Source organism: Pongo abelii, chromosome X, assembly GCF_028885655.2.
Source record: "Pongo abelii isolate AG06213 chromosome X, NHGRI_mPonAbe1-v2.0_pri, whole genome shotgun sequence".
NCBI lineage: Eukaryota > Metazoa > Chordata > Mammalia > Primates > Hominidae > Pongo > Pongo abelii.
The window spans coordinates 110,167,435-110,311,613 of record NC_072008.2 but is presented as its reverse complement, the minus strand read 5'-3'; the positions used below and the strand labels follow the sequence as shown (position 1 = coordinate 110,311,613).

The 144,179-nt window shown below is 39.9% G+C and overlaps 1 long non-coding RNA gene across 2 annotated transcripts; it reads left to right on the top strand.

Moving 5' to 3' along the window:
• The first annotated feature begins 38,536 nt into the window (after positions 1-38,536).
• On the top strand, positions 38,537-109,444 carry LOC134760901 (uncharacterized). 2 transcript variants are annotated; one of them, XR_010138973.1, is made up of 4 exons: positions 38,537-39,012; positions 40,136-40,285; positions 91,450-91,589; positions 100,443-109,444. It is a non-coding gene; the product is annotated as an uncharacterized LOC134760901 (long non-coding RNA). The 2 variants fall into 2 exon arrangements; XR_010138972.1 differs by having other exon boundaries at positions 38,537-40,285.
• The last annotated feature ends 34,735 nt before the right edge of the window (positions 109,445-144,179 follow it).

Below are 144,179 nucleotides of genomic sequence, written 5' to 3'. Positions count from 1 at the left end.
CTCCTCACCCACAGATCTTTGTTCCCCAGAAAATAGCCTCATTGTTTCCCAAAGACAGACTAATGTGGGATTATTTTAATGGGTAAAGCACACACAGGTGTGTTTTCAGCCTAACAAGGTGCGGTCTTCTATGGATTTGGGTTCATTTATAGGCCTACTTATGTTACCATTAGAATTATCAGAAACGATATAGAGAAAGAAAATTCAGTATTCAATAAACTCATACCTGTATATTGACAGAAGGAAATACACTTTGTCTCCATAGGGACTGTGTTATGATGGGTTTATATAATGCTAATGCAATTAAACACTCCAATTTCTAAAAACACACACCTTGATGAAAAACGAAATTTTTTAAAATTTCAACTCTTTCTACATCTCTCCATTTCCACCACTAACACCTGTTTACAAGCTTCTATCATCTTGCATCTTGATTTCTACTGCAGCATCTGAATTGGTCTCCCTATTCCACTCTTCTCTTCTAATCTACTCTTTTCACAGTATCCAGGGTGATCTTTTGTTAAGGGTTAAATAAAAACATACTCCTATACCTCTTGAAAATCTTTCATTCCTTGGCCAGGCACGGTGGCTCACGCCTGTAATCCCAGCACTTTGGGAGGCCGAGGCGGGCAGATCACGAGGTCAGGAGAACGAGACCATCCTGGCTAACAGGGTGAAACCCTGTCTCTACTAAAAATACAAAAAATTAGCCAGGCGTGGTGGCGGGCGCCGGTAGTCCCAGCTACTCAGGAGGCTGAGGCAGGAGAATGGTGTGAACCCGGGAGGCGGAGCTTGCAGTGAGCTGAGATAGCGCCATTGCACTCCAGCCTGGGTGAAAGAGCGAGACTCCGTCTCAAAAAAAAAGAAAAAAAAGAAAAAAATCTTTCATTCCTAGTCTCCACACTTAAGGGAAAAAAAATCTCAAATCTTTACCATAGCTCTCATAATCCTGGATGGTCAGGCACCTGCTAACACGCTAGCCTTATTCTGTCACTACTTTGCCACCTCAGTTTCTCCATTCTGGACTTACATTTACTTCCATGAATACCCAGATCCTTTTTTGCCACAATGCCATCTCACTTGCAATTTTCACTGCTTGGAATATTCTCTCTTCCACCTTCACATTATTGGCTCCCTTTTCATCCTTCAGGATCTGACATGTCACTTCCTTTAAAAGGCTTATTCTTCTTCATAAGACTCTGCTTTTCCTTCATAGCCTATATCACAGCTGCATTTATATACTTGTTTGAATTTACTTCTTGATTATTTATCTCTCCCACTAGTCTCTAAGCTCCGTGATGGTAAGAATGGAGGATTCTGATTCCCTTGCAGAGTGGTATCAGTACAGCAGAATGGGGAGCTAAATCTTCCATCTCCTGCCTTAAGGAAGCAGGCAGATCTCTGGTTCACCTGACTGGTGATATTGGGAAGCTAAGCAAGAATCTGATCTTCCATATCCTATACAGGGGAAGCAGGCTATGCTCTGATTCTCTTGTCAGGGTACTGTCATCAGGGTCCAGTGGAGAGCTGAGCCTTTACCTACTCCCAACATCAATGAAACTGAATGAGATGGTGCAAATTGGGACTATTAACACTCTTCTCTCCCCTATCTCTGGTGCCAGGAAAGCCCACAAGTTGTAGAAATAATGAGACAGTGTGAAGCAGGGCTAGTTGGCATTCCACTTTCCACTTCCCCTGGTGTCAGACAAAACCAATGGGGAGCTGAACCTCAACACCTACGTGGCATTAATGAAACTGAAAGAGGCCGTGTTATGCAGAGCTAGTTGAAATCCCACTTCCACTTCTCCCTTCGCTGGTATTAGTAGGGCCCAGTGGGAGGTGTTATTCTGCCCCCAAGTGCTGCATCAACAAAGCATCCTGAGTCCCTCAGCATTGGGGGACAGCGGGGAACAACAGAGAGGTGATCTTATACCCCCACCCGGAGGGAATGAGGTGGTGTGAGTCAGTGTCCCACTTTCACTGCAAAGTATCAGCAGGGAAAAGCAGGGAACTGATCTTTCACCCTAGTCATCTGCAATAAGGCAGTATGATTTGGCAATCTACATTCACCAGGTGGTATCAGTGAGGCCAAGTGGGAAACTGAGTATACACACCCAGTCAACTCCACGTTAAACCTCAAAATGGAATGCCTGCAAAAAATAAATAAATAAATAAATAAATAAATAGTATCCAGAGTCCCATAATATGCAAAATCTCCAGGATGAAATAGAAAATAATGCATCATACAAAATACCAAGAAAATTATAACGTGAATGAGAAAATACAATCAACAGATGCCAACATCAAAATAAATCAGGTATGGGAAATACCTGAAAAGGATTTTAAAGCAAGTATTACAAAAACGATTGAAGAAGAAATTACAAATTATGTGAAGCAAATGAAAAATATAGAATATCTCAGCAAATAAATAGAAGTTATAAAAAAGCAAATGAATATTACAGAAATGAAAAACACAATAACTGCAATTAAAAACACACTGATGGGCTCAAAAGTAGAGTGACAAAGACAGAGGATAGAATCAGTAAACTTGGGGACAGACCAATAGAATTTCCCCAATCTAAACAAAAAAGGGCAAATTGAATTTTAAAAAATGATCATTTGGGGTGATTTCTGGGACAAAAACAATGAGCTAATGTTCATTTCATTGTGGTTCCAGAAGCAGAAGAGTGAGAGAGTAGGATTGAAAACATATTTTTAAAAATAAAGATTGAAAATTTCCAGAATTTGGCAAAAACTACATAAACCTACAGAATCAAGAAGCTTAATGAATGCCAAACAGGTTTAATCCAAGGAAATCCATGCCAACATTCATCATAGCCAATCTTCATTCTGCTTGGAATACTCTCCCTTCTACCTTCGTACACACACACACACACACACACACACACACACACACACACACACACACACACAAATTGAAGGCAGCCAGAAAGAAATAACACATTACTTACAGGAGAAGAACAATTCAGATGAATGGCAAACAGGCATATGAAAAGGTGTTCTACATCACTGATCATCAGAGAAATGCAAATCAAAACTACAATGAGATATTGTCTTACCCCAGTTAAGATGGCTTATATCCAAAAGACAGGCAGTAACAAATACTGGAGAGGATGTGGAGAAAAGGGAATTTTCATACACTGTTGCTGGGAATGTAAATTAGTACAACCACTATGGAGAACAGTATGGAGGTTCTTCAAAAAAAACTAAAAGTTGAGCTACCATATTATCCAGAACCCAAAACAAAGGAAATCAGTATATCAGAGAGATATCTGCACTCCTGTTTGTTGCAGCACTATTCACAATAGCAAAGATTTGGAAGAAACCTAAGCGTCCATCAACAGATGAATGGATAAAGAAAATGTGAAACCTATAAACAATGGAGTACTATTCAGTCACAAAAAAAGAATAAGATTCTGTCATTTGCAACAACTTGGATGGAACTGGAGACCATTATGTTAGAGAAATAAGCCAGGCACAGGAAGACAAACATCACATGTTCTCACTTATTTGTGGGATCTAAAAATCAAAACAATTGAACTCATGGACATAGAGAGTAGAAGGATGGTTACCAGAGATGGGAAGGGTAGGAGTGGGGTTGGGGAGAGGTGGAGATAATTAATGCCTATGAAAAAATAGTTAGAAGGAATGAATAAGACCTACTACGTGATAGCACAACAGAGTGACTATAGTCAATATTAACTTAATTGTACATTTAAAAATAACTGAAAGAGTATAATTGGATTGTTTGTAACACAAAGCATAAATGCCTGAGAGGATTTTCCATGATGTGGTCTTCACACACTGCATGCCTGTATCAAAACATCTCATGTACCCCATAAATACACCTACTATGTACCCACAAAAATTCAAAATTAAAAAATTAAAGACACAAACACACCTCAAATGACAGTAGACTTCTCATCAGAAAACAAGAAGGCCAAAAGAAAAGTGATGCAGCGTTTTCCAAATACTGAAAGAAAAGAAATTTCAACTGCAAATTCTATATACAGCAAACATATGTCTCAGCAATGAAAGGAAAATATACTACCAGACAAAGGAAAACTAAGAGAATTTGTCACTAGTAAACCTGCCCTTAAAGACTGGCTAAGTGAAGTTTTGTAAATGAAAAGGAAATACAAGGCATGGAATTTCAGAAAGGAAAAGCATTGGAATGGGTAAAAATAAGCATAAATAGATTATCCTACTCTTTATGGATTTATTAAATCATATTTGATAGTTGAAGCAAAAATTATAACACCATCTGATATCGTACTTATATATAGAAAATGTATTAAATGTAGTATTTAAAGTAATAGTTCAAATTATATTGGAAAATGTAGTGAAAAATTACATTCTAAAAGTGGGGATGATAAATCTAAATAGAAGTAAATTTTCTGTACATCATTCAAAGTAGTAATGTATCAAAACAAGTAAACTATGATAATTATGTATGTTGTAATACCTAGAATCAACTACTCAAAAAATTATACAAAGCAATGTGTTTCAAAAACTGTAAAGAAATCAAGATGAATTCCTTAAAAAATGTTCAAGTAACCCACTGGAAGTTAAGAAAACAAACACAGAGGAACAAGAAATAGAAAATTAATAATAAAATGACATCAATTAAACAGACAAGGTAATGCCACAAACAACTCTATGCCTAAAAATTTGATGACATAGAGGGAATGGACTAATTCCTTGAGACATACAAACTACCAAAACTCACACAAGAAGAAATACATAATTTGACTAGGCCTATATCTATTAAAGAAATTGAATCAATAATTAATCAAGTTTCGGCCGGGCGCAGTGGCTCACGCCTGTAATCCCAGCATATTGGGAGCCCGAGGTGGGTGGATCACGAGGTCAGGAGATTGAGACCATCCTGGCTAACATGGTGAAACCCTGTCTCCACTAAAAATACAAAAAACAATTTAGCCGGGCGTGGCGGCGGGTGCCTGTAGTCCCAGCTACTCGGGAGACTGAAGCAGGAGAGTGGCATGAACCCAGGAGGCAGAGCTTGCAGTGAGCTGAGATCGCACCACTGCACTCCAGCCTGGGCGACAGAGCGAGACTCCATCTCAAAAAAAAAAAAAAAAAAAAAAAAGTAATGAAGTTTCAGAAAAGAAAGCCCCAGGCCTAAATGGTTTTACTGGGAATTTCTAATTTTTATTAAAGAACTCATATCAATTTTTTGCAATCACTCCCAGAAAATAGAAGCACAGGTAACACTTTCCAACTCTCTCTGAGGCAGCATTACCCTAATACCAAAACCAGACAAAGGCATTACAAGAAAAGAATCTACAGACCAATGTAGTTTCTCATTAATAGATATTCAGAAGTCGTCAACAAAATTTTAGAAAATCAAATCAAGTGGGATTTACTCCAGGAATGTAATGCTGACTTAGCATCTGAATATCAATTAATATAATCTACTATAATAAGAAGCTAAAGAAGAAAAATTATATAATTATATCAATAAAGGCAGAAAATGCGTTTGACAATCTGCAATATCCATTTGTGGTAAAAAAAAAAAAAAAAAAGTTCAGCAAGCTAATGAAGGGGAAGCACCTCAACTTGATGAAGAATATCTATAAAAAATATACAGCAAACATTATGCTTAATGGTGAAAGATTGAAGGCTTTCCCCCCAAAATCAGCAGCAAGGCAAGGATGTCTGCCCTCACCACTCTTATTGAAAGATGACAAAATTGTCTATGTAGAAAACTCCTAAGAAAACTACAAAACAAAAAGAAAAAAGAAAGCCCTCCTAGAACAAATAAGACTACAGATTCAGCCGTGTGTGGTGGTTCAAGCTTGTCATCCTAGCACATTGGGAGGCTGACGCAGGTGGATTGCTTGAACCCAGGAATTCGAGACAAGACCAGGCAACATGGCAAAACCCCCACCTCTTCCAAAAAATACAAAAATTAGCTAGGCATGGTGGTGCACACCTGTAGTTCCAGCTACTCGGAAGGCTGAAGTGGGAGGATGGCTTGAGCCTTGGAGGCAGAGGTTGCAGTGAGCTGTGATCATGCCACTGTACTCCAGCCTGGGTGACAGAGCCAGACCGTGTCTAAAAGCAAATAAATAACCCAAAAGCTTGCACAATATAAGCTTGCAGAATATAAGATCAACACACAAAATCAATCATATTTCTACATAATAATAATGAGCATATGGAAATTAAAATGAAGAACACAAACATAAATGCTCCAAGAAAATGAAACACTTAGGTGTAAATCTAATAAAACATGTATAGTATCTGTATGCTCAAAATTACAAAATTCTATTGAAAGAAATAAAAGATCTACTAAATGGAAAAAAATACTACATTCATAGATTGGAAGACTAAATAAAGTAAAGATACTGATTCTCCTCAACTTGATTTATAGGTTTAATACAATTCCTATCACAGTCACAACAAAAATTTTTATAGATATAGACAAGATTATTTTAAAATGTATATGGAAAAACAAAGGAACTACAAAAGCTATAGCAATTTTGGAAAAAGAAAAATAGAGTAAATCAGTCTACCTCATTTTAAGATTTATTATATAACTACAGCAATAAGACTGTGTGGAGGGACAAGCATATAGATAAAAGGAATAGAATAAGGAACTCGAACTCAGAGACCCACACAAATATATCCAACTGCTTTTGACAAAGGTATAAAAGCAATTTGATGGAGGTAGGATAGTCTCTCAACAAGTGGTGTTAGAAACATTGGAAATGTATAAGTAAAAGAGATGAAACGACTTAAATTTCAAACCTTATACAAAGATTAACTCAAAATATATTATGAATTTAAATGTGAAATGTAAAACTAAAAGTTTTAGAAAATTACAAAACAATCTTCAGGATCTAGGATTAGGCAAAGAGTTCTTAGATTTAGTACCTAAAGCATGATCCATAATAGGAAACCTTGATAAATTGGACCTATTCAAAAGAAAAAACTTTTGCTCTGCAAATGACTCTTAAAATGATTTTTTAAAAATGAGCTAGGGAACGGGAGAAAATATTTATAAAGTACATATACAACAAAAAACTAGTATCTATAATATTTTTTAAAGTCTCAAAAATCAGCAATAAAAAAATAAGCCATCCATTTAGAAAATGGACAAAAGACATGAACAGATATTTCACCAAAGAAGATAGAGAGATGACAGATATGCACTTTAAAAATGTTTGACATCATTAGCCATCAGGGAAATGCAAATTAAAACTACAATGAGATACCACTACACACTTATAAGAAAGGCTAAAATTAAAAATAGTGATGACACCAAATCCTGGCAAGGAAGCTGAGAAATTGGATCACTCATACCATACATTGCCAGTGTGTATATATAATGGTACAGTCACCTTAGAAAACAGTTTGGCAGTTTCCTATCAGTTTAGTAAAACTAAACATTCAACTACCATATGACCCAGGAATTGCAATTTTAAAAAATTTATCCCAGAGAATGAAAAATTATGTTCACACAAAAGCCTACAGGTTATGCTATGCATAGTCGGTGTATTAATTTGCTAGGGTTGCCATAACAAAATACCACAGATTGGGTGGCTAAGACAACAGAAATTTATTCTCAAAGTTCTTGATTCTGGAAGTCCATGATCAAGGTACCAGCAGTGTTGGTTTCCTCTGAGGCTTCTCTCCTCAGCTTGCAGATGGCTGTGCTCTTGCTGCCTGTTCATATGGTTGTCCCCCATCCCTCTGTGCATGTGTACACCTAGTTTCTCTTCCTCTTTTTAAAATTTTTTTAAATGTTTAATTTTCATAGGTACATAGTAGGCATATATACTTATAAGATACATGAGATGTGTTGACACAGGCTTGCAATGTGAAATAATCAAATCATGGAGCATCCATTCCCTCAAGTATTTATCCTTTGTATTACGAACAATCCAATTACACTATTTTACTTATTTTAAAATGTTCAAATAAGTTATTATTGACTATAGTCATGCTATTGTGCTATCAAATAGTAGGTCTTATTCATTCTATTTTTGTAGCCATTAACCATCCCCACCTCCCTCTTCCTCTTCTTATAAAAACACACCAGTGATATTGGAATAGGACCCTATCCAACCACCTCATTTTAACTTAATTACCTTATTAAAGGCTTTATTCACAAATACAGTTACATTCTGAGGTACTGGGGGTTGGCACTTCAACATATTAACTTTGGGAGAGCATAATTCAGCCCATAGCACCACCTTTATTTGTAATAACTAAAAACTGGAAACAACCCAGATATCCTTCAACAGATAAATGGTTAAACAAGCTGTGGTATATCCATGTCATGGAATACTACTCAACAAGGAAAATGAACAAACTCTTGATACACATAGTAAACCTGGATGAATTCCCAGGGAATTATGTTTAGTAAAAAAGCCAATCCCAAAAAGTTACACACTGTATGATGCCATTTATATAACATTCTTGAAATGACAAAATTATGGAAATGAAGAACAGATTAATGGTTGCTAGCGATCAGGGACAGCAGGTTGTGTGGCTATAAAAGGGACACACATCTTCACAATGAGAATTATGTGGCTATAAAAGGGCAACAAATGGATCCTTGTGGTAATGGAACTGCTCTGTATCTTGATGGTATCAATGTAAATATCCTGGTTGTGATATACTAGAATTTATTAAGATATTACCACTGAAGGAAATTGGGTAAAGGGCACATGGAATCTCTCTGTATTATTTCTTACCATTGCCCATGAATCTACAATTAACTCCAAAATGAAACCCATAAAAATTACCTAATAAATTGTAATATAAATTGTCATTAAAATAAATATTAAAAAATAGTTATAGTTCTCTATTAAAAAGGCATTTATTGAATGAATGAATGAGTGAATGGTTCAACATTACAGCCTGATTTAGTAACCACTAACCATATTATTTCCTGAAATGTGACACTCTATCTAGGTATGTGTGACTCTGAGGAGGAGGTTGATGCTAGAAAGCCATATGAAAGCTGTAAGACTGTAAAGGAGAGAAATAAAAAGAAAATGAATGAGCAGATATTACAAATGACTATAGGAAACTACACTTGGGACTGGTGTTAAAGTCTGAGAGCTGGTGTAGAGGAAGGACAGCTAACTGGGCAACCTGTGCACAAGAAAAAGGGCCTGTTAGGGAAAATCCCTGGGAGTAAGGCACTAGTGAAGCATCACTCAGCTGGAGTTTGAATGGCTGTACAGAGAGTACTTTTGATCTTACACTAAGAGGGGGGAGAAAAAACAGAACTTGCTTCATCTGAGTCAATGGGAGCTGAGAAAGAAACAGCCATACATTAGGCTTGGGGTAAGAGTAAGTTGGGAATTATCAAGGGAGGAATTATCAAAGTAAGACTGAGAGAGTTGTAAGATGGAGTCAGCCGACTTAACTCTGCTTATTAATTAGCTCAAGTGATACCAGATTTAATGAATGAGATCCATGCCCTGTTACTGACCAACTTGTATGTAGAGTGTACCTTGAAACCACCATAAGCTGCAATAAAGAAATATTGTGCTTTGTCTGACTTATTGATCATGAGCCTTGATGAGGAGCATCATTGACAGAGATGGGTTCCCAAGGAAAAAAAAACAACAACAGGGGAAGTTCAAAGTTTGAAGGCCAGCCTCCATGGAAACCCTTCCCTAGGTCTTTTTTTTTTTTTTTGTAGAAGTGGTTTATTAGTGTTTGCAATATGCTAAATTTCTGTTGGAGATTATTTTCTATTTGGTATGCCATCTGCCTTCTCCTCATGATGGCTTTGTTTTACAAAGCATTTTTCTAAATACTGTATGTCAATTTCCTTAAATAGAGATAAGCCTGTGCTTCTAATCAAGAGATGGGTTCCAATGCAGAATGCATTACTTATTTGTTAATAGTGGGGACGGGCTTCCATATTTTGATTTTTAAATCTTTTAAAGGAAAGGTTATTCCCAAGAAGCTGAATGGAAAATTTTCATTTGGAAATGGTAACTTAGGTGTCATTGCCTGGACAATGATTGTCTCAAGTCACATATATTTTGACTTAAGTAGATCTCAAGAAATGTGCAATTCTCAATTTCATAGGAAAGGGTATCTTCAAATGACCATTGCCTGCTTATTCAAGAAACTTTGTATGTGGATTTATTTCCTTTACTGCCTGAAAATAATCAATATCAGACTATAAGCAAAGATGGCCACTGCTGCAACCAGCCCCATACTTTAAGAAACTCAATGTCTGTTTCTGTTCACCCTGATCTTGGGGTTTGGAAAAGAGCAGCCCACTCAAAATGCCAGTGTCAGTAAGAATTACCCTTAACCTCTTCAGCCCTACTCTCAGAAATGTGGAATCTCCTCTGGTTTCATGTTTCATTTTGGGGTCTTGCTTTTAGCTGCTTTCCATAATCAGCCAGCTTCTAAACTTTCTAAATGCTTTTCATTTATGAACCTCCACTTGCCCTCAAAAGATAGAATGGTGCTTCCCAAATTGTGCCCTAAGACATTCATCTCTGCCTCTTCATACTTCTGACTTCCTGAGGTAACCCCCAACTCTCTGCACTGATTCCAATTCCAGGCTCAACTTCAGCCAGGCTGACAAAATGTCCCCTACAAATGAGAGAATGAGACAACCTCCATTTCAATCCCAGATCCTCAGTTAAGATCTGGGGGTGGGAGAGGATAGATGGCATTACACTTGAATGGTCTGAGTCAAGAACAGAAACAGAATCTATATGAGTTTGGAACAGAAACCACATTAACAATTGTAGTGATTATATCAGCAATGATAACAATTATTGAACAATGTACTATGTGCCAGACACTGTACTTCATGTTTAACTCATTTAATACAAACAACCTATGAGATAAATACTACTATTATACCCATTTTAGACATGAGGAAACTGAGGCACAGTAATTGATTAATTTACCTGAATATTCACAGCTAGAAAGTACTAGCTGGGAGAAAAAAACAGGTAATTTGGCTCTAGAATCTTTAACAACTATATTATCACATTGCCTCTAAGTAGTAATTAAGTAATAGGTTGATTTCAAGTCACCCCACTATTATCGCATTGAAAAGGGCAGGTTGATTTTATTATTTTTCCTTCACCTGTTAAAAAAAAAATGGAACTTGCTACGAACTGAATTGTGTCTCCCCGCCCCAAATTCATATGCTGAAGCTCTAACCCCCAGGGGGATGGTATTTGGAGACGGGGCCTTTGGGAGATAAGTAGGTTTAGATGAAGTCATGAGGATGGGGCCTTCATGGTGGAATTAGTGGCCTTATAAGAAGAGACACTTAGTGCTCGCTCGCCCAGCCATATGAAGACACAGTGAGAAGGAGGCCATCTATTAGCCGATAAGACAGCCCTCACCAGAGACTATCCATGTTGGCGCCATGCTCTTGGACTTCTAGCTACAGAACTATGAGAAAATAAATATCTGTTGTTTTAGCCGCAGCATCTGTGATATTTTGTTATGGCAACCTATAGCTGACAAATATAGGACTATATAAGCATGCCTCATTCCTCTGTGCTCTTGAAATGCTGGCTCTAGGTAGAATATTCACAGGGAAAACAGAAACGACATTTCCATGCAGTAACCCAGCTCCTAGGTGGCCACAGGCGAAGTTATTTAGAAATTAGTTTTAATGGGACACCAAAGATGTACAACACATTGAAGTAATTTTACTCTGATGTAAAATTTCAGGGCTGTTTCACAAGGTAACCAGATGCCAAGTTGGCTGAAATCCAAAGCAATACAGTGACCCAAAAGGGAAATAGGAATACCTCAAAAAGTGAAAACCAGGCTAGATCCGTAAGGAGTAAAAGGAAATTATATGAGACTTTAAAGCTAACAGGAAAACTTTTTCCAGTCACATAAAGTAAGAAAGAAGTTCCAAATAACATGATGGCTGTCAGATAAATGAGGAGAGGAAGCTGCGAACAAGTAGTTGAGCAAAGCTGTGTTTTCATGGTCTTGCTGAAAATGTCCAGGTGGAACCAGTTACCCAGAATAAAACCAGTAGTAAAGGGAAGATGGTATGTTAGACCATAAGAAGGAAGAGACCAGCTGAAAATGACATCAAAATGCTGAACGGGTGATTTTGGAGAACTAGCAGATGTGAAGCCTTAGAAAGCTGCTTTAGAAGAACCCAAGCATGGAATTAACAGCGTAAGCCACCAAATTTTCAAAAGGTTAGCTGAATTTACATATAGCTGTGTAACTCGTTGTACTCTAAAAGTTGAACTCCTCTTCCTGCATGTTGTTTCATGTCCTTTCCCTAGCACCAGGAACAAAGTGGGCTACATGCTTAGTGCTTAGTAAATATGTGCTGACATCATCACTTAGAAGAGCACCGGATTCTAGATTGGTTGAACATGCTTCTGTGTGGAACAATTTCTAACGAATGGTAATAACCCCACCCCCAGCCTGCAATCAGACTCCTGCAAAATATGGGGAATAGTAGATAAAATGTCACAGTATATAATTAAGGAGTTTTATATTGTAATAATTGGCACTCGCTCAAAAGGGACAGGGAGAGTGGACTTAGACTGAGGACACAAGTTTAAGCAAGAGTAAGAATGAGAATTTACCGGTTCCATTGATGAAGGGCCAGGATGAATCTACATCTTGTAAACAAATGGACCATTTAAATATTTCACTGCTGTCATGAAAATATTGTTCTCTTAATTAAAAATTTTGTCACCACAATGAGACACCATCCCACGCCAGTCAGAATGGCAATTATTAAAAAGTCAGGAAACAATAGATGCTGGCAAGGCTGTGGAGAAATAGGAATGCTTTTACACTGTTAGTGGGAGTGTACATTAGTTCAACCAGTGTGGAAGACAGCGTGGCGATTCCTCAAGGATCTGGAACAAGAAATACCATTTGAACCAGCAATCCCACTACTGGGTATATACCCAAAGGGCTATAAATCATTCTATTATAAAGACACACGCACACGTATGTTTATTGCAGCACTATTCACAATAGCAAAGACTTGGAATCAACCCAAATGCCCATAAATGATAGACTGGATAAAGAAAATGTGGCACATATACACCATGGAATACTACAAAGCCATAAAAAAAGAATGAGATCGTGTCCTTTGCAGGGACATGGATAAAGCTGGAAGCCATCATTCTCAGCAAATTAACACAAGAACAGAAGACAAAACACTGCACATTCTCACTCATAAGTGGGAGTTGGACAATAAGAACACATGGACATAGGGAAGGGAACATCACACACTGGGGCCTCGTGAAGGGTCGGGGGCAAGGGGAGGGAGAGCATTAGGACAAATACCTAATGTATGCGGGGCCTAAAACCTGGATGACGGGTTGATAGGTGCAACAAACCACCATGGTACATGTGTACCTATGTAACAAACCTGCACATTCTGCACATGTATCCCAGAACTTAAAAGTAAAATAAAAAATAAATACAAAACAAAACAAAAAACAAAAATAAAATAAAAATTAAAAAATAAAAAGTTAGTCATCTGCCTCTATTTTGCTATGTAATTTTAGGCCTTGCAAGGTACCTAGTTATAATTCTAATCCCCAAATCATTCAATTCCAGGTGGTATTTTTTCTCTTTATATTTGCTTTGTGGTCATATCTGAAGTCTTTGAGGAGCCATACAAAACCAACGGACAATGGTTTGAGTACTTCTGCTTGGCCAATACCACTGGATGTGGTCAGTCAGTTTATAACTATCAATTGTTATTCATCAAAGGGTACAAAGTTTTGATTATAAAAAATAAATGTCTCCAATATCTACAATGCAGCTTAGTGCCTACAGTTAATGATACTGAATTATATACTTCAAAATTTGATACAAGAGTACATCTTCAGTGTTCTTATCACAAAAAAAAATACAGTAAATAAGATGATGGGGGAAACTGCTGGAGAGGATGGATGGTTTTATGGCGTAGATTGTCATGGTGGTTTCACAGATGTGTACTTATCTCTGAACTCATCAATTTATATATATATTAATTATATACAGCTTTGTGTTTTTTGAGAGACAAGGTCTTGCTCTGTCACCCAGGTTGAAGTGCAGTGGCTCAGTCCTAGCTCACTGCACCCTCAAACTTGTGGGCCCAAGCAATCTTCTCAAGGAGCTAGGAATACAGGTGTGCACCACCATGTCTGGCTAATTTTTAAAAATTTTTTTGTAAAGATGAGTCTCACTATGTGGCCCAGGCTGATCTCAAGCTTCTGGACTCAAGCCATTCTCCCACGTCAGTCTCCCAGAGTGCCAGGATTACAGGTGTGAGCCACCACACCCAGCCAGGTTTGTGTATGTCAGAACAAAATGTAAATGAAAACGCAAATATCAATTGTACCATTCTCTGCCTAGCATTGTTCTAGGTGGCAGAAATGCCACAGTGAATGAGCTAGACCAGGTCTCTACCTTCAGTGAACTTACATTCTAGTGAAGGAATACAAGTAAGAAAGAAGGAGATATTTAAATAAAAATGTTGTTTAAGATACTGATGAGTATAGTGAAGAACATGATAAAGTGATAGACACAGCTGAAGTGCTCAAGAAAGTCCTCGCTATGAAGGTAATATTGGAGATGGGTTTTGAATGATGAAAAGGAGACAGGCAGCCATGATCTGGCAGAAGAGCATTCCAAGGAGTGATACACAATGAGTTGGAACGATAGTTATTAGCTTCAGGGAACACATGGCAGACTCCTATCTGTCTACTCTTTGCCTTGCTCCACTCTATGTGTATCTTTGAACACGCCATTTCCTTTGCCTGCAACACTTCTCCCATCTCTTTTGGTAATGCCCTCTTATCCTTCAGGGATCAGGTTAAAGATCCCCTTCCCAGTCTTGCCTCATAGCCCTTGGATGAGATTAGAACCTCATGTTAGGCATTTCCACAGCATCCTGTGCTTTCCTTTTATAACCTGCATCAGACAAACAATTCACTTAATGTCTGCATTTCCTGCTTTGCAGTAAGTCCCATGAAGGTAGGGACCATGTATTAACTATTATTACATTTATTATCATCATCATCCACTTTTTGGCGATTTAAACATTCACCTGTTAGAATCAGTAATCTTGTTAATAACCTCTTGATGGCCCAGTGAGTCATTTAATTTCTTCACATATGCTTTAAAGTTTAAATATATATCTATATATATATGTTCCACTTAGTAAATTTCATTCTTTTCGATGTTTACTATTTTCATCATTCCAAAACAGAACAAAACACTGAGGTGACTTTTCCAAGATACCGAAAATGTCTGCCATAATCAGGGATTCTCAAAGTGAGAGTGCATCAGAATCACCTTGGGTGCTAGTTAAAAACTGCTCATTGTTTCAACATCTTTTACTGCCCACTGCTAGAGAATTTTAGGGTGGCAAGTAAGAACAAGGTAATCTGAGATCCCTAGACTAAGAAGAGGTGATTTTAAGCTCTGATAACTTTTTAGCCGTTAATACAGCCAATCACATCTTGTCATATAATATATACATGTTTCTCATATGAACCTAGCAAGGCACACATAATAGAAGGAGTAAAAATTCCTTCAAAGCCACTTTTGATTTTCCAAGCTTTCTGGTGCAAGGTAAAATTTTAACATAGCAAAATTGTCTTGATGTTCTGCAGAACGTATTCGGTGTCGTTCAACTTTGAGCGTATTCTCTAATTTAAAAAGTCAATAATTGGAAGGTCAAAAATAAAGAGCTCCCTTACAATACTAATAGCTTAATGAGAGATTTGGGGTTTGTTTATGCACTTGACATGATTTTTCTAGACTGGCCTTTTGTCAGAAATCACTTTAAAGCAATAGTACAGAGGATTAGAAAGTGAGAGGCAAATTCAGACCTACATGAAAATCCTACATTTAGTGTGGGTCTTTTTTCTCATATCACATTTAGCGTCTGATCCTGGAACCTGAGTGTATGAGATATGGTGCTTATAATTGGTAAAGGCTCCTCTACTACAGAGGCCTCAGCACCTGATGCCTCCAACCATGAAAGCCAAGGTTGCACTGAACAAAGTCTAAAGGAAGCCATGCAGATGTGCAAGAATAATGTGGAAACCTTTCCCCCATTAAGAAAAGAAATAATTTCCACAGACTCCTTGTTCTCAGTAAAAATGCTTCTATGAGGAACACAAAACAACTCCTATTGAGGGTAAGTGGGCTGGGCATTTCTCAAAATGCCCAGTTGGTGTGCACCACCAACTAAAGCAAAGAGAGGAAAAGTTGTGGAATGCACCAGCAGGAAGTGGTCAGCATTTCACCATGTGAAACATCCATGCTTTGGGGTTGAAGGGAAAGATCTTTTCCAATATTATCTAAATGAGGCAGTTTTGTGATGTACTGTGCAGCAAAGACTGAAATGGTCTCTTTTTCAATGATCACACCATGCACCCAACCCCCCCAACCCACCCCCCCACACCCCCACACACTCCACAGGTTTTCAGTAAAAATGTAAAATGAATTAGGCTGTCTTCGGTCTTACCTAACCTTTCTATACACTCACAACTCTTCCCATTTAGCACCCTCCAGCACCCACTGCTTGCCCCTCAGTTCTTTCATGCTGCCTCCCCTAAGGTAAGTCCCCTCTAGGAAGCACCCACCCTAGATACTGAAACTGTTCCCTCCCTGTGTCCTTAAGCACATCACATGCTTTCCTCCATCTATTCCATTTTACCAGAACCCTGCTCCCTATCTGAGCTAAGCTGACTATTTGGATCAAGATGTTGATATCTGATAACGACTTAATGCGTTCCTTCAGTCAGATTGTTAATTGTGCCTTAAACAACAGCAGATCTTTACTCAGAGAAGTGAGAATGGAGGAAGGCATATTATGACAGGATCCACAAAATGGGGAAATAATGAACAGCCATCGTATTATTTTCTAAGCACTAAGGAGGAGATAGACTGAGCAGACAAATGCCTAGGCATGACTAACAGAGAAAATGATTCTCAAATCATCAAAAGGCACCAATGATGATAGGAAACTACCATTTCTAGGTAACTGTGGGCCAAGCCCCATATTTAAAACAATAGCTTATTCAATTATCACAAAAAATCCTATGAGGCAGATGTTAGTTTCACCTTCACGTAACAATAGAACTGAAACACAGTGAGGTTGATTTCCTCAAGATTGCAAAGCTAGTAAATGGGTCAGCCAGGATTTGAACCCAGACTCCCTAACTCTAGAGTCTCCACTCTTAACCAATACATTTCAATATCTTTTATCCAGATAAACTGAATGAAAATTCAAGAGTAGTTTCTTTCCAAGTTTGAATTCTGTGCTTCATTAAAAAATAATAGTGTATATTCCAGGAAGTACACATTTGCCTCTAAAGCCATTAACCTATTCATCAACATACAAAGTAGTAAAGCTAACAGCACTGTTGTGAGCCATCAGATAGCCATGAAAAAACTTTGGCTTATGGATCATAAAAACCTCTCCTTGGGGTGTCTATGTATAGGATTGTATATGTACACACACACACGCATGCATGCCTGTGTGCAAACACTTACGCATGTATGCACAGTACAGCTTGTACAATTTGACATGTAGGTGATCCAGGATGTGATTGGGGACCTCGGTGGCTATCCATCTCTGAAATGGTCCCTAGTAGTCTCTGCCTCCAATGTTGACACTCCTGTGAAGTCCCCTTCCACACTATGTAAGGGTTGGTCTTGTGAGCAATAGAATCTGGAAAAAGTGATGCTGTTACTGATGACATTAGGTTATAAAATATATTTTGGCTTCTGTCTTGGGATCTCTCTCTTTCCCTCTCTCTCTAGATTAAGCCAGTTGCCATGTTGTGAGCAGCTCAATAGAAAAGTCCACATGGCGAGGAACTAATGGCTCCTGCTAACAGCTTTGTGATTGAGCTTGGAAGTAGATCCCTTAACCCCAATCAAGCTTTCAAGCCCAGGCTGACGGCATAAATGGAACCTCATGAGGGATCCAGAGCCAGAATAATCCAACCAAATAACTTCTGAATTCCTGACCCTAAGATATTGTGAGATAATAAACATTTATTGTTTTAAGCCTCTACATCTTGAGGAAATGTGTTGTGCAGTAATAGATAAGTAACGCCACTTCCAAAATATCACCTGCCTTAGAATATCTTCCTACAGTGCCTACAATTCTTAAAGTAGATAGTTAAATCTTGAAGACACTGATGACTCACAAATGTTTTGGGATGCTTGTTTATTTGGAGCAGGGTTGAATATGGTAAATGAAGTTATTATTGGCCATTAATACCTTCACACACACACACACACACACACACACACACACACACACACATATATATATATACATGCTTTGCCTTATTTGAAGTCTTCATTTTAACTTCTTGGTTATAAAAGTAATCTTTGTTCATTGTAAAAAATTTGGAAAATACCATACCAATTCCAAAGTAACCACTATTCATTAAAATTAATAAGAGCCAAAGAGCAGAAAAGCGGCTGATGAGATCAAAAGGAGGAATGAAAACTGAAAAGCAATTTTTCTGAATTAGTAGTTTTGTCTAAGACAGTGATTTTAAATATACCAAATTCAACACTTCTTTTTCCCTACAAATATTTGTAATGTTCACTTTAACATTTCAAAATGAAATTCATAGATAACTTTTTATATGCATAATTTGTAAAAAAACTAGCATGATGCCATAACTGTAATAAAAAAGAGAAAGGGACAGCTATTAAAAATAAAATGATACGTAAATGCTTCGATATGACTACCCTAGGAGACATAATGAAGAGGTCAAATGTCTTAATGTGCATGTGACAGATGTACATGGAGATGGATTTGGGAGTGATGGTGTTTTAAACACTACAAGCACTATGCCAACCAGAAGACAATGTAGTGACATGTTTAAAACACTGAAAGAAATAAGCCATCAACCCATATTTCTATACCTGAGAAAATTACTTTCAAAAATTAAGGAGAAATAAAGGCATGTCCTGACAAAAGCTGAGAGAATTCATTGCTAGAAGACCTGCAGTATAAGAAGTGTTCAAGAAGTTCTTCAGGCAAAAGGAATATGATACCAGACAGATAGCTGAATTTCTGTGAAGAAATGATAAGTACCAGAAATGGTAAAATGTGAAGATAAATACCAAGAAAAACATTGTTATCAATAACATGATTTTACAAAATGGTGATTGCAACTTAAGATTGTGACCTTGAGCAAGTTATTTAACTTCTCTGTGTCTCAGTTTCTTCATCTGCGAAATGGGAATAACAATAGTATGTACCATTTTGGGTGTAGTGAGGATTAAATAAATTAATATACGGAACGTGATTATAAAAGTGGTTGGCATTTAGTAAACTGGATATTAGCAGTAAAGTTCTAAACAAAACAAAGTAAAACCTTCTTCAATAAATGCTAGGCCATCATTCTCAGCAAACTATCGCAAGGACAAAAAACAAAACACCACATGTTCTCACTCACAGGTGGGAATTGAACAATGAGAACACATGGACACAGGAAGGGGAACATCACACACCGGGGCCTGTTGTGGGGTGGGGGGAGGGGGGAGGGATAGCATTAGGAGATATACCTAATGTTAAATGACGAGTTACTGGGTGCAGCACACCAACATGGCACATGTATACATATGTAACAAACCTGCACATTGTGCACATGTACCCTAAAACTTAAAGTATAATAAAAAATAAATAAATAAGAATAAAATTGTTTTTGTATGGTGAACTGTCTAGGCTAATTTTTATTTCCATCACTTTCCTACTGAAAGTTAAATTTTAAAATGCTGCCATTTGCCATTTTCCTGGTAGATGTCTATCACATGCTAGGCAGTATGATTTTCTTAGAATTGCCAATGGCCTCTGTCCTACTTACTTGCATGTACTGTGTTGATTTATGAATGTTGAAGGAATAAATTTACTTTGTAAAATGCAAAAAAAAAAAAAAAAACGCTAGGCATGATGGTTCATGCCTGTATTTCATCCACTTAAGGAGGATAAAGCAGGAGGAACACTTGGGGCCAGGAGTTTGAGACCAGCCTGGGCAACACAATGAGACCCCGTCTCTACAAAAAAAAAATTTTAAAATAGCCAGGAATGGTGGTACGCACCTACAGTCCCAGCTACTCAGGAGGCTAAGGCAGCACGGTTGCTTGAGCCCAGGAGTTTGAGGCTATAATGAGCTGATTGCCCCATTTCACTCCAGCCTCAGTGAAAGAGTGAGAGACTCCATCTCCAAAATCCTGTTTCATTACTAGAAAATTCAGCATATATTAAAACTGTGTGAGACATACTTTGTGATTACAAATAAAACAGACGTAATTTCTAGGCTCAGATAATTTTTAAAGATGTCATACATGTACCTGAACATCTTGAATGACATTCACATCTTGTGGGATGTAAATAGGACAATTTGTCATTGTACAGGAATGTCCTCCTCATTGCAAGACACCTCACATCGCTGACCCTTCCTCTTACATGATCCAACCTTCAACATTTTAACAATTAAAAATACTCCCAATATTCCAACCCCCCCCACAGGCAATATAATTCTATTGTGAAAGCCAATTCAAGAGCTGGCCTGGGTACCATTTACCTAGGACAGTTTCATTGCATTTCAAATGTAATTCTATCTCAACCCAGGTTAACATACTATCTTTGTTACTTATTAGCTATGTGACCTTGTACTAGTCTCTAAATCTCTTATGTGTCTTGGTTTCTCATTTGTAAATGTAATAATAATAGTTCCTACCTCACAATGTTGTGATGATTAAATGAGATAATATATGTACAGCATTTAGCAAAGTACCTAGCACATAATAAATAATAGTAGTAGTTGTTGTTAACATTCTCGTATGCTATTAGAAGAAAGGAGTTATCCCTTGTGGCAGTGACCATTAGTGCCATGTATTCCCTTACATTTCACAGCCTCTTTTGCAGTTAAGCTGAGGCCTTGTGACTAGTTCTGGTCAATAAAATATGAGCAGAAGAGATACATCATTTAGGGGGTGAGGAAGATAAGAGCTACCTCCATGACTTTCTTTCCCACACTGGTCTTGCATGAGAAAGAAATAAGCCTCTGATCACTGCTTCCTTCTTTAACAGATGAGAAAATTAAAGTACAAAGAATGTAAGACCGAACTGGCTTTGATTTGCAGTGACTTTCAATCTCAAGTATACTGTGTAATAGGCCCTTGATATAAACAAAGGTTACGTTTCCAAATCTCCGAATTCACCATTGTATGCAATTTCCCTCACAAAACTGTATCTATTAAGTAGAGAACAATAGAACCCTGGTTTGGGTTTTGTTTGAGACAGAGTCTCTCCCTGTCGCCCAGACTGGAGTGCAGTGGTGTGATCTTGGCTCACTGCAACCTCCACCTCCCGGGTTAAAGCAATTCTCCTGCCTCAGCCTCCTGAGTAGCTGGGACTACAGGCATGCGCCACCACACCCAGCTAATTTTTGTATTTTTAGTAGAGATGGGGTTTCACCATGTTGATCAGGCTAGTCTTCAACTCCTGATCTCAGGTGATCCACCTGCCTCAGCCTCTCAAAGTGCTGGGATTACAGGTGTGAGCCACCACGCCCAGCCACCAATAGAACCCTATTGAGATGAAGGTGACAAGAGATCAGTTAGGCTCACTTGCTAGCTGGATGACTCTACTCTACTCCAGGCTCAAATGGGAAATTCAGTTTCATGTCTTAGTAAAATGACAAACTTGTCCGCCATGGACCTGAAATGTTATTCTTAAGGAATCAAGACAACAAATGAAAAAGTCATGTAGGTTGAGGATCTAATATGCACAAGTCACAGAATGTTAGAGAAGGTGTGGGTATTAGAGGTCATATCTAATGTCTATACTTTACACATAAAGAAATAGGCTAATAAGGGAAAACCTACTGTCACCAAGATGATCAAGCTAGATATTAGTAGTCCTGGGATAATAACCCAGGTCACCTACCTCCTAAATCAGTAATCTTTCCACTAATGTCCACTACATCTGACACATGACAATCTATATATACATAGCTTTGTTTCCCGTATCTTTGGTATAGGCCTAAGGAGTTATTTAAGAGGTTGAATAATAATGAGCTGGGGAAAAGGCTTAGATTTCATTGAAATATCAGGAAAGCTAGTTAAGAGTGTAAATCTAGAAAAAGAACATTAACATACCAAATCCCTATCCAGAATCCCTTAGAATCATTCATCACCACAATACATTTGTGCTCTTTGTGAAGAAAATGCATTTGGAGTTATTTTCCTAAGCATGAATTGCACAGAAGCACCTCCCCTTGTTCCCAATCATTTCTGAAGTGACTGCCTGGCGGTGCGGATATAGTATAGGGCTAGGGTGAGGATTACAGCCTGTTAATGCATTGTGGAAGTACTAACTGTTTCGTAGAAGGAATGGTCTTACTTGCGTCTTTCCTTCCTTAGCCTTGGGCCTGACCAACTGACCAAGCCAACCTTATCCTGTGGTCTCTAGAACCTGCAGGAACCAGGGGCTTCCATTCATCCCCATGGAGCTTGTATCTCCCGCTAAATATCTGTGCGGCCACTTCAACTTATCCATCTTCACTCTCAAGAACATGAACGAAGGGAAAACATCATCAGAATAGAATGTGACTTGATCGCAAATTCCCTTTCTGTAGAAAGGCTCCTAGCTTGCTACCTTCAGTCCTATTGCCAGAATATAAACTTGTAAATCTCAGCACAAGAATGTGAAGGCCATATAGGCCCAGCTACCCTGTGCAGGCCTTGGGAGCAGCGTTTGTCCTGTGTTACACATCTGACAATCCCAGGGGCTGGGATGATAGCATTCAATGGTGGGGAGGCTCCATTTATAACAAGGACTTTTTTTAAAAAGTATATTCTGTTAACTCCTGTATAATTTACATCTAGAAATGGAATCTTTTCTTTCTTTGGTGGGAGGGGGTGGTGGTAGGCAGAAAGGCCCTAGTGAATGTAACTGCCGGAATACCAACATTATGCAGGATGCTGACAAGGCAAAATGTAGTGCATACCCAAGTGGATTTTATCGGGTTCTCCCATTGTCAGTCGTTTAGGGAAATCATTAGTGAATTCCCTCAAGACCCCAAAATGCATATCATCTGGACCTGCTGATTGGTTTATATTTCAAGTTTGTTCCCCTGCCTGCATTTTTATCAATAGCTATTGCTCAGACTTTTATTACTGTCTAAATGTTTCTATTCTTTTTCTGTTGTTTCTAAGAATGACTTTAATTATATATCTACACACACATATACATATATACATATGTGGTTGTGTGTTGTAATTGTGCATATGTATGCACACACATGTGAGGTATATGTATAGTATCTGTAGTCATTTCTAGGTGAATTTCTATTTAAATATCTGATCTCCCTCAAGCACAAACACCCTAAATAAGAACTTTACCATTAAGTCATTATTTCTACATTGTGATGCCCCTATTTTCCTGTTTAAATCAACACCCACTTTACTGTCCCAGCTGCCTCAAAGTTTAGAGAGAATGAAGTTTGGGGATAGAAAATGCTTTAAGGCAGTGGTTCTCAGACTTCAACATACATCAGAATCCCCTGAAGGGGTAATTAAATCACAGATTGTTGAGCCCACCTCAGTTTCTGAGGGTTTCTACCCTCAGAAGCAAGGGTGGATGCTTCTGTGCATTGACATGGTTAGAAAAAATAATTCTAAATGCATTTTCTTCACAGAGAGTACAAATATATTGTGGTAATGAATGATTCTGTAGATACAGTAGGAGTGGAGTGCTGAGAGTCTGCCTGTCTAACAAATTCCCAAGTGAGGCTGATGCTACTGGTCCAGGCACCACACTTTGACAGCCACTGTTGATATGAACCTGCCTGCCTGACTGGCTCTGATTCTAGAGTTCCAAAAAGGCTCCCAGGGCACAGAGCCAGAGAGAAAAAGGAGAATCTGTATGTGTGCGCCAATCTGAAGAAAAGGACTGTATATTTTCCTCCAATCCCTTTTCTACAACTAAGCAAGTCTGCACAGGATGGGGTAACTCACATATATGATAAGAAATAAGAGGGATAAATATGACAGATAGTATATGAGTTAGCCTGTCCATGTTTGTTAAACACTTATTTATTTATTTATTTATTTATTTTTGAGACGGAGTTTTGCTTTTGTCGCCTAGGCTGGAGTGCAGTAGCATGATCTCGGCTGACTACAACCTCCGCCTCCTAAGTTCAAGTGATTCTCCTGCCTCAGCCTCCCGAGTAGCTGGGATTACAGGTGCCTGCCAACACGCCTGGCTAATTTTTTTTTTTATTTTTAGTAGAGATGGGTTTCACCATGTTGGTCAGACTAGTCTTGAACTCCTGACCTCAGGTGATCTACCTGCCTCGGCCTCGCAAAGTGCTGGGATTGCAGGCGTGAGCCACCACATCCAGCCAACACTGATCTTTAGACTATGACAGATGGAATTCGTTTACCGCTTCACTTCTGGCCTAGGCAAGCTTAGTGGTACAGGTCTCAAACTTTTGTAAAAAAAAAACCATATTGCAAAGCCCCTTACTAGATGTACTTCACGAGAATCTCAGGGAACTGACCCAGGTATTCACATTATATGAAGTGATTCTGATGCATGTGGTATAAGACCAAACATTGAAAAGCCCTGTTCTGATGATAAAAAGGCAAAACATGTAGGACAGAAACCAGAATAATGTTTATAGGAAAATCTAGAGGCAAGTGTCACCTTGTATGGTGAAGGCAACATACTCAGGCCTAGAAAACTAATGGAGTGGTCAGAGTGAAATACGGTTCTGCAAATGGCATTTTAGGATTTTTGGAAACATACCTAGTACACAAATATTTGTTTAGTAAGGAAGCTATCTCCAGCACTGAATAAGGCACTGAAAAATGTCTGAGTTATGAAATGCTTTTATGAAAAAATTTACCCATTTTCTTTGAAGCACTCATATTAACTAAATGGATCCTCAATAATACCTCCATGAACTCACCCTTCACCATTTGACAGATGAATAAACAGAAACCTAGAGACTGCTTTGACCCAAGTCACACAACAAGTTAAGCAATTGAGATAAAATTAGGACTCAGGCTTCAGCACTCTGTCCAGAGACCATCACATTGTGCCAGGTTCAAGTCACAGAAAGATATAGCTGAAAAGTACATTTCATAGTCTACCAAGTCGGCATCATTTTGGGCACTACACCATGTTTTTCTGCTGATAGCTCATAAAACATGGTGCCAGTTAACAGGAACCAGAATAAGCAAGCAGATTGCTTCCTCCACTTAGGTGTGTTTTGCCTTCTTGGCTATTCTGCAAAATTCTCCAAGACTGAAGCTATAGAAGTGGGGTAGGGAGGGAAGAGAGGAGAGATTTCACTCAGACCCTTTACTCTTTGCATTATCATTGTTTCAGGAACACAACAGAAGAGTCAGCTCTGCTATAAGCTTTTATGAAGACTTATTTTGGGAAAATTAGCATAATCTGGTGTTCCTTTGCCATCTGCAAACTGCATTTACCTGAAGCAGCTGTCCCTAATTATTAGACACCCTCGTGTATCCGGTAAGGCCCCATCTGTCTATACAGTGAATAGTTTTTGCTAAATGAAAAATCAGGGAGAAAAGGTAGACCAGTCAGGGCCATGTTTAAAGAGCCAGGACACAGTTGCCCTGTTTTTAGTTGGAATGTGCAGCACTGTCCAAATTTAAATACCATGACACAGAACTGATCTCAAAGACCACCGGACCACAGGAATTGGAGGGCCCAGAGGCACTAACCAGAGAAATAGACTTGTATAAATATCAGATGTTGTCTGGAGCCTCTAAATCTAACTGAATCCCTCCTGTCCTTCTAATCAGGCCAAACAGCATATATTTCATCCTCACCTCCTGTCCTGATCCCTAAACCTCACTAGATTTGAAAAAGAATTCCCATTATCCTATTTCCTACATAATTACTGGGGGAAGGTAGACATTTTGGAATGGGTTTTTATTGATTTGCTTTTCACGTAATCTATTAGCATTCCAACTTGTCAGAATATTTGTTGTTCTGTAGCATTTGGGTGGAGGGGGAGCTATAAATAAATAGAGCTGTGAGAGTATAGCCCGCTGTCAGCATGGCTTGCAAGCCATCCCATTATAAAAACACACTCTAGAATTTGTCTTATTACCTTCTGCATTCAGTAGCTGGCCTCTGCCCAAGGTTAGACTGGAATGCCTTAGGTACTTGACATTTCACCTTCCATTTCTTTCAGTTCTTGTTTGTTTTTCCTCTACTGCATGGAGCGGGAGAGATGAGCCTCACTTCACAGGATCCAGAGACAATTTAATGAAAATAAGGGTGCTGGATACAAGCAACAAAGAAAGAAAAATGCAGGCACTATTTTTTGCCTTTTGTAAAATAGTGCTCAGTACATCAAAGACAGAAGCAAAACAGTATATAAGTAACAAACTTTCATCAGAGCCCAGTCTTTGAAAACCAATTGTTCCTTCACCTTTCAAGATACACAGGTCATTACAGATGAAATCAATATAGTTTTCTCCTTTCCTGACATGCTTCAAACCTCTCCCTGGGCACACAGTTATTTGCAAAGCAATATCAAACACTTCCTCCACTTATATTCCCCCATGTATTTCCATGGAATAGCATTGTGCAACTATCGTGCCCAGACTCCATGTAGTCTACAGCCTCCAGTTTGCTTTGATTTTCAGCAAAAATCACAGTGGTCTTCTCTAATTGCTGTGGACTCAGGGTGGGTTTTATGGGAGGAAATATTTGCTGTAGATCTGCCTGGGAAGTCTTCAGATGAACTCTCGATTTCTGAGGGAAAGCCACTCTGTATAGTCTCCTCTTCTTTCCTTTTCCCACTTCTAGTTTGTCCTTTCTATGCTCCAGACAGACTAAGTGAGTTTTTGAAAGAAGATTAAAAAAAAGAGAGAGAAATCCCCTTTTCCTGCTTTCTCCCTGTGACCAAGCAGGACATGACAATTGTGACTTGCACAACCTTTCCTACATTTCTCCCAAGAGAAATGAATCTGTGTTGACATGCCAACATTAGATGCTGAGATAGTAACCCAGATGCAGAGTCTAGCTCATTTATTTAATGGGTGCACCGTTGTTGCAAGCAATAAAAATAAATAGCTATCACTTATTGATTAGTTAGAATGAAATTAGATAGAACATGTAAAGTGCTTAGCAACAGTAAGTAATCAATAATTTAATGGTATTCATTGCTATTAATGCCTGCATTTTTCAGTTTTGGAATGTGAAGCATCAGGGAGTTAAACAACTTCTCAAGATGACAGAGATAGTGTGTAGTGATATTGAGACTTAAAACCAGATATGGATGACTTCAAAGCTTATGCTTTTAATCACTATATTTTACTGGCGCTCATAGTCAGATCAACTCTGACAAGAGGTAAACAATCATCTAAAAGAAGACATAGGTAGAAAATTATTACTATACACTTCTCTATTGCCTTTTAGGGGGTTAACTTACATTCTAGTTTGCGTGAGGTAGCCATTTGGGGAGGAGGTAGAGGTGGATAGCAGAGAGATTAGCATTTATGACAGAGGGAGAAGAAATGAACAGAGAAAGGACAATATTTGCTTCTTATATGTAAAATAGGATCATGCAGTAGGGCAACAGCTTTACAAGTCAGGCTAGTGTCTTAAAGCAATGTCAATAGTGTAACTGATAATTTTTTTTATTACTGCATGAATGTCTCTACTCTTATACTTCTTGCTAGGGATGACATACACACACACACATAAATTACGTTCAATCCAAGTAAAAAAAATTACCTGTATATATCCAAATTCCTCAATCTCTTCCTTTAGTAAAATCAAGGGCTGTTTAGAGGATCGATCTCAAAGAGAACCCCAGAAATATTATCCATTTCCCTGTGACAGCTAGGCCAACTATATGGCAGAAGTGGGATACAATCTAGAGGAGGTACAAGAACATTGTTCCTTTCCAGCCTTGGGGAACTGTGGGAGGAAAAAGGGAGAGAGAATGCTAGAAAAGAGAGATAAGTCTATAGGGAGAAGCACAGTAAGATAAGGGTAACACTACTCCCAGCTTGAAACTATGGGAGGAGACTATCTCACAGATTTCCCTATAACTTCCAGTGTAGGGCCAACTACACGAAAGTGTCCTTGGTGAGGCAGAGGGATCCCTGAAATTTAGCTTTCCCCAACAGCCCTTAGTTTTCATAAGGAATGGACATTGAGGTAAAGGCCATTAAGTCTGTCATGAGAACCACTGTGGCAAAGAAATGAGCCCACTACAGATACCGGGCAGTGGGCTAATAGAAGATCTGGCAGAGACCCAGAATCTATAATGAGAGTGAGAGGAAGCAGAGGCAACCAGGCCGTATTTCCAGGCTCTGGCCAAAGCAAGAAAGAGGAACCCAATCACTATTGATGAAATTGTAAACTTCAGCTATAAATGCAAATAGAGCAAGCAGCAAATAGGAGACAAGGGACATCAGCCAGCCACCAGAGTAGCTAGAGGGCAATATAGAGGCTACAAAGATCCAATAATTCCCATCATTGCTGCATGGTTTGGCTCTGTGTCCCCACTCAAATCTCATCTTGAGCTGTAATCCCCATGTGTCGAAGGAGGGAACTGGTGGGAGGTGACTGGATCATGGGAGTGGTTTTCCCCATGCTGTTCTCATGATAGTGAGGGAGTTCTTACTAGATCTGGTTGTTTGATAAGTGTCTGGCACTTCCCCCTTTGTTCTCTTTCCTGCCACCTTGTGAAGAAGGTACTTGGTTCTCTTTTGCCTTCTGCCATGATTGTAAGTTTCCTGAGGCCTCCCCAGCCATGCAGATCTGTGAGTCAATTAAACCTCTTTTCTTTATGAATTACCCAGTCTTGGGAAGTTTTTTTTATAGCAGTGTGAGAATGGACTAATACACCTCCCCAGAAGTCAAACATGTCAGCACCATGCTTCCTGTATAGCCTGCAGAACTGTGAGTCAGTTAAACCTCTTTCCTTTATAAATTATCCAGTCTCTGGTATTTCTTTATAGCAGTATGAAAACAGACTAATACAATCCCCTAACACTAAAAGTTTCCACAAGCCTTCTCTCCATATACTCAGACACAAGTTTATAACAAGAAGCAGAAGATGTTTATCTGAGACAGTATTTTTTTCCAAGAAAAACTGAAAACTATCTAAAGGGATCATTAAAACTAGAGGATGGCCAAGTATGACCTATGGGCCAAATCTGCCATGAGTTTTTGTAAATAAAGTTTTATTAGAACTTAGTCACGCCAGGTCACTTACATACTCTCTTATGGACACTTTAGCTCTCAGAGTTGAGAACAATCAGCCCTCCATATCTCCATACCTCCATATATGTGAATCCATATCCACAAGCATGGATTCAACCAACTCTGGATAGAAAATATTCAGGGAAAAAAATCCACAAAGTAACAAAAAGCAAAACTTATATTTGCTGTGCACTGAGTACTACATTGAATCCACAGAAACAATGTGATGTTTAGACATGGCATTAGGTATTATAAGCAGTCTAGAGATAACTTAAAATACTCGGGAGGATGTGCATAGGTTATATGCAAATTCTACACCAATTTATATCTGATTCTTGAGCATCTGTGAGTTTTGGTATCCAAGGATGGGGGTCGGGGGAGGTCTGGAACCAATTCCCTTTGGGTACTGAGGGATAACTATACTTGCAATAGAAACCATATGGCTCACAAAGGCTAAAATATTTACTATTCAGTTCTCTACAAAAAAGTTTGATAATTTTTGGTTTAAAGTACCAAATCAGACTAAGTTTTAAACCTAATTGGATATTTAAGATTTTGGTACCCACCCACCTCTCTGGGCTCAAAAGAAAGGTCAGATTAGGTGGAGATTCATTTGTAAAATTTGATTTTCTTGGCACAGCCAAGTTGTACTGTGCATTGTATCTGCAATCCTGCTACAATCATTTGAGATAATAACAATAATAACCCATTCTAATTATATAGTGTTTTGGAGCTTATAAAGTGCATTTACATCCATCGGCTTATCTGATCTTCACAAAAACCCTGTGAGAAAGGTGTCATTAGCCCCCATTTTATAGACAAGAACCTCGCTGAATCTTGGTGAGGTTAAGTGACTTACTGAAGGCCGCACATCTAGTAAGTGAGAAAGCCAGAATGTGAGCTCAGGTGTTCTGATTACACATCTACTCTATTTCCTACCCTACCACAGCCAAACTACTAGGAGTATCAATTCCAATTTAACCAAAGTAGAAAAAACATGGATACCAAACCAATACCTTCTAAGGAGTTTGCTGTTTTACTTATTTGCTCTACAATGAATTGGACAGCTTTCCATCTGCTATACTTAAAGTCATTTTCCAAAGGAGTACGTAGGATAGTATCATTGTTAAAGAGTGCATACAGGCACTGGAATCAGATTGACCTGGGTTAGGCTAGCTCTGCCACTTCCCAGGTTTATGATTCATGATTTTGAAAAAATTACTTAACTTTTCTGGGCTTCAATTTCCACAGTGTTAAAATGGAGGAGTTTTTTGAGCATTAAATGAGATGATGCATGTGAGGTACTTAATATAGGACCTGGGATGTGGTTAGCATAAAATAAATAACTCAAGAAGACTGTTAATGCCATTGGCACAGCTACTCTGGAAAAGAGTATGATGAAGTCCTACAAAATTAAATATGCCACTACCATAAAACTAATAATATGCACACCTAGATATTTATCCCAGAGAACTGAATACTTACATTGACCTAGAAACCTGTACATGAATGTTTATAGCAGCAATCTCAAAAGATTATACAATGTATGGTTCCATTTACATAACATTCTTGAAATGAAAAAAATTATAGAGATGGAGGAAAGATTTGTGGTTGCCAGGAGCTAGGGAGAGGGAAGTCACAGGGGTGGCTGCGGCTACGAAAAGGTAGCAAAACCATCTTTGTGGTGATGGAACTGTTCTGTAACTTGATTTTGGTGGTGTAAACATGAATCTACACATGTAATAAAATTACACAGAACTAGGCCGGGTGTGTTGGGTTACGCCTGTAATCCCAGCACTTTGGGAGGCCGAGGAGGGCGGATCATTTGAGGTCAGGAGTTCGAGACCAGCCTGACTGACATGGTGCAACCCCGCCTCTACTAAAAAAAATACAAAAATTAGCCAGGCGTGGTGGTGGGCACCTGTAATCCCAGCTACTCGGGAGGCTGAGGCAGGAGAATTGCTTAAACCCAGAAGGCAGAGGTTGCAGTGAGCCAAGATTGTGCCATTGCACTCCAGCCTGGGCAACAGAGTGAGATTCCATCTCAAAACAATAATTTAAAAAGTGTGTTTCTTCTACCATCCCTTACAAACATGTAAAGCCCTGAAGCAGTTCCCATACATGTGACTATAATCATATGTACATGAAAAAATGAAGAAAACGTTATCCAGGAACCTTAGACTCTTCAAGTGAAGTAATTTATTTTAATAAAAATAACTGTCAGGTCAATTTCCTGGTTGTAACATCTTACTACAGTTATGGAATATGTTACTATTAGGGGAAACTGGGTGAAGGGTACAGGGACTTCTTGGGTACTTTTATGGCAATATTCTGTGAGCCTATAAATATTTCAAAACAAAAGCATTTTTAAAAAGGGAAAATGATGTCACGGTTCTGAGGTTCTTCATATTTCATATTCATTACCTCTTAAAACTGTAAAAATTTGATTCCTTTCTTTCAAACCAACACTTTGGAATATTGGGAAAAAGAGTCTCAGAGCTGAATGGGACCTTGGAAGCTATCTAAATTAGCTGATATGGACATCTCTTGCACAATGTCCCTAACATACTATTATTTGGTTTGAATAGCTCTATTGACAGGAAATGCACTCCACAACAAAGGATCTGTATGCAGTTAGAGGCAGATCTAATGTTTTAAAATTTTTTCTTATACTGACCTGAAATCTGTCTTCTTACAATTGTGACCCATGGTTCACATTTTTCCCTACTCCTCGTTCTCAAGGAAGTAAAACATTTTTGGTAGACTCTTACTGTATTAAAATTGATCATTCTTTCTCCATGTGGACAAGGAAATAAGACAGGAAGTTGATAACCTTTCTCTTTCATCTCTAGAAGTAGGTAACTGCTATAATTTCCTGCAAAAACATTGGACTAATAATCAGCATAATTTTAAAAATTCAACAGCATATAGTGATAATAATAGGAAATGACAAGACTGTACCTTGGATTTACGTAACACCTTTTCTTTGAATGCCAGCTAATAACAAGGATCATATTAGTGCCTCTCCTGTTTTAGAAGCAAGGAGGTTTTTGTAAACACCTTGTCTTTGTTTTAACTTGTGTCATTTGGATGGGCAATTTTTAAAGTTGTGCTCTTTAATAGCCATTGGATTATAAAAAGCTAAGGGGAAAAAAAACGATGGCTCAGAACACCATCCAGGTGTAAGGAATTAACAGTTCTTTGGATTTGCTGAGAATTTACATGTGAAATCCTCATTAATGCTAATGTGAGTTCTGGAACTGTAAATCTTTCATATCAAGGAAAAAACCATGCAATCTAGTGGACTTCAATTCACCTATTCCATTAACTCTCTGAGATTCCTAACCAATTGATTTCCCTTTTGCTCACTGCCCTGTACCCCTACCCTACTGCCCCCACAATGGTAAAAACGTGTTTTTAATTATGAAAATCAATGCGGCTCTCTTTCTCCTCGACCAAACTCAAAATGGGAACTAGAAGTATATGACCCTTAAAAATCTTCTTTTTCAGACAAATCCTCTGCTCTCTCTGTCTCCCAAGTGACGACAAGGGCCTCTGGCCCCTCAGGCACTAAGTACTCATAAAAATCCCTTCTTAGTAATTATTGTTATAATTTCCCATTTGGTAAGTGGCAATATTTTTTTTTTCATTACTAGAAGACTTTTTATTACAGCTTTCTTTTTTTTCTTTCTTTTTATTATTATTATTATTATTATTATTATTGTTATTATACTTTAGGCTCTATGGTACATGTGCACAACGTGCAGGTAAGTTACATATGTATACACGTGCCATGCTGGTGCGCTGCACCCACCAACTCGTCATCTAGCATTAGGTATATCTCCCAATGCTATCCCTCCCCCCTCCCCCCACGCCACAACAGTCCCCGAAGTGTGATGTTCCCCTTCCTGTGTCCATGTGTTCTCATTGTTCAATTCCCACCTATGAGTGAGAATATGCAGTGTTTGGTTTTTTGTTCTTGCGATAGTTTACTGAGAATGATGGTTTCCAATTTCATCCATGTCCCTACAAAGGACATGAACTCATCATTTTTTATGGCTGCATAGTATTCTATGGTGTATATGTGCCACATTTTCTTAATCCAGTCTATCATTGTTGGACATTTGGGTTGGTTCCAAGTCTTTGCTATTGTGAATAATGCTGCAATAAACATACGTGTGCATGTGTCTTTATAGCAGCATGATTTATAGTCCTTTGGGTATATACCCAGTAATGAGATGGCTGGGTCAAATGGAATTTCTAGTTCTAGATCCCTGAGGAATCGCCACACTGACTTCCACAAGGGTTGAACTAGTTTACAGTCCCACCAACAGTGTAAAAGTGTTCCTATTTCTCCACATCCTCTCCAGCACCTGTTGTTTCCTGACTTTTTAATGATTGCCATTCTAACTGGTGTGAGATGGTATCTCATTGTGGTTTTGATTTGCATTTCTCTGATGGCCAGTGATGGTGAGCATTTTTTCATGTGTTTTTTGGCTGCATAAATGTCTTCTTTTGAGAAGTGTCTGTTCATGTCCTTCGCCCACTTTTTGATGGGGTTGTTTGTTTTTTTCTTGTAAATTTGTTGGAGTTCATTGTATATTCTGGATATTAGCCCTTTGTCAGATGAGTAGGTTGAAAAAATTTTCTCCCATTTTGTAGGTTGCCTGTTCACTCTGATGGTAGTTTCCTTTGCTGTGCAGAAGCTCTTTAGTTTAATTAGATCCCATTTGTCAATTTTGGCTTTTGTTGCCATTGCTTTTGGTGTTTTAGACATGAAGTCCTTGCCCATGCCTATGTCCTGAATGGTATTGCCTAGGTTTTCTTCTAGGGTTTTTATGGTTTTAGGTCTAATGTTTAAGTCTTTAATCCATCTAGAATTGATTTTTGTATAAGGTGTAAGGAAGGGATCCAGTTTCAGCTTTCTACATATGGCTAGCCAGTTTTCCCAACACCATTTATTAAATAGGGAATCCTTTCCCCATTGCTTGTTTTTCTCAGGTTTGTCAAAGATCAGATAGTTGTAGATATGTGGCATTATTTCTGACGGCTCGGTTCTGTTCCATTGATCTGTATCTCTGTTTTGGTACCAGTACCATGCTGTTTTGGTTACTGTAGCCTTGTAGTATAGTTTGAAGTCAGGTAGCGTGATGCCTCCAGCTTTGTTCTTTTGGCTTAGGATTGACTTGGCAATGCGGGCTCTTTTTTGGTTCCATATGAACTTTAAAGTAGTTTTTTCCAATTCTGTGAAGAAAGTCATTGGTAACTTGATGGGGATGGCATTGAATCTATAAATTACCTTGGGAAGGATGGCCATTTTCATGATATTGATTCTTCCTACCCATGAGCATGGAATGTTCTTCCATTTGTTTGTATCCTCTTTTATTTCCTTGAGCAGTGGTTTGTAGTTCTCCTTGAAGAGGTCCTTCACATCTCTTGTAAGTTGGATTCCTAGGTATTTTATTCTCTTTGAAGCAATTGTGATTGTGAGTTCACTCATGATTTGGCTCTCTGTTTGTCTGTTATTGATGTATAAGAATGCTTGTGATTTTTGTACATTGATTTTGTATCCTGAGACTTTGCTGAAGTTGCTTATCAGCTTAAGGAGATTTTGGGCTGAGACAATGGGGTTTTCTAGATATACTGTCATGTCATCTGCAAACAGGGACAATTTGACTTCCTCTTTTCCTAATTGAATACCCTTGATTTCCTTCTCCTGCCTAATTGCCCTGGCCGGAACTTCCAACAATATGTTGAATAGGAGTGGTGAGAGAGGGCATCCCTGTCTTGTGCCAGTTTTCAAAGGGAATGCTTCCAGTTTTTGCCCACTCAGTATGATATTGTCTGTGGGTTTGTCATAAATAGCTCTTATTATTTTGAGATACGTCCCATCAATACCTAATTTATTGAGAGTTTTTAGCATGAAGCATTGTTGAATTTTGTCAAAGGCCTTTTCTGCATCTATTGAGATAATCATGTGGTTTTTGTCTTTGGTTCTGTTTATATGCTGGATTACATTTATTGATTTGCGTATATTGAACCAGCCTTGCATCCCAGGGATGAAGCCCACTTGATCATGGTGGATAAGCTTTTTGATGTGCTGCTGGATTCTGTTTGCCAGTATTTTATTGAGGATTTTTGCATCAATGTTCATCAAGGATATTGGTCTAAAATTCTCTTTTTTTGTTGTGTCTCTGCCAGGCTTTGGTATCAGGATGATGCTGGCCTCATAAAATGAGTTAGGGAGGATTCCCTCTTTTTCTATTGATGGGAATAGTTTCAGAAGGAATGGTACCAGCTCCTCCTTGTACCTCTGGTAGAATTTGGCTGTGAATCCATCTGGTCCTGGACTTTTTTTGGTTGGTAAGCTATTGATTATTGCCACAATTTCAGCTCCTGTTATTGGTCTATTCAGAGATTCAACTTCTTCCTGGTTTAGTGTTGGGAGGGTGTATGTGTTGAGGAATTTATCCATTTCTTCTAGATTTTCTAGTTTATTTGTGTAGAGGTGTTTGTAATATTCTCTGATGGTAGTTTGTATTTCTGTGGGATCGGTGGTGATATCCCCTTTATCATTTTTTATTGCATCTATTTGATTCTTCTCTCTTTTTTTCTTTATTAATCTTGCTAGCGGTCTATCAATTTTGTTGATCCTTTCAAAAAACCAGCTCCTGGATTCATTTATTTTTTGAAGGGTTTTTTGTGTCTCTATTTCCTTCAGTTCTGCTCTGATTTTAGTTATTTCTTGCCTTCTGCTAGCTTTTGAATGTGTTTGCTCTTGCTTTTCTAGTACTTTTAATTGTGATGTTAGGGTGTCAATTTTGGATCTTTCCTGCTTTCTCTTGTGGGCATTTAGTGCTATAAATTTCCCTCTACACACTGCTTTGAATGCATCCCAGAGATTCTGGTATGTTGTGTCTTGGTTCTCGATGGTTTCAAGGAACATCTTTATTTCTGCCTTCATTTCGTTATGTACCCAGTAGTCATTCAGGAGCAGGTTGTTCAGTTTCCACGTAGTTGAGCGGTTTTCAGTGAGATTCTTAATCCTGAGTTCTAGCTTGATTGCACTGTGATCTGAGAGATAGTTTGTTATAATCTCTGTTCTTTTACATTTATTGAGGAGAGCTTTACTTCCAAGTATATGGTCAATTTTGTAATAGGTGTGGTGTGGTGCTGAAAAAAATGTATATTCTGTTGATTTGGGGTGGAGAGTTCTGTAGATGTCTATTAGGTCCGCTTGGTGCAGAGCTGAGTTCAATTCCTGGGTATCCTTGTTGACTTTCTGTTTCGTTGATCTGTCTAATGTTGACAGTGGGGTGTTAAAGTCTCCCATTATTATTGTGTGGGAGTCTAAGTCTCTTTGTAGGTCACTCAGGACTTGCTTTATGAATCTGGGTGCTCCTGTATTGGGTGCATATATATTTAGGATAGTTAGCTCTTCTTGTTGAATTAATCCCTTTACCATTACGTAATGGCCTTCTTTGTCTCTTTTGATCTTTGTTGGTTTAAAGTCTGTTTTATCAGAGACTAGGATTGCAACCCCTGCCTTTTTTTGTTTTCCATTTGCTTGGTAGATCTTCCTCCATCCTTTTATTTTGAGCCTATGTGTGTCTCTGCACGTGAGATGGGTTTCCTGAATACAGCACACTGATGGGTCTTGAGTCTTTATCCAATTTGCCAGTCTGTGTCTTTAATTGGAGCATTTAGTACATTTACATTTAAAGTTAATATTGTTATGTGTGCATCTGATCCTGTCATTATGATGTTAGCTGGTTATTTTGCTCGTTAGTTGATGCAGTCTCTTCCTAGTCTCGATGGTCTTTACATTTCGGTATGATTTTGCAGTGGCTGGTACCGGTTGTGCCTTTCCATGTTTAGCGCTTCCTTCAGGAGCTCTTTTAGGGCAGGCCTGGTGGTGACAAAATCTCTCAGCATTTGCTTGTCTGTAAAGTATTTTATTTCTCCTTCACTTATGAAGCTTAGTTTGGCAGGATATGAAATTCTGGGTTGAAAATTCTTTTCGTTAAGAATGTTGAATATTGGCCCCCACTCTCTTCTGGCTTGTAGGGTTTCTGCCGAGAGATCCGCTGTTAGTCTGATGGGCTTCCCTTTGATGGTAACCCAACCTTTCTCTCTGGCTGCCCTTAACATTTTTTCCTTCATTTCAACTTTGGTGAATCTGACAATTATGTGTCTTGGAGTTGCTCTTCTCGAGGAGTATCTTTGTGGCGTTCTCTGTATTTCCTGAATCTGAATGTTGGCCTGCCTTGCTAGATTGGGGAAGTTCTGGATAATATCCTGCAGAGTGTTTTCCAACTTGTTTCCATTCTCCCCGTCACTTTCAGGTACACCAATCAGATGTAGATTTGGTCTTTTCACATAGTCCCACATTTCTTGGAGGCTTTGCTCGTTTCTTTTTATTCTTTTTTCTCTAAACTTCCCTTCTCGCTTCATTTCATTCATTTCATCTTCCAGGGCTGATACCCTTTCTTCCATTTGATCGCATCGGCTCCTGAGGCTTCTGCATTCTTCACGTAGTTCTCCAGCCTTGGTTTTCAGCTCCATCAGCTCCTTTAAGCACTTCTCTGTATTGGTTATTCTAGTTATACATTCTTCTAAAGTTTTTTTCAAAGTTTTCAACTTCTTTGCCTTTGGTTTGAATATCCTCCCGTAGCTCGGAGTAATTTGATCATCTGAAGCCTTCTTCTCTCAGCTCGTCAAAGTCATTCTCCGTCCAGCTTTGTTCCGTTGCTGGTGAGGAACTGCGTTCCTTTGGAGGAGGAGAGGTACTCTGCTTTTTAGAGTTTCCAGTTTTTCTGCTCTGTTTTTTCCCCATCTTTGTGGTTTTATCTACTTTTGGTCTTTGATGATGGTGATGTACAGATGGGTTTTTGGTGTGGATGTCCTTTCTGTTAGTTTTCCTTCTAACAGACAGGACCCTCAGCTGCAGGTCTGTTGGAGTACCTGGCCGGCCGTGTGAGGTGTCAGTCTGCCCCTGCTGGGGGGTGCCTCCCAGTTAGGCTGCTCGGGGGTCAGGGGTCTGGGACCCACTTGAGGAGGGAGTCAGCCCGTTCTCAGATCTCCAGTTGCGTGCTGGGAGAACCACTGCTCTCCTCAAAGCTGTCAGACAGGGACATTTAAGTCTGCAGAGGTTACTGCTGTCTTTTTGTTTGTCTGTGCCCTGCCCCCAGAGGTGGAGCCTACAGAGGCAGGCAGGCCTCCTTGAGCTGTGGTGGGCTCCACCCAGTTCAAGCTTCCAGGCTGCTTTGTTTACCTAAGCGAGCCTGGGCAATGGCGGGCGCCCCTCCCCCAGCCTCGCTGCCGACTTGCTGTTTGATCTCAGACTGCTGTGCTAGCAATCAGCGAGACTCCGTGGGCGTAGGACCCTCTGAGCCAGGTGCGGGCTATACTCTCCTGGGGCACCGTTTCCTAAGCCCTTCGGAAAAGCACAGTATTCAGGTGGGAGTGGCCCGATTTTCCAGGTGCCGTCTGTCACCCCTGGAAGGGGAACTCCCTGACCCCTTGCGTTTCCCGAGTGAGGCAATGCCTCGCCCCTGCTTCGGCTGGCGCAGGGTGCACTCACCCACTGACCTGCGCCCACTGTCTGGCACTCCCTAGTGAGATGAACACGGTACCTCAGATGGAAATGCAGAAATCACCCGTCTTCTGCGTCGCTCGCGCTGGGAGCTGTAGACCGGAGCTGTTCCTATTCGGCCATCTTGGCTCCTCCGGTAAGTGGCAATATTGTTCATCTATGCTAAGAGGTCACGTCCTGTGTCTTCCTCCTAACAGCTCACAGAATGTTGCTGACACTGCCTCAAAATAAAAAACTTCTGTCCTTGGTTGCTGGTGGCAATGGTGGGGATGGGAGAGTTTTCTAGATTGTGAGTTTTGAGTAATATATGTGGCAGTGGGTCATGGATGAAAAAGCGGGAGCTGGGATAAGGAGGGCAGAGGTAAATCTGAGACAGGGCAAAGGGAATTGGCAGAAGATTGAGGTAGTCCTGGGGTAGGACCTCGTACCCAGGGGCAAAGGTGAAGGCTAGTGTAAGCATTCCAGAATTCAGGTAAAGGTGGGGAGAGAGAAACCAAAGGTCAGAGCAAAGCAGCAAGTCAGAGCCAACTAGGCAAGCTGGAGTCAGGGTGCAAAGGCAACATGAGGCACAGAGTTCAGGGAGTCAGAAGTCCAGTAAGTAGATGAACACCAGGAAGTCATGGACATCAGGGTCAGAGCAAGGTGGAAATATGAAAATTCAAGCCAATAGGCAGACCCCAAGAGGACTACAGGCAGAGAAAAAGGGAGGGGCCAAGGGAACAGCAATGAAAATGACCTGGACAACTGAGCCATTCTGCTTTGCCGTATGCATAGGGTTTCTGTGACCCTAGTGAAGGCAGAAACCAATTCTTGAATAGCCAATGCTTACCTTACCACGTAACTGAGAGTGTGTGAATGACACATATACCAACATCTAGCAGAAAGATCCTGACTTGAATATAAACAGATGCACTGGAGGGAAATCCAAGGAGGCACAGATAATCCTGCAATGTGAAGGGCAGATGCCATATTCTATTATCCTGGATTCTACTGGGCACGAAGAGAGTTGAATTATTTTTTAACTCAACAAGTCCATATCATTTAAAGACTTCTGAAGTGGCTATTGTTGGTGAAGAAGCCATGTTGCTATAAAATCATATTGAGCAACCAAAAATAGATGTGAGGTGGGAAGGCAACATTACAATTTCCAGGGGTGATATATATACCTGTATTAGTCTGTTTTCACACTGCTGTGAAGATCTACCTGAGACTAGGTAATTTATGAAGAAAAGACATTTAATTGACTCACAGCTCTGCAGGCTTAACAGGAAACATGACTGGGAGGCCTCAGGAAACTCACAATCATGGCAGAAGGTGAAGTGAAAGCAAGCACATCTTACCATGGCGGAGCAGGAGAGAGAGAAAGAACAAGCAGGAAAGTGCAACACACTTTTAAACCATCAGATCTGGTGAGAACTTATTCACTATCATGAGACCAGCATGCGGGAAATCCACTCCCATGATCCAATCACTTCCCACCGGGTCCCTCACCCAACACTGGGAATTACAATTCAACATGAGATTTGGGTGGGGACACAAAGCCAAACTGTATCAATCACAGGTCCCAGTCCTGGTGGCCTTTGGTGTATATGTGCATGTGCATGTTTTCATTTATGCTACCATCATAATTGCTCACCAGTTTTATTTATTTATTTATTTTCATCCAAATTCCCATCCCTTAGCCCTATAGCCAAGAATGTTAACATGTTACTATGAATCTTTTTAAAATGTGTTTTTTTCAATATGTGTACTGTCATGTATAGGTTTTTGTCCCATTTATATTGAGATATATGCAGTAAAATGCACAGATCTTCAGGTATCAGTTCTAGGTGCTAAACTGTGAGATTCTGAACACACCCTCAATTTGAGTCCAGAAAAAGAAGAGATTAATGTGAACCAAGAGAAGTCCAAAATATTTTTCATGGAGGATTTAGAACTCTGATAACCCAAAGATACATAGTCACAAAAAAGACAATAGATATAAAGTAATGAGGAGTTTAGGACAAGGGATCTCTCAGTGTGACTTTTTCCTATTTACTAATCTTCAATCACTCAGTAATTAAATATTTATTCACTACATACTGCATTCCAAACTCTGTGAATATAGTGAAGGAGAACACGGACATATTCCCTGTCTTTATGTACCTTAAGGTCGAGTGAGCAGGACAAATATTAATTAGTCAAATAAATATGGATGGCACACAGCAGGAGAAGTACAGAAGATGAAGCACAGAACAGCAGGTATCTGAATAGTCTAAGGTCTCAGGGAAGGCTTTCTTGAAGAAAGGACACCAGAGCTTCCATCTGTGGAACAGGAGTTAATTAAGCAACTAACTCCAACTCAATTAAGTTAATTAATTAAAGGGGAAGGGAAAGAAGAAGCATTTCAGATAGGAGTATCAACATATGCAAAGGCCCTGAGCCCAGATAGGTGGGAGCAAGGCAGAGCTGAGTATATGTAAGAAAGCCAGTGCATTTAGACAAAAGAGAGTGACAGGGACACTTTGTTGAGATGAAGCTTTCAGTGAGGACTTCTCTGATCACCCCACTTAAAATCACAACCTTATACTGCATCCCTTCTTTTTGCCCTCCACACTCTCCAACCTTCTTCATCCTGTTCTCTGTTCCTCTCTCCAAGACTGATCACTTGGGCTACATCAATAAGCTCCTTTCATCCTTCTAGTTTCCTGTTATGTTTGGCTAGCAGAGAAGACCAGGAGGAGATCTGAAATAGGAAAGACAGTCAGCGTATTTATTCATCCAACTCCCTCCCAACAGGGCCATCTAGGGCTGTCTGAGTCCCGTGGTCTAAGGTCCCAGTGTTTGTCAGAAGCTTTTCCATACAATCCTCAATCTCTCCTCATTCTGGTGACTTCACTTTCCTCTTGATCCTTCAAGTCCTAGGTAACTGAATCCTGCTATACACTATATATTTTACCTTTCTGTTTCATCAGTTTTCTGCTTCTTTCAACCAGAATGTCAAATCCATCAGAGCAGAGATCTTTCACTGTTTTGCTCCCCTTACAAAGGCTAAAAGATTTAATACGTATTTACTGAATGATCGAATGCATGCATGAATGTAGACGTAAGCAGGCACCATACCATGCAAGGTCTTGCAAGCAAGAGTTGAGGGTTTCTATTTTATTTATGTGAAAGGAGAAGCCATTTAAGAAGAATTTTATGCAAGGGAGTCAGGAAATGATTTAAGTTTTAAGGTCACTGTGAGTGGCAATCGGGTGGGCACAAAATAGAATTTAAGAGGCCAGGTAAGTGGTCCTTGCGATAGTGCAAGTGAGAGCCTAGAATAAGGTGGTGGGGGTGGTAATGGTAGAGAAGAGGAGATTCTTCCTGGAGCATTCTCAAACTATAGATCATAAATGGAACTTGTTCATTACTCCCAGTTGGATTGGTTTGTCTGGGAATGTTCTCAGTACCTCAAGCAATGATCTCAGCAGGATTCACCCAGCATTGTCATGTTCTAGATATATTTGCTGGATTTTAGCCATTCAGACCATGTGGATAATTTTTTTAAATCCCCATTTGGAATCCTACTAGGAATGGAATTTTCACAAGGGCATAAAACCCTACATTCATTATACTCAAAACTGAGATGTCAACACATCTGAAGAGCTTCTGAATAATGTGACTTTAAAATAAGAACCTTAGCATTTAAAAATAAAACAATATAATATAGAAGCCATTAATCCAAATGGTAATCTACTGTCTATGCCGTGGAGCCAAAAGATTAGTCTTTTTTTTTCCTCTCCAGAAAATGCTCTACGATTCCATTAGCAGATAACATGCTTCAAAAAAGTGATTTCACATGTAGACAAATTCCAGTTCAGTAGCAAGCAATTGCATATCAATATTTCTGAAATGGAATTAAAGTTTTAAAAATTATAGGAGTCCTTCTTTTGTCAGGGTAGGTATTTAGAACATTTTTACCCAAGAGCTCCTTCAATATATTATCTATTACAGAAAAAAATAGAATTTGACCTCATCTATTATGCCAGGCAGGTTCAAAGGGATTTAGGAGACAACAAAGACTCCTAAAGTCCTTATTCCTTATGGATTACATTATTTTAGCATCTACAATTCCTAGATGTTTGGCATTTTGAAATAGTGATATTATACCACATTATTTAATGGGTCTTTAGAGTAGTTGGAAGACACCACCCCAGCACAGGCTTACTAACTAAATACTAGGTTTATGTTAGGATCCTACAGATGATGTCAAACCCAAATAAGGTTCAGACAATCTACCAGTGGAGTTCAGTGAGATCTATGGGATAAATGTTACTTTGGGGAATTAAGGTTTAAAGCACCAATGCCACAATAAGAGGGTTAAAAGGAGCCAGGAAGGGATGGGGGTTAAAAATCTCACATGAAACAATCACAGTATCACTAAAGCCTAAATAATACTTCACAAGTGCTTGAATGAGAACTCTTCCCAATACATGCCAAGGAAGTGTATGAGAACTCTTCCCAATACACACCAAAGTGAAATGAGCAGTATATGGACAATGTGTATTTTTCATAACTCTAAAAAATTCAATATTTTTATTGTGGGATTATGTTCCATTTCCTTTTTAAAAAAATATTGATTCTTTTATAATGGGCCAAGTGTGGTGGCTCATGCCTGTAATCCTGGTGCCTTGGGAGGCTAAGTGGGGAGGATCACTTGAGCCCCAGGAATTTGAGACCAGCCTGGGCAGCATACTGAGACCTTGAAGAAAAAAACTAGAAAAATAAATAAATAGAATAAAATATTGATTATCCTATGAAATGATCATTTAAGCCAATGGTAGGTGAGTTTTGGTTTTTTAATGTCCTTACTTGGCAAGAAAAAATGATGGCAACTCTATGCATTGGCTAGGGCACAGGGAATTTTACTAATTAGCAAAATCTAAATTTGGTGACCAGTGACCTATGTGATTTTTAAGATCGACAGATACTGAATGATCTACATCAAGGAAAAATATCACACTCTCCTTCCTTTGAGCTCTCCTAGCATGTTACCTGGACAAGTACAACAGCACTAACAACCTTTGTCCACCTTCTTTCTTTCATTAATGGGAAGTAAAGGAAGAAATAAGCTCTCTTCTTACCTCTTCCAGTGTGACACTGCATTTGATCTTGCCTCTGTGTTGGCCTTGAAAACAACTCAAAACTCCCCACCACAGAAGTGACAGTTTTGTATCTATTCAGGGTGAATGTAAAGTGGCTGCCTGTGAACCCAGCCAAACTAATTACAAAGCCACTCATTCCACTTTAGCCTAGGTGGTTAGAAAGTGTTTCTTTATTTTGAACCCAAATATTCCATCCTGTAATTTTGATCTATTGGTCTTAGCTCTATACACTGGGGCAACATAAATTAAAGTTCATCCTTAATTTACCTCAGAGGACAGCTAGCATGTCTACCTCACTCAAAGTATGTTTTTACCTTCAACTGCCATCGTTGTTTCTTAGGACAAAATTTTTCAGCCTCTCTGAATTCTGAAATGAGTCTTCTTCAAGGAAGACTTCCGAAAACACTCCTCATGCCCAGCTCTCAACTCAGGTGTAGTATGACCAATTCTTAGTCATCTGTTGCCTCCTTTAATAGGAACATTTGCTTGAATTTGCTTTTACTATTATATTTTTCTGAATGTATGATGTATATCGAGCTCATGATATAGGTACATCTGGAATCACTAGAACAATCTATTCATTTTTTATTATTTTGGGAAACACTATATACATTCATGGCACTAAGCATGACACTATGGGCATAGAGAGTGTATATGAATATTGAAAACATGCATCTTGCATTCAAATAGCCTCCAAAATAATTCAGAAATGAGAAACACTCAAAAGCATAACAATAGAGCTAACATTTACATAATACTATGGGCCAAGTATGTGCTTATCATTTAAACATTTTAACTGTTTTCTACCTTACACTCCTACAAAGGAGGTGCTATTATTATCATCTCCCTGTCATAGATGAGAAAAGTGAGATATGAATAGGTTAAGTAAATTACCTCAAATTATACCAGTAATACACAGCAGAGCTAGCACCAAACCCTAACAGTCTGACTCCAGAGTTAGAGCTATTAACCACCAAGCTGTAATGCAAAATACATGCATATATAGCATAGCATTGAAGTTAGAACTCTATACTTAAATGCCAAGAAATGCAACTAACATTCAAGGCTACTGTGGGCTGTGAGTGCAGAGAGGGTTGTAATTGTAGTTGTGTTTGAAGGGGTAGATGCTCAGAGAAGTCTTCTAAGAATAAATGAGTCTTGTGCCAAATCTTAAATGAAAGAACAGAGTTGATTGTCATACTTGCTATTCTTAACCTTAGCCATTTTAATACAGAAAAGACCTTAATAGGATTTGAAACAATTATCCCATGATAAGATTTTCTGGTTCTGGGCCTCACATATAAATTTGAAGCAATGCTGGCACATGGATTCTGCAGGGACACATAATTAAAAGGAAGTAAGGGCTGATTTACAAGACCTTATGAAATGGACCATAAACTTTAGAAATTGGCCATAGCAGTTGGAGATGTAGTTAATCTTGTAGGATTGATGAATGAGTTAACTATTCGAAAGAAATCACTGATACAGAAATCAATGCATCTTGGATAAGACCCTGGGGGTAAGAATAATAGGAAAGTCAGGGCCAGGGCCAGGAGTAGGGGTAGTGGCATAAAGTCAATTCCTTAACACTAGTCAATAGCAACTGCACTGGGCTTTAATCATCACCAAGTATTATTTGAAAATAGCAATGAAAACCACTAGGTTATTTTTTCCTTTCAAAGAAGATAATGTATTCACTTAAAGTTGATGGAGCTTATCTGGTTTTATCATCATTTTGATGCCCCTTATCACAACTTATATTTTGTAGTCCCTAAATGGCATTACTCTTACTCTTTATCTTCTATTTGCAAATTTCTATATTACACATGAGAATTTTTTAAAGAAAAGAAAATGGGAATAACTGTTATCATGAAAATACAGTTCCATTTGCTTTTCAAATCATTCTTCTGTAAGTAGTTTGTATAAATAATCAAACAATTGCTTTTCATCAAACTCATGGTTTTGATCTTGGAGCTTTTCACTTCTTTTTAGCCAGCTTAAGATAAAATTAACTATGAAAACTGAAATCTCAATCACTTTATGAAGCTATTCATGGTATGTTCTTTCACCTATTATTAGCATGTGAAAATGTAACTGATTCAGCAAAGAATTTCTTTAAAAAAAAAAGCAACCATTAAGTTTTTAGTCTCTTTGGGGCGAATTCATGCAGTGAATATGTTAAAAGAGAGGTGAACATCCAGCATCTAGCACAGCATGTCTGTTTCTACTACAACAACAAGAGCAAACATTCCAATAAAAATGAAAAATTTCAATTATCCAGGGGGCTTCAAATAACCAGACTACATATATCTTTTAGCACAACCTCTTGGCTAAAGTTTATAATGTTATCTGAGTTCTTCCTGCTCATGCTTGTTAACCAAGCACTTGGAATCTGTGGTAAGTTGTATTGTTCCTCATGATTGCATGGACATATCTTGCAGTCCAGAGCTTAAAAGGCAGAAACTTGCATGCCAGAGTCTAGCATAAAGTTGATCTCAGTAGATGAGGATGAGGAGAATGTGACTATATCAGTGTGTCCTTCAAGGCTCTAAGGAAGGGGGGTTGTCCAATCTTTTGGCTTCCCTGGACCACTTTGGAGGAAGAATTGACTTGGGCCACACATAAAATACACTAACACTAACAATAGCTGATGAGCAAAAAAAAAAAAAAAAAAAAAAAAGTTAAAAAATAAAAAAAAAAATCACATAATGTTTAAGAAAGATTATGAATTTGTGTTGGGCCACATTCAAAGCCATCCTGGGCCACATGTGGCCTGCAGGCCACCAGTTGAACAAGCTTGCCTAAGGGATCAACAAACAAGCACCAATTTAACCAAGTAAAACCTTACATTGGCACAGATTTATACACAGGAATGTACATTTAGGCATTTTCTTTTTTTATTTTATTTTATTATCATTATACTTTAAGTTTTAGGATACATGTGCACAATGTGCAGGTTAGTTACATATGTATACATGTGCCATGCTGGTGTGCTGCACCCATTAACTCGTCATTTAGCATTAGGTAAATCTCCTAATGCTATCCCTCCCCCCTACCCCCACCCCACAACAGTCCCCAGAGTGTGATGCTCCCCTTCCTGTGTCCATGTGTTCTCATTGTTCAATTCCCACCTATGAGTGAGAATATGTGGTGTTTGGTTTTTTGTTCTTGCGATAGTTTACTGAGAACGACGATTTCCAATTTCATCCATGTCCCTACAAAGGACATGAACTCATCATTCTTTATGGCTGCATAGTATTCCATGGTGTATATGTGCCACATTTTCTTAATCCAGTCTATCATTGTTGGACATTTGAGTTGGTTCCAAGTCTTTGCTATTGTGAATAATGCCGCAATAAACATACGTGTGCATGTGTCTTTATAGCAGCATGATTTATATTCCTTTGGGTATATACCCAGTAATGGGATGGCTGGGTCAAATGGTATTTCTAGTTCTAGATCCCTGAGGAATTGCCACACTGACTTCCACAATGGTTGAACTAGTTTACAGTCCCACCAACAGTGTAAAAGTGTTCCTATTTCTCCACATCCTCTCCAGCACCTGTTGTTTCCTGACTTTTTAATGATTGCCATTCTCACTGGTGTGAGATGGTATCTCATTGTGGTTTTGATTTGCATTTCTCTAATGGCCAGTGATGGTGAGCATTTTTTCACGTGTTTTTTGGCTGCATAAATGTCTTCTTTTGAGAAATGTCTGTTCATGTCCTTCGCCCACTTTTTGATGGGGTTGTTTGTTTTTTTCTTGTAAATTTGTTTGAGTTCACTGTAGATTCTGGATATTAGCCCTTTGTCAGATGAGTAGGTTGAAAAAATTTTCTCACATTTTGTAGGTTGCCTGTTGACTCTGATGGTAGCTTCTTTTGCTGTGCAGAAGCTCTTTAGTTTAATTAGATCCCATTTGTCAATTTTGGCTTTTGTTGCCATTGTTTTTGGTGTTTTAGACATGAAGTCCTTGCCCATGCCTACGTCCTGAATGGTAATGCCTCGGTTTTCTTCTAGGGTTTTTCTGGTTTTAGGTCTAATGTTTAAGTCTTTAATCCATCTTGAATTAATTTTTGTATAAGGTGTAAGGAAGGGATCCAGTTTCAGCTTTCTACATATGGTTACCCAGTTTTCTGAGCACCATTTATTAAATGGGGAATCCTTTCCCCATTTCTTGTTTTTGTCAGGTTTGTCAAAGATCAGATAGTTGTAGATATGCGGCGTTATTTCCGAGGGCTCTGTTCTGTTCCATTGATCTATATCTCTGTTTTGGACCAGTACCATGCTGTTTTGGTTACTGTAGCCTTGTAGTATAGTTTGAAGTCAGGTAGCGTGATGCCTCCAGCTTTGTTCGTTTGGCTTAGGATTGATTTGGCAATGCAGGCTCTTTATTGGTTCCATATGAACTCTAAAGTAGATTTTCCAATTCTGTGAAGAAAGTCATTGGTAGCTTCATGGGGATGTCATTGAATCTATAAATTACCTTGGGCAGTGTGGCCATTTTCATGATATTGATTCTTCCTACCCATGAGCATGGAATGTTCTTCCATTTGTTTGTATCCTCTTTTATTTCATTGAGCAGTGGTTTGTAGTTCTCCTTGAAGAGGTCCTTCACATCCCTTGTAAGTTGGATTCCTAGGTATTTTATTCTCTTTGAAGCAATTGTGAATGGGATTTCACTCATGATTTGGCTCTCTGTTTGTCTGTTATTGGTGTATAAGAATGCTTGTGATTTTTGTACATTGATTTAGTATCCTGAGACTTTGCTGAAGTTGCTTATCAGCTTAAGGAGATTTTGGGCTGAGACAATGGGGTTTTCTAGATATACAATCATGTCATCTGCAAACAGGGACAGTTTGACTTCCTCTTTTCCTAATTGAATACCCTTTGTTTCCTTCTCCTGCCTAATTGCCCTGGCCAGCACTTCCAACACTATGTTGAATAGGAGTGGTGAGAGAGGGCATCCCTGTCTTGTGCCAGTTTTCAAAGGGAATGCTTCCAGTTTTTGCCCATTCAGTAAGATATTGGCTATGGGTTTGTCATAGATAGCTCTTATTATTTTGAGATACATCCTATCAATACCTAATTTATTGAGAGTTTTTAGCATGAAGCATTGTTGAATTTTGTCAAAGGCCTTTTCTGTATCTATTGAGATAATCATGTGGTTTTTGTCTTTGGTTCTGTTTATATGCTGGATTACATTTATTGATTTGCGTATATTGAACCAGCCTTGCATCCCAGGGATGAAGCCCACTTGATCATGGTGGATAAGCTTTTTGATGTGCTGCTGGATTCGGTTTGCCAGTATTTTACTGAGGATTTTTGCATCAATGTTCATCAAAGATATTGGTCTAAAATTCTCTTTTTTGGTTGTGTCTCTGCCTGGCTTTGGTATCAGGATGATGCTGGCCTCATAAAATGAGTTAGGAAGGATTCCCTCTTTTTCTATTGATTGGAATAGTTTCAGAAGGAATGGTACCAGTTCCTCCTTATACCTCTGGTAGAATTCGGCTGTGAATCCATCTGGTCCTGGACTCTTTTTGGTTGGTAAGCTATTGATTATTGCCACAATTTCAGATCCTGTTATTGATCTATTCAGAGAGTCAACTTATTCCTGGTTTAGTGTTGGGAGGGTGTATGTGTTGAGGAATTTATCCATTTCTTCTAGATTTTCTAGTTTATTTGCGTAGAGGTGTTTGTAGTATTCTCTGATGGTAGTTTGTATTTCTGTGGGATTGGTGGTGATATCCCCTTTATCATTTTTTATTGCGTCTATTTGATTCTTCTCTCTTTTCTTCTTTATTAGTGTTGCTAGCAGTCTATCAGTTTTGTTGATCCTTTCAAAAAACCACCTCCTGGATTCATTAATTTTTTGAAGGATTTTTTGTGTCTCTATTTCCTTCAGTTCTGCTCTGATTTTAGTTATTTCTTGCCTTCTGCTAGCTTTTGAATGTGTTTGCTCTTGTTTCTCTAGTTCTTTTAATTGTGATGTTAGGTTGTCAATTTTGGATCTTTCCTGCTTTCTCTTGTGGGCATTTAGTGCTATAAATTTCCCTCTACACACTGCTTTGAAAGTGTCCCAGAGATTCTGGTATGTTGCGTCTTTGTTCTCATTGGTTTCAAAGAACATCTTTATTTCTGCCTTCATTTCGTTATGTACCCAGTAGTCATTCAGGAGCAGGTTGTTCAGTTTCCATGTAGTTGAGTGGTTTTGAGTGAGTTTCTTAATCCTGAGTTCTAGTTTGATTGCACTGTGGTCTGAGAGACAGTTTATTATAATTTCTGTTCTTTTTCATTTGCTGAAGATTGCTTTACTTCCAACTATGTGGTCAGTTTTGGAATAGGTGTGGTGTGGTGCTGAAAAAAATGTATATTCTGTTGATTTGGGGTGGAAAGTTCTGTAGATGTCTATTAGATCCGCTTGGTGCAGAGCTGAGATCAATTCCTGGGTATCCTTGTTAACTTTCTGTCTCGTTGATCTGTCTAATATTGACAGTGGGGTGTTAAAGTCTCCCATTATTATTGTGTGGGAGTCTAAGTCTCTTTGTAGGTCACTCAGGACTTGCTTTATGAATCTGGGTGCTCCTGTATTGGGTGCATATATATTTAGGATAGTTAGCTCTTCTTGTTGAATTGATCCCTTTACCGTGATGTAAAGGCGTTCTTTGTCTCTTTTGATCTTTGTTGGTTTAAAGTCTGTTTTATCAGAGACTAGGATTGCAACCCTTGCCTTTTTTTGTTTTCCATTTGCTTGGTAGATCTTCCTCCATCCTTTTATTTTGAGCCTATGTGTGTCTCTGCACGTGAGATGGGTTTCCTGAATACAGCACACTGATGGGTCTTGGGTCTTTATCCAATTTGCCAGTCTGTGTCTTTTAATTGGAGCATTTAGTCCATTTACATTTAAGGTTAATATTGTTATGTGTGAATTTCATCCTGTCATTATGATGTTAGCTTGTTATTTTGCTCCTTAGTTGATGCAGTTTCTTCCTAGCCTCGATGGTCTTTACAATTTGGCATGATTTTGCAGTGGCTGGTACCGGTTGTTCCTTTCCATGTTTAGTGCTTCCTTCAGGAGCTCTTGTAAGGCAGGCCTGGTGGTGACAAAATCTCTCAGCATTTGCTTGTCTGTAAAGGCTTTTATTTCTCCTTCACTTATGAAGCTTAGTTTGGCTGGATATGAAATTCTGGATTGAAAATTCTTTTCTTTAAGAATGTTGAATATTGGCCCCCACTCTCTTCTGGCTTGTAGGGTTTCTGCCGAGAGATCCGCTGTTAGTCTGATGGGCTTCCCTTTGTGGGTAACCCAACCTTTCTCTCTGGCTGCCCTTAACATTTTTTCCTTCATTTCAACTTTGGTGAATCTGACAATTATGTGTCTTGGAGTTGCTCTTCTCGAGGAGTATCTTTGTGGCGTTCTCTGTATTTCCTGATTCTGAATGTTGGCCTGCCTTGCTAGATTGGGGAAGTTCTCCTGTATAATATCCTGCAGAGTGTTTTCCAACTTGGTTCCATTCTCCCCGTCACTTTCAGGTACACCAATTAGACGTAGATTTGGTCTTTTCACATATTCCCATATTTCTTGGAGGCTTTGTTTGTTTCTTTTTATTCTTTTTTCTCTAAACTTCCCTTCTCACTTCATTTCATTCATTTCATCTTCCATCACTGATACCCTTTCTTCCATTTGATCGCATCGGCTACTGTGGCTTCTGCATTCTTCACGTAGTTCTCGAGCCTTGGCTTTCAGTTCCATCAGCTCCTTTAAGCACTTCTCTGTGTTGGTTATTCTAGTTAAATATTCTTCTAAATTTTTTTCAAAGTTTTTAACTTCTTTGCCTTTGGTTTGAATTTCCTCCTGTAGCTCAGAGTAGTTTGATCATCTGAAGCCTTCTTCTCTCAACTCGTCAAAGTCATTCTCTGTCCAGCTTTGTTCCATTGCTGGTGAGGAACCACGTTCCTTTGGAGGAGGAGAGGCGCTCTGCTTTTTAGAGTTTCCAGTTTTTCTGCTCTGTTTTTTCCCCATCTTTGTGGTTTTATCTACTTTTGGTCTTTGATGATGATGATGTACAGATGGGTTTTTGGTGTGGATGTCCTTTCTGTTTGTTAGTTTTCCTTCTAGCAGACAGGACCCTCAGCTGCAGGTCTGTTGGAGTTTGCTAGATGTGCACTCCAGACCCTGTTTGCCTGGGTATCCGCAGCGGAGGCTGCAGAACAGCGGACTTTTGTGATCCGCGAATTTTGCTGTCTGATCGTTCCTCTGGAAGTTTTGTCTCAGAGGAGTACCCGGCCATGTGAGGTGTCAGTCTGCCCCTACTGGGGGGTGCCTCCCAGTTAGGCTACTAAGGGGTCAGGGACCCACTTGAGGAGGCAGTCTGTCCGTTCTCTGATCTCCAGCTGCATGCTGGGAGAACCACTGCTCTCTTCAAAGCTGTCAGACAGGGACATTTAAGTCTGCAGAGGTTACTGCTGTCTTTTTGTTTGTCTGTTCCCTGCCCCCAGAAGTGGAGTCTACAGAGGCAGGCAGGCCTCATTGAGCTGTGGTGGGCTCCACTCAGTTCGAGCTTCCCAGCTACTTTGTTTACCTAAGCAAGCCTGGGCAATGGTGGGCGCCCCTCCCCCAGCCTTGCTGCTGCCTTGCAGTTTGATCTCAGACTGCTGTGCTAGCAATCAGCGAGACTCCGTGGGCATAGGACCCTCTGAGCCAGGTGCGGGATGCAATCTCCTGGTGCGCCGTTTTTTAAGCCCGTCAGAAAAGCGCAGTATTAGGGTGGGAGTGACCCAATTTTCCAGGTGCCGTCTGTCACCCCTTTCTTTGACTAGGAAAGGGATCTCCCTGACCCCTTGCACTTCCCGAGTGAGGCAATGCCTCACCCTGCTTCGGCTCTCACACGGTGTGCTGCACCCACTGTCCTGCGCCCACTGTCTGGTACTCCCTAGTGAGATGAACCTGGTACCTCAGATGGAAATGCAGAAATCACCCGTCTTCTGTGTTGCTCACGCTGGGAGCTGTAGACCAGAGCTGTTCCTATTCGGCCATCTTGAAAGGTATCGATAGGCATTTTCTTTAGTCATGTCCCACAAATAGCACTGAATGAGAAATGCTCAACCAGAACTTATAAAGTCCAACAAGATTCCCATATACTGTGCAAGCTTTAGGACAATACCATCAAAAATCTAAGCAACAGACCAGGCAAGGTGATCCCAGCACTTTGGGAGGTCAGAGCAGGAGGATAGCTTGAGGCCAGGAGTTTGAGACCAGCCTGGGAAACATACCAAGAACCTGTCTCTACAAATATTTTTTTAAAAATTTTCCGGGCATGGTGGCACATGCCTGTAGTCCTAGCTACTTGGGAGGCTGAGATGGGAGGGTCTGTTGAGCCCAGTGTATTAGTCCATTTTCATGCTGCTGATAAAGACATACCTGAGACTGGGCAATTTACGAAAGAAAGAGGCTTAATTGGACTCACAGTTCCATGTGGCAGGGGAGGCCTCACAATCATGGCAGAAGGCAAGGAGGAGCAAGTCACACCTTATGTGGATGGCAGCAGGCAAAAAGAGAGATTGTGCAGAGAAACTCACGCTTTTAAAACCATCAGATCTTGTGAGACCCGTTCATTATCACAAGAACAACATGGGAAAGACCTGCCCCATGATTCAATAATGTCCCACCAGGTCCCTCCACAACATGTGGGAATTATGGGAGCTACAACAAGAGATTTGGGTGGGGACACAGAGCCAAATCATATCTCCCAGGAATTCGAGATTGCAGTGAGCTTTGATCATGCCACTGCACACCAGCCTGGGTGACAGAGTGAGAACCTGTCTAAAAAAAAAAATTCCAAGAAACAAATATTTATTGAGCACCTACTACATCCTAAGTTTTGTGCTGAGTACTAGAAAATCAAGACATGATTCATTTTCTCAAACCAGTGAAGAAGACAGACAAGTAAATGAGCAACCAGTGACCACCTGTGCTAAAACCAGTCCTGCAAGGGCTGTATTGTGGAAGCATGCCATAATAGGATTCAATCCCAGTCCACATAGACCTAAGCATATCTGTCCCTACATCCTCTGTGCACTCTCCATAAAAAGAGAAAAAACCCACCAAGGAAGAATGTTCCTGCTTGGTCACACCTATGAGGTGAATCAGTTCTAAGCAATTTCTTACAAGATGGGGGCAGAGATTGGAGGTTACAAAAGCAGACCATGAATGACCAGTAAATCACATTTATGTTACATATATTATGATACAACTGTGTAAGTCATATTAGACTCTCCAAAATGGTTACCAGAGTCGGATACAGTTTTAGAAATTCTCCTGCACTGATGTTATGTTCAACAGATGGTGTTATTCAATTTATATTTCAATCAGAAGTTAACCATATTCCAAGAAAGGTGAACTTATGAACTTCAGCTTTAAAAAAAAAATCTTTATCTATCATCATCTGGACGAAGTTTGCTAGATTCCCTTTTAACTGTTAAGCTCATCTCAGCCTAAGAAAATTGCTGCCACCTACTGATAAGAATGAAAAACAAATTCCCATCCCACCCACACGCAAATCACAATAACAATAATAATAATAAAATTCACAAAGAGATCAAATTTCCCATGCTGCAACTTGTAGTTAATTCTTTATCTTTTTATTTATTTTGTCCTTGTTTCCTTCTTGGAGGAATTTTCCTTATAGAAAATGGGCCTTTGTTTTGGTTTGTATTTTTAGGTTAAATTAAGTCAAAAATCCTCAGCCAATTATTTGCTCTTGGTGTCATTGCTGAGGAGTTGAACACGGGTAAAAACAGAAAGCTGTGCCTTTCAATTTTTTAATCCATATGTGTGTGTATATATATATATGTATGTGTGTGTGTATATATATATGTATGTGTGTGTGTATATATATATATATATATGGAGAGAGAGCAACATAGAGTAGTCAAAAGATCAGGGGCTTTAGAGGTGCTTAGATGTGGGATTGCGTTCCACCTCCACCACTATGTCATTCATTCAACAGCTATGAACAACACACATCTACTATATGCCTGGGACTATTCTAAGACTGAGTTAATGCATTTAATAAAACCTCTGCCCTCATGGTGTTTCCATTTTAGCCTAGGAGAAAGACAGTAAACAAGGAAACAAATTAATTTCAGATATTTACTGGTAATGGCTGTGAGTGGAAAGAAAACAAGGTAGAGAGATGGAATCTAAAAGAGAAGTCCTATTTTAGATAGAAAGCCTCTAACAAGGTTTGTAACTAGCTATGTAGCAAGAGGCAAGTCTCTAATCTTTCAGGGACAGTTTTCTGACCAAGGAAATGAGGATAATAAGAGTTCTGACCTCATAAGATTATTGCGAGTTAGAAATAATATGTATAAAGCATCCAGCATATCCCCATCATATTATAAGCATAAAATGAATGGGCATTGTTATTATTGTTGTTTTGTTACTGTTATGAAACTATGAACATAATGGATATCAAATGCTCCAGGAAGTCTAATAGCTTTTTTTTTCTACTCTAGGAGTGAATATTGAGCCTCTTAGTATTTTAAGAACAATGTTTGGATGTAATGTGATTTTCTGTAGGACAAAATATCTTTTCTTTCTAGAGATGGAGTCTTGCTATGTTGCCCAGGCTGGACTGCAATTCCTGGTCTCACGCAGTCCTCCTGCCTAAGCTTCCCAACTAGCTGGGACCATATGCACATGCCACCACGCCAAGCTCAGAATATTTTTTTAAGAATATTTTTAATGTAATTCATTCCTCTAATTCCATGATACTCCTCTGAGGCCCTGGGTGACTCTAGACCTTTCCCACAGCAGCCAAATGACATGACTATTTTCTCAGCTGGAAAATTGTGGCATGAAGGAGCGATCTTATGGGTGTACTGTCCTAGAATGTGAGCTCCTCTCAGTGTCTGTAGCTGTCTATGTGCTACAGATTGCATTTTTCAAAACCTCATGCATGAGGCAGTCTGATTTCCACCCCATTCCTTCTCCCTTCAAAGGATGCTCTTTTGTCAGGAAAAAGCAAATCACTAAGATTAACAAGCAAAGAGCCAGCTGCCGCTCAAACCTACCTTTTCTCTTTGTTCCTCTGACCCTGACCTGCCACTGTGTTTTCTAGTTTGTTAGGTCCCCTTGGTCTGTGCGGAGGTCAGCTTCCTTCCTCCCTTCCCTAGCCTGAACTTGGTATTAATCTTCCCTTTCTTTTAACTTGGAACCTGTGCTGTATTTTACCTTCACTGCTGCCTAGTATTTGAAACTCCCTAACCCTCAGACAGAGAAATTTAACAGAAACCAATTTTAAATGAAGAACTACTTTCAAAAACACTGACTTCACATTGTCTCACAACACAGGCAGGTGGGTGGGACAAACGTTATTCACCACATTTTTAGATTGGAAATGAGGGCTTGGGAAGTCAAATGAACTGCAAAGGTGACACAGCAAGTCAGCGGTAGTACCTATCACTGTTTCTAAACTGGGTGAAGAATTTCTGAAACCAGGCATATTTCCATACAGATAAAATGAAGTATTAGTCAAAAATTCTAATGTAGAACACTAGTTTTACTTTCCTGACTGACAGCAGCAGAGAGGTAGTATAGGTAGTGGTTAAGAGCTTTGATGTCAGAGCCAGACTCACAAGGTGTTGGTATCATAGCTCTGCCATTTTACCAGCCATGCGAACTTGAGCAAGAGACTTCACCTCTCTGTGCATCAGTTGTTTCATCTATAACCTGAAGGAAATAATAGTAACACCTCATTGCATCATGGTGAGGATTACAAGTAATGTATACTTGTTCATACCAATGACTAGCATATATTAAGAGCTCAATACATGCTAGGTATTATTATTGCAGGGGCTAAGGTTCTAATATTTCCAGTGTTGATTTGATTTTGTCAAGGCATATTCTATATTAAAGAGATCATTTCTGGTCCTTGGTTCAAGTCAGTTTAGTTCATCAGACTGTAACTATAGTTAAGGGTCTTTGTTCAATGGTGAACATTTCAGTGGTTGTTCTGTCCATATCAATAAATCTATATGAAAGGGCTGGAAGCTTACAATGACGTAAGCTGTGAGCAACATAGCAAAGCAAAATAAGGAGGCAACACTGGTGACATAGCAATAACTCTGTAGTGGATGCTGAGTTCGGGGAAGCCTCTGAGCTTCGGGGTCACTGGGGTAGAATTTTATGGCATAGCTCTTTTAAGCAATGGTGGGTAGGTGTCAACCTGGCTACCAGCTGGAAAATCACCTCACAGGCCCTGGACACCAGTACATCTGCTCAGACGCCATGACTGTCCGACATCTGAATTCCTGGGTACTGATAGGCAAGGTAATAGTACTCAGTTTTAGACATACCACAGGTCAAATCCTAGTCTCCCAAACATAACTTCCTATAACAGGCTTGGAGTCCAACAAGAATGTTTTTTTTTTTTTTTTAAATCTAACAATATTTATTATACTTGTTTCATTCTGTTTTTACATCTTAGATTAGGAAATGTGACATATTATCGTGTTTCCAGAAAATTTGGAGAATTACCAAATACTAAAGTTGGAAAGTTAACTGGAGAGTTTAGTAGAAATAATATGTTCTCAAATGCCAATGAAGTCTATTTATATTTAAAATATGATTTTTCTAAATGTGGTGGGAGTACATTTCAATTAGGTTTTGGCTTTGGAAAATTATTTAAATCAATATTTATATCAAATTTTAATTTAGATGTCTCCATGTTTCTTTACAGATATCAGTAGGACTCTATATCCAACAAGAATGTTTATCCTATTCCCCAATTATGTTATGAAGGTGCCCACAGTGACTAAAAGACCAGGACCATGCACATCAAATTCCAATTCTTCATACTGCTTCAAGTACTCTTACACAATAGGAAAACATTCTATATTTGTTTCAAGTGGGATATATTTGCAATGCATTGCCACAGTGAGAATTTCTCTACATGGTGCATTTATGCCAGGTGAACTTCCAAAGGGAATTGTAGCTACAGTACCCAGAGAGGTGCATCTGCATGAAATTTACTAGGTGGGAAGAAAAAGTCTTCATGGCATTCTCCCCAAAGAGGAATTTCTATAACCTTTTTCTGACAGGCTAGTAATAAGTATTCATGCAGGAGAATATTGCTTGGATACCCCTGACAGGCAAGAATGTTTTTTATCCTGGCAAAAAAATATGGAGGATAAACTACAGGTTTATCTTTTGTGCTAATCCAGGTGCAATATTTCAACTGCTTGAGTGAAGCTAAAGGAAAAGTGTCAATAAAGTACTCAAAGACTACAGAAGTACTCAAAGAAGAAAACAGTAGATCTTAAGGTAAAGAAAAAAGACAGGTCTTCAGGGCTCCTGGCCACTTAAACTGGTTTCAGTCTCCAGGAAACAGATGAACTTTTGGGGTAACTTTCTGCTTAACTCAAAACTGGGAAGATGTGCCTGTTAAGAATGATAGTATCCTACAGATCATGGTTACTAATAATGAATAAACAGCATTAGATTGGCATTCTCTTCTTGTGGTAATATCTATTCTTTTTTATTAAATAACATATATATAAACAACAACAATACTAATAATTAGCCTTGAGGACAGAAAATGAAACACAATCCATTTATTTGTGAGGCTCAGTAAACATGACTCTGAGTTGCCAGTACTGTCCAAAACTGGTGGCCATGAGTTAACTGAAGGAAATCTAGAAAGAAGAGAAAGGTCAGCAGAAATTTCATGGTGATTGACAGGCATTAATCAGGGAATGTACTTTTATCTCTGACTACATGTGATAGCTCTTGTAGTCAGATATTCATTGAAAGGATGTGATGGATATATCTGAATTTCTTATCTAGGAACCTCCATGTTTTGCTCTGTGAAGCTAATGGTATAAGCTTTAGCAGCAGCCCAGCTGGGTGCAGGATGACTTCAACAGGCTCAACACAGATACTAAAAAGATAATCAATGAATAACATTAATATTTGCATAACATATGTGTGAAAAGAAAACAGGGTTATTGAGGCAAGTAAGGGTTTCATGGAAAAGAGCCAAAAATATGCGTTTATTCTCCCAGTAACGTGGCTTGGCCTATTCTTCTGTTATTCCTCTCAGTGATTCTCTCCAGGGATGTGGTCTGATCTACTGACATCTCACTTTTGAAATCCTTGCTCCTGTTTTCCATTATTCCTTTTTCCAGTCTCCATTATTTTCTCTGCCATTCTAAATGTTATTCCTTTAGTTCCCACAACTCTCTACCATTTCTGGTGTTCTGTAGAGTACAGCCCTTCTAAGATTCTTCAAGGTGGGGTTCACAGTGCACTTTCCCAAGTTGCCAGGGTTTCACTTGGCCCCAAACATTCTAAGGAATCCTTTCCTCTCTACCAGGATGATCCACTAAAGCAGACAGCGCCCCTTTGGCTCAGCTTTTTTCCACCTGGAATGCCATTCTATCATTGTCCCATTTTTTTATACAATAGTAACACAAGTTCATTTATGTTAATGGTTAATGGGTTATTCTAGCTCTTGTAATGTATTGTATTTTTACAGGAAACTTTTTTGAGATAATATTGTGGTCCCCAAATGGTTCCTCCAATAATGGAAATAGTAGACACCCTGTCAGGCCAGGGAGAGATCCTTCAGGTCAGGAGAAAACTTTGAGGTAAGACAATGGCATCCAGATCACATCATCAAAAGTATCCAACAGTAGGATGGTTCCAGATCACAAGGCAGCTGCAGGTTAGCAATCTTTTGCTGTATCCATCACTGAAAAGCAGATGGCAGAATATGAGAAGGTGCACCCAAGCAAGATGAACTATGAACTGCACAAAGCCAGCTGACACCTGTCCCACTGAAAATAATTCCCTGTTTTTTAGTAAAAAACAATTAATATTAAAGTGATGAATTATGTGAAAAAATGCATAAGACACCCATTATCAGGAACAATAAAATAACCAACTAATTATGGAAATTTAAAGAGTAGGAACTTCACAAGATTTTAAGACAATTGGTAACGATTTTCAGCTCTTTTCGTTCCCTTCTATACAGTAGGAGAAGGAGCATCATCATGCCAAAGCTGTTTTTTACCAAGTGCTTGAAGAGGCGCTTGAGTTTAATTGCAGCCAGCCAACCTACTTCCCAGGAGCCATTAGGCAGGTGTGGATCAGGGGAAAGGCAGGACGTGGGTGGGAGATGAATTAAGTCCTTCCCAGTACATGCTAATGTGCTTTTACCTACCTTTGTCTTATCCAAGAAGGCTTTAAAGGGTCCAGAGCAATTGAACTCCTCTAGTGCTGTGAAATTTTGTTTTCATTTCCTCCACTTGTCAGCAAAGGGATGTAGGGGTAAAGGAATGTCCAGCTAGGAGTCCTGTCAGTTAAAGGTTACACAGAAATACATACAAAGCATCTTGAAAATGTTGCTATGATTCATGATGATATTTATCTAGAAGATTGAATATACGTATAGCCTGGTCCCTTGAATGTTAAGATTATAGTAGAAACTCTCACAGAAAAACCCTGAAATCTCAATACCTTAACACAATAGAAGTCTTACTCATATAAAACCCAATATGGATATTTCTTTTGGTCAGGGGGAGTCACAGTCATTCAGGCACACATGCCAGTGGAGGCTGTCAGTTTCACCACAATGATTCCAAGGTCACTCTGAGCATCAACATCTAGCAAGCAGATGGGAGAAGAGAAACAGTGGGGGGATGTTATGAGACATCCACCCATAATTTTGGCCTAAACGTGACAAAACTTCTGTCCATATTCCATTGATCAGAACCCAAACAGCCAAACTTCACTGTGGAGATGAGGAAATATAGACTGTGTTACTAAGAAGAAAAGAAAACGGAGTTGGTGAACAATTAGCTCATCTCTGCAACATATCCAATTCTCATTCTCACCTCCAGTAGCACTTTCATGAATTTCCTCCAACTACTTCTTCTCCAAGTTCTTCCCACCCTTCCAGGCTCCAATCATACCTTTCCTAGTCAATCACAAACCTTATGTGCCTCCCAATTTTCACAGATATTTTTAGCCTTCTGCTTCCCAAAGGGTAGTTTAGGGATCCCCAGCAGCAGAATCAGAGAGCTTGATAAAATGCATAGTCCCAGGCACCACCCACAACCTGAAGAATTGGGACCTATGGAGTTCAGTAATTCAGAGATCTCAGGTGATTCTAAAGCACACTCGTGTATGAGATCACTGACCTAGAAGGCTTGCAGCCTCTGGTCTTGATTATGCAAGATTACAATCTTTCTCTAAATTTTTTCCATCTCCAAGTAATCTTCAACAAAATCTTATCCTTTCTGTAGGTGAAGAAAATGATTTTTATCTCCTATTATTTCCCCACAGTGTCTAATGCCACACTGGGCACATAATAGAAGCTCAAAATATATAGCTAATTGATTGTGGATTGAACAATAGAACAGATAGCTGCTAAGTAAAATGCACTAGATAAAGATGGTCTTTCAAACTGAAGAGGTAAAGACTCAGAAAGGATATGATGAGAGCCCAGAAAATCATGAATGGTGAAGTTAGAAGAAATAAGAACTGAATCATTAGTTTCTAGCAAGACTAGAATTTGTCTCCCCTAGCCCAACAACAACTTAAAAATCACATTCAAAAAAAGGTGAAGAGAAGCAAAAAGATGAACTACTCTGCACCATGATTAATGAGCACAAAGAATTTCTTCCCTTCAAGAAGATAATGTATACATAGCTTAAATATAATTCATTCACAAAACTGTAGGACCAATACAGGACATTGATAGAATCTAGTAAGCAGGAGGACATCCCTAACCTATGAGAGTTTTGATGTCACTCACAAAAGCCATACCACCTTCCCTTCAACTAAACCCTTGTGCTTTTATATATATATATATATATATATATATATATATATATATATATATATATATATATATATCCTTTGTTAACACAATGAGGAAGACCTTTTTCAGGGGCAGAGTTGTGGCAAAATTGAGCAAATGCTGGGTAACCAACCATACACAGTTAGACTAGGTCACTAACCCACGCACTATGTGGTCATGAGCTCATAAAAATAAGCCGCAGGTACTCTGGCCATATTTCTAGTGTTCAGCTCCACTCCTCTCTCAATTTTCTAGTATTCTTGCTCCTGTTGTCCTGCTACCCTGCTCCCTTGCTCCAAACAAATCCTGCCTGCCTGTGAGACTTTGCTTTCATCTCCTGTTTCTGGTTCTGCTCTCAACCTTAATACTTAAAATATGAGCCCAGCCTTCTCTGGTTTTAATTTTGAGCACTCAATAAGTTTAAGACTCCCATATCTTCTCACTCTGGCAACAAAACCTTGTAAATCCCAAACCAAGCCTGGAGGCCCTGGTCCTGGCATGCAGTTGGGCCCACATCAGCCCCTTAGAAGGAAGAATAAATCCATTCCTTTGGCAACAGAACATTGGGAAATTTCCAGATATTACCCTGCTATTACCTGCCCATTCTAAAATCACAGAATGATGATTGCTATGAGGCAATATGTTGTTGTCCCCTGAACTTCTCTGAATGGGGAGTGTGGGTGGGGGGATGACAGAGGGGAGGGAAAGAATGTTTGGCTCTTTAACATTGGCAAATCTCTTTAATCTCCTGGTCATGGGCCAGTATAATCAGGGATTACACAAGTACCACTTGCATATATGACAGCTTACATTTATAGGATGTTTACTTAGTGTCAGGCAGTGCTAATTTACATTATATAATTTACATTGTCTAATGGTCTATTTTCTAATTTCATCCATTCAACAACCCATGAGTGGGTACTATCATCATTCTTTACAAAAGAGGAAACTGAGAATCCAGAAATTAGATAACTTGCCAAAGTCATGCAGCTGAGAACTGGCTGAGCTGGATTTGAACACAGACTTGTTTCACTTCAGGGACCACATAACAACTACACTATAACTGCTAACAGACACATCATTGATATCAGTGGAGGGATTTCACATTGAAAAATTCCAAGGAGTCATTTTTAGTAGGTCTATTTGGCCATGACGTTTTCTATCAGTGAACATAAGCTTCCTGAAAGCACAGGTTTCATGTAATCTGTGCATAGAAATTAGAAAATTGATATTACAAACTTCCTACAATGCAGGACAATGGGAGAGATGTTACTGCCTGAAAAAAATTTAAGTTTCAGATATCAGGTAAAGGGTGGAGTTGGGAGTGGAGTTTGTGTGGAAGGGCGAGATGAAAGGGAAAAAGATTTGGGCACTGTATCTCGAAAAGGTTTAACCCGGAGTTTCAGAGAAAGTAAATCTTCAAGGGCACTGAGACCACATTTAGCATGACAGGATGAAATTTGTCATAGCCTAGACTTTAATATGTGGAAAGGGGGCGAAAGCCGGATAAGAGAATACAGCTGACATACCATGAAGGTTCTTAATTGGGGATATATAAAATGCCTTTATCAAAGATGGGATAACAGTTTTGAAATTACCATTAATGACTCTTGTGAGTCAGGCTCTTAAAATTTTACCAGCTCAACAATGGAATTATTACAGTATTTGCTCCTAAAAATGTGTTTCCAATTGCTTTAAGAACTTCTTTTAATCCTAAAGTGACTTGGTAATAGTCATCACTGCATCTGTACATTGTGACACTGATACAGGACAAGAAATGTTTTTAGCCCACAGCAAGGATAGTTTAAAGGTTAGAGCCAGTTTCTTGGTAGTGAAATAAAATTCCATTTAAAGGAAATTAACTGACTGGTTGAAAATAAAGACCTGAATAAAGCTTATAAATGTATTTAACTTTTATTAAGGTTCTCATGGAAGCAAAGAAAAAACAGACATATTTGTTAATTTTGCATTATTACCCAAGAAAAATAGAACAGATTCTTATATAAAATCCTCTGGCTAAATTGTTGGCTTACATTTTTCAAATGTGCTTGATCCTAACTCATCATATAAAAATGTGAATTCACTAGATTACTTATTTAATTTTCATATTGCTTAGTGAATGTAAAATATTAGAAGACTCTTGGCTTTAGAAACAACTTAAGCCACCAATTGCTTATTAGAATGGATTAATAATTTGATGATTGAACATTCAAATAACTGTTTCAACGGCAAAAATTCTGGAATTATGATCACAGCATTCCTCACCAGAAATCCCAATTGAATTCAGGAAGAAAATGCCCCAAGAAAAACATATTACTTTTTTCAATCATCACACACACACAGAGAGAGAGAGAGAGACAGAGAGAGAGAGAGAGAGAGAGAAGGGGAGGAGGGGTGGGGTGAGCAAAAGAGCAAGACAGCAAGAGAGACCGAGAAAGAGAACACTATGACAACAAATGTATATTCTATCATATCAGGTATTTGGAGACATTTGGGCAGATTTGACATGTAACTAAAAAAGCCAAAGAAATAAAAGTGATCCCCCATTTACTACACCAACCAGTTTTCAGACAATATATCTTTTTTCCAGAAAGCAGCACTTGAAATCAAAATACCAAAGGAGGGGGCAAGCCACTAATGCCTTACTTGCAAACTTGTTTATCAGATTTGCTCTGTCACCAAGAATGGCAGAAACTGATTAGCTCTCCACCAAGCCCATTTCCTCTCCGTCTTAGACATACAGCTAGAGTATATCTCCCATTCTTCCTTGCCATCAGATGTGGCCATGGACTGTGAGCACAGGCTACACTTCCAGTCCAGGCTCATAAAAAACCTCACACATGGTTCTCTGTGCCCTTTCTTCTTCTGGAGCTGATTCAGAAAATCATGGCAACCTTGTGATAGACAAATTGAAGATGATAGGGTCATAAGATGAAAGTAGCATGAGTCCCTAGAGGGGGTGCCTCCAGCCAATCAGAACCACCCAGTTTGGAATTTCTATGCATGAAAAATCAACTACTCTGTCAAGCCACTGAGATGTGGGGGTTTTGCTGTTACTGCAGCTTGATTACTGTAACATCCAGCAAAGCCTTCAGCGAATGAAAGACGAACAGATAAACGTTTAATGTTAGAGGGAAGAACTAGCATTAGATGGTCCTACAGTAAGAGGTACCCGGCAGCCTGAGAGCACTGAGAAGATCTGGAGTCCGGGGAGATGCAGGGGCAACAAAAACAAATTTCTTCTCTTTGCTACTTTACCTGGGGACAGCCCTAGTTACAGTAATAAATCTGAAGCCACAAGATGAATCTCCCCAGCATGGTACTATTTATACCTCTGATCCCTACTCATGTTCCTGTTCAAAGGGCACAGATTTATAATTTTAATTATCTAAAACTTGTAGAGATTTAAACATCTGTTTTAAGTGTTCAATAAGTATTAGAAAAGCAATCCATTTTTCTTTAAGCTGAGTCATAATTTACAGTTTCCTCCGACTTGCACAACTCACTGCAGCCAATGCCCAAGGGGGAACTTGAGAGAGAAGCAGGGAGCACTTAATTAGCCCACAATTAATTCCATTTAGGCTGCCTCCATGAAATGTAACCACCCTAAAGAACAGTAAATCATTCCATTACCAATATTGACGTGTTATTCAGCCTCAAAGACAAAAGCAATAGTATTGATATTGAGTGTTCGGCACTGGATTTAGATGGCAATCCAATGGCCAACTACTCAGGCTGAGGAACACATGGGACACATTTTAGCAATTCAGAAGCTGTCACCTGGACCTTAGAATGAGGGCTTGATTTAAAAGCCTTTATGATTTGATTCAGAAGACTTGATGTGTCACCTCCTCCAAGAATAAAAACTTTTAAAAGGGTGAGGGCATGACCCCAACAGAAAAACACATGAGATTTAAAGAGACACACTTCCAGAATCAAAGAGCCAAATCTTGGATTGCCCATAATTGTATACCGTCTCTATGTTGCATTTATAAAGAAGGACAATATTGAAATGCAAAGAAAACTGAAAATTAAGATCAGGTAAACTAGGCCTAGCATTGGCTGAAACCAAGAAAGATGTAGTCCCCATTCAAAACACAAGTCTAATCATATTACTTTATTGCTCAAAACCTTTTAACAGCTGGTCACTACTTTTAGGATAAAGTCAAAATCCTTACCATGGCCTATAATAACTGAATCATCTGGCCCCTGTCTATTTCCCCAGACTCATTTGTAAGTTCCATTCACACTGGCCTTCTTGGAGTTCCTCATTAGTGTCAAGCTTCTTCCCACCTCTGGGCCTTTGACCAGGCCCTCTGCCTGGAATGCACTTTATCTTTATACCTCTTCATCCAAATAACCCCTACTCATTCTTCAGGTTTTACTCAAAGTGTTTGTTCTCCAGGCTGACTAACCCAGTGCCCTCAGAGAAGGCTAACTTCATCCGTTATCTGTTCTCAGAGTACTTCCTCTTTCTTCCTTTCCTACATTCTATAATGTGATCATCTTTAAAAATAAAAAATAAAATTTAAGCATGATCAGCTACTGACACAATATGTGTAATACTATATCCTATCAGTCAGCTACAGGACAAAACTGATTGGTTAGTGAAGAGGAGGGATGAAGGACGATGGCAGACTCTAAGGCACTTTGAGTGAAGGCAATGCAGAAGGAGCACCACTGAGGAGAGCCGGGGGAAAAACCTGACTGATGAAAGCCCTGAACAGGTATCCAGGAGAAAGAGGTAGAGAATGAGAGGGAAAGGGGACTGAAGACTGGTACCAAAATGTGGCTGATTGTCTCCTCTGGTCCTCAAGTCAATGATAGTGCTAGACTGTGGGAGGTGATATTTTGATACTCCCTTCCTGACTCAATCATTTTGATGAAGCCTGAAAAAAACCACCATGACCCTTTTGCTTTTGGTTTCTTTAATGACTAAATAATGTGCAAAATAGAATCACAGATGAGGATGGAGATAAGGCAAGGGTCAGACACATCTTGCATTTGCTCCATATTTAACCAAGAGTCCATGATTATTCCATGTGCTCACCTCAAAAAGGGCAATTGCTCATTCTGAGCAAAGTGCCTGAGAATTCACTTCCTGTCTGAATAGTCTCCTTGACAAAATTTTTCTAGTGCTTCTTCAGAGTTACAAATTTACTTTTAGTGATTAATTTAACTGCTTGACAATAAAACTTACAGTTTTCCACTAGAAAATCTAGAAGATGGGCACCTCTGAGTTTTGTAGGCTTCCTAATCATACAAATTTTATGTTATCAAATATCTACTACACAGTGTTAAAGGAAAAACAGGTGAAATGCAACATGATCCATTATTTTCAATTTCAAACTAAATAGTTCCTGAAGAACTCTTACTAAATATACATACACTTAATAACAGCACATTTCTTTATAGTGACTTTTTAAAATAGGACAATTCTAACAGCCTTTTTGAAAATCTTTATTAGCTCTATTGATGACTAAATTAATATATACCCATAAAAATTTAAAAACTACTAAATAAAGTGATAATAAGATGATATTGACTAAACATTTACTAAGGTACTATGCTAACTCATGCAGATCCCAAAACTACTATCATTCCCATTTTACAGAAGAGGAAATTAAAGCTTAGAGAGATCATGTATCTGTCCTGAGATCACATGAATGAGAAGTGGCAGAGACAGGACTTGAACATATGATGGGATCTAACTTAACCTAGCTTAACCATTATTCCATACTACCAAGTAGCAAACTATACAGTGAAAGGGTCTCAGTGCGGGGTACAAGTTAGGCTGACTCAAAGGTCAAGGATGTGTCTTGTAAATATTATTGATAATTAAAAATAACCAGTGCTTTTATAATTTTACAGGGATCTCTCAATGCCCATTTGTTTCAAAATGACTATGTAAAAATGTCCTGCTTCTGAATTCAACCCAAAAACCCTTGCAGAAGAAGATCCTGAGAATAGACAAAAGACTTAACAGACACCACATGCCCCTCCCTGCTTGTCCTGGGTTTAGCACAGTTGACTCTTGCCTCGGTTTTCCAGGCAAGTTTGTTGCTACACTGATGAAATCTCCAGAACTAATTAAGCCAGGCAAGCCCAGATGAGGACTGGATTAAAGGAGATGAGATCTAACTACAATCCAACACTTGGTACTTGTTCATTGTGAAGGAGACTAAATAGAGCAGGGCTGTTTGCTTGAAATGGCACCTGAGTTAGCTCTTGTTCTCTCATTCTCTCTCTCTCTCATATCACCCTCAAAAGGAATCTTGAAGATAAGAGGATGTCATTTCCCACCACAGGTCCAGGAAATGCTCCAGCTTCTCAGGCATTTAACTCTCCAACAAGTTAATTGAAGCAATTGTGCTGAAGGCAGCAGCTGACTGGATCCCTCAAGGCACTGCTTTGTGTGAAACACACACAGCAGGCCCACTTCTGCTCCCAGCTATTCGGAACTCTCCCTACAGCTCTCTGACATCTCCAGGCTGGTACAGAAGAGCTTTAGGCTCTTTAGAGGGGATTATTTTTAAAAATTCTCTCCACCTAAACCTGCTGTAAATAGTTCCGGTGGGAGCTGTTGGACAGCACCTGAGAAGACACTTTCTTAACAAGGTGAAGGTTTATCATCTGAAATAGAATTTTTCTAAGAAACGATCGATGATTGTCTGAGTCTTGTTTAATATGATAATGTGTGTGCATACACACACACACACACCCTGATCAATATATAACACATAATCAAGGGAGAGAAAAACAAGGAGGAGAATCTGCAGGTACATAGAAACTGAAATACATCATGGAATCCAAACCCTGCTTCCCCTACAGCACTCTCAAGTGGCAGTTGATTATTTTCTCACACCTCAACTACCTCTGGGCCAAGAAACTTACTACCTGTCATCTATGTTTGCCATTGCTATTCCTAGTCCTCTTTTCTCCTGTAAACTTTACTTTTGGCTTACATCTTCTGACTATACCAGCCTCTCTCTTTGTGTCGCTGTCAACAATTCCTTCGCTTATCAGACCTTGGCATCTTCCAACCCTACCCAAGCCCTGTCACTATTCTCAATAATATCAATATCAATATAGATGGACTTCCAAACTCCTGGCTTCTTAGTTCCTTGACCTCCTCATTTCTATTGACCTTCCCTTGCACCCCATTTTAACCACTCATCCCTAAGATTCTTGAATTTTCTTCACCTTTCATATCACTAACTCCAGCATCCCCTTCTCTGTCCATAACCTCTCCTTTTTCTACTTTGTATGTTCAAGTACTTCCACTACAACAATTCTTTGACTTCATTAAGATCTCCAGTCCATTGACTTAATCATTTTTTCCCATTCTGTCAGCTAAGTTTTTCTTTACTTTGCTTTTTGTCCATTGGATCCCTCCCCTTGGCCCTTTGAATAACTCTTGTAAACATCCTAAACTCCCTCACCTCTCTATCATTTCATTTTATCCATCTGGCAAAATCTGGAAGAATGCTATTGTCCACTTTCACCATACCTGTGTCAGACTGATAAATACCTGCTGGATAAAGTTACACAAGAGAAAGACTTGGACCATACACCTTCATGACTGCCAACCTCATAGATGTTCTCAATGCCATATGCCATCCTAATTGCAGATCTTTGATTGATTCCATTTCCCACTCTCCACAGACTACTTCAAATTTCCTCCATTTTCCTCAAACCTCCACTCCTTGAGTCCATCCTCCTCCCTCTCTTTGCACAGATTACAGAGAAAATTGAAGCCATTAGACATAAATGCTCTTCTTTACCTGATTACAAACAAAAAAGCCTAACTACACCTCTGTGGGTTTTTCAGTTAAAAGCTAGCTCTACCACATATGAACTGGAAATTTTGTCATATCACATAGGCTTTCTGTGCTTTTGTGTTTTTTACAAAAAAGGAATAACAGTACCTAATTAACAGGATTATAAATTTAATGAGTTAATATATGTAAAGTGCCCAGTTCATAGTAAGCCCTATTTAACTGCCTGATATATTAGACATTATTATTCTCCTTTCTTCCTGTTATGATAAAGGAACTAAGCATTCCTCCTACCTAAGGTAAATTCCTCTACCTGTACCACATATCCCATCTCTTCCATTTATACTAAGAGCCTGATATCATTCAACAAATATTTTTTAAGTGCCTGCAATATGCCAAACACTTACCTAGGCATTGGGCATACAGTAAGTACGAACTTGTACTATTCAAAGTACAGCAAGAAGTCCAGGAGTGCTAGAGCAGTATATGAAAGTCAGTCATAGATGAGATGGGAGGGATAGTGGGACCCATAACTTATAGGGACTTACAGGATTAATGTTTACTAAATTATCACTGGGTCCCATTTTGTTTCAAGATTACAGACAAGGCCATAAATTAAATGTTGCATATGACCTGATACATAATATTAGTGAACCATCCAAATCAGTCACCTTCTTCAAAAGGTGCTATGGGCTGTTAGGATTCATCCTAAATCCCGGTTGGATAATGGAGTTCATTCAATGATTAAAAGAGGCTAAATTAAGAAGCTACATGTGGCCTTATCAAACCCATCTCCCACTTTATGACTGTGTTAGCTGTGACTTATGCCTTGGCCTCTCAATGATCCACTCCTAATCTTAAATCTTACACCATTTTTTTTACTTTTAAATTTCCCTTTAGCCTCATGTAGTGTGGCTTGTGCTTATGGCATACTGGATGAGAGCACTGACTGCCACTTATTAAATAGGTGGGGTTTTAAAATTCTATATGTTGCTATTTCCTCATCTATAAATTTAGGATCCTAATAGAGGCTATATCATAGCACTATTGTAAGGCTTAAATGGTACATTACATGTAGAGTGCCTGGCCTCTAGTAAATGTTAACCAGAGATCTGTGGAGACAAGTTTGGCCCAAGTGCCATTCCGAGCTCTACACCATACTAGCTATGTGACCTCATGAGAGTTAATTCACTTCTCTAAGCCTCGATTATTCCATCTGCAAACTGGGAATAATATTAGTACCTACCTTACAGGTTGTTGTGAGGATGAAATGAGATATAATGCCTAGAAACTGCTTACGACACAGTAGCTTCTCTTGTTATTACGATTAAAGTCTCAAACTTTGCATTTAAAAAGCCAGATTTCCTGTGCTCCCATCCCCATGTAAAATTTTAGTATCTGCTGCTACATATTTCCTTCCTCACCCCTTGGCCACTTTCCCAAATCCTAATTATTTTTCCTCTTATTATAGGATCTCTTCAAAGACAATGTTCTTATCCACAGTCTGACAGCCTACCTAACATTATACACACCTTCTGTCACCAAAACAAGAACCCCAGCAGGGGTAAACACATTTCAACTGTCACTTGTTCCATCTTTACACCATTTGTTTTCATAGGTGATTATCACATTTTGGAATTCATCCTCAAATCAACGTAGTTTACTGGCAACCAGACATTGCAGCCGTGAGAAGAGGCTGTAGCCTGGCTGTGGGAAATCCACCCCAGAGTAGAGGACACAGAAGACACAGTCAAGTAGACACAGCCTGAAGTCCAAAGCGAAACCATTATCAATCACCCAAATGGCTAGTGATGGGGCTTTGTGGACAGGCAATGATGCATAGCAGGGGTTCCAGCAGAGACAAGGAAACTAGGGAGAGTGAAGGAGTGGCAGTTTGGGATAAAAGAATAGAAAATGATCTCATCTCTTCCTCAATATGACATCAGTCAAATCTATTAAGATTTCTGAGTTTTTGTTTCTCCTTTTATAAGAATTAAATATCCTCTCTACAAGCCACTTCCCTCTATTCCATGTAATTGGAAACTTCCACCATTAGAGATTCACATCTTTAACAGAATTTGCAATAATCTGGATGAGATTGGGGGCTATTATTCTAAGTGAAGTAATTCAGGAATGGAAAACCAAGCATCGTATGTTCTCACTGATAAGCGGGAGCTAAGCTATGAGGACACAAAAGCATAAGAATGATACAATGGACTTTGGGGACTTTGAGGGAAGGGTGGGAGGGGGCAAGGGATAAAAGACTACAAATATGGTGCAGTGTATACTGCTCGGGTCATGGGTGCACCAAATTCTCACAAATCACCACTAAAAAACTTACTCATGTAACCAAATACCACCTGTACCCCAATAACTTATGGAAAAAAAACTCCCCCCTCCACTCCATACCTACCATCACTGTCTTAGTTTAGCCCCTCATCATTTAGCACCAGAACACTACTATAATCGTTTCTTAACTGCTACTTCTCCTAAACTCCCACCTCATTTCTACATATACCAGCATGTCCAAAGTCTCAAATCTAACCATGTCTTTCCATTCTTTAAAAATGTGGGGGAACCCAAAAGTCCTGGGACTTGCCAACCAGTGAATACAAATGAGGTCATGTTAACCCTATTACAGAAATCACAATAGCCCTGAGATCCCATCTGTTTCAATGTAGAAAGTTCAGTCTGTTCACATGCATACCTATGTTTATTGCGGCACTATTTACAATAGCATAGATTTGGAACCAACCCAAATGCCCATCAATGATAGACTGGATAAAGAAAATGTGGTACATATACACCATGGAATACTATGCAGCCATAAAAAGAATGACTTCATGTCCTTTGCAGAGACATGGATGAAGCTGGAAACCATCAACCTCAACAAACTAACACAGGAACAGAAAACCAAACACCGAAGGTTCTCACTCATAAGTGGAAGTTGATAGTGAGAACGCATGGACACAGGGAGGGCAACATCACACATTGGGGCCTGTTGGAGGGTGAGGGGAAAGGAGAAGGAGAGCATTAGGACAAATACCTAATGCATACAAGGCTTAAAACCTAGATGATGGGTTGATAGGTGCAGCAAACCACCATGGCACATGTATAACCTGTGTAACAAACCTGCACGTTCGGCAACATGTATCCCAGAACTTAAAGGAAAATAAAAAATCAAAATTAAGAAAGAAAGTTCAGTCTTTTATAGAATATTGCTAGAAACCATCAGGAGTGCTTACTGGGGTCCATAAACCCTGCCATTCATCCCTTACTGATGCAGCTGGCTGTGACAGAACTCCACAACCTTGGGTTCCAAAGGTGCCTAGTAGGAAACATTCCAACCTGAAAGTTTGATCTGGCTGAAGTCACTACTGCTTTGGGGCCATGGACCTTAGAAACTATTATGTGGCCTCCATGGCACATTATTTCAATATGCGTTATTCAAATGTGGCCACAGCCTCTGCCTAGCCAATTCCAAAGATGCCAAGTTCAATAGGAAGTGACGTCAGGAAAAGAGGAACACTGCTGTCCATCTTATAGTCTTCAGCCTATAATGGAACAGGTGACTACCCAGCCCTCCAAGCAGAGGCTCACCAACCCTCCAGGGACTCTCACCACAAACACTTACCCAGAAGAGATCACTACCCAGGCCTTCCTACTACTCTGGGAGGCCAAAAACAAGTAACAGGCATGCCCCAATCAAATTTTCCTCCTCCCACCCTTTAGGGAAACCGACATTCAGAATAACTTGTTTCACTCTGATCATCTTCTGGGGTGCTCATATTATCCTGGGGACTGGAAAATGCCCAATGAATAGGGATGCCCCTGTGTAGAGATTCCTCAGGATCTTTGCATACCATGTCACACTATACTCAGATGGAAATAATTTTAAAAAGCAAACCCACAGAACATACAACTTGTGAAGCACTGTTTTTAGCATGTTAATATCATACAAGATAGATTAATGTCCTCCCCATTTTACAGATGAGAACACTGAAAAACATAGGGGTTAAGTGACTTGCCTAAGGTTATACAGCTAGCACACTGCACAGGCAAGATTAAAACCCAGAATGTCTGGTTCCAGAGTTTGTATACTAAGCCATTCATTTTACTGGAATTTTCCAGTTAAATGGAAAATGAGAAGCCCAGACAAGTATTTGTCCTCCTTCTCTTCTTCCCTCACCTCCACCAACCACTACTACTCAATTTCACTGGTAGACTTTTGAGACCTTCTGGCTACACTTACAAACACAAAGCCTAAAATACACCTGCCCCTAACATTTCTGGAAAACTGGGACAAGAGTACAAATGTAGGTCCACATACCATAAGTCCAAAAAAGGTTAACAAACTGATGAATAAAACATGTTTAATTCTCTTACCTTTATAAACATACCTTTGTAACAACCTGGAAGTCCAGGTTTGCAGAATTCCATGACTCCTCAGAGTTCTTCACAAGAATTTGGTGGTACAAGGTGTGAGCCCAAAATACCTGAGACAAGTCTCAACCAATTTAGAAAGTTTATTTTGCCAAGGTTGAGGACACGTACCCGTGACACAGCCTCAGGAGGTCCTGACCGTATGTGCCCAAGTTGGTCGGAGCACAGCTTGGTTTTAGACATTTTAGGGAAACATGAGACATCAATCAATATATGTAAGATGTACATCAGTTCAGTCTGGAAAGGCAGGACAACTTGAAGCAGGGAGGGGGATTCTAGGTCATAGGTAGATAAGAGACAAACGGTTGCATTCTTTTGAGTTTCTGATTAGCTTTTCCAAAGGAAGCAATCACATATGCATTTATCTCAGTGAGCACAGGGATGACTTTGAGTTCTGTCTGTCATTTGTCCACAAATTGTGAGGGAGGTATGTAGTTTTGTTTTTTTGTTTGTTTGTTTTTTATCTTAGTAGCGATCTTTTATTTGAATAGAATGGGAGGCAGGTTTGCCTTAAGCAATTCCTAGCTTGACTTTTCCCTTTGGCTTAGTGATTTGGAGGGTATCGAGATTTATTTTCCTTTCACAAAGGAAAGTCAGCCCACCCCCTTCTTCTCCTAGCTCAATACTGCACCATCCTGTCTTGTATGTATATGGGTGGACACTCTAATCTGAGTATGATCTACAGCCCTCAGAAGAACCACTTCTTCAGGCTAGAGGTATGCACAGTAATGGTGTAGTTTGCCTTCAGGAGAAGAAACCCTAGAAACATGGCAGTGAAAGCTCTGGAAGTGGGTTCCAAGCCTTTTGATGACAGAGAGAGAGGAGTCACCACAATACCTGGCAGATAGCAAACACTATAGAAATCTCATCTGTGATTATCCTATCAGGAAGATATACACATGAACTTGATCATAGGAGCAAATGAGGCAGATGCCCATTCCATAAAAAAAGGCATGGCAGCTCTGATTGCCCGTGCACAGAATTCCAACATATTTGGGTGAGTTTCAGTTTCTGACATGCAGAAACAAAATCTTTCAGTTCAGACCTATTCAGTTTTTAAGTATGAATTCAAACAATCAGAAAAAGAAGCAGCACAGCATCATGTTATAAGGGAACTCTTAATCTGTTGTGAAAGCAAGGAAAAACATGCCCTCAAGCTCATTCTGATGAATGCAATACAAATGTGAGGGTTATTAGTTTTTCTTCTATTGTATATGGGAGCAAAGAGTCGGAAAGAACACATGCAATTTGTAAAATCAAATTCGTGAGTGCAGGACCGCCTAAATGGTATGGAGTGAGAAACAAAGTTGCTCTACTCAAAGATAATTTCCCCTATGTGGCAGAAGTTTCACCAACTGGAACTCATTTCTTTGAGTTAAGACATCATCTTTTCTGGGAACCACGCAAGTAAGTGTAATTATGGACTGAGAGGTCATGTATTAGCCCATTATCAGCCATTAAATTATTAGTGCTAAATTCATCAACAAATGACCAAGAGCTGAAAGCCAAGATCCCAAGGTCTTTGCTGAATTCCAAGAAAGAGTGAGTCCTAGTGCTCTGGAGACAGAACCAGAAAGCAGAGCAGATTCAAACTTATACTTCAAGAGTTTTGTCATTACAATACAACAACCACAAAAAAACAAACAGCCCAATTTTAAAATGGGCAAAAGACTTGAATAGCCATTTTTTTAAAGAGATATACAGATGGCAGATAGACACATGAAAAGCTGCTCACCATCACAAATCATTAAGGGTATGCAAACCAAAACCACAATGCACAACCACTTCACACGCATTAGTGTCGCTATTAATAAAAACAACCCCCCCCCAAAAAAAAACAAGTGTTGGTGAAGTTGTGGAGTAATTAGAACCCCTGTGTATTGCTGGTGGGATTGTAAAATACTGCAGCTGCTGTGGAAAATGGTATGGCAGTCCCTCAAAAAAACATAGACAGCAACTCCCCTTCTGGGGATATAACCTAGAGTATTGAAAACAAGGATTCAAATGGACATTAGTATACCCATAATCACAATAGCTAAAAATGCAGAAGCAACCCAGTATCCATCAACAGATGAATAAACAAAATGTGGTGCATGAATACAATGGAATATTTTTCAGCTTTTAAAAGGAGGGAAATACTGACACATGCTAGAACATGGATGAACCTATGAACCTCGAAGGCATCATGCTAACTAAAATATGCCAGTCACAGAAGGAATAATCTGATTCCACTTATATCCAATACCTAGAATAGTCAAACTCATAGAGACAGAATAATGGGCGCCAGGTCTGCGGGGAGGAGAAATGGGAAGTTAGCATTTAATGAGTAAGGAGTTTCAGCTTGGGAAGATGAGAAAGTTCTAGAGAAGCATAGTGGTGATGATTGTATAACAATGTGAATTTACTTAATGCCACTGAACTGTGCACTTGAAAAGTGTTAAAATGATAAATAATATGTTCTATGTCTTTTACCACAATACAAAAAGTTAACTGCCTATCATAATACTTCTAATTCTTATGATAATACTATGTGAGTAGAATTTATAAAATTGTTTTAAAAGTAGTATCTTAAAATATTTTGTATTCTAGACTATATAATATCCATTTTTGCTTTAATGTTTGAAAAGGGGATCCTAAGATCTATGAACAAACTTGATGCTTTATGAAAGTGTTTGCCTTGAGTCTGCAAAATAGTGTATACTATCCTCTGACAGCAATTTGAGAAGTGAAAGCATAAAATAGAGTTTCTCCACCATGAAACTATTGACACTTGGGGCTAACATAATTCTTTGCTGTTGGAGGGCTACCAAGTGCATTGCAAGACATTTAGCAGCATCCCTGAGCTCAACCTCTTAAGTGCCAGTAGTGAGAGAGATAGACTGAGCCCTTCACAAGATGAACCTGGAAAAGCAGAAAAGTGGGGTATCGGGGAACCCACCCCCAATATTTCAACGTAGGTTCTTTCTATTTTCCCTAAGTGTCGGCCAGCTGAGAAATAAAGAGAAAGAGTACAAAGAGAGGAAGTTTACAGCTGGGCCTTCAGGGGTGACATCACATATCGGTAGGACCGTGATGCCCACCTCAGCTGCAAAACCAGCAGGTTTTTATTAAGGACTTCAAAAGGGGAGGGGGTGTACAAACAGGGAGTAGGTCACAAAGATCACAAGGCAAAGGGCAAAATCAAAAACTCCTGACAAGGATCTATGTTCAGCTGTGCACGTATTGTCTTGATAAACATTTTAAACAACAGAAAACAGGGTTCAAGAGCAGAGAACCAGTCTGACCTCACATTCACCATCTGTTAACTGAAAATGTTTAAAATGATTCTTAACTCATTAACACTCCTTATTATCCATGTAGGCAAGGGAGTTATTTCTCTTAGAATTTTTGTTCAGTAACATAAGTGATTTATTTGAGACCTCTTCTGTTCTTTCATTGGGGCTTTTAAGTTGCAAAACAAAGTCGAAGTACTTCATATCAGCAATCATGCAACACTGAACATCACTTTGGGGCAGGGCAAAGTTTCCACTTTAGTATTTTTGCTGTGATCTTAAGGATCCAATAATGGGTGTTAGGGTGTAGAATTTTAAAATATTATTGATACACAATAAATGTAAATATTTATGGAGAACAGGTGAAATTTTGATACATGCACACATTGTGTGATGATCAAATCATGCTATTTAGGATATCCATCACTTTGAACATTTATCACATCTTAGTGTTGGAAACATTTCAAATGTTCTCTTCTATTTTGAATTACGCAATAAATTATTGTTAACTATAGTAACCCTACTGTGCTATTGAACACTGGAAATTATTCCTCCTATAGAACTGTATGTTTGTACTCATGGACCAACCTCTCTTCATCCCCCCGCCCACCTACACGCCCTTCCCAACCTCTGGTATCTATCATTCTACTCTCCAATTCCATTAAATTCACTTCACTAGTTCCCACATATGAGGGAGAACATACAATTATTTGTCATTCTGTGTCTGTGCCTGGCTTATTTCCCTTAACGTAATGACCTCCAGTTCCATCCATATTGCTGCAAATGACATTATTTCATTTTCTATGGCTGAACAGTGCTCCATTGTATACCACAGTTTCTTTATCCATTCATCTGGTGATACACACTTAGGTTACTTTCACATCTTGGCTATTGTGACTAATGTTTCAATAAACATGTACCAGTGCAGGTATCCCTTTGATATACTGATTTCCTTTCCTTTGGATAAATACCTTGCAGTGGGACTGCTGGGTCATATGGTAGGTCTATTTTTAGAGTGTTGCAAAACCTCCATATTGTTCTTCATAATGAGTGTACTATTTTACATTCTCACCAACAGTGTAGGATTTTTATGATCACAGTTTAGACTTATTTTGCACCTACTATGTGCCAGGCATCATCCATAAGACTTAATTCATACCTTCACTTTAATCTTTATAACAACTGTCATGACAATATCTGTGAGGAATACATTATAATCCTCGTTTTCTACATGATGAAACTGAAGCTCAGGAAGATTAAGTGACATAGACAAGGCTGCAGGCCTGAGAAGTGGTAGATTCAAAAGTAGGTCTGCGGCAGGGTGTTGTGGCTCACACCCATAATCCCAGCATTTTGAGAGGTCAAGGCATGTGGATTGCTTGAGGTCAGGAGTTCGAGACCAGCCTGACCAATATGGTGAAATACCGTCTCTACTAAAAATACAAAATCTAGCCAGGGGTGACAAAAGTTAGCCAGGCGTGATGGCGGGCACTTGTAATCCCAGCTACTCGGGAGGCTGAGGCAGGAGAATTGCTTGAACCCAGGAGGCAGAGGTTGCAGTGAGCTGAGATCATGCCACTGCACTCCAGTCTATGTGACAAAGTGAGACTCTGTCTCAAACAAAACAAAACAAAACAAAAAACCAAAAGTAGGTCTGTCTGACCCAGAAGTCTACTCCTTCCACTTCCCTTCACATATCACCCCTCAAGGTGGATCCAGGCAACTTGCATCAAAACAGATCTCATCTGGAGAAAATAAAAGACCTCAACTGAAGACATCTTCTAGTCCCAGTACTTGGGAGGGTTTAGAGTGGGACAGGGCAGAGGGCTAGAAACTGGGTCAGGGAAGTGCACCAGACTGCTTACACTGAGTCTCCAAGTATAAGAACTTCCTCGCTCTATTACTTGGTTCATCTACTGAGTGTATTCCTCAGGGTCCTCCAGATAAACAGAACCAATAGGATACAGCTATTGGAAGAGATTTATTGTGAGAAGTTGGCTCGCATGATTATGGGGACAGGGAAGTGACATGACCAGCTGGAGACTCAGGAAAGCGAGTGGTGTAGCCAACCTGAGTCCAAAGGCCTGAGAACCAGAGGAGATGATGGTGTAAATCCTCTCCAAGGGCAGACAAGACCCATTTCCCAGCTTAAGCAGGCAGGCAGGCAGGAAGCAAAAAAGGGGCAAATTCCTGCTTCCATTGTTTTTCCTATTTAGGCCCTCAACTGATTGGATGGTACCCACCCACATTGCAGAGGGCAATCTATTGTATGGAGTCCACCAGTTCAAATGCTAATGTCATCTGGAAACATCCCCATAGACATAGCCAGAAATAATGTTTAAACTGGGCACTTCTACGCCCAGTCAAGTTGACACATAAAATTAACCATCACACTGAGCTTGACTATCTACAATTGGGACAGCAAGGGATGCTGGTGTTGCCTGAACATGTAGGGTGCCCTGCTGATTACCGTACAACCACCATGACTAGTGGTATGCAAAGTCCTGGGCCAGCAGGGTGACCAACCATTTTGGTTTGCCCAGGAGTGTCCCATTTTAGCACTAAAAGTTCCATATCCAGGAACACCCATCAGTCCTGGGCAAGCTAGCATGGTTGGTCATCCTACAACCAGGAGCATTGGCATGAACTGGGAAGTTGTTAGAAATGAAAGTGTGGGGCATCATCCCTAACCTAGTGAATTGGAAACTATGGAGGTAGAGCCCAGCAATCTGTTTTCCCAAGCCGTCCTGGTGATTCTGATGCATACTAAAGTGAAAAACCCACTGTCCAAAGCAAAGAATTTTTTTTCAGTTTCATTTCATCATTTTATTTTATTATTATTATTATTATTAAAGTTCTGGGATACATGTGCTGAATGCGCAGTTTTGTTATATAGGTATACATGTGGCATGGTGGTTTGCTGCACCCATCAACCCGTCACCTGCATTAGGTATTTCTCGTAATGCTATCCCTTACCTAGCCCCCCACCCACCAACAGCCCCTGATGTGTGATGTTCCCCTCCCTGTGTTCATGTGTTCTCCTTGATCAACTCCCACTTATAAGTGAGAACATGAGGTGTTTTGTTTTCTGTTCTTGTGATAGTTTTCTGAGAATGATGGTTTCCAGCTTCATCCATGTCCCTGCAAAGGACATGAACTCATCGTTTTTTATGGCTGCATAGTATTCCATGGTGTACATGCACCACATTTTCTTTATCCAGTCTATCATTGATGGGCATTTGGGTTGGTTCCAAGTCTTTGCTATTGTGAATAGTGCTGCAATAAACATACATGTGCATGTGGCTTTATAGTAGAATGATTTATAATCCTTTGGGTATATACCAAGGAATGGGATTGCTGGGTCAAATGGTATTTCTAGTTCTACATCCTTGTGGAATTGCTCACTGTCTTCCACAGTGGTTGAACTAATTTACACTCCCACCAACAGCATAAAAGCATTCCTATTTCTCCACATCCTCTCCAGCATCTGCTGTTTCCTGACTTTTTAATGATCACCATTCTAACTGGCATGAGATGGTATCTCATTATGGTTTTAATTTGCATTTCTCTAATGACCAGTGATGATGAACATTTTTTCATATGTTTGTTGGCTGCATAAATGTCTTCTTTTGAGAAGGGTCTGTTCATATCCTTTGCCTACTTTTTGATGGGGTTGTTTCTTTTTCCTGTAAATTTGTTTAAGTTCTTTGTAGATTCTGGATATTAGTCCTTTGTCAGATGGATAGATTTCAAAAATTTTCTCCCATTCTCTAGGTTGCCTGTTCACTCTGATGATAGTTTCTTTTGCTGTGCAGAAGCTCTTTAGTTTAATTAGATCCCATTTGTCAATTTTGGCTTTTGTTGCCATTGCTTTTGGTGTTTTAGACATGAAGTCTTTGCGCATGCCTATGTCCTGAATGGTATTTCCCAGGCTTTCTTCTAGGATTTTTATGGTTTTAGGTCTTACATTTAAGTCTTTAATCCATCTTGAGTTGATTTTTGTATAAGGTGTAAGGAAGGGGTCCAGTTTCAGTTTTCTGCATATGGCTAGTCAGTTTTTCCAACACCATTTATTAAATAGGGAATCTTTTCCCCATTGCTGGTTTTTGTCAGGTTTGTCAAAGATCAGATGGTTGTAGATGTGTGGTGTTATTTCTGAGGCCTCTGTTCTGTTCCATTGGTCTATGTATCTGTTTTGATACTGGTACCATGCTGTTTTGGTTACCGTAGAGTTGTAGTATAGTTTGAAGTCAGGGAGCATGAGGCCTCCAGTTTTGTTCTTTTTGCTTAGGATTGTCTTGGCTGTGCGGGCTCTTTTTTGGTTCAATATGAAGTTTAAAGTAGTTTTTTCCAATTCTGTGAAGAAAGTCAGTGGTAGCTTGAATTGGGATAGCATTGAATCTATAAATTACTTTTGCAGTATGGCCATTTTCACAATATTTATTCTTCTTATCCATGAGCATGGAATGTTTTTCCGTTTGTTTGTGTCCTCTCTTATTTCCTTGAGCAGTGGTTTGTAGTTCTCCTTGAAGATGTCCTTTACATCCCTTGTAAGTTGTATTCCTAGGTATTTTATTCTCTTTGTAGCAATTGTGAATGGGAGTTCATTCATTATTAGGCTCTCTGTTTGTCTGTTATTTATGTATAGGAATGCTTGTGATTTAGCAAAGATTTTTGAAGTCTGGAAAAGAGTTGCTCAGTTGTCTTTCAATCCTGAAAGAAAATTTGCATTTTCCTCTGAACTTCCAATTAAAACATGCCATTGAGAGGAAGCCTGTTGCTTTGTTTCATTTGGTTTTGTGTCTCCACAGTTGTATGCAATTATTAAATCAGTGCTTTCTGTGAAATGAATTGAAATATTTTTTGAACACCTACTATGCATTCAATATGCTTCCCACTACCTCTCCTTGATGTTCTCTATGAATTTGGCAGTTGTAGTTTCCATAATACTGGACACTAACATCTAATTAATATTAATCAAGAATATAGTACTTTGGGCAGGATTCTGTAAATTTTGATTTGCTAGAAATGACTTTTCCATGTTGCCACTATGAACATATTATACTTCTCTACAGGGTTAAGAGTTTAGAATAGAAAATGTGTGTGTGTGTGTGTGTGTGTGTGTGTGTGTATGCATCTGTGTGTGACAATTTTGGTAAACTAAGATCACTACATCTGGCAGGTCTCATCTTTAACCTAAGCAGATGCAAATTTTGCCATGAATATTACAAGAAGATGCATTGACAAAAACTCACAGGAACCGTGAGATATCAGGAGTGTTAGAACTGAAGGCCTAACTATAAAGTTAAGGGACCCAAAAACCAGTGATGTCAAAGGATAACAGCTAATGCAACCACATACCAAAAAGAGCAAGAAGCCCCCTGTAGAAAGGAGATTTCAGGGCATGACAGATTCTGCACAGGGGACTGAGTTTCGGCCTGGCATTTAAAGGCAAGCAGTCCTATCTGCCATGCCTCACGCTGGGGTACGGCACGCTGCCCATGCCTTTCAGTTCCTCCAGAAAGGGTCACACTGAACCCAGAGTCAGGAAAGCTGCTTGGTGTCTGAGCTGTACATTGGGTTGTGCAAGGCCCAACTGCCCTGTGATTTTTTTGTTTGTTTGTGTTTTTTTTTGAGATGGAGTCTCGCTCTGTCGCCCAGGCTGGAGTGCAGTGGTGCAATCTCCGCTCACTGCAAGCTCCGCCTCCCGGGTTCACGCCATTCTCCTGCCTCAGCCTCTCGAGTAGCTGGGACTACAGGCGCCCGCCACCACACCTGGCTAATTTTTTGTATTTTTAGTAGAGACGGGGTTTCACTGTGTTAGCCAGGATGGTCTCGATCTCCTGACCTCGTGATCCGCCTGCCTCGGCCTCCCAAAGTGCTGGGATTACAGGAGTGAGTCATCGCACCCGGCCAATTTTTTTTTATCATGTGCTAAAGGCTAAGAATCATAACTGGTCAATATAAGTGATATGTGCTTAGAAAGCTCTGGATTAAAAGTTCCGTGTACTTGTTCCAATATGTTTGCTGATATTAGGCATGGCTAATAAAAGAGTAAGGCCACACACACACTTCTAACTTCTGTTTAATGAAAGTGAATGCAGAATAGAAATAGTTCAAAATGCTACATGCTTGATTCTATTCAGTATTTCAATTATATCTATTAAATTATGTTGTAAGCTGGGTTGATTAGCAATACATTAGCTCATTAACTTTGAAAGTCTAACCATCTTATGCTGTCTATGGATGGTATCTGAGTGCCCTCATTTATATGCATTTGATTCACTCATGGAGGTTTTCCTGGGAGAAAAATAAAACTCATAATAAAACAAATAGCCACTGGGAAGAAAATGCAATAATAATTATAAGGAACACTATCACAATTATGCCTTCAAATTCTGACAGCATAAATGCAAACCTACTTTTAGGCAGGAACTTGTAAAAATAACAGGCAGATGGTATATGAAAATTCATACAGCTTTATAAAAATGCAATAATATTGTGCTTTGTGTGGACAGAGCTCCTTCCTTGAAAAGAGCTCTAATCCTTTGACGTATGCTCTCTAACGATGTGCAGCCCACTTGCTGAATTACCCAGAAGTCAGGGTGCAGGTAGGCATGTCATGGAAGTGTTGGTAGGGCCCCACCCTGCACATCATTCTGTGACAATAGAAACAATTGGGCTTCCAGATCAAATTGACATCTCCTGCAATGCTCCAGATATTTGGACTTTCCCAGCCAGGCAAAAGAAGCAAGGCTGGGCAGGGTGCAGTGGCTCATGCCTGTAATCCCATCCCTTTGGGAGGCCAATGCAGGAGGATTGCTTGAGCCCAGGAGCTTGAGACCAGTCTGGGCAACATGGCAAAACCCTATCTCAACAAAAAAGAAAAAAAGGAAAAAAATACAAACATTAGCTGGGCATAGTGGCATGTGCCTATAATCCTAGCTACTAGGGAGGCTGAGGTAGGAGGATCACTTGAGCTCTAGAGATCGAAGCTACAGTGACCAGTGATCATAGCACTGCACTCCAGCCTGAGACCCTGCCTCAAAAAAAGAAAAAAAAAAGAGGAGCAAGGCTCACCCCTGTCATCCATCCATTCACTGATTTATTCAATCAATGCTTACATAGAATTCAGCCATTTATTCACTTAGCAAAGAGCTTCTTAGTTGCAGCTGAAAATATTAGAATCACTTTGGAAGCTTTTAAAAATTCCTGAATCTCAAAGCTCATCCCCAGGGTTTCTGACTTTTTTCACTGATAATAATAATATCTATTAAGCATATACTTTGGGGTCAGTTTGCTAACCCATTTATTGACATAAAATTCACACGAATAAAATTCAATCATTTAAAGTATATAATTGAATAGCTTTTAGTGTATTCACAGATATGTACAACCATTACAGTCAACTTTATTTATTTATTTATTTATTTATTTATTTATTTGAGACAGGGTCTTGCTCTGTCACCCAGGATGGAGTGCAGTGATGCAATCTTGGCTCACTGCAATGTGTGCCTCCTGGGTTCAAGCAATTCTCATGCCTCAGCCTTCCAACTAGGTGGGACTACAGGTGGGCACCACCACATCCGGCTAATTTTTGTATTTTTAGTAGAGACAGGGTTTCACAATGTTGCCCAGGCTGGTCTCAAACTCCTGACCCCAAGTGATCTGCCCGCCTCAGCTTCCCAAGGTGCTGGGATTACAGGTGTGAGCCACTGCGCCCAGCCTACAGTCAACGTTGGAACATTTGCGTCATCCCAAAAAGAAACCCTGACTGGAGACAATCCCAGCCTAAACTCACACTCTGTATAACCTTGGGCATTATTTAACCTTTGATATTTCAATTTCCTAATTGGAAAATGGGAATAATAATACTTAAGTATTTGGTTTTTGGGAGAATTGAAGTAAAATTTAAAGAAAGAAATCCTGCACACATTAGCTATCAGTACCATTCTGCATGTCCTCATCCCCACCCTGGCCCTAAAAAAAATGTGATTCTACTTTCTGTCTATATAGATTTGCCTATTCTGGACATTTCATATAAATGGGATCATATAATAAGTGGCATTTTGTGTCAGATTTCTTATAATTTACATAAAATTTTCAAGGTTCATATATACTGTCTTGTGAATCAATACTTCATCTTTTTTATGGCCAAATAATATTCCATTGTATGGATATACCATTTTTTATTGGTCAACTATTTATCAGTTGATTGACATTTGTATTGTTTCCACATTTTGGTACAGGGGATACAGCATAGAACACCACACAGTGCTTATCTTGGTGTAATTTGTAGTCCAGCATTCACTCAAGGATATTCAGAGGAAACCTAATTAGGATACCAGACATATTATTAGGGTCCAGCTGAATCCAACACATGCCTCTAACTTGGCTATTGCTTATTTTTCTCCTCAGAGTTAATGAGGGAAGAAAGGAATCATTTTGAATAAACTCATCATAAGGCATTTTACAAAAAGGAACCTCACATTCTCAGGAATAAAAGGGGGATTCTGGACAGTAAAATATAGTAAGTTTATGTTCACATGTATTTATTTAGTACTTCTTGGGACTTCAGCACTACAGTAAGTGCTTCAGTGGATACAAAGGAGAAAGAACAAAAAGAGAATTAAAGGGAGAGAAAAACAGAAAGGAGAGGATGAATAAAAGAAAAAGTATTTCTGAGCTCCTGCTATGCACATGACATTATGCTATGTGCATTCAAACACCTCATCTTATTTTAATGACATATGAGAAAGGCGTCCTGTCCATAGAGATATATTCTAGTTGGAGAGACAAGCACAAAACAACCATGGAATGCTACATAGCATTTATTATGAAATCATACAACATTGTCTGGTACAGAAAATTAAGAGTCCAGGGAAGACAAAAGTCAATATACGCTAGAAGGGGAAAGAAAGGCATGAGGCCAGCTGATTTACTTGTATGAATTCACTTTAGACAAGGTGTAGGCTTTCAATTTGGCAGAGGAGCGGGGCTTCCAGGGAGTACAGGGGTAGGAACAAGAATGAGTAATAATAGCTTCTATTAACTAGGAACTATTTCACACTAAGCCATCTCCTGCAAGCCAGACTTTATGCGGGATAAAGGCAATGTTTTGTACTTTATACTGTTTTTTTACTCTTTTTCTGTACTACAGTTGAATTGCTTCAGAGCTTGGGTAGGGAAGAGGGTGCTATGTATTCTCCCCTTCAAAATCTCATCTCCCAAACTGCTTCGGCTCCTGAAATTAACCACCAAATTATAGGGCTCTCACTTTTGAATACGCAGGTGAGGCTCTGGGGTGGAGAGAATGCTGAGAAACAGTCTAAACTTCCTGAAAGCTCAAGCTACAATAATGCGTTTGACTGCAGGCAAGTCTAACTAATCAGGCATTTAGCAAAATCCTCTTTAGCCTTCTGGAGGCAAAATAGTGTAGTATTTTAGGAGCACAAACTCTGGAACCAGAATACCTGTGTTTGAATGTCACCTCATTATCATCTGTGTGGCTCTGAGCAATTTATTTTACTTATGGCCTCAGTTTCTTCTTCTGGAAAACTAAATGCATTGCTATGAAAAGTAATTGTGTTAATGGATGTAAACTGCTTCTTAGACAGCGCTTGGCATGTAGTAAATACTGTCTCAGTTTGTTAGCACTATCATTGGATAGATTCTGCAAATGAACCTATTGAATAAGAGTTGGCACCTGATGAAAGATTGAAAAATCACTCATTCTTGTGGAAACTCAAAAAAATGCACTTGCTCCCTGACAGTACTAATGACTGCAGTGAAAGCAGGAGAACTTACGTCAGATAAGTATTTAGTGCTGACCAAAGAAATATATTGAAGTCTCTAATGAATGAATGAGTTCATTACTCAGCTTGGACAGGAGATCCAGACTATCCATCCTTCACTTACATGCAATTTAGGATCCAGGCCCTATCCCCAGACCTTGTTGAGTTGGTAACTGAGAAACATTTTATTTATTTATTTATTTATTTATTTATTTATTTATTTATTTATTTGAGACAGGGTCTCACTTTATACTATCTCAACTCACTGCAGCCTCAAACTCTGGAGCTAAAACAATCCTCCTGACTCAACCTCCAGAGTAGCTGGGGCCACAAGCATGCACCATAGCTCCCAGCTAATTTCTTTTGTATTTTTTGTAGAGAGGAGGTCTCACTATGTTGCTCAGGCTGGTCTTGAACTCCTGAGCTCAAGTGATCCTCCCACCTCAGCTTCCCAAATTGTTGGGATCACAAGGGTGAGCCAGAGCACCCAGCCAGGAGAAGCATTTTAGAATTAAATTATAGTTTCAAATAATAGTCTATTATTTTCAAAAATGGTATTTTCTTCATTTAAAAAAAAAAGCATACATCCTTGATACTTATGGGAAAAAAAAAAAAAGACCGTTTGGCCAGGCACTGTGGCTCTCGCCTATAAACCCAGCTCTTTGGGAGGCCGAGGTGGGCGGATCACCTGAGGTCAGGAGTTCAAGACCAGCCTGGCCAACATGGAGAAACCTCGTCTCTACCAAAACTACAAAATTAGCCAGGCGTGGTGGTGCACTTCTGTAATCCCAGCTACTCGGGAGGCTGAGGCAGGAGAATCACTTGAACCCGGCAGGCTGAGGCAGGCGAATCACTTGAACCCAGGAGGCGGAGGCTGCAGTGAGCTGAGATCATGCCACTGCACTCCAGCCTGGGCAACAGAGCCAGACTCCATCAAAAAAAAAAAAAAAAAAAAAAAGAAAAGAAAAAAGGAAAAAAGATCAGGTATCATGGGCCTACCCAGTATTCATACTTAAGTCATACATTTCCTCTCCCTTTTATAACTTTGCATGTTACAGCAAAACTCAGAGCTTTCAAATTGTACAGCCTTTGATTAAAATTAAGTAATACAGTGTGAATCTGTGTGTGTGATTAAAATTAAGTGACACAGTGTGAGTCTGTGTGTGTGTGTATGTGTGTGTGTGTATCTTCAAAAGTAGATTAACTAAATTCTATGAATATTGGGTGTATTCTTCCTTTTGGAAAGGGCTTTGAGATAAGCATTTTTGATGGTTGCTTGGATGTCATCAAGTTTCTAAACAGAGCTAATATTAGTTATAGCCAACAAATCTTGAGTGCCTACTATATGCCAGACCCACTGTCACATGCATATTTCATTTAATACTCACAACAATCCCATGAGATGGATACCATTATGATCTCCATTTGACATATGTGGAAACTGAAGCATAAAGAGATTAAGTAAATTTTTCAAGGTCACAGAGCTTGCAAGTGACAGAGCTGGGACTGAAATCCAGCTTCCACCTACACTCTCAACAGCATTCTTCCCTTCCATTCAGGTAGGCCCTGACTAAATCTACTCTGGTCCTCTGTGAGGCAGGGATGGTATAGGAGACAGAAAAAGGATTTTGCCAAGCACAGAGGGTAATGGTTAGCTTAATTCTTTGCCCTGTCAAGGAGACAGAAATGCGATGAGGTTGAGGTTGTCCTTTACCTAATGTAACTCACTCAGCTCTGGCCACTGTCCGCTGTGTGTGCCTTCACATCCCTGCCTTACTCTCTGAGCTTCCACCGCAGCATAGTGGACTGTGCATGCAGTAAGAATTGACTACATGGGTACGTTTAGCGTGAACCCTAAGTAACAAGTTGGGAGAAGTTCACTATTAATTCTATGCAGAGACACCAGGCCTGGATAGGGGAGAGACTAGCTGGGAGGTTAGGGTTCCAGTTAGGGACTTAGGCCTTCAAGTCAAGCAGATCTGAGTCTATATATTGTCTCTGCCACTTACTACCTGTCACTTAGAGCAAATTACTCAACCTCTTTCAACCTCAATTTGCTCATTCAGGAAATGGGGATGAGAACAAATCTTTCACAGTGCTGATGTGAGAATTCAGTAAGTCGTATGTCAATCACTTAGCACAGTCTGGCAAATCAAAACCACTGAATGGCAGCCACTCTTATCAGTGGTATTATCTAATGAAATGTCCATGGGTTTTTCTCAGGAGAACACCTAGGGCAGACGAGCTGTCTGGCTGCCTGAAGACAGGCACAATGTACAAGCAGGACACAGGAGTGGATGGGGGCATAGATAATGTGGCTCCTGAGCGCTCCAGTTCACCAATGATCAGCACAGCCAGAAAGGGCCCCTAGGCTGTGCAGACATACAGCTCTTTGGAGGCTGCTACCTCAAAATGACAAGGGCAAAATGTCAACTCCTGGGATACCTCCTCCCACCAGTAATGCCAATAATTGCTCTGTTACTAGGAATAGTGCCCAGGAGAGCTCCATGAAGCAAACTCCATAGCGGGACACAACTTTATACTGTGATTCCAGTACTTTCTCATGCATCGACACCTGAAACCTATGGCTATTAAGGCCTATTCACGCCTCACTGCATTTAAGCTGCCTACACCCAGCTAACTATCTGTAAGTTCTAGAGTCTCGTCCTCATAGTGCTCAGCTGCACAGGAATGGCTGCATGCTAAGCAGCAGGAGTGGACGGTCATCACTTCAGCTAGTCCTTGGTATCCATCCCTTTATCAGCTCACTGAAGTTATTTTCACAGCACTTCATCACTGACTGTTGGAGTTTCTGACCAAAGATGGCCAGTGGAATGCCACATTTTTAAATTGTGTATACTGGTGTCAGGTTAACCCAGGCAAGAGGCACTGCCCTGAGGCCCACACTTTGAAGGGCCCTGCTCTGACTCTCCTATGGTTGCAACTCTCCCCTCAAAGTGGGCCATTGGGCCTCAGGCACATGCACATTTGGAGTTCAGATCCTCAGCTTCTAGAACAAAATTTAGGTAAATGAATCCCAGAATTTTCTGCTCAAACAGCATGAAGACTACAGATGGGAGGGTAGTTGTGCAGGACTCTTGCTGGGAGTTATCCCTCTAGGGGTACACAGTGCCACAGGTGTACAAGCCCTACCCTGTTGGGTGACCAATGGCCAGTTGTTTTGGATATTAGAGTGCTAGATAGAGCTTGGACGTGTAGGCTGGCATGTCCATGTGCTTGAACCTTCTTGTAGTGTGGAAAGAGAGCCAGGGATAGGAGAAAAGAGTCAAGGGTAGGAATATGAGAGGGCAGTGGGTGAGTAGGCCACAGGCCAGATGCCTCCATTTGTAACATTGATCTGTGCCCTGCAGATCTTAGATGGAAGACCGCCTGTTGGTTCTGCCTTGTTCTTACGAATTACATGGAAGAAGAAAAGAGGTGGCAGCCCCTCCCTTACCCTTCACAACAAAACAGAGCAGGTAGCTTGCAAAATGGAATTTCCTTTTTGGCAGGAGCGTGTAATCCACAGCAGAATCCATCATGACTCTGAAAATTTCCAGAATAGGCCTAATTTCAAACATTCTATAACCTATGTCGGATATTTGTCCAAGCCTATGTTCAAATTTGGGTCTCAATAAAGTCCTCTACATCCCCAGCTGGTTCTCTAAGTAAGCCTTCCTCCCAGCACCTTTAGTGTGTGAATATCGCTGGGCAGATGTGCTTTAAAGATAAACTCCAAGGCCTCTCAGTAGGAAAGCATCTGGCAGCATCCTGATGTGCCCTGATGTGCCCTGAGTGCCCTGATGAGTGTTCTAAACCATGGAACCCTGCTCTCTCCTTCACAAATAGTCCAAACACTTTCCTGTCCTTCATTCAACATTCAACACTTGGTTCCGACGAGGAGGAAACTGCCTTTCACAAGCTCCAGATTCCCAATACCCTGGTGCTTACCCCCCTTCAGGAATGTGATTAGTGCTCGACACTGACTATTAACTTTCACTGTGGGGTTGTTGATCTTTTTCAGGGTAAATCTTGAAAGCATAAAACTTCTTTAATGTTAAACACTTAAACTGGATCGGAGAAAAATTAAACCACTAAAAACTGATGGTCTCCAGTAAAACAAGCCCCATCCAAGAGTCTGGGCACTGCTAATGCTGTCTGCAGCAGCTCATTCGGTTTCAAGTACATTTGAAACGGCAATTGTTTCACCATGACAGCTACTGTATGTCCGATGCACCACACTTCTGAATAATAAGGAAATCATTCAGTTGTTTCTTTGCTGAACAGGCTGGCTTGTCCGTGAGCAGTGTGGCCGGCAGAAGCCTCAGGGATCCCAGAGAGAAGCAGTTGTTTCCTGATTGGCATTTCATCTAAGTACTAAGGACATCCACCAAAGAGAAGTTGCTGGATTTCACCTCCACGGGCAGGTTAGTGAAAGTCTCTCAAGGAATGAATCTTTTACAAAGCCATCCTCTGCGCTCTTTCCTTCAGCCCCTTTGCCTGCGACTCACCAAAGTTGGCATTTTGGGACACAGTCTTGACCTTCTACTACAGGACTAGTCTTCTCCAGACAAGCCCCCTGTACACAGGCCACAGTGAGGAAAGGAAGCTAGTTCATTGAAGAGGTAGTCATGACTCCAAGCTCACTTCCCAAGTCCTCATCTCCACTCCCATTCTGTCTCCTTAAGTCTGTATCAGCCCTAAACAGCAGAAATTAGGACAAATTTCATTCTGCTCTTGCCATGTCCTTTTTAGCACCTAACATGAAGCTCCCACCCTGCCCCTTTAATGGTACACTCCTGCCTGTCCTCTTTGTGAGTTCTCCAAGCCTGGAGTCTCTTCTCCATTTAAACATTCATAACCCTGATTTCTCAATAGTTCATACCCATCTCATGTTTGGTCCTCTTATGAGATAAGGACAAATAAACCAATGTGTACACCAGTCAGTTATGAACGAAGGAAAAAAAAGTAATGCTTTTTCCCCCAGAGATCATTCCTGGAACAGGAACCTTCAATGTCCTTAGGGGAAAAAAAAAAGTAAACATACCTTTTTTTTTTTTTTTTTTTTGAGACACGGTCTTGCTCTGTCACCCAGGATGGAGCAATCTTAGGTCAGTGCAGCCTCAAACTCTTAGGCTCAAGCGATCTTTCTGTCTCAGACTCCCAAGTAGCTAGGACTATAGGTGCACACCACCATGGCCCAACTAATTTTTTTATTTTTTGTAGAGACGGGATATCACTATTTTGCCCAGAATGGTCTCAAAATTCCGGCTTCAAGCGATTCTCCCACCTTAGCCTCCCAAAGTATTCGGATTATATGTGTGAGCCACTGTACCTGGCCTAAACATTTACTTAAAACACCTGATACAGTAGCCACTAAATGACACCAGTGGTTATTTTAATTTAAATTAAGAGAAATTAAATACAGTTAAAAATTTTGGTTTTTAAGTACTCAAAAGTCATATGTGCCCAGGGGCTACCATATATTACAAATATAGGATATTTCCATGACCACAGTAGTTTTTATTGGACAGCATTTCTCTGGAGGGCAATTCTACTGGTGGGACTTACAGGTCGTGTGCAGGTTGCTAAGGCTGGTAGGACAGATATGGGAAGCAAAAGGACCATTCTGAACTTCTTGTGAGGTATCCTTTGCCTAGACGGAATGTTCTCTCTACTGCTGCCCAAGACTCAACATTTTCCAAAAAGTCATTTTATGCCCCACACAAACAACACATAGCTGCCTAGCCCTTGCTTTTAGAAATAGTCAGAATAACCTTCAACTGAGTTCCTCCTTTAGGGACATAAAAAATTATAAAGTCATTGACTTTGTCCTGGCACTGTAGGTTACTAAAACCATGAAAAGTAGTCCTTAGTGAAGCCTAAACAGAAAACTAGAAACCCCAAGGATTCTGCTGGCATCAGGGGCCATGATGCTCCCTGCAGTCTGAATTAGACTAGCTAAAATCAAACCCAGAACCTTGGATAGATCCTTTGCCTCCACTGCAGACTTGGAGGGACAGCCACTAAACCCGATTTACTAAAGTGGATAAGAAGCTAGAGACACTTCAGAATGATTTCTAAACAAAAGGAATGAAATAAATAGGGTGTTCTAGTCAACTCCTGGTTAATTAACTAGAAAATTAAGCTCAGCAGAATGCCCCATTCTGGATAATCACGGTATTGCCGTAAGCAGAGTGCAGCCAAAAGGTTAATATCACTTAAGTTTCAACCATTTCTCTAACTGATTTAGGAACCTCTTACCAACCTCCAAATTAATGTTATTAGTTCTGGTGAGGGAGCAAACAGTAGTAATGGTAATTGCTAAAATTTATGCTTACTATGTTCCAGACAGTATTCTAAGTGCTTAGTATCTATTAATTCTTTTAATCTTCACAATAGTTCTATGAGATATGTACTATTATGATTGCTGTTTTGCAGGTGAGGGAAATGAAGCACACAGAGATTAGGGAACTCACTCAAAATCACATAAGCGGAAGATGACAGAGGTTGCATTTGACCCTAGATGATATGGTGTCAGACACAGCCTGTGCTCTAAGCCATTACACTATACAGCCTTGAAACTCTAGGTGACAATGAATGAATCACCGAAGCTCTTTGGGTGCGGGCCATATTTCCAACTACCACAGTGCCGTGGCAAACAGTAGACACTCACTAAAAGTTCGATGAATGAATAATAACTAAAATCTACTGAACACTTCCTCTCTCAATTAATCCTCAAGGAGTAATAATGCTAGTATTATAGTACTGTTATCACCACCAATTTTTGTAGATGAGGAAACAGAGACGTGGAGAGGCTAGGATACTTGCTCAAGAAGATAGAGCTAGAGAATGATGGAGAAATGATGATGCCAAATCAAGATCCATCCTTGGAGGAATAAAGTCAATGTATAATCTGCCCTATCACATTCTTAATTATTTGCTGTGCCAAGTGTGAACTATAGCTGCTTCCCCTAGGTTTTATCTCATCAAGGTAACTGTGTGCTCCTTGAAGCAGAGACCACGCTTGACTGCTCTTTCCCCCTCAAGCTCTTGGCCCAGTGCTAAGCATGGAATCGGTGTTCAATAACCACTTGCTAATTGATTCAGTACCCTACTGAGGAGGGGCTTTTTGAGTCCAAAGCCTGCTGGCTGGTTTCCTGTCTTTCCTTCTGGCCTTATGCAGCATCTCTGGCTTCATTTGAGGGTGAGGTGAGTAGGAGGCCAGAAAATGTCATTGGATGGAAAACCTGAGGAGTCTTATCTCTCAGGAAGGAGTGATGAGAGTGGTTTGTCCAAATAGGGAGAATTATTTTATTACTGAAATTGTTTAGAATTACTGAGGCATAGTGATGATTTAAAAAAAAAAAAAGCAGTATCACTTAGAATAGGTTTTATTATTGTTTCTGGATTCTCCACAATGCATCTCCTTGTGGCCTAAACCTGGGTAGGCCATGCTCACCACCCTCTTCCCAACCACAGTATTCTAGGAGTATAGAGGAGCAGGGCTGGAGCCACTCTTATCAATCAGTAGGCTTACAGCCCAAAGGCTAGGACTCGAGTCTCAGCTCAGTCATTAACTAACAGGACTTGAGCAAGTCACTGAACTTACTGATATTCTAATAAAGTGGAGGCATCATAGCCTGTTTATACAATTGGTCCAAAAAGCATATTAAAATGATGATACAGATATGCTATAAATGGAAAGTGATAGCTGTTACTTTTGTTCTTCACTAAACTAGTGGTCACTATTTTGCTGGCTTCTCATGAGCCTTACTTTTGCATTTCATAGAATTAGTTGGGTTTTTTTTTAAGCTTTGACTGAAGCAAAGCAAACACTTGGTTAAAGCTGGTTCAGATTTATCCTTAGTAAGAAAAACAGAGACCTCAATGAAGAATGCTACCAAATATCAGCACAATGCTCATATTTTAGCTCAATCCATTTTAGCTGGAGTCACCACCACAATGGAGAGACATTGGGCAAAAAGCAGATTCACAACACGGAGTGTGAAGAAGGAAATCGTGCCAGCCAGACGCCCCATGCCTTCTCTCAGTCATCACTGTCCAGCAAGCAGAACCCATATCCGAAGCAGTTTTTTTTTAATTTTTACTTTTTTAGAAAACAGTAACAGCAATAGCAGGAGGTTCAAAGGAAGTGAAGAAGGGCGTGAGGGTATGGTTTCCCTGGAGATTGTTTCACAAACAAGTATACCTGATGCAAGAGCTGCAGTCACCTTCAGGCATCTTCTCTGACAGTTGATAGAGCCATTCTGGTGAAGTTAATTCCGAAGAAAAAAGCCCAAGGTACTGCCATATTAGGAAACATTCCCAAAGCTTACCGTTACCAGCTAATGCAGGGACGTGTCAAAAGGCCTTTGTTTAGCAGTAAATCTACAGATGACATTTCAATGAAAACCGACATATTCAGAATTTAATTTGTCTCCACATACGGGTGAGGGTTCATCAGAGAACATTTTTTCTCCTTCAAATACCATAGATGATTGCCTCAGAGGAAGGCCCCAGGCGGAACTCCATGGCTATGGACACTGCTATTAACAATTAATTAATAGAATATTCAGGCCAAAGAGACCTTTGAACTCACTGAGCCCAGCCTTGTCAAATTATGGAGGAGAAAAATGAGGCCCAGAGAGGTTAACTGAAGAATACAAAGTCAGTGATAGATGGGACCAGAAGCCAAGTTTCATGTGAGTGTGCTTTTACTAAAACGCACGGACTCTTATTCTTTCCTGTGAATTCTCTGGTAAAGCTACTACCTTGTTGGTCACACCCCCACATCTATGCCCTCTCTCACTTCACCACATTATTATACAGATCATTTTAAATTGTATGTTTAACAGGTCATTTTAAACCAATTTTTCCTCTCAGACACGTTTTCTAGTATTTTTATTTTTATTTTTTTGAGATGGAGTCTCGCTCTGTCGCCTAGGCTGGAGTGCAGTGGCGTGATCTCTGCTCACTGCAAGCTCCACCTCCCGGGTTTACGCCATTCTCCTGCCTCAGCCTCCTGAGTAGCTGGGACTACAGGCGCCCGCCACCACGCCTGGCTAATTTTTTTTGTATTTTCAGTAAAGACTGGGTTTCACCGTGTTAGCCAGGATGGTCTCGATCTCCTGACCTCGTGATCCGCCCGCCTCAACCTCCCAAAGTGCTGGGATTACAGGCGTGAGCCACCGCACCCAGCCGACATGTTTTCATTTATACCAAATAAATTTCTGGTTTCTCTCACCAGTCAAAATGACAAACTCATTTTAATATTCATATAAATAGGTCATAATTTAGAAGGTAAATATAATACCTATAAAAAGAAAGTGAAAGATGATGAGACTGTTCATTTTTTGAATGATCCATGACAGATACCATATAATTCATAGTGCTTGGACTTGGGGATTCAGAGTATTTTACATACTACCACATGTTGTAAATAAGAGGTAATGCTGTGGTTCAATATTCCTTTTGGTGGCATACAGTTAATCTTTCTTTTTTTCTTTTTTTTTATTTTTAGTAAAGACAAGGTCTTGATACTTTGCCCAGGCTGGTCTCAAACTCCTGGGCTCAAGCAATCCTGCTGCCTCAGCCTCCCAAAATGCTGGGATTACAGGTGTGAGCTGCTGTGCTCCAAACAGTTAACCTTTCTTTGAAGATCTATTTGTACGTCAGAGAAGTAATACAATGTTAGTTGTAGAGAGTTTTTCTGTATAAAGCCTCATAATTACATCACTCTGTTCCTATTTCCACAAACCAAACTCTGCAATATCTCTGTGAGAAAAGGTTGATTTCTGCTCAACAATGAATGAAAACATAATTGTATTCATCTAGACAGAGGATCATACTGACTTGGAATGCATATCAGAATCTCTAGAGAGTTATTCTTCCAGAAGGGATGAGTACGTCTGCTAGGTGATAATCAGTATCTTCAAAGAGTCTAGTTACCCACTTAAATGGTATGGAGGCAGGAAAAAGGTTGATAACTACCAATATAATGCTTCATATTAATACTTTCCAAGCCATCCTTAATAATAATGACATTTACTGAGCATTTACTACATACCAGATACAGCTCTAAGAATATTTAACATGTATTTAAATCATTTAAATCCCACATATAACCTGATGAGGAAACTGAGGCACCAAGAAATAAGATAACACACCTAGTAAGTGGCTGAGTCAGGATTTCAGCAGGCTGAAATCAAATCTTTCTTGACCCCATCCCCAACCCTCCAGTTCTAGTCCCCTGGGGGTAACCACGGCTATCTATTTGAGGTGCAGCCTGCCAGATTTCATTTTATGCATTTATAGACATAGGCATGTATTCATAGGAAATAAATGTTTTTATATTATATTAATATTTTCTTTTTTGTCCACACCAATCCTCCCATCTAATCTCTCTCCTACAGTGCACTGCCTCTTGAAGAAGGCTAAGTTAAGCACTATTAAAAATGATTCAGAAACCCGTTTTGGATATCAGCTTTCTCCCATGGAATATATTGAAACCCTTAAGAGTTTGTGGCTCCAAACTCTTGGGCTAAACCTGCAGCTAGAAAACACTGCTGTAGACCAGCTCTTCTCAACCATGGCTGCACATCAGAATCACCTGAGGAATTTATTTGAAAATGTACTGATGTCCCAAAATCATTTTTCTGCCTCCGTACTATTTACACACCTTTTTCAATCTGGGACTTGCAGAGCTCACCTGAACCAACTAATGGAAGCATACCTGAGCTGACCAATCAGTACTCACCTGCCTTGACCAATCAGGGTCGTCTGTATTGACCAATCAGAACACAGCTACATCTGCCAATCAGAACTAATCGAGTTTCAAATCTCATTTGCATAATCAGAACTTATTGGGAACCTGAGTGGAAACTTTTTCTATAAAACCCTAGCCATCCCTTTGTTCCCTGGAAAGCACCTTCCTTTTAAACATGTAAACTGCTCACTGTGATAAAGTCTCTTTCCTCCAAATTCCTGTTGACAGAACTTTGGTTTACAGAACACAACCACGCCCATCATTTACATATCTCTATGGCTGCTTTCATGCTACTATAGGAGAGGATAGTAATTGCAAGAGAGATCATATAGCCCTTTACAGACAAAAATTTTCTAACTCCTGGTCTAAGTCATCGCCTTTCTAAGATGGTTTGCTTCAGAGACCCGATGATCATGACAGAAACAGGTACACCACCATCTAACTGAGAGATTCCAAAGCTAGGGCATGGCCTTCCTTGGGATCACACTATAAATGGACCCATGAGCAAAATTTTGAATGGGTTTGCATTTTTCTGGAGAAAGTCATTTCTTCACAAATTTTCCCAGATAATTAGTTAGGCTAACAGCATAGGTAGAAGACAGAAATCGGTCAGGAATGAGATAAAAATGAGCAGCAACTGAGATAGAATATTAAAATAAAGTTGAAGGCCAGGTACTATCCTGCCTATAATCCCAGAACTTTGTGAAGCTGAGGCGGGAATATTGCCAAAAATTCAAGATCAGCCTAGACAACTTAGTGAGACCCCATCTATACAAAAACTTTTTACAAAATGAGCCAGATGTGGTAGTATGCACCTGTGGTCTTAGCTGCTTGGGGGGCTGAGGCAGGAGAATCCCTTGAGCTCAGGAGTTCAAGGTTACAATGAGCTGTGATTGCACAACTGCACTCTGGCCTGGTGGATAGAGCAAGTCCCTGTCTCTGAAAAATTAATTAATTAATTTGATTAAATAAAGTCACATCAAATTCAACTGACTAATAGCTGCTCATTGAAACTAGAAACACCTCAAAGCCAAGTCATCAACCTAAATGTTACTATATCTACCTATATGGGCAAAAGCAATTTAACAATTTCAATCCCAGAAGTGTTAATGAGGACCAGGTCAGATTATGAATAGGAAACTGCTTAGAAAAATAATAAAACATGATAATAAGTAATTTGTTTGAGGGTTTATTTCCTTTAATTACAAAAAAATTATCAGATCCAAAAAAAAGAAGAAGAAGAAGCACAGAAAATATCCAGGAGCCCAAGGACATAATCCACAGTGGCATTAGGGATGGATTGAATTTTCCAAATATTTGAAAAGTTGTCTAAGAAATGTACAGACATCATTGGCCAAGGGCCACTAATGAACATGTTCAAATGGCTTCTAGATTTCCAGAGGATTTTAAAGAGAAGTTTCTCTCAGGCCCTCATCAGTAGCTCTGAGGAAGGGTTAAAGATCCATTTCTTCAATTTTCTCTTAATTTGCTTTGAAAACGTTCTCCTCCAACAGTGCAAAAAAGCAAACTAACAAACGAACGGAAAAGGAGATTCTCCATCCCAGAAAAGATGGTGGCACAGTGATCCCAGGAAAATAGCATTCCATTGTGATTGACAGATCCATTTTTAAAAAAATTTTGTTGTGTTTAGATTTTAAATATTAACAGCTCATTATGTGATTGACCTAGTAGACAGTGTGTGTTTGGGAGAAGACTTGTGAATGTCAGTTCCTTAAGGCCCACCACATCAAGATACTTCTAAAATATAAATATTATCATGGTCATGGTAACACACTTGCCTTATTTCACCACATCTTCTGAAACTGTGACCCTCCAGACGACCCAAGGGTCATTGCAACCCCACCTCATCAGGAAGGCAGAGCTATTGAGGTAGCCTCCCTATGTATATGACTGTGGGATGCTTAATGTTTCCAGCTCCTTGACCCACACTGTGATTCCCAGACGCAGTTTACTTAAGGGGACCCTCACAGTTTGAAACAGTTAAACTCTCTTTCCCCAAGTAGCTCACTCACTCCCATAAATAAAGTTCAAATGAAATCTGCCTCAAGAAAAATTCTAAAAGCCCACTCCTTCGGTTCCTGGGAGATTTATGGTATGTGTGTGCTAATCCTTCTTATTGCTGAAGTAAGACAAGTGAAATCAGCACATGGCTCATTAAGAAAAACCAAATGGTATAGATGTTAGCGTTTTAATTGTAGGCGGGTTTTCAGATTTCACAGAACGCCCTATTTAAAATAAGTTGAATGCAATACAAGGCGAATTTACGAGGAATCCCCTTTAATTAGGTCGACCAGTTCTTGGTTCAAACCTAGGGAAGAGAACAATTAAAAGTCGAGGCTTCATTTCACGGGTGGTTTTGGAAGGTAGTCTCATTACTTTATAGTCACAACTTGCATACCCCGGTCACTGACGAGAAAGCTGAGAGCAAGGAGCTTTTCTGAAACCCATACCATTTTCTATTCTGATCCACTGCAAATGTTCTCTCCCCAAGGCACAGGAAGGACACATGGAGTGCATCTTGGCTACAACATATGGTGCTGAAACAGCAAGCTGATAAGTCTTTAGCAGTACTTGACAGTGGTAAGAGATCAATTATTGTCACATAAATATTAAAAAGCTCCCCTAGTACTTTGTTGTAATGAGTAACTTTAACCATGATAACTACCTCCCTGTTAATAGCAACCAAATTTGCCTAGGAAACAAAGTGTCACTCCATTAGGTGTTCAATTAAATGCTCAGTTGGTCCGAGGCTGTGTTGCTGCTGTTCCTATTGCTGCTGCTTCCATCTGCAATGAAAGCAAAAACATGAAATAAGTACCTATTACCTTCCCTGGGGACCATGATTTTTCCATCCTGCAGGTGATAGAAACTTTCTGAAGACTGCCAAATGTGGGTTTTGTCAGGGAAACTCTGACTTTGTCTTAATTTTTTGAGGAGATTGGATCTGGCCCTAGAATCAAGAGCACACACTCTTTTGCTCCTGAGGTTTCAAAAGTTCTTCTCTAGCAGACTCTAGCAATCAATCCACCAGCAGGCATTCACTGATTGCCAACCTGATAGTTAGCTCAAGTCCCTACTCCCCAAGGCACGGACTTCTCCTGGGCAGGCTTGGGGAAGGGGTGAAGAAAAAAGAAGCATTCGCCAGGAGGCTGAAAATTCCACGATTCAGATGCTTACCCAATGTCTCACGATTCTGTCTGTGGTCTGGAGAGCTCAGTGCATTAATTCTAGTTCAAGCCACTGGAAAATAACTTCCCATTTCTCCACAGCTAGAACGGTGAAGCAGTCCCTTAAAACTGAGTACAACTCCCCTGATATGAGTTGTAATTAAGGTTACAGTGCATTTCTAAGACACCAAAGCTCCAAAGAGAATAACAATATCAGCTTGTAAAATCAAAAAGAAAAATGTTTTCATTATTTGAGAGTGTGTACAGTTGTGCACAGGATAGGTGGGAAGATGTTCAAAGCACCAAGACCTTCTCGACCTCAGTGAGAAATAAATACCAACACACATAGTTATAGAAAGTATATTTATATGACACAATAACAACCTTTGGCTGTAGGGTCAAGAGAAGGAAGTTCAATCTCTGGAATGAACAGGAGGGAGCAAAGCAGAGTGTTTAATGGTTAAGAGCGTTTACCTTGGAGCTGGCCCACCTGAGTTCAAATTCTAGATCTGCTACTTAAGCAAATTACTTACCCTTTTTGTGACTCGGTTTCTTCATCTGGAAATGGGGATAATAGTAGTGTATACCTTGTAAGGTTGTTTTGAAAAATAAGTGAATTAAGTTTTAAAATTTTAATTCAATTTAAATTTGAAATCCTTTGAATCCTCAATTGTAGAATTCATTTTATTGCAAATTTATCTTCAAAAAACAGCAGTTCCCACCACTTTGGAGTCCCCCAGTCTGCCTCTGCATTTCTCTGGCTAGAAAAACTCAAACACTTTTGAGCAAAGATTCAGCTTTTTCGAAGTACTAGGTATTTCAAGAAGAGCTGAAGGTGAGTCCCTTGAAAAGGCAAGCCCTCACCCTCATATGCAATGGGCGGTAGAGTGTAGCTACAGATCAGTACTGAATGTTTGCACAGTGGACCCAGACCATTGCTCTGGCTGGGAGCAGTTTCTCAGGGAGCTCTCTCCTGAGGAGCCAGCCTACACGGGCTGGCAGAGTTAGGGAGAGACTATTCATTTCAGGAGTGTTATTAATTGTTTTGACACCTGCCTCTGGCATCTGTACCTCTTGTGTAAATAAATAATTGGCTGGGGCCAGAGCACTGCCTGCTCTGAGATGATTGGAAGAAGTGCGGCTCGGGGAAACTGCCTGTGCTATTTGCAACAGTCCCTCCACATTCAAAACACATTTTTCTCCCTGTCCCCACTACCACATTCTTTTTTTTTAATGGGAAAAAAAAGAAACCTGTCTTTTCTTCATATTCTCATCCCAGCTGGTGTTTATTCCCTCTCTCTTTTCCTTCCCCCTCACCCCACTTGGGGAAAAAAATGAAAGAAGCCCTGGTTTCTAGGCAGTTAAAATAATGTCTTGTTCTGTGGTAAAGTTAACAATTTGGGTAGGAGGAGATGGAAAGGAAGGAGGGTTGGGTGAAACCACTGGACTGAATGCAACCTCCCTGCCCCTTCTGCCCACGTTTGGATTGCTTGTCTTTCTGTATTTTATCTCATTTTGAGCACACACCCTCAGAGGTCAGGGATATGGCTTTCTTTACACTGTGACAAGGTCCTAACATCATCACAGTCATAACAGCTAACATTTGCAGAGCGTTGCCTATATGCCAATCACGTAGATCAGCACTGTAGACACTCTACCTTCTTTAATTTTCATGTCAGCCCTGGAGGATCGGTACTCATGATCCCTCTATGGCAGATGCAGAAACTGAATTCCACAGAGGTGCAGTGAGCTGCCTAAGGTCACACACTGAGTAAGAGGAGGAGGCTGCAAAGCATACAGGGTAATCAAGTCTCAGACTTACCGGTTTAGTTGTCCTTAGGTCACATTTGAGCTCATTATGAGTACAAGCCTTCAGAGGGCAGGGCTGCAGCTACTCTTCCACTAGTCACTAGCTTATTCAAAGTGGCCAATCCACATAAAATGATCCTCATGCTTGGGAACAGAAGCCCTAATCTTTAGAGTTTCTTTAATGGGTTTAGAAAAGGCCATTAATTCTGAGAAAGTCTTTCTCCTGCCATGTGCCTGACAAGTGAGAGGTGAGCTATATGCCTGACAGGATCATTCTCAGTCAAAGAACAGCCCTTTGTATGGAAGCATTCTCAAATTCACCCCAACATAAAGTGAAGAGAAACATAATAGAGCAAATTTCTGAAGCTATTTTTGAAAAAATGGGGAGAGTAAATTTAGTGCTCATGAGAGTGAGGAACTCAACAGGATGATCTGGAGCAGACCACTGAGTTTCACAACTCACACTCTGCCAATCTCCTCCGTAAATACCCGGGCTATTCCAGGCCTGCTTCCTCTCTGGAGCAGATGCCACCAGTCTCAGAACATCATGGGGGTAGAGATGTAATAGGCAAAAGAGGCAAAAGACCATGTGGTGACACCATTGCACATTCATTTAGTGCTTCAGAATGTGCAAAGTGGCATCGCCTACATGATCTCATTTGTTCCCCTTACATTGGGGGCCAAGTCTAGGCAGGACTGGTATTAGTACCACCCTATTTGTCACATCAGGATCACAAGATTCCATATGCTGACTGGACATGCCCCAGCTCCCACAGCCACTGAAGTAACAGAATTGGGATTTGGCACAGGTCAGCTGACTCCAAATCCCTGCATTTTCTGATAAAAGGATTTCAGAAGTAGGAATTTGGTTTTTGTTTTGTTAAAGTGCACCAGAGTATTCCTGGAAATGAACATGCCATTTTCAGTGTAGATATTAAGGGCCTGGCACATGCCCTATAGACTCCCTGAGAAGGCACACACTCTTATTGGGTATGGTTAGGACATTTCAGGGACACGTGGCACCCAGTCAGTCTGCCATCCATCTCTTGTTTCAGTCTCCCTTTTCTCCAAACTCCTACAAAATGTAAGTGCAGAAATGTCTTGCTCAGTTCAGTTTTGCACTTATACTCTACTCGATCTAATTTACATTTCGTCTTACCTGCTTTGATGTTGTTTCACAAGTCCTGTATCTCCAAACAGACTGAAAGCTCTTACATGTTTTTCCACTGTACCCAGCAATGTGATCACCAACAAGTATACATATGCACTCCTCTTTATGGTTTCCAAAGAGGTTAGCTGCAGAGCCTCAGCAAATGCAGAGCAAAGTAAATCAATAACGGCATTGAAAATTATTACCATTTACTGAGCACCTACTATATGCCAGGCAATTGGCAAGGAGCTTGATGTGCATTATCTTATTTAACAGTGTTATAAGGTTGATAGTGTTATTATATATAACCTGTAGAACAAACTAAAGCCCAGAGCAGTGATCCTCAAACTCTTTGATGTTAAGGCCACTTTAAACTTATAAAAATCTTGGAGAACCCCAACAAGCTTTTGTTTATGTGGAATATTATATGTATCTCAATACTTTGCAACTTAGAAATTAAAACTGAAGTTTTTAAAACACAAGAACACACAAGAACACACTCCATTAGCCATCAGAGTGATGAAATCATCATTCATCATGGGGCCTCTGCAAATCTTCACTGTATATTCATGAGGGAATAGAAATGAAACAGGCAAGTAAGTTCTTACTGTTATTACAGAAATTGTTTGGACTTCACGGACCTCCTTGGATCCTCAGAACACACTTTGAAAACTACTGGCCTAGAGAGTTGATTGAATGTTCAAGATCACTCAAAAAGCTATCAGATTGAACCACAGCAGCATGAATCCAGAGGCCCTCTTTGAGTCATTGGGCTATACTGATATTTATTTGCCTCACTCTGGAGTCAGGGAGAAAAGGGGGTAGGTAGCTCCATGCCATTAGGACCAATTACCATGGTGACAATAAGTATAAGTGTTAGGGAAGCCAGGTGGCATGCTGCGTTCTTTGCTTAGGTGGGGGCAGCTCACTGCCCAGGGTCCTTGGAGTTCCTTTCTCAGTCTTTCCCGAGGACAGAGCAAACATCTTGCCTAGAGACTTGATTGATGGCCCTCCCTCTTCTCTACATCTCCTTCCTTCTTCTGCATGTAGTGGCAAAGAGCAGAAGCTCTATGACTCACTGGTTTCATGACCCTGGACAAACAATTTAATCTCTTTCTCATCTGTAAAATGGAGAAAAGAATAATACCTAGCTCAAAGGCAAGATTGAGAGGGCTAAACAAGATAATGTGTGTAAAGCTTTTAACACACAGATGGCCATATAGTTATATCAAAAAGAAGCAGCAAATACAACCACCACTAATAATCATAACTTGTTGACCATTAACTCTATATGAATTGGTATGCTAATGCTTTACATGTACTAATTCATTTAATCTTCACGACAACCTTTAGGATTGGGGTCATTTTGCCAATCAGAAAACTGGAACAGAGAGGTTAGGTGGCATTACAAGGTCACAGAACTCCTAAGTGATGACACTAGAAGTCAAACACCAGCTCTCTCATTCCAGAACCTGAGTTTAGAGCCATAAGGCTCTCCTCAAAGAAAAGTCCAAGCTGCTACACCCAGAGGAAGCAGAAAAACAAATCCTTATCCTAAAATCTCTAGATACAACATGAGCATAAGAAAACAAAACAGAGCCTTTCTCATCAACAATGTACAAAGGGCCAAGGAGACGAGGATTTTCGGGTTTGTGGATAGGATACCCACCACAGTTGCTCACTGGTGGCCAGATCAGAGCTCACAACATCCTCCTAATCATCGCGTATTTGTTTCAAAGTCTTATAACCTCATGCATAATCTCTGCACCAAATAAATGAGAATCCCTTGCTTCACTCAATTACTCTTCATTGACTAATATAGTGGCTGATGTACTGAACCACAAGCACCTAGCTGGCTCTGAGGCAATCTCGTGGAAGCTAGAGCCCCTCATTGGTGATCTGCTGAGTAATTAGTGGTTGACAGGCCACTTATTTTCCTGTCACTTCAAAGTGCAACACAGAAGACACTTATTTCATTTTACTGCTTTGCAACTGAGGTAGCCTAGGAAGCTAATGGATTTATGCTTCACTTTCATGTTTACTTCTCCTTGAAAAGCAAAGGATCCCTTCACTGCCAGCCTCAGTGACATCAAATCAAGTAATGGAGTGAAACAGAGAATGTAGGGGATCAGGATTGGACCCTAGGTGTATGAATTAAAACGCAGTGCAATATCTCTGCCACTGGTGTCAGAAGGCATAATTTGTATAACGAGCAGCTGCAGGCAATTGCTCAGTGTGGTCTGAAGCAAGGGCTTTAATAAAATAACAGCTCACATTGATTGAATGTAGTAAGTATGCCAAGCACATGCTTCACATGTATTAATTCATGGAGTCCTCACAACAGTGCTATGACAAAGGTCTTCTCCCCATTTGACAGATGAGGAAACTGAGACAGAGACCTGAAGTAATTTTGCCAATGTTGAACAACTAGTAAATGCCAAAACTGGGATTTGAACCCAACTATTCTCACTCCAGAGCTACCTTCATATACTATACTGTCTCTGTTGAAGGAGGAAATGGTGCAAAATAAACTACTTTCATATGCTGGATCTTGTTTAATGAGTCGTTCATCTAGTCAGCAAATCATTACTGTTCACCTTATTTGTGCCAGATATTATACCAACACTAAGGATCCTGTAGGTGAGGAGGGAAGTCCCTGCCTTTGTGAAACTTTGAATCAAATGTGGGAGACAGACACTAATCCAAAGAATTTCACCAGTAAGAGTAAAATCACAACCGTGACAGATGATACCAAGGAGAATTATATCATTCTTGGAAAACAGGTAATAGGAGACTGTGACCTTGAAGGAAGGAGGGGGCACACAATTAGAAATCCTTCCCTTAAGAAGTGACAATTGAGTTGCAATCTCAAGAGGTGGGGAAAGAGCATTCCAGACAGAAGGAACAGCACGTGAAAACTATTTTTTCTCCTTTTTCCCAAGCCTTTTTGACAGCTGCACTGGGCTCGTTCTCTGGCCTCAGTTTGAGTTAGATGGTTCACTTTATCATGGTGAGACAAACATGACAAACCTAAAAATAATGGCTTCCTTTTTTTTTAAAGCAGCCTGATTGCATAAAAAGATTTAAAGCTCAGGGCTCACCATTTTATCTCTTTTCTCTAAGTGCCCAAAGATGAGCAGGGGTGTCAACCAAGACTAATTGTTCCAATTGCAGCTGAATTTCCACCTCCTTATGAACTGGTTCTAAAAGATCCCCTTTAACAAAGGAAAAAGGGCTAGTCAGAGCTGGAGGGGGGAGGCGGAGGTTCTGAGGGATGGTGTGGGAAAAAGGAAGAAGCTCAGAGGACGTGCTCCCTACTGGACTGCATCAAAAGCTCTTTGCTCCCAGTTCTTGTTCCCTCCAAGCACATTTCTCTTGCCCTTCTTCCTACTCCTATCTGCCCATTCACCTTGAAGCCTGTGCAGTGAGCAGGGACATCTTAGAATCCATTTGAACTTGGGGCTTGGCTGCCAGCTTCCACTGAGACTTGGAATCAGGCTGTCCTTCCAGACAACAGGGATTAGCACAGCCCAGGGACAGAAACACATTTGGCAAGCACTTCCCTGTCCTCAGAACCCCCATACCTGCTACGCCCTTCTGACATGAAGACCAAGCCACCTCCATCTCCTTACTCCCTAAAGCCCCAGAAGTACCCTGACATATCAATCCCTAATCTGGTGTGCAAAAGGGCAGGACCCAAGCACATATGAGCTGGTTTCTTTTCTTTACTTATTTATTTGCGTATTTCTTTTGGCAATAAATAAAGACTTAGGATACCCTTCCTATATTTGAACATGATTTCTTATCCCGGCAGAAGTTCCACGCTTATGTGAGAGACAGACATTAACCCCAAAAATCTCACCACTCACAGTAAAATCACAACAGTGACAAGTGATACCAAGTAGAACTTTATGGTTCTCCATCTCCACAATACAGATATGGAGGAGTAGGATGGACTTGGTCTGAATTGATCTATAACGTTCCCTCCAGTAGAGTGGGAAGAGCAGCAGCCCCTATTCCTATGTAGTGGTTATGAACACAAAATCAGACTGTGTGGGTTTGGATCCTAGCTCCACCCCTTGCTAATTGTGTGTAAACCTGGATGTCTTTTATAAATTTTAGTTACCTCTTATGTAAAATGAGGGCAATAATGTAAAATGGGGATAATAGTACTTAGTCATAGTATAAAGTTGTTGTGGGGCTTAAATGAGGTGATACATGTAGAAGAGTGTCTTAAACTCACTAAGCTCTCAATACTTCTTAACCATTATTCTTTATGAACCATGTGCCTTCATTTCATGAAGCCAATTTAGCAATTCAGTGAAGTCCATGCAATCACACATCTACTGGTACCTGTGATTCTTTCTCTATCCCAATTATACCAGGTAAAGTACTAAATAATAGCCTTGCTTCATTCCACATTTTTGACAAAGTTTTGCTACAAATACTGTATTTTGACCATTGTTTTATTTTGGAGCTTGAGTTCTGTAAAGGGTTTTGTCATTTCTTCATTGGGAACCTCTTAAGCACATTATAAAACATGTTGTCCTCGAATACAGTTATACAATAGATTTCTTACAAATCCATATATATGACATCCCCCATTAGCCATGGTATCAGTTACCTACAGTCAACTTGCGGTCCAAAAATATTAAGTAGAAAATTCCAAAAATAATTCATAAGTTTTAAATTGGACACTTTTTTTTTCTTGAGATGGAGTTTCGCTATTTTTGCCCAGGCTGGAGTGCAATGGTGCCATCTCGGTTTACTGCAACCTCTGCCTCCCAGGTTCAAGTGATTCTCCTGCCTCAGACTCCCGAGTAGCTGGGATCACAGGCGCACGCCACCACACCCAGCCAATTTTGTGTTTTTAGTAGAGACAGGGTTTCGCCATGTTGGCCAGGCTGGTCTCGAACTCCTGAACTCAGGTGACCCTCCTGCCTCGGCCTCCCAAAGTGCTGGGATTACAAGCATGAGCCACTGCACCTAGCCTAAATTGGACACTTTTTCTGAGAAGCATTATGAAATCTCAGGCAGCCTTGCTCCACCATGTCCAGTACATGATTCCTCCCTCTGTCCAGCATATCCATGCTGTCTACTCATTAGTCACTTAGTAGTCATCTCAGTGATCAGATCAACTGTAGAGCTACTGTAGTGCTTGTGTTTAAGTGGCACTTATTTTACCTAATAATAGCCCCAAAGCAAAAAAGCAGTGATGCTGGCATAATGTTATCATTGATTTATATGATATTTTATTATTACCTATTGTTGTTATCTCTTACTGTACCTAATTTATAAACTAAACTTTATCAATAGGGATGTATGTATCAGAAAAAAAAACAGTATATATATATATAGCCGTGGTTTCAGGCATTCACTGGTGGCCTTGGAATGCATCCCCCACAGATTAAGGGGAACTACTGCACGTAATTGGAGTTAAAATATACCTACCCTGAAGGGACTTTTATTCTTCCTTATATAGCAGTCATATTGCATGTACATTAAACCCCAAGGTTAAGGTTTTTCTCATTTTTTCTAGATTCTTGTGGGTCCGTGAGAAAAACCTGTGAAGACTCGTTACTGGTTCTTTTTTTTCCCCCCTGAATCAACAGTGACACTGATTTATAGCTTAATGGTGATCCCCCGAGTACTTAATAGCACAGATTACACTGTAATAAATTCATTTCATCTAGACTTAAGTGACTAACATGCCGGTCTATTACACTGGTATAATAATATAGGAACTTTCTTCCTGGTTACTGAGAAAATTTCTAAGGAATTGGTACCTACTTAAACGGAGTATTAAAAAAATGTTCTGCTGTTGGATTCTTTCTATAAATTAATTCTTACCTGGGAAACAAAAATGGATAATTTCATTTTCTAAGAATATGCTCACCATGTGCACTTGAACGAGCAGGACTATTTATTTTAGTTAACCTTAATTATCCTGAAAACATTCAATATCATTAGGAGAATTAAGATGTTTAATACTGTTCAAATTCACTTACTAATGTCAAGATTCTCACTTTGCATTTTATCTTCCGGTTCCTGAATCTGGGTCAAATCTGCCTGCACTGCACATCTCCAAATGTGTTTTATCCTTTTTTCCCGGCCTCAGGCCCCATTAAGTGTTAATCAGTAAAAGAAAAATCTTAACATACAGATGCTTGTACTTAACATCTGTCATTAACCCCCTGATTAATGACTCCCGTGTTGCCTAGCATGTCCAGACATCATAAGGCTTGGCTAATGTTTTGATCAGGCCTGAACAGCGTGTTTAAGAGATTCTCTTATGGACAGCTAGAGGGTAGGAAATAATCACGTTGAACGAAGAGTCCAAGTTCTTGCAACTTGTAGTGAAATCTTTCTGAATATTGATTCCCTTTGCTAAGAAGCTCAAAAGTTCAAAGCAAGGACCTGAGGCTGTGGCTCCCCCTTCCCTCCTTCAGACAAACTGAACTCCTCCTCCTTCTAAACGAACAGGATTATGAAACAGAATTTTTTAAAGCGACGTTACCCCCTTGACCTCTTTTCAAGAGGCTCTGTTATTAACAATAACTTAAATTCCCTCTGACAGAACCGAGTTTTCAAATAAATTACACTCAGATCATTCCTCCCACTTCATCCTAGTGGTATTTTTTAAAAATGATGCAATGTGGATAATTTTGTATCTTAGAGTGAGGCTTTTAAAATTCATCCTCAGGTAAGTGAGCATTGCTCTGGATAAGTGGCAAGCTGGTATGGCAACTGATTGCTTAGCCTACACAGGGTCTGCCACTGGTAGCTTAAATACAAAGACATTCTGTGGGTCTACCTGTCTCTTGGTCCTTACAGGAACAGAAAGGAGCCTCACCACATTCCAGAGAGTTGGGGGTAGCAATACTGCCACGTGGCAGATACAGAAAAGTATTTGTCAAATAAATCAATGAAAGAATGAATGCCTAGTTTATTTTTAAACACAGAAAAGAAAGCAAGCCCACAGCTCCTCCCTACCCCCACCACCCCCATACCATGGTGCCATTCCAGGAATAAGCTTCGTCATCACAAGTTCTCATTTCTTCCTCAGAAATAGAGACTAGGCCTTTTGTATTTGGCCAGTGAGTGAGAACATCAATGTACCTAGGAAGCCTTCCTTAATTAAACCAAAGGCTGAAAAAGAGGCCACTAGTTTGAACATCCATGCGGCCATTGGTGACTTTTAAAAGAGCAGTTCCAGTGGAGTGGTGAAGGCGGAAGCCACCCTGCAGTGGGTTGAGTCGAGTAGGTGGAAAAGCAGCAGAGGCAGGAAATGTAGGCCAGTCTTTTAAGCAATTTGTCAGGGAAGAAAAGGATACAGAGAGAAGAGCAGCTTTAGGGGTAAAGCCATTCTTCCTGTTCCCCCTAACAGGGGAAAGTGTTTTCAGGAAAGGCATCTATTTTATTTACACAGGGTAATCCCTGAGCCTTCTTTCAAGCCAAGGAAAATAAAATGAGGGAAGGAAAAAGGTTGAGGATACAGAAAAAAAGAAGGAATAAAATCGGGGAATTTTCCAAAGAGCGCCTGGGGTTAGTTTTGTCCAAGAGGTGAAGAGCGGAGTACTCCTTCTCTTTACAAAGATACAGAATGAGGAAAGGATGCATTGGCATGTAGAGGACTGTGGAGAAGGAGTGGATGTAGTGATAAGGATGCGCTAAGGACACAGTGAAGGAATTCAAAAGGAGAAGCAGGAGCTGCAAGGCTCAAAGGGGGTTTGGTGATGGTGACTGGGAGACAACAGAACATCTTCTGTTCTCCTGAAGGGGAGTCAGGAGAGCAGTTCAGGCATTTTCTGAACCAGTAATAGTAAAGATCTGGCCTCAGATGAAGGCAAATGCTGTCTGATGACACCCTACTCTCCAGGATTTTGCTATACGAGTCTCTATACAGACAAATAACCCAGTGTAGCAATCAGCCCAGCTGCTATTTTCCTGCAGGAAAGACTAGGAGAATGATCATTTTTAGCCTACAGTGTTCATCAATTCTAGAGCTGTCTTCCTGCCAGTGGAGAGGAAAGGGCTACAGCTATGTGATTTACATAAAAAAGAAGTCCTGGTCAATGAGTAAGATCAAGCAGGGAGTTATTAGAAGTCACCCAGGCTTCCTAGAAACTTTTAATGCCAGGCTTAGCTCATTCCATCTTCCACGTCTCTCACCCTATACCCTGAAACTTCACCATTGTTTTAGGACTATGTTGCCTTCCTGCCTGTTTACCCAGAACATTCCCATAGCATACCAGCCAGCCATTGTGCCTGAATTCCCAACTATTAGAATCACTTCTTTGGGGTAAGGCTATGTTTAATGAAGATATGTTAAAATGAGAGAAATCATGTAGCAACACCTGGGTACCCAGTGACACCCACAACTACATTTGCATGGCGGTCTGTGTCACTTTAGCTTGCTGTCACCTCAGAAGCATGGGGCCTAGAGGGGGTATGAAAAAACATAGGGGTCTGGAAGGTTGTGGGACACAGGGAGAAGCCAAGAAGACAGACCAGAATTTGTCAATACAGTGTGGGAAAAATCAGGGAACTGGTCTCCGGAAGCAGCTCTCATCCAGGGTTTGGGAAAGGGGGCTGGAAGACAACTTTTCCCACTTTATACTTTTCTCCAGGTCCAATAAGAAGCCCTGAAGGACATTACTCTTATAAGAGCACATGGAAAAGGATTCATACTCCTACCAACACTAACATCTTCCAGGTTACTGTTCTACCAGAAGCAAAGCAACACTGGGATAGCTCCCAAGGAAAGAGAACAGTTAGTTCAAAAGGTTTAACCTATAAACTACCTCAATGTAGACCCATGCCAAAAGAGTTACTCTGGAGGCCGGGGAAGGTCCCACTCCTGAAAAGTCATGCATTGACCCAAAATGACAAAGATCTAAACACCCTGGATTAAAACAGTCACTTTTAGACAGATGCCTTAGGATTCATATACCCCTAGGAGAGGCAGCATTCTTCCTTAAACGTACATTGTAATTTTAATGAAAGATTAGAGCCTATTCTGGGAGCAACACTTTCTATTGGCAAAATAGAAATATCTTTAATGTTTTTGTGATTACAGAGGTAATACATGATCTTCATGAACATTGAAACAATAGAAATGTATAGAAAGTAAATAGTAAAAGTACATTGTAATGTCACTTCTCTAAAAAGTTGTTTATACACTTCCAGATTTCGCTAACCTATAAAATCACTTCATTTATGCTATTTTGTACCTTAATTTTTTCACTCAACAATATATTATGGCCGGTAAGGAGAAGTGAGTTTCTAACAAATTGACTCTCTCACAGATAATAATGATGAATTCAGGACAAAACACAGAATAACAACTACCTTAGGGCTCTGGACTGTAAGCAAAAGTAGTTCAAAAAAAGAAGCATTTCCTTGAGAATTTGTAACTGCAGTCTGACCCTCATTTGGGTTTCTGGTTGGGATTCATGCTGCCTGTCCAAAAAACCTCAAGCAAAAAATTGAACTAAAAGTGGTCCAAGGTTGGTAATAACCTCCAGGCTACTGGCAGAAACAAATGCAAATCATCTCTGGAAAAATTCCAGCTGAACTCCGGTAGAATATATACAGAATATATTACCAACCAAACAACTCCTTTCCTAGCTATAGACAGAGAAAAACTCTTATATATGTGCAGTGGAAAATATGCAAAATAATATCTATAGCATCAATACTTTTAATATGAAAACCACACCTGGCAATAGCCCAAGTTACTAAACAAATCAAAAAAGATAAGTAAATTCCATGATAGTTATACCATTGAATGTCACACAGTACTTATAATGAACTACAGCCACATGCATCAACATGAAAGGATCTCAATGACATAACATTGAGCAAAGGAACAGTACATATACAGTATGATTTAACTTATATGAATTTTGAGAGTATTATATATGTGTGATAAAAATAAATAAAATCAAGGGAATGATTTTTCTGAATTTCAGAGTAGCAGTTACTGCCAGGTGACAAGAGGGATACACTCAGAGCAGACAGGTGACTTCAGAAATAGTGGCAATGTTCTCTTTTCCTAAGCTGGGAGTGAAATGCTCATTTTATTTCTCTCCGTTTTCATTCTTTAAAATGTACACACATGTTATATACCCTCTGGTAAGTATAATTATTTGACTGTATGTTTTTTAAAAATCCAATCAACAAACAAAGAGGAAGCTGGATATTTAAATAAGTTCTGAAAGAAACAGTGAATTTTCAATTTTTTTAAAAAAGGCCCTAGAGTCTTACAACTTTGAAGAATTCAGATTTTCTTACCTTGGGTTTCCGTATAGATGCACATGGGCCTGGGTTAACATGGAACAGAATGCCAAAGTGGGTCTTTGAAGGTCATCCAGACCAGCCCCCAGTCTTTTGGACAGATTGAAATAAATCTCATCAGAAAATAGCATAACCGACTGTACATTACAAATTGTATCAGAAGATGAATCCATAGCCTCTTTAGTTAAGTTGCTCTAGGTGTGCCTTTTCTCCAAGTGGATCTTTATTATGCTTTCTTTATGAAAATGCATTATGAATATTTTCAAACATACAAAAGTGTGGAGAGAATACTGTAACTGACCTCATAAAGATCTGTCAATGAGAGCAACAAGGAACAAAATGTTGCAACACGTGCTTTAGTTATGTTGTTTCTGTATTTATTTTTATTTTTTTATGTGACAGATCCTCAATCTGTCTCCCAGGATGGAGTGATCACAGCTGTAACCCTGAACCCTGAGGATGGCCACAAGTGATCCTCCAGCCTAGGTCTCCCAAAGTGCTAGAATTAAAAGTGGGAGCCAACATGCCCGGCCCTGTTTCTTTATTTCTAAAGTATTTTAAAATAAATCTCAAGGATGTCATTGAGTCCCTACATACTTCAGTATGCATCTCTAACAGTACATACATTTTTACTACTCATTCATAATGACATTTCACATCAAATAAAATTAACAATTCCTTGATAAAACCTGGTGCATAGTCACATTTCCAAGATTGCCTCAAAATTTAATCTTATAATCATTTTGATGGAACTGCTTTTTAATTTTTTTAACAAATTTTGTGTATATTTGAGGTTTTCAACATGGCTGCTATACAATACATATAGATAGTAAATTGGTTACTATAGTGAAGCAGATTAACATATCTATCATCTCACATACTTAGATTTTACTTGTTTAACAAAAAAACCCTAATACAATACAATTTTGTGAATTTTAGTACTCGCGTTGTACATGAGGTCTCCAAACTTGTTCATCCTACATATCCCTTGATCTATATCTCCCTGTTTCCTGTTTCCCTTCCCCATCTACCCTGGGCCCTGCCTGCGGTAACCATTGTTTAATTCTCTATCTGTGCATTTGAGCTATGTTTATTTTTATTTTAGAGACAGGATCTCACTCTGTCACTCAGGCTGGAGTGCAGTGGGGCAACCACAGCTCACGGCAACCTTGAACCCATGGGTTCAGGCAATTCTCCTGCCTCAGCCTCCCAAGTAGCTCAGATCACAGGCATGCATGACCATGTCTGGCTAATTTTTTTAGTTTTCTGAAGAGACAGGGTATCGCTATGTTGCCAAGACCGGTATTGAACTCATGGGCTCAAGCGGTCCTCCCGCCTTGGCCTCCCAGAGTGTTGGAAATAGGCTGAGGCCACTGCACTCGGCCTATTTGAGCTCTTTTTAAAATATTCTGCATAAGTAGGATCACACAATAATTTTTCTTTCTGTATCTGGATTATGAAATGTCCATCAAGAAATTATATATAATTATATATATTATTTATAATTGTATATTACATTATAATCACTTATAATTATATAACATTATATATAATTCATATATATGTGTGTGTGTGTGTGTGTGTATATATATATATATATGTCTTAAAAAAAATCCTGCCGCTAGCCACAACAGGGATCAACCTGGAGGACATTATGCTAAGTGAAGTGCATTTATTTTTGAAGTACTGCTAATGTTAATGTTCACTGGTCTGGGTCAGAGTCTGTATTCCAACATGGCTTACCACCTCCCAGATGACAAGGGTGGGCTTTTGACTGTTTTTCACAAGTATGGAAAAATGTGTCCCTAAACCTTCTGAACTCATTCACTTACCACCTGTCAAGACTAACACCTGTTTGCCAGTTGACATTCTGGAGTACAGAGTGGAGCAATCAGACCCCTGTGGTAATAAAACCCACAAGAAAGTTATTTGGTAGTAGCCCCACCTTGCCTGCTACTGCTGTAGCTGCTGTGTGGCTTTAAAACCTCCAAAACCACTCTGAATTCCACCTAGGGCTGTACCATGGCAATAAAATCCTGCTGTTTTAGAGTATTCAAATAGCAGCAATAAAACCCAGGAAATGACTAGTATAAATGTTTTACTGTCTCTTCATTGACAAGAATTTTTTAAAAATAATCCCATTGATGCTATAAGCAGTGTGTCTCAGGGAGACAAACACTGCCAGCTGCTTCCGCACAGGTTAGAAAGAGCTATAGGATCCACACTGGAAGGTTTCATTATAATTTTGTTAAAAACACATACCCTATGACACAGAAATTCCAAATTTTTATATTTGCTCTAGAGAACACACACATTGTGTGCTAAGGAGCTGTTTAAAAGGATTTTTCATTACTGTTTTTTGTATTAATAAAGACAAAAGTTAGAAAATAGCTAAATATTCATGAAAAGGGGATCAATGTATTTATCGTGTAAAGCACCATGCTTCATTCCTTAAAAGAATGAAGTAAATCTTCACTTACTAACCTTGGAAGACACCGAAGATAAGTCATTAAATTTTAAAAACAAGCTGCAAAATAATAGATAAAACATCCATTTGTAGGAAAACGCATACACTCTGTAATCTCTATTGCATATATGTACTGAATGAAGAGATAAATGACTGGAAGATTCCCTACCAAATTGTGAACTGTGATTATCTCTAGAAAGAAGACTGGGATGAAAAGAATGATCAAAGTCAAGGGGAATTTAACACTATCTTCATCATTTCAAATTTTACAATGACAATGTAGTCATATGTCATGTGGCTCATTTATAATAAATGAAAATGTTAAAAGAAAAAAATTCTCAGATGTGTTTTCACTGGCAAAGGTAAAATTGCAAGTTTGCACAGACAAGATTTCAACCATTTATTGAGAGCAGACTCTGTGGCAGGTGATATGGGGTTACAAACATGAATGAGCAATGGACCCTGTCCTCCAAGAGCTTCTCTTCCAGGCAGAGAGACAGAATGTGAATCCATGAAAAGATTCTCTATAAGCAAATACCCGTCTACATCTACTATGCTGTTCGGAAGGAGGAAAGGCACTATATACAGCAGTAGACGGAAATGGTCTCAAAGAAGAGGTAGTTGTTGAACTGGACCTTGAAGAACAGATAAGACCTAAATAGGAGGGGTGTGCCATATGGAGTCTGATGGCATAAAAGACAGATAGAGGCAGGGAATCCCAAGTCCTTCTAGCAGTCCTTAAAGGCTTCCTGGACAGCTCTGCCCACTGACAGACTCTACTTTCTGGGCTCAGTACCAAAGAAGGTCCAGCCATGGTACAGCTCATTTAAAACTGTGAATAATCCAAGAATTATTTCGATTTGGCTTTGAAAGGTGTCATGTATTTTTTTTCATTTTTTCCAGCAGATTTAACTTCCCTAATTATCTTCTGCTCATCGGATTCTAAAATGAGTTTCCATTTTCTAAGCCCACATTTACAAAATGATCCCTGCCTGATGCACCCTACCACTCTCTCCCCATGCTGTACCACCAACTGCATCCAGCCTTACCAACCTCAGGTCCAATGTAAGTGAAGGTCTCCCAGGACCCCATTTTCTGCTGGGTGAGTCAGTGTCCACTAATGAATTAATCATTACATAATCCCCATTCATTTGTTATCTCTCTCAAATAATATACTTGCTTAATCAAGATAAATTGAATACATCTCCAAAAAACCTCAAAGCAGGACTTAATGTTGGAAGTTTTAGCCAATATCTTTGAGATTGAAGCAGAAGGTATTTGGAGAACCTGACTCATCCCAATGGTCTGGGGCTCTGTGATGGGACAACTCTGCCTGGGCAAGAAGGACTTCTAGGCAAAATATGAGAAAACCTGTTCAGTGGGCTGGCACTCTGCCATATCCCTTTATGTGGAGCAATCCAGAAAGAATCCACAAACCTGAACTCTTAACAGGTTTCAGGGCCAGTTGGCTCCATAGCAAGGGCCTTCTAATGTTGAGCCCATTTTCATGTAACTGTTTGCCATTTGTACATGTGCTTTTTATAAATGTCCATTCAGATGTTTTGCCCATTTTTTAATCATATTATTAGATATTTTCCTATACAGTTATTTGAGCTCCTTATATATTCTAGTTATTAATCCTTTGTCAAATGGTTAGTTTGCAAATACTTTCTACCATTCTATGGGTTGTCCTTTCACTTTGTTGATTGTTTCCTTTGCTGTGGAAAAGTATTTTAACTTGATGTTATCCCATTTGTCCATTTTTGGCTTTGGTTGCCTGTACTTGTTGGGTATTACTCAGGAAATTTTTGCCCAGACTAATGTCCTGGAGATTTTCCCCAAAGTTTCTTGTAGCAATTTCATATTTTGATGTCTTAAAGATTTTAATCCATTTTTATTTGACTTTTAAATCTGGAGAGAGATAGGGGTGTAGTTTCATTTGTCTAAATATGGATATCCAGTATTCCAAGACATTTATTAAAGAGACCGTTCTTTCCCCAATGTATGTTCTTGACACCCTCGTCAAAAATGAGCTCATTGTAGGTGTGTGGACTTGTTTCTGGGTTCTCTATTCTGTTCCACTGCTCTGTGGGTCTGTTTTGATGCCAGTATCATGCTGTTTTGAGTACTATAACTCTGTAGTATAACTTGAAGTCAGGAAATGCGATTCCTCCAGATTTGTTCATTTTGCATAGGATAGCTTTGGCTATTCTGGGTCTTTGGTGATTCCACAAAGGATTGTTTGTTTCTCTTTCTGTGAAGAATGTTATTGATATTTCATGGTGATTGCATTGAATCTGTAGATTGCTTTGGGTATTACGAACATTTTAATAGTATTGATTCTTCCAATTCATGAACATGAAATATTTTTCCATTTTTTGGTGTCCTCTTCAATTTCTTTCATCAGTGTTTTAATAGTTTTCATTATAGAAACGTTCACTTCTTTGGTTACTGTTAATTTCTAGGTATTTATTATGTGTGGCCATTGTAAATAAGATTACTATCTTGATTTTTTTTTCAGATTGTGTGCTGTTGGGATATGGAAAGGCTACTGATTTTTGTATGTTGATCTTGTATCCTACAACTTTACTGAATATGTTTCAGTTTGAATGGTTTTTTGGTCGAGTCTTTAGTTTTTTCTAAATATAAGATCACATCATCTGAAAATAAGGATAATTTGACTTCTTTCTTTCCAATTTGGATGCCCTTTATATAATTCTCTTGTCTGATTGCTCTAGCTAGGACTTCCAGTACTATGTTCAATATCAGTAGTGACAGTGGGCATCCTTGTCATGTTCCAGATCATAGAGGAAGGGCTTTCAGTTTTTCCACATTCAGTATGATACTAGCTGTGGGACTGCTGTATATAGTTTTTATTATGTTGACGTATGTTCCTTCTATCCCATTTTTTGATGGTTTTAATCATGAAGGGATGTGGAATTTTATCAAGTGCTTTTTCAGCATCAATTGAAATGATCATATGGTTTGTATCCTTCATTCTGCTGATATGATGTATCACATTGATTGATTTGCATATGTTAAACCGTTCTTGCATTCTAGGGATAAATCTCAGTTGGTCATGATGAATGATCTTTCTAATGTGTTGTTGAATTACGCTTGCTAGTATTTTTGTTGGAATGTTTACATCAATGTTGATCAAAGATATCAGCCTGTAGTTTTTTTCTCTTCATGTGTCTTTGTCTGGTCTTAGTATCAGGATAACACTGGCCTCATAGAATAAGTTTAGAAGTATTCTGTACTCCCCCATTTTTCAGATTAGCTTGAGTAGGATTGGTAGTAGTTCTTTAAATGTTTGGTAGAATTCAATGGTGAAGCCATCAGATCCCAGGCTCTTCTTAGCCAGGAGACTGATTACTTGTCATTGGTCTGTTAATGTTTTGGATTTTTTCATGGTTCTATCTTGGTAGACAGTATGTGTCTAGGAATTTATTCATTTCTTCTATGTTTTCCAATTTATTACATATAGTTGCTCATAGTTGCTTCTAATGATCCTTGGAATGTCTGCGATATTGGTGTAATGTCTCCATTTTCATGTCTGATTTTATTCATATGGGTCTTCTCTTTTTCTTAGCCTAAAGGTTTGTCAATTTTGTTTAGCTTTTCAAAACCCCGACTTTTTGATTCATTGATCTTTTCTATTTTCACTTTCATTTAATTTATTTCTCTCTGATTATTACTATTTATTATATATTTATTATTATTTATTTCTGCATTTTTTTTTTTTTTTTGAGATGAAGCCTCGCTCTGTCACCAGGCTGGAGTGCAGTAGTGTGATCTCGGCTCACTGCAACCTCCACCTCCTGGGTTCAAGCAATTCTCCTGCCTCAGCCTCCCGAGTAACTGGGACTACAGGCACGTGCCACCACACCCAGGTAATTTTTGTATTTTTAGTAGAGACGAGGTTTCACCATGTTGGCCAGGATGGTCTTGATCTCTTGACCTTGTGATCTGCCTGCCTCGGCCCCCCAAAATGCTGGGATTACAGGCGTGAGCCACCGTGCCCGGCCTCTGCATTGATTTTTATTTCTTTTCTTCTACTAATTTTGGTTTTGGTTTGCTCTTGCATTTCTAATTCTTTAAGACACATCTCAAAGATGTTTATTTGAAGTTCTTCTTTTTCGATATAGGCACTTATAGCTTTAAACTTCCCTCTTAGTACTACTTTAGCTGTATACCGTAAGTTTTGGTATATTGTGTTTCCATTAGCATTTGTTTCAAGAAATTTTTCAATTTCTTTCTTAATCCCTTTATTGACCTATTGGCCATTAAGGAATATCTTATTTAATTTCCATGTGTTCTTACAGTTTCCAAAATTCATCGTTATTGATTTCTGGTTTTATTCCATTGTGATCAGAGAAGATACTTGCTATAATATCAGGTGATTTCTTTAATGTTTTAAGAAAGACTTGTTTTGTAGCCTAACATGTGCTGAGAAGAAGAATGTGTATTCTGCAGCCGTTGGATGAAATGTTCTGTAAATATCTATGAGGTCCATTTGGTCTATAGTGCAGATTAAGTCTGATGTTTCCTTGCTGATTTTCTGTCTGGCAGATCTGACCAGTGCTGAAAGGGTGATGTGTAGGTATTTAGCTGTTATTGTTTTGGAATCTATCTCTCTCTAGCTTGAATCATATTTGCTTTATATATCTGGGTGCTCCAGTAATGGATGCATATATATTTACAATTCTTATATCCTCTTGCTGAATTGACTTCTTTGTCATTATATAATGACTTCTTTGTTTCTTTTTATAGTTTTTGTCTTCAAATCTATTTTGTCTTATATAAGTACAGCTACTGCTTTTTCTTTTTTTTTTTTTTTTTTTTTGAGACGGAGCCTCACTCTGTCCCCCAGGCTGGAGTGCAGTGGCACAGTCTCGGCTCATTGCAAGCTCTGCCTCCCAGGTTCACGCCATTCTCCTGCCTCAGCCTCCCGAGTAGCTGGGACTACAGGCGCCCGCTGCCACACCTGGCTAATTTTTTGTATTTTTACTAGAGATAGTAGAGACGGGATTTCACCGTGTTAACCAGGTTGGTCTTGATCTCGTGACCTCTTAATCCACCCGCCTCAGCCTCCCAATGTGCTGGGATTACAGGAGTGAGCCACCGCGCCCGGCCTCTACTGCTGCTTTTTTATGGTTCCCATTGACATGCAATATGTTTTTCCATCCCTTTATTATCAGTTTATGTGTGTCTTTATAGGTGAAGTGTGTTTCCTATAGGCAACCGATCATGGGTTTTCATCTTTTTTATCCATTCACCCACTCTATGTCTTTTGATTGGAGAGATTAGTCCATTTACCATCAATATTATTGATAAGTAAGGTGACTTACTCCTGCCATTTTGTTATTTGTTTTCTGGTTGTTTTGTGCTCTTCTCTTCCCTCTTTCTTTCCTTCCTGTCTTCCTTTTAGTAAAGGTGGTTTTCTCTGGTGGTATGTTTTAACTTCTTGCTTTTCATTTTTTGTTTATCCATTGTATTTTTTTTTATTTGAAGTTACCAGGAAGTTTGTAAATACTATCTTTTAACCTATTCTTTTAAATTGATGAAAACTTTACACTGATTGCATAAACAAACAAACAAGCAACGTGAGAACTAATAAAAACTCTTTAACTTCACTTTAACACTTTAACTTCATCCTCCTTTTTAATTTTTTATCATTTCTGTTCATTTTTTGTATGTACTGCGTCTTGGAATGCTGTTGTAGTTATTATTTTTGATTGGTTCATCATTTAGTCTTTCTAGTTAGGATAAGATTAGTTTACAAAGCATAGTTACAGTGTTATTATATGCTGTGTTTTCCTGTGTACTTACTATTATGAGTGAGTTTTGTACCTTCAGATGATGTCTTATTGCTCATTAATGTCCTTTTCTTCTGATTAAACTAGTCTCTTTAGCATTTCTTGTATGACAGGTCTGGTGTGATTTAATCCCGCAGCTTTTGTTTGTCTGGGAAAGTCTTTATTTCTCCTTCATGTTTGAATGATATTTTCACCAGATATACTATTCTAAGTTAAAAGTTGTTTTCCTTCAGCACTTCAAAAATGTCACGCCACTGTCTCTTGGCCTGTAAGGCTTCCACTGAAAAGGTCTGCCAGACATATTGGCGCTCCATTGTACGTTATTCGTTTCTCTTCTCTTGCTGCTTTTAGGATCCTTTCTTTATCCTTGTTCTTTGGGAGTTCAACTACTTAATGCCTTGATGTAGTCTTCTTTGGGTTAAATCTGCTTGATGTTCTATGACCTTCTTAGACTTGGATGCTGATATCTTTTTCTAGGTTTGGGGAAGTAACTGTTATTATCCCTTTGAATAAATTTTCTTACCTCTATCTCTCGCTCTACTTCCTCTTAAAGGCCAATAACACTTAGATTTGCCCTTTTGAAACTATTTTCTAGATCTTGTAGGCGTGCTTCATTGTTTTTGTTCTTTTTCCTTTTGTCTCCTCTGACTGTGTATTTTATAACAGCCTGTCTTCAAGTTCATTAATTCTTTCTTCTGCTTGATCAATTAATAGACTCTGATGCACACTTAAGTAGGTCAATTGAATTTTTCAACTCCAGATTCTTTGCTTGATTATTTTTAGTTTTTCAATCTCTTAGTTAAGTTTCTATGATGGAATTATAAATTTATTCTCTGTGTTATCTTGAATTTCATTGAGTTTCCTCAAAACAACTGTTTTGAATTCTCTGTTTAAAAGGTCACATATCTGTCTCTCCGGGATTCATTCCTGGCGACTTATATAGTTTGTTTGGTGAAGTCATGTTTTACTGGATGATCTTGATGCTTGTAGAAATCTGTCAGTGTCCTGGCATTGAGAGCTGGGTATTAATTAAAGCCTTCACAGTCTGGGCCTGTTTGTACCCTTCTTGGGAAGGCTTTCCAGATATTTAAAGAGACTTGGGTGTTGTGATCTATGTTTTTGGTAAATGCAGCCATATCTGCGTTAGGCGGTACTCCACACCCAGTAATGCTGTGGCTCTTGCATACTCATAGAGGTACCTACCACCTTGGTCATCTTGGATAAGATCCAGAGGAATTCTCTAGATTTCCAGGCAGCAACTCTTCTTCTCTGTCCTTACTTTCTCCCAAACAAACACCTCTGTGGCCACCATCACTGGGAATGCGCTGGATCAGACCTGAAGGCAGCACAGCACTGGGTTTCACCCAAGGCCTACTGTAACCACCACCAGGATACCATCTATGTTCACTCGATGCCCCAACGGGTCTAAAATCAGCAGGTGGTGAAGACAGCCTGGCTTGTGTCCTTCCCTTCAGGGCTGCAAATTCCCCTGGACCCCATCGGGTCCAGAGATGCCATCCTGGAGCCAAGGCCTAAAGTCAGAAACCTCAGAAATCTACTTGGTGCTTTATTATACTGCAGCTGAGACGGCACCCAAACCACAAGACAGAGTCCTTCCCACTCTTCCCTCCCCTTTCCACAAGCAGAAGAGTCTCTCTCCATGTGTACCATCACCACAGGTCCACAAAGAGTACTGCCAGGGAAACACCAATGTTCATTTAAGGCCCAAGGGCTCTTCAGTCAGATTGTGGTGAATGCTGCCAGGCCTGGGCCTCACCCTTCAGAGAAGTGGGCTCCCCTGTGGCCCAGGACAGGTCCAGAAATGTCATCCAAGAGACAAGGCCCGGAATCGGGAACGCCCAGAGCCACTTTGGCTGAGCTGATATCTAAGCTGCAAGACAAAGTCTCCTTTACTGTTCCCTCTGTTTGTCTCAAACAGAAAGAGCCTCTCCTCATAGCTGCCACAGCTGCAAATGTGCTTGGCCACAACTGAAGCTGTCACATCTCAGAGTGTCACCAAAGGCTCACAGCATCTACTACCTGGCAAATCCTGCTGATTACTCAGGGCTAAAGGGCTCTTTATGCAGCAGACAATGAATACTACCAGGACTGGGTCCTTCCATTCAAGATAGTGGGAATACTTCTGGCCTGGGGTGTGACTGGACATGTAGTCCAGGAGCTAGGGCCAGGATGCGGGCCTTTCACCTCTGCTCAGTGCTCTATCCTACTGTGGCTGAGCTGGTATCCAAGTTGCAAGACAAAGCCCTCTTTACTCTTTGCTCTCCTCTCCTCAAACAAAGGGAAGGAGTCTCTTCAGGAGCTAGGAGCTGTACTGCCTGTGGTTGGGGGAGGGGTGGCACAGGGACTCCCTTTGGCCACCCCAGTTGGTGTCTCACTAGGTCACGTGCCCCCAAAAGTTGACTGGCTCTGAGCCCAGCACAGCACTAAGACATACCTAGGAGTTGCAGTACTTGTGGCCTAGATTGCCTTTCAAGTTTATTTAGAACTCCAAAGCACTTTAGCCCAAGGTGATGAGGCTTATGGGAACTTGAGTTCCCATGGTTTGGATGAATGATTCCCCTCTGATTAGGGCTTGTCTAAATGCTCCCTCTATAGGCATCAGTTCTGCCTGGTGTTGCTTTGGTGTTGCTTTCCACTGTGACAGGGCAGCACTGAGTTCCAATGCAAAGTCCAACGATCACTGCACTCTCTGTGCACTCTTTGCAGTGCACAGATTCACCTCACTGCAAAGTCACTGCTGAAATAAAGAGAATGAGTGGCGTAGGCAATTCAAGACTGTCTTTCTGACCATCTTCAGTGCCTCTTTCAGCAATATGAAGTTAAAACCAGGTACTGTGTCACCCGAATTTTAGTTCTTATGAAGGTGCTTTTTAATGTAGATAGTTGTTAAGTTTGGTGTTTCTGCATGGAGGACAATCAGTGGAGGCTTCTATTTGCCATTTTGCTCCGCTTCCCTCCTACTAGGTACCATTTTAGATATGACATAGAAATTTGGTTTTAAAAAGTAAGTTTATTAACTTGCCAAGGGTCAAACAACAAGTTAGTGGCACATTCAAATCTACAGAGCCTGTCACTGGCGCCAATACCATGCTGTAGGTGACAGCAGGGGAAGAATCAGCATAACGTTGGCAGAGGAACAACTGGGCTATAAGCAATTGCCAACAGGAAAATCCAGCAATGACTGAGGTGTGACAGAGTGGCAGGCAGGGCAGTGCATAGAAGTGAAGCAGACCCTAGTAAGAATCCTATCACCAGGCTTGGAATCAAATCATAGGCCTCCAGTGCCCAAGGGACAAGCAAGCACAAGACAAGAGCACAACTATATCAAGGCACTTAGCCATGGGAGGAATCCATCAGGAAGTTGATGACAAGGCTGACTCAATGCTGAGCACTGTATCAAGGACTCCAGAGATCTTTCCTGCCTAGAAAGAACACATGACATAGGGCTACGCCTTCATATAAGAAGAAACTGCATCACCCCAGCCATAGTGCCATGAATCCATGTAAGATTAGAACAAAGAGAGAAAGGATTACTTTAGGGCTGTCATTTAAGACCTGTTAGCTCAGGGCATATCAAGAAGGAACTGGAATTACTTAAAACTTTAAACTTTTCATTATATACTACATCATGTCTGAATTTACCCTTAAACAAATCTACTTTGACTTGCTTTTGTTTTTATTGAAATTAAAATAGTGCCTTTATATATATAATGCCCCAGTTACTCACAGGCATCAATAGATGTAAGCTTCTAAAGGATGTCTCCTCAACATGTTCTCTATCACTTGCAAATTCAGCACTGTAATATGCAATAGAGGTTTTTTTTCTGCTCCTCTTTGGATCTTGAGATGAAAATGAAAGTCACTATCAATTTTGCAAGTTGTAGGGAAAATAGTCCATTGCCTAAAAACTACATCCACGAGCTCACAGCAGCGCGGGTCCCAAAAAATGGTACAAAGGCAGTTTTGATTATTTCTAGAGAGCTCTATTCCCTCTTTTTGACTCATCTCCCCACCCAAAACTATACACCCGGGAAATATCAGGACCTTGGTCCCAATCCAGTGCAAATGGTTCTGCCCTGTATTCCATCACCTCAAGGCTCTGATAGTAAATTAAGTTCTGCTAATATTTGGGTTGCAGTAATTATCAATTAGAAAGAGATGATTGTTGTATCCCAGCTTTGACTATTCTGGTGGCTAGAATCTTGACTGTAATTGACAGTTGGATTCACCCTAAAATCACTCCTGCAAAATACATGCTGGCATTTTTAAAGTAAATAGAAGAAATTAATCATGTCTGTAAACAACAAAGTATAATATTTTAACCACTGAACCAATGCCTGTTTTGAATTTTAATAGCAGATCTTCTCCATATCAATGTTATAAAATGAATTAGAGTGTATTGAACAGTGGGGTGGATGCTATGTTGCCTCCCAGATCCACCCGTGAGGATTATGACATTCATTTCCCACTTGCTGAGAGTACCAATGTCCTGACAGCTTTGAGCTGAGTCCTCTTTGGGATTTGCATGGCCATGGAAGTGAGTGCCCCCTTGTCTCACCCTAGCCTTGGTATTGATGTAAACAGTTCTATGCTTATTAACAAAATTTAATTTGTCATTGAAAATCTTCTCACAAAGAGAACTCCATTCCCAGATGAGTCCACTTGTGAACTCTACCAAAACAATCACAGTGCAAGAAGTCAGACAAAATATTCTACCAAATATTAAAGAAATGCATAGTATCAATTCTACCCAAACTCTTGCAGGAAATTAAAGGACTATTTCCCACCTTTTTCTGAGAGGCCAGCATTATTCTGATACCCAAAACAGACAAAAATATTATAAGAAAAAAAAATCAAAGACCACTATCTCTCACGAACATAGATGCAAACGTCTATACAAAACTTTACCAAATAGAATTAACAATATAAAAAGGGTTGATACATGATAATCAAACAGGGTTTATCCAAGGATTGAAAGATTGATTTCATACTTGAAATTCAGGGAGGAGCCAAGATGGCCAAATAGGAACAGCTCCAGTCTACAGCTCCCAGCATGAGCGACACAGAAGACGGGTGATTTCTGCATTTCCAATTGAGGTACCAGCTTCATCTCACTGGGGAGTGTCGGAAAGTGGGTCCAGTGCACTGAGCATGAGCCAAAGCAGGGCGAGGCATCGCCTCACCCGGGAAGCTCAAGGGGTCAGGGAATTCCCTTTCCTAGTCAAAGAAAGTGGTGACAGACAGCACCTGGAAAATCGGGTCACTCCCACCCTAATACTGAGCTTTTCCAACAGTCTTAGAAAATGGCACACCAGGAGATTATATCCTGCGCCTGGCTCAGAGGGTCCTATGCCGACAGAGCCTTGCTTATTGCTAGCACAGCAGTCTGAGATCAAACTGCAAGGTGGCAGCGAGGCTGGGGGAGGGGCTCCCACTATTGCCGAGGCTTGAGTAGGTAAACAAAGCGGCTGGGAAGCTCGAACTGGGTGGAGCCCACCACAGCTCAAGGAGGCCTGCCTGCCTCTGTAGACTCCACCTCTGGGTGCAAAGCATAGCCAAACAAAAGAGAGCAGAAACCTCTGCAGAATTCAGTGTCCCTGTCTGACAGCTATGAAGAGAGTAGTGGTTCTCCCAGCATGCAGCTGGAGATCTGAGAAGGGACAGACTGCCTCCTCAAGTAAGTCCCTGACCCCAGAGTAGCCTAACTGGGAGGCACCCCCCAGTAGGGGCAGACTGACACCTCACACGGCCGGGTAATCCTCTGAGACAAAACTTCCAGAGGAACGATCAGGCAGCAACATTTGCTGTTCACCAACATCCGCTGTTCTGCAGCCTCTGCTGCTGATACCCAGGCAAACAGAGTCTGGAGTGGACCTCCAGCAAACTCCAACAGACCTACAACTGAGGGTCCTGACTGTTGGAAGGAAAACTAACAAACAGAAAGGACATCCACACCAAAACGCCATCTGTAAATCACCATCATCAAAGACCAAAGGTAGATAAAACCACAAAGATGGGAAAAAAACAGAGCAGAAAAACTGGAAACGCTAAAAATCAGAGCACCTCTCCTCCTCCAAAGGAGCACAACTCCTCACCAGCAACGGAACAAAGCTGGACAGAGAATGACTTTGATGAGTTGAGAGAAGAAGGCTTCAGATGATCAAACTACTCCGAGCTAAAGGAGGAAGTTCGAACCCACGGCAAAGCAGTTACAAACCTTGAAAAGAAATTAGATGAATGGCTAACTAGAATAACCAATGCAGAGAAGTCCTTAAGGACCTGATGGAGCTGAAAACCACAGAATGAGAACTACGTGACTAATGCACAAGCCTCAGTAGCCGATCCAATCAACTGGAAGAAAGGGTATCAGTGATGGAAGATCAAATGAATGAAATGAAGCGAGAAGAGAAGTTTAGAGAAAAAAGAATAAAAAGAAACAAACAAAGCCTCCAAGAAATATGGGACTATGTGAAAAGACCAAATCTACGTCTGATTGGTGTACCTGAAAGTGACGGGGAGAACGGAACCAAGTTAGAAAACATTCTGCAGGACATAATCCAGGAGAACTTCCCCAATCTAGCAAGGCAGGCCAATATTCAAATTCAGGAAATACGGAGAATGCCACAAAGATACTCCTCGAGAAGAGCAACTCCAAGACACATAATTGTCAGATTCACCAAAGTTGAAATGAAGGAAAAAAATGTTAAGGGCAGCCAGAGAGAAAGGTCAGGTTACCCACAAAGGGAAGCCCATCAGACTAACAGCGGATCTTTCAGCAGAAACTCTACAAGCCAGAAGAGAGTGGGGGCCAATATTCAACATTCTTAAAGAAAAGAATTTTCAACCCAGAATTTCATATCCAGCCAAACTAAGCTTCATAAGTGAAGGAGAAATAAAAGCCTTTACAGACAAGCTAATGTTGAGAGATTTTTGTCACCACTAGGCCTGCCTTACAAGAGCTCCTGAAGGAAGCACTAAACATGGAAAGGAACAACCAGTACCAGCCACTGCAAAAACATGCCAAATTGTAAAGACCATTGAGGCTAGGAAGAAACTGCATCAACTAACGAGCAAAATAACCAGCTAACATCATAATGACAGGATGAAATTCACACATAACAATATTAACCTTAAATGTACATGGGCTAAATGCTCCAGTTAAAAGACACAGACTGGCAAATTGGATAAAGAGTCAAGACCCATCAGTGTGCTGTATTCAGGAAACCCATCTCACGTGCAGAGACACACAAAGGCTCAAAATAAAGGGATGGAGGAAGATCTACCAAGAAAATGGAAAACAAAAAAAGGCAGGGGTTGCAATCCTAGTCGCTGATTAAACAGACTTTAAACCAGCAAAGATCAAAACAGACAAAGAAGGCCATTACATAATGGTAAAGGAATCAATTCAACAAGAAGAGCTAACTATCCTAAATATGTATGCACCCAATACAGGAGCACCCAGATTCATAAAGCAAGTCCTTAGAGACTTACAAAGAGACTTAGACTCCCACACAATAATAATGGGAGACTTTAACACCCAACTGTCAACATTAGACAGATCAACGAGACAGAAAGTTAGCAAGGATATCCAGGAATTGAACTCAGCTCTGCACCAAGCAGACCTAATAGACATCTACAGAGCTCACCACCCCAAATGAACAGAATATACATTCTTTTCAGCACCACACCACACCTATTCCAAAACTAACCACATAGTTGGAAGTAAAGCACTCCTCAGCAAATGTAAATGAAGAGAAATTATAACAAACTGTCTCTCAGATAACACAGTGCAATCAAACTAGAACTCAGGATTAAGAAATTCACTCAAAACCACTCAACTACATGGAAACTGAACAACCTGCTCCTGAATGACTACTGGGTACATAACGAAATGAAGGCAGAAATAAAGAAGTTCTTTGAAACCAATGAGAACAAAGACACAACATACCAGAATCTCTGGGACACATTCAAAGCAGTGTGTAGAGGGAAATTTATAGCACTAAATGCCCACAAGAGAAAGCAGGAAAGATCTAAAATTGACACCCTAACATCACAATTAAAAGAACTAGAGAAGCAAGAGCAAACACGTTCAAAAGCTAGCAGAAGGCAAGAAATAACTAAGATCAGAGCAGAACTGAAGGAAATAGACACAAAAAAAACCTTTCAAAAAAATCAATGAATCCAGGAGCTGGTTTTTTGAAAAGATCAACAAGATTGATAGACCGCTAGCAAGACTAATAAAGAAGAAAAGAGAGAAGAATCAAATAGACGCAATAAAAAATGATAAAGGGGATATCACCACCAGTCCCACAGAAATACAAACTACCATCAGAGAATACTACAAACACCTCTATGCATATAAACTAGAAAATCTAGAAGAAATGGATAAGTTCCTCAACACATACACCCTCCCAAGACTTAACCAGGAAGAAGTTGAATCTCTGAATAGACTAATAACAGGCTCTGAAATTTAGGCAATAATTAATAGCTTACCAACCAAAAAAAGTCCAAGACCAGATGGATTCACAGCTGAATTCTACCAGAGGTACAAGGAGGAGCTGGTACCATTCCTTCTGAAACCATTCCAATCAATAGAAAAAGAGGGAATCCTCCCTAACTCATTTTATGAGGCCAGCATCATCCTGATACCAAAGCCTGGCAGAGACACAACAAAAAAAGAGAATTTTAGACCAATATCCCTGATGAACATCAATGCAAAAATCCTCAACAAAATACTGGCAAACTGAATCCAGCAGCACATCAAAAAGCTTATCCATCATGATCAAGTGGGCTTCATCCCTGGGATGCAAGGCTGGTTCAATATATGCAAATCAATAAATGTAATCCACCATATAAACAGAACCAATGACAAAAACCACGATTATCTCAATAGATGCAGAAAAGGCCTTTGACAAAATTCAACAGCCCTTCATGCTAAAAACTCTCCATAAATTAGGTATTGATGGGACGTATCTCAAAATAATAAGAGCTATCTATGGCAAACCCACAACCAATATCATACTGAATGGGCAAAAACTGGAAGCATTCCCTTTGAAAACTGGCACAAGACAGGGATGCCCTCTCTCACCACTCCTATTCAGCATACTGTTGGAAGTTCTGGCCAGGGCAATCAGGCAGGAGAAAGAAATCAAGGGTATTCAATTAGGAAAAGAGGAAGTCAAATTGTCCCTGTTTGCAGATGACATGATTGTATACCTAGAAAATCCCATTGTCTCAGCCCAAAATCTCCTTAAGCTGATAGGCAACTTCAGCAAAGTCTCACGATACAAAATCAATGTGCAAAAATCACAAGCATTCTTATACATCAATAATAGACAAACAGAGAGCCAAATCATGAATGAATTCCCATTCACAATTGCTTCAAAGAGAATAAAATACCTAGGAATCCAACTTACAAGAGATGTGAAGGACCTCTTCAAGGAGAACTAGAAACCACTGCTCAATGAAATAAAAGAGGATACAAACAAATGGAAGAACATTCCATGCTCATGGATAGGAAGAATCAATATCCTGAAAATGGCCATACTGCCCAAGGTAATTTATAGATTCAGTGCCGTCCCCATCAATCTACCAATGACTTTCTTCATAGAATTGGAAAAAACTACTTTAAAGTTCATATGGAACCAAAAAAGAGCCCACATTGCCAAGTCAATCCTAAGCCAAAAGAACAAAGCTGGAGGCATCACACTACCTGACTTCAAACTATACTACAAGGCTACAGTAACCAAAACAGCATGGTCCTGGTACCAAAACAGATACATAGACCAATGGAACAGAACAGAGCCCTCAGAAATAATGCCACATATCTACAACTATCTGATCTTTGACAAACCTGACAAAAACAAGAAATGGGGAAAAGATTCCCTATTTAGTAAATGGTGCTGGGAAAACTGGCTAGCCATATGTAGAAAGCTGAAACTGGATCCCTTCCATCATTCTCAGCAAACTATCGCAAGGACAAAAAACCAAACACTGCATGCTCTCACTCATAGGTGGGAACTGAACAATGAGAACACATGGACACAGGAAGGGGAACATCACACACCGGGGCCTATCATGGGGTGGGGCGTGGGGGGAGGGATAGCATTAGGAGATATACCTAATGTTAAATGACGAGTTAATGGGTGCAGCACACCAACATGGCACGTGTATACATATGTAACAAACCTGCACGTTGTGCACATGTACCCTAAAACTTAAAGTATAATAATAATAAAATTAAAGAAAAAGAAAAGGAATTTGATAAAATGTAACACCTATCCTAATTTTAAAAAATTATAATGATACTACAAATACAAAGAAATTTCCTTAACCTCATTAAAAAAACACCTATGGAAATGTCTAAATTTAACATTATAATTAATGGTGAAAAACTAAATGCTTTCACCCTAAAGTCAGAATCAAGGCAAGAATTTCCATTCTTACTATGCAGCCATAAAAAAGAATGAGATCATGTCCTTTGCAGGGACATGAATGGAGTTGGAGGCCACTATCCTCAGCAAACTAACACAGGAACAGAAAACCAAATACTGCATGTTCTCACTTATAAGTGGGAGCTAAATGATGAGACACAAGGACACATAGAGGTGAATAACACACATTGAAGCCTTTTGGAGGGTGGAGGGTGGCAGGAGAGAGAGGATCAGGAAAAACAACTAATGGGTACTAGGCTTAATACCTGGGTGATGAAATAATCTGTACAACAACCCCCCATGACACAAGTTAACCTATGTAACAAACCTGCACTTGTACCTCTGAACTTAAAAGTAAAAAAAAAAAAAAAAAAAAAAAAAAAAATCTCCATTCTATTCAACAGTGTACTGCAGGTCCTACTCAGTATAATAAGGCAAGAAAAAGATAACAGACATCCAAATTGGAAAGAAAAGGTAAGTAAAATTGTCTTTATTTGAGAGTAATGATTGTCAGTACAGAAAATCCTATGGAATCTAAATAAAAACAACTACAATGAATAAGTGAATTTAGCAAAGTTAAAGGATACAAGATTAATATATAAAAAACAATTATATGTCTATATGCTGGCAACAATTGGAAAATGAAATTTAAAAACAATACCATTTACAATAGCATCAAAATATTAAATGATCATGGATATAGGTGACAAAATATGTGCAGGATCTGTATGGTGAAAAATACAAAACACAGATGAAAGAAACCACAAAGACCTAAATAAATGAGGGAAACATACCACGTTCATGGAACAGAAAACTCAATAATGTTAAGATGTCCATTCTCCCTGATTTATCTATCCAATACTATCCCAATCAAAATCTCAGCAGGCCTGTTTTTTTAGACGTAACAAGCTGAGTCTGAAATTCATATGGACATACATACATACCACTTAGAATAGTCTAAAGAAACTTCAAAAAATAATAATATTGGCGGGCTCCCACTATTTAATTTCAAGACTCATAAAGCTACTGTAACCCAAACACATTGGTATCAACATAAGTATAGACAAATAAATCAATGAAACAGAATAGAAAATTTAGAAATGTACCCACATATATATGTAATTTGACAGTGTTCAAAAGCAATTCAAGGGGAAAGGGATAGTCTTTTTAACAAACGGTACTGGAAAATGGAGTGGGCTGCATAGCAATGAAATGTGAGCAACTTCTAAGACCTGAGAGTGACCCTTAGCTGACAGCAAACCAGGAAATGGGGACCTCAGTTCTACAACCACAAGAACTCAATTCTGCCCCAATAACAATAATGAGCTTGGAAGCAGTTTCTTGCCCAAAGCCTTGAGACAAGAACTTAGCCTAACCACAACTTTGACTTCAGCATTCTGAGACTCTGAGCAGAGAACCGAGCCATGCTGTCCCATACTCCTGACCTACAGGACTCTGTACAAATAAATGAGTGTTGTTTAAAGCTGTTAAGTCCATGTGTCAATAGAAAATTGATACATCTGATAAAGAACTTGTAAATAAAATAAAAGAATGATGAAAATTCAAAAAATATAAAAAACAACTATGTTTAAAAATGAACAAAAGATTTTAACCACCGCCTCACACCATAGTAGATATACACATGGCCAATAAACACATGAAAAGATGCTAAACATTAGGTAGATATGTTAACAAATTAAAACAATAATGATACACCACTATTCACACACTAAAATCTCTAAACTTTTTTTTAAAATAACAATACCTACTGTTGGCAAGTATATAGAGCAACTGGAATGCTCATACACTGCTGTTGGGAATGTAAAATGATACAACCACTTTTGTCATCAGTTTGGCCGTTTCTAAAAAATATTTACACAAGATAGGCCAGGAACGATGGCTCACACCTGTAATCCCAGCACTTTGCAAGTCCAAGGTAGGCAGATCACTTGAGCTCAGGAGTTCGAGATCAGCCTGAGTAACATGGCAAAATCCTGTCTCTACAAAAAATACAAAAATTAGCCAGGCATGGTGGTGTGCGCTTATGGTCCCAGCTACTTGGGAGGCTGAGGTGGGAGGATCCTCTGAGCCTGGGGAGGTTGAGGCCGCAGTGTCCTGTGATCACGCCACTGTACTTTAGCCTGAGCAACAGAGTGAGATCCTGTCTCAAAAAAAAAAAAGTTATTTACGCAAGATAAACAAAAATATGTTGATATAGAAACTTGTAGACAGATGTCCACAGAAGCTTTATTTGTAATGGTTTAAACCTGAAACAACCCAAATGTCCATCAACAAATGAATGGATGAATAAACAAATTGTAGTATAACTGTACGAAGAAATACTACTCAGCAATAAAAAGAAATTATCTATTTATACATGTAACAACATGGGTGAATATAAAAATAATCAAACTGGGCTGGGCATGGTGGCTCACGCCTGTAATCCCAGCCCTTTGGGAGGCCAAGGCAGGTGGATCACCTGAGGTCAGGCGTTCCAGACCAGCCTGGCCAACATGGCAAAACCCCATCTCTACTAAAAATACAAAAATTAGCTGGGCATGGTGGCGCGTGTCTGTAATCTCAGCTACTCAGGAGGCTGAGGCAGGAGAATTGCATGAACCCGGGAGGCAGAGGTTGCAGTGAGCTTAGATCGTACCACTGCACTGTAGTCTGGGTGACAGAGCCAGACTCTGTCTCAATAAATAAATAAATAAATAAATATAATCAAATTGAAAGAAGTCAGATAAAAAAATACATACTTTGCTATTGTGAACATTGCTGCAATAAACATACATGGTCATGTGTCTTTATAGTAGAATGATTTACAATCCTTTGGGTGTATACCCAGTAATGGGATTGCTAGGTCAATGTGGCACATATGCACCATGGAATACTATGCAGCTGTAAAAAAGGATGCGGTCATGTCCTTTGCAGGGACATGGATGACACTGGAAACCATCATTCTCAGCAAACTAACACAAGAACAGAAAACCAAACACGCATGTTCTCACTCATAAGTGGGAGTTGAACAATGAGAACACATGGACACAGGGAGGGGAATATCACACACTGGGGCCTGTCAGGGGGTGAGGGACTAGGGGAGGGATAGCATTAGGAGAAATACCTAACCTAGATGACGGGTTGATGGGTGCAGCAAACCACCATGGCACGTGTATACCTGTAACAAGCCTGCACGTTCTCCACATGTACCCCAGAACTTACAGTATAATCTAAAAAAAAAAAAGTGATATTCATTGGTGACAAAGTCACAGGTACTGCTAAATAAAAATAACAATGATAATACATACTTTATGCTTTCATGTATTTAAAAATTTATGAAATGCAAAATAAGCTACAGTGACAGAAAGCAGATCAGTAGTTGCCTGGCAATGGGGCAGGAGGGTAAAGAGGGCTAAGAAGGGGAGTTTATAAAGAGGCACAAGGAAACATTTAAGCATGATGAATATATTCATCATTATCTTGATTGTGTGGATGGTACGCATATGTTGAAACTTCAACTGTGTAAGTTAGTTCATATTCAAGTATGTATAGGCCACATACTGTAATCAAGAAATATATTGACTGATGAATATGCTGAAAACAGAGGACAAATGTGTTCCCTTTCAAGATATTTGCATTATTCACAACAACTTCAATGCCTTCCATTCAAAGGAGTAACTAAAGCTCAGGGTGCAGTGTGGTATAAGAGAGGCCAGAGCCAGACTGCTGGGATTCCAGTCCAGGTCTTTCAACTCACTAGCGGTATGGCTAAGACACTTCCTGTATCAGTTATTTCACCTGAAAGAGCACATAGTAAATATCAATATAAGCAATCTACTATTACTCAACATATATTTCTTGAAAATCTACAACATGTTCTTGAACATCTACAACATGTTCTTGAACATCTACATGTGCCTAATTCTGTGACAGAAAATGGGAGCTGTTTGGCAGAAATATTAATGGGCCATTAGGAAACCTCACCACCTATACCAGTAGCATGACCAGGGCCAGGACTCACTTGCTTTCTGCTGACTGCATTGGACTACACTAAACACCTACTAACGCATATAATACATTTCTTTTTTGGTTGTATTTTTGTTTTTTGTTTTTAAGTCAGGGTCTCACTCTCTCCCAGGCTGGTGTACAGTGGTGCAATTATGGTGCACTGCAGCGTTGGCCCCCGGACTCAAGCTATCCTCCCACCTCTGCCACCCCCATCCCGCCCACCCCCTGGGTATCTGGGACTACAGGCATGCACCATCACACGCGGCTAATTTTTGGTATTTTTTGTAGAGATGGTGTTTCACCATATTGCCCAGGCTGGTCTCAAACTCCTGGACTGAAGTGATCCACCTGCCTCAGCCTCCCAAAAGTGCTGGGATTACAGGGATGAGCCATAGCGCCGGCCCCTATAATACACTTCTGTCATAGATATAGAACTTAACTCAATGACTCTTTTGGCCTAGTGCCACTACTTTATGCTGACTTCCCAGCTTCTACACTACACACAGAATAAAATCTGCAGCAGCTCCATGGCCCTCTTCGTTTAGAAAAAACACTTATAAACCAGTCTCTTAAACGATCAGACATATACAATACCCTCTCATTTTTTCAGCAGATTTTTTTTTTTTTTTGAGACAGAGTCTAGCTTTGTCACCAGCCTGGAGTGCAGTGGTGCGATCTCGGCTCACTGCAACCTCTGCCTCCTGGGTTCAAACAATTATCCTGCCTCAGCTTCCCAAGTAGCTGGAATTACAGGCATGCACCGCCATGCCCAGCTAATTTTTGTATTTTTAGTAGACACGGGGTTTCACCATGTTGGCCAAGATGCTCTCGATCTTCTGACCTCCTGATCCGCCCACCTCAGCCTCCCAAAGTGCTGGGATTACAGGCGTGAGCCACCGCACCCAGCCCAGTAGATATTTAATAATCACTTACTATGGCCTGGGCAAGGTGTGAAGCAAATACACTAGTAAAGAGATCATACTGCCCTCAAGCAGTTCACAGGCTCATAGGGGAGATCATGAGCCCCTCAAATCACATAAATCACACAGCCTGTCATCTGCTGACCATGCTCCCATGGAGCCAAATAATCTCTCATTACCAGATGAACTCCCTAAAGAGAATTAGGGACTATGGGCACGTGAACCAATAAGAAGAATAAAAGGGTGACTTTTGACTCCCTTTCATACAAAACTTCTGGAACCCCTAAAGCTTTGATGATGGCACAATCCTTTTCCAAAAGGAGTCGCACAACTTGTGCCAATATCCTTTCTTGAATGCTTCCTTCCCTGCCTCCTGCCCCCTTCTCACAAGCCTACCCATTGCCCTCTGCTTGTCACTTGCCCTGTGTACTCTTCGTCTAGTGATTGCTCTAGCGTGCACTTGCCTCTGCATTCTCTCTGCTGCCACTCTGTAATTAGAAACTCTGTCAAGGTTACTGGGAACTAACACAAGTGATGCCATCCCAGAGTCAACACTCCTGAGAGAGTAGAAACACGCTGTTGTCTAAAAAGAATAAGGGAAGCCAAACCCAAATCTAATCATTTACAAGCACACTGAAGTGCCCCCTCTCCCCTGACTGTATTAATTTAGAGGCAAATCTCTTTGGGCAGGCTGTTTCCCTACCACAGCACCAGAACCTTTCACAGGGACAGCTCCCAGGTAGTCTTATTATTTTGAATCCACTCACACACGCACACTCCATTCAGTTAGAGAGGGAGAGTGTACTCCACAGCCCCATAGCTGCTGGTGCCAGAGTTGGGACTAGGACTCTGCCCTTTAAGCTCCAATCAGCTGCAAAGCCTGCAAAGCCACAGCTCAGCCATTAGCTCAGCCAGGCTAGTGATTAAGGGTCAGGCAAAAGAAGACCTGAGCTGGCACCTGGAGTGCAAGTATAATTTGGATAAATCGAGAGTAGCAAGAAGGGCATTCCAGTCATATTATCAGAGGCAAAAGAATGATGGAAAGGCCTTCGGAAAGAAAGGCACACAAAACCTACTCATAAGACGGCGAGACACCCAAATTGGCAGTGGCATTGCATACATGAAGAGTTGGGATTGAGAATAAAGAGAAGCACCATTGTGCAGAGGTTAAGAGATGGGCTTTGGTGCCAGGCTGCTTCTGTGTGAATCTTAGCTCCTTCACTCCCTGGGTAAGTATTCCTGGTCAAATGATCAATCTATGTGCCTCAGTCTCCTCATCTTCAGAATGGGGACAGGAATAGAATCATCATACGGTTGTTTTCAGTATTCACTGAGTTAATACACATAACTGGGAGCAGTGGCTGGCACATAGTAAGTGCTCACCAGATGTCAGTTGTTATTATTATTGTGGGGACAAATTGTGAAGGACTTTGAATGCCGGTCTCAGAGAGCAATGTAGAGTCAGGCCCTGTCTCATACTCAGTCTCTGCTGCATCCTTCCCCATGACTGGGGCTACTTTGTGAGGGTCATGCACTCCCGGCTGCAGGCTCGGATCTGCCCCGCACTCTAGGGTTCACCCTGACCATAGGGCAGAAGGTTATCAGCCATACCTTCCCAGCACTCTGGGACTTTGTCTCAAGCCACACTTTCTGCTGGGTCTGCCCTGACCTCAGGTCCCAGTTCTGTGAAAAACGCAGTCCTCTTGCTCCTGTGGCACAGTTCCCCCTACAGTCCTTCCTAAGTTCTTGCTACTGCCTTTTCCCCTTTGCCTAAGCCCAGTGCAGCTGTGGGGCTGTGAGTACTCTCTCCCTCTCTAACTGAATAGTGTGGGCATGTGTGAGTGGATTCAAAATAACAAGAGTATCTGGGAGCTGTCCCTGTGAAAGGTTCTGGTGCGGTGGTAGGGAAACATCCTGCCCCAAAGAGATTTGCCTCTAAATTAATACCTTCATAGTTCTCCCATCCCTCAAGCACTAGAGCACTGTGTTGCTCTTGCCAGTCCTCTCCTTCCCAGGAACTATAGTCCTGGCCCTGAGCCCCAGTCCAGTCTAACCATGGGGCCTGCTACCTCCTGACAGCCTTCTTTGATACTGGACAACTGCCAGCCTGCCTGAACCTCTAGAATCTGCAACTGGATTCTAGAAGTCTGTATTACTTTGCATTGAAGCCCCTGACAGAGAGGACATGCCAGGATTATTACCTGCCAAAACCCTGTTGTGCTGTGTTCTGCTTGCTGGATCATAATTACTTCCATCACCTGCACTGTATGCTCCTCAGGGTTTGCTCCTGCCTTTGACGTGAAAGGAGGTGGAAACAGATCATGCAAGGCCTCCATTGCCATACTAAGGTGCTTGAACTTGATCCTAGAGACACGTCTCTTGCACTTTTGCTATCTCATTCTCTTGAAAGCAAAGAGACAGCATGCACCTCTGATTTACATATTCATCTATTAATGTATACGTTATACACAAGTGCTACCATACTAAGACACTATGCACATGAAACACACACAAATATAAAAAAACTAAACAATGAACAAAAACATAAATAGAAGCTCTAATATTTTCTTCTTAGAAGCTGTACATCTTAGAAATGTCCCTGTGGAATCCAGATATAGAATATGGCTTGGAGAAAGCAAACATGGGGACCAGTTGATGGACTGTGGCCGTGATCAAAGTAAGGGATGATGGTGGCCACAACTAAGGCTGTGGCGGAAGGGATGAAATAGAGACATGGAATAAAATATGAATAAACTCCTTGAGCACCTCATGATCAAGTGGGGCATACAAAATAAGCAAGGAAACATTATCTATGATAAATGTCCTGATCAGCTCCACCCTTAGTTCTGGTCAAGAGGGAACCCTGGCCTAGGTCCCAAGCTTTAGAAAATTATGCATATCATCAACACACCCACTCAAACACATTACACTTACCAAAAACACTTAACTGCCTCTGTCACTCCGGATCCAGGATTCAGCACTGTTACACCTTTATCCATAACCCTCAACACCCACTCTCATGCTTAATGCTGTTCAGACAATGATTTCTATATTTATTGCCCTGTGTTCTCAAAACAAAAGGCAATGCGGTCTGCATGCCATGCAGGTTTGGAGGTTGTACTTCTGCCAACTTTGAAGGCTGACAATGTCTTAGCATATGGAGAGTATTTGGGAAGGAGAAAAGCACTGGCAAAAGAAAAGGCAAATTAATTGCCCATATGAATGTAATAGAGTCTTGCATAAGGAAGTATTGTTTCTCAGAAATGCCAATCATCCATTTTCATGCTTCCCTTGTATTATAACATGGTTCCAGAAGTATTCATGAATTAGCATGGCATTTACAACAATTGCACATGGCTGCTAGGAATATTTTGCAACATTAAACAGTATCTATTACTCCTAATATGTAGGCACAGGTTTAGATGTAACTTACATAAGGCATGATATCCATTTTTCATATTGGCAACTACGTGGATACTGAACATTAGAATTAATAGTTGTGTACTGTACCTAAAAGTACCTGTTATGTGCTGTTGTGTTCCGTTGCATTCTGTACCTAAAAGGAGAAGGTATTAGAGGATCTTTGTTTCCTTCCAGTTCTGGAACTGTAGTCTCATGAGTAAGGCAAAGGAGAAGTAGCCAACATTGTTTTGTTTTATTTGAACAGGGTATGATATGATGAAAAGGGCACTTGAATCTAGAAAAATTTAGTAGTAGTATGTAGGATAAACAGAGTAGGAAGAAATCAGAAACAGACAAAACACTTCAGGAAGCAATTACAATAGTCCAAGTAAGAGGTAACGAGGAACTGAGTCATTTTCTCTTCTATTATAAATTTATTATTTCTTCTGAGTTTTCTCCATCATCACATGAACATGCTTAAGTAGCTGCCATTTTAATAAGGAAAAATCTTCCCTTGATGCCTCTAAATACTTTCCCATATCTTCAATCCCCCTAATTGAAATATTGAAAGAATCATGTAACCACCGTCATTTATTTTATCACTTACCATTCTCTCCTCAATCCGCTCCATTTGGGCTTCCATCTCTGTACTCCATTGAACATCCTCTTGCTAAAGTCATCAACCATCTCTATGTTGCCAAATCCAATAGACAATTTTTTCTTCATCCCTGTTCTGATTATCTATTTCTGCATTTAAAAAGGCACCCCAATCTTAGTGGCTTAACAATCATTTAGTATCTCTCCCAATTTCTGAGGGTCAGGTATTTGGAAACAATTCAGGTAGCTCCCATGTCTCACAGGGCTGCAGTCAGATAATGTCTGGGGCTGGAATCATCTGAAGGACTGTTCACTCATATGTCTGGTGCCTACTCTGAAAAGGCTCAAATAGATGGGGACTAGAACATCTGGGCTTATTAGACTTCTCTCACCTATCTCTATGTGGTCTCTTCATGTGGTTTATACAGCACAGTGCTGTCAGAGTCATTAGACTTCTGACATAGCAGCTCAGGGCTCCAAAGGCTCATGTCTCAAGAGAGAGAAAGAGAGTCCAACAGAATCAGAATTATATTTTACAACCTACTCTCAGAAGTCACATAATGTCACTTCTATCACTCACTACGGGTCAGGGCAATTCACAAAAGTCCACCCAAGTTCAAAAGGAAGGGATATACATGCTCACAGTGTAACTAAAGCATGTGGGAGAGGAGTTATTATTATGGTCATCTTTGGAAAATACAATCCCTCTTTCTTCAAATATTCTTTTCTCTTAGTATCCAAGATACCTTCCTAGTTTTCCTCCTACCTTAATGACTGTTCTCCCAGTTTCCTTTGTTTGCTACTCTCCTTCGCTCAACCTCTAAATGAAGGTTTAACCCAGGGCTTGGTCCCATTCACTGCATCCTTCTCTCTGTCTTCACTTATTAACCCTTGGTGACCTTTTCCAACCATATCGCTTTAAATGACAACTCAAAAATTTATATCCCCAGGCTTGATGTCCTATGTAGTTCCACATAGACAATGGCAGTTGCCTGCCATTGTCTCAGAGATTCTAAATATATATCTTAACATGTCCCAAACTGTAGTCCCCTCATCCATCCAAAAACAAACTCCCACTGACTGAGGTGGATGATTTTCCTAGCTCAGTAAATGTACCACAAGTTATCCAAGTCGCATGGGTTAACCATCAACTCTTCCCTTTCCCTCATATCTAGTATGTAATTCATCTGAATGTTCTGTCAAATGTATATTCACAACATATCCTGTATCCTCCAACTACCATCACCTTAGTCCAAGTCACCATTATCTCCAGCCTAGACTTTTCAAATAGCTTACAGATAGGTAGTCTTGTCTCTGGTCTTTCCCTCTCACAATTCAATCTTCACAAAGTAAACAGAGTGATCTTTAAACAAACAAACAAACAAAAATACACCATATCAGGTAAAAATCCTGCTTAAAACCCACCAATGGCTTCCCACTGCTCTAAGAATAAAATCTAAATTCTTTCCAGAGCCTACAGAGTTCTAGCTTATCTGGCCACTGTCTACCTCTCTAACCTTATCTCCTACCACTCTCTCCCTCATTCAAAAATCTGTAGCTACACTGGCCTTCCTGCTGCTCCTCAAGCACGTAGAGCTTATCCCTGCCCCAGTGCCTTTGCACTTGTTCTTCCCAGTACATCACATGTTCTTCCCTCAAGTCTGACTGGGTGGCTCTTTCCTATCATTCAAGTCTCTACTCAAATATCACCTCCTTTGTGATGCTTTCTGTTACTATCCAGACTAAATTAGTATGAGCATATACACATGCACTGTGTGTCATTCTAACATACATTTCTGTTTAATTCATAACATTTACCATAATCTGAAATTATCTCCTGTTATATGTGTATTATCTTCCTCCCCTTCTAGAATGTAAAGTTCACTGAAGGAGGGATTTTTGTCCGTTTTCTTCATTGATGTGCACATGTGTGAGGCACTCCACATATATCTGTTCAATAAATGAACAAACCAAGTTGGAGTGGTGATGAAAATGGCAGATGTCAGAGACAGTTTAAATAGTCACACTGCAGGTTTATGCTATCAACATTTTGAAAACATCAAGGTCGCAGCCCAGCAGTAAGCCCCAGATGCCTCCTGGAGCCTAAAGTAAGGAAAGGAAATCTAAGTTATCAGC